At 33.9% G+C, this 137030-nt stretch overlaps 1 protein-coding gene across 14 annotated transcripts; it reads left to right on the forward strand.

Annotated features, from left to right (window-relative positions):
- The first annotated feature begins 6400 nt into the window (after nucleotides 1-6400).
- Nucleotides 6401-120280, forward strand: LOC143258512 (malonyl-CoA decarboxylase, mitochondrial-like). Of its 14 annotated transcripts, none has more exons than XM_076517589.1 (12): nucleotides 6470-6621; nucleotides 7510-7713; nucleotides 14341-14478; nucleotides 14810-14950; nucleotides 44425-44565; nucleotides 49388-49543; nucleotides 56719-56883; nucleotides 57352-57478; nucleotides 68482-68634; nucleotides 88529-88759; nucleotides 109988-110093; nucleotides 114601-116781. In XM_076517589.1, exons 3-12 carry the CDS (start codon nucleotides 14398-14400, stop codon nucleotides 114716-114718), a joined length of 1419 nt encoding a protein of 472 aa, XP_076373704.1. In that variant the 5' UTR covers nucleotides 6470-6621; nucleotides 7510-7713; nucleotides 14341-14397; the 3' UTR covers nucleotides 114719-116781. The 14 variants fall into 14 exon arrangements, 13 of the variants coding, with proteins under 13 accessions (XP_076373708.1, XP_076373701.1, XP_076373699.1 ...); XM_076517591.1 differs by lacking the exon at nucleotides 7510-7713 and adding an exon at nucleotides 13444-13531 and having other exon boundaries at nucleotides 6478-6621; XM_076517592.1 differs by lacking the exon at nucleotides 7510-7713 and adding an exon at nucleotides 13395-13531 and having other exon boundaries at nucleotides 6484-6621.
- The last annotated feature ends 16750 nt before the right edge of the window (nucleotides 120281-137030 follow it).

Genomic DNA, 137030 nt, shown 5'->3' on the forward strand with positions numbered 1-137030 from the left:
ATCAGCAGCCAAAACTTTATAAGGAACGCCCAACAGTGTTTAAGAAGCAAAAACTTTATTGTGCAGTGTAATCAATAGTGCAACGAATTTTTCTTCGTGCATTGACTTGTTTTGAACATATTATTTCGAAACAAATGGATTATGTGCTACCCATTTATTCTTGAAATTTATCACTAACAAGTCACAGTTCTTTACAGGTGGTTTTGGACAAGTAAGAAGGATTTTCTTTTCTAGAATTTCCATATTTCAAAATGTGCCCTGTTAAAAATGGATCAAACTGAATTATGAGCTCAAGCAGTCCTAAAAAAATTCCCATTCTGCAGTGAACCATATTTTTCATCTGTTTCTCGAAAAGCCAGGCCACGTTCAGCTAGCGTGCAAATAACAGCTATTACATGCTCCAAGACGTATTCCCATTAATTGCACTATTCTTTAATTTGTTTTTCCAATTTTTGGTGGAAGCCTAAACCCTGTCTGGGAGTTAAGTATGTTAGCATAAAGTATCGGTGAGTCACGCTCCTTTCATGATGATCAATTACAATAGTATTTCGCCAGTATTTAGGGGCAAAAAACTTTACTAACAAAGCAGTAAAATGACCCTGTTGATGGTGAATACAATAACCACTCTCTCTTGTATTGCTTACCATTGGCTTTTACCCCAAAGAAAAGTTTTTGCAAACAGTATCTCGTTGGTTTACCAATATTGAAAGTCCAGAAGGATTTGCCAAATGGCTCATTGTGGTGCTGACAGTCAGTGAATCCACAAGCAATCCAATAAGCCACATACTCAGCAGAGAAATCGAGCCACAACCCTAGATCTTTTGCTTTAGTTTCTTCATCTTTTGTAGACTAAAGCATTTTACCAAATTCCACTAGATTTTCATTTTCAGCAGTTATTTCAACTTCAGACTGTCTTGTAGAGTAACTTGCATCAACATTAACACCAGAGATGTCAGGACAATTTACAGGCATAGTTGAGGTGTCACAGACTTGTGCCAGTTGAGCCAGTCTGTGACACCTCATCGTCACCATGATGTTCTGACCTTGAAGTGAATAAAGTAGTACTTGTAGGTGTGGAGCTTGGTACAACTTCAATCTTATCAAAGTAAGATGCAGTACAAATGACTTCCGATGGCGGAAATGGATTTTTATTTGGAAGATCATGTTGTGTAAATTGAGTGAAAGTATTGAACACTAAATCCAAAGCCTTTTGTTGTTCTTTTTTATCAGTTTTCTCTTTTGTGCACCGCTTAACTGAACACGTTTCATCTTGCAGTTTGAAAAATACAGAAACAAAAATTAAAAAAAAGAATACGGATCATATACAGTTATAACGATTAGAAAAACACTGAAATTCATAAAGAAAAACGTTGGTAAGGCAGTCAAACATACTAAACTCGAGGTCTACATTTAGACAAAGATTGTCGGAAAGTTATTCTATGACCTAGGTCCATCAGCACATCACCATGAATTCATAAATACCTTTATTGATTTGCTGCATTCTGATTGGTTGAAAACCATTCGAGAACTGTCTCGAATCGATTCGAAGTTGGCTTCAATCCATTTCATGAGAAATAGTTTTCAGTCATTGCAAAAGTTTCATTAAGGTTGTTGCTACGGTAGCTGTATGCAAAAAGCAATGTCAATAGTAATGTGCAAATCCATTGTGAGCAGAAAGTATTCCAAAACAATTTGTGATCAACAACTCAAACTGTAAGAGCCTATATACACAGTGATCATCCTGTACTGGTACACATACATAACATATAATCAATTATAAACTGTACTGCATATTGAACTACTAAATACTGGGTTAGGCCTACGCTAGAGTACCTTAATCCTATTCATATATCTGAAGAATGAGTTGTAACCTCAACTTTGAGCTCAGTTTTGATGAGCCAACAAACCATACATCAACAAAAGAGGCACATGTCTGAAACTTTTTATCTGCATGCCTGGATGCGAAGGCAAATTCAAAACGACAGCCTTAAATTGGGAATAGTCCACTTCATTATGCAGGGCTAGAATAGCGTCTCCATTGTGCTTACACTAAACTAATTACAGTATTTAAGCCTAACGTTATTGCCATTCAGTACTCAGATAACCTTAACGTTAGGCCTAATGCTAATATATCGCAACTGAGGCCACTAACGTTAAGCCTAGTACTTAGTACTAACCTTGCTCATATGAACTTGTTCAATTCATGCACTTTTTCAGACAATCCTAAATTAATTTTATTGATTTGTCGGTTCTTTACGGTATATTTGTATGACCACGGTTCCACACTACTGTACTATTACTGGTGTATACATAACAACGTTAAGAATTATGTTGTCGTACATGTCGAAGTCTTATGCAATCTGACCTAAAAGACCGCTCCGATCAGTCAATTGTTTTCCCAGCTTTTCAGAAATATAATAGACCACATATTGAACTGAATTTATAGTCACAATGTAGTTTAATTACACCTAAAAGTTTGTCAGGCTTGGTCGGTCATTACGAGGTCAGGATAGGATCAAGGAAAAAGTAAGGAGAATATAATTGTAATCTCCATTTTTGGGTCTAAAAATGGCATATTTGGCAAAATTTTGTTGGCTATTTATGATTGTGGATAAAAACAAGGGTGCCTGGTCTTAATCCACAGTCAATGAGATCTGTTTATATAATTACATAATCACAAGGGAATACATACATGATCAAATACTCTTATAGGTTACATGTAATCTGTAATCTACGAACAGTGGCATTGCTACAGTGGCATTCCTTTCTGAGTTTTTTCTTGGTATAATAAACTTCAAACGTGTACTCACAAAGGATATTTTTTTTCAGCAAGTTGGTTGAAGCCAAAAAAATTACGGCTCAAAAAAGCTTCAGTAATGAAATATTACAAAACACATATGAATAATGCAATACTGATGCAAATGAAACTAAAATAAACGAGACAATAATCCAAATATAATTAACGAAAACAGAAGCCGAAAGAAACATAAAACTAGTCACATTTCTGTACACATCTGTTACCATTTCGTTTGACTTATGCTTTTGTGATATTATACTCTTATTTTTTTGTAGATGGGACTGAATAAAACAGTAAAAAGTAAAATGAAACAGATCCACTGGCTATAATTTCGTATAAATAGCCACAACAGAAGGAATGATTGAGAAAAATATTTCATCTTCGAAGTCAGACATCATAACATACGATCATCTTTTACCTGAAATTTCATCTACATTTTGTATTGCTCTATACAGTAATCTTTCGCAAATAAATGACTTCATACTTCAGATACATAGTTTAGTAGTTTCTCGAAACTTTAGTCACTCACCGAGCGAAAAAAAAACGTTTTTCTAACACTGCAGAGTGAAGTCGAACATGGCAGATAAGGACATTTACAAAAAAATGGACTAAAATTGAGAGTGGCAGTGAAAAAGTTAAGGGCATGATAGCTAAGGGGAAAACTCTGTGGTGCCCTCCTTCCCTTGGTGCTCTAAGCACGTGCTTATTTTGCTTAATGGTTAATCCAGGGTTGCCACTTCAAAAACAATAAAGGAACAGAGGTAGCTTATAATAAAATAAATCAGTACTATAATATTACAGTTATATAGAAATGAATGTTATATTCGATAATAATACTTTCTCTTTACTCTACGTTCAAGCCTAGTATGGCCATGTGGGTTAAGGCGTTCGAGTCGTAATCTGGGGGTCGCGAGTTCGAATCTCCGTCGCTTTAATTATGCTCGCCCTTTCAGCCGTGGGGGTGTTATAATGTTGAGGCCCCTACAGCTGAAATGGCGAGCACGTTTGGTGTGATGGGGGTTCGAACCCGCGACTCTGGGATTATGAGTCGAGCGCCTTAACCACTTGACGATGCTGGGCCTCTAATTGGTGTGTAACAAAGAAAGTAATGACCTTTAGAAAACGAATACATTCGCTAACTGTGTAGTTATTTGTTTGTTGAATTTCGCGCAAAGCTCTACGAGGGCTATCTGCGTTAGCCGTCCTTTATTTGGCAATGAAGACAGCTAGTCACTACCATCCACCGCCAACTGTTGGGTTACTCTCTTATCAGCGAATAGTGTAATTGACCTTCACTTTATAACGCCCCTACGGCTGAAAGGGCGAGTATGTTTGGTGTGACAAGGATTCAAACCCGTGACTCTCAGGTTACAAGTAGAGTAGCCTAACCACCTAGCCACGTCGGGCCCTTTGTAGTTATACTATATCCAAATATCTAATATGACTGATGTACAGAAAACGCTCAAGCGACTCTGGCATTCTCTTTGTTCTGCACCGATATGGATATCTTTCAGTCTGGGCAGTTTTCATCTTTAATAATGTACAAGATTTGTTGTGAGGAAAAGAAATTACGAGCGTCACCAGTGCCTTTTCTGTGCTTCAGTTGTTTTGATTGTATGCGTATACCACAATCGAATTTATATTCGTACATTATACTTATTTTATTTGCTCCACGCTGATTTTGGTATCGTTGAATTCATCTCGTATTTTTCTTGAATAATATATAAATTTTGTTATGGAGAAAAAAAAATTCTGAGCCACTAGAGCGTTTTCCTTATCACAATCGTTTGGGGTTTAGTGTAAAATATAATCTACTATTTTCTGTTTTTTTTCTCTGAAGAAATGCACCGGAACGACTATCAGTACCTTTTAATGAATGGGCAGCAAAAACAAATAAGACATTATCCGAAAACGTTTCCTCTGATAAAATCCAGTAAATGTAATTTACTGTACAAAAGGTACGTAATCAATGCGCTACCGCCAACTAAGTACTGTTCAAGAAATTAAACGTTGCTATCTCATTGGTGATGTCGAGAAAATCCACTTGTAGAGAAAAATATATGTGTAGAAACGGCTCGTTTGGGTTAAAAAAAAATTACATAAAGGAGCGAACAACGTTCCGACCTTCTTCGGTCATCATCAGGTTCACAAAGAAAGAAAGAGGTAATTGATAACTGACCGGAAGCTGACCACATGTTTGAAAGGGATTGTGTAATTGAGTGTCGGGATGTAGAGGACGTGCTTAGATGTTTGAATATATAATTTTATATTATTTATTTTATTATTATTATTTATTTTATTATTATTATTTATTATATTATTTTTAATATAGGTATAAAGGTGTTCCTTTGTATTAGTTTATTTTGGGCTTGAGTTGTTGCATAAGTAAGGCTTCTTTAATTTTGCGTTTGTTTATGTTTGTTTCTTTATTTAGTATTTGAGTATTTTCTATAGTTATGTTGTGTTTATTTGACTTGCAGTGTTCGAAAACGTGTGAAGGTGACTTTTTGTGTTCTTTGAATCTGGTTACCACTGCATACCATATATTACCGACATCAGCAGAAAAATAACCAATATTTGGCAAAAACTTGTAACAAAATATGACATTCCAGTTAATACCAAATTTATTCAAACACCAGGCACAAAACTGAGGTATATACTATGTAAAAACTACACTGACAAACACCACACCAACATTATTTATAAAATACAATGTGATAACTGCCACGACTTCTATATTGGAAAAACAAGTAGAAAACTGGAAACCAGAGTCAAAGAACATAAAAAGTCACCTTCACGCGTTTTTGAACACTGCAAGTCAAATAAACACAACATAACAATAGAAAACACTCAAATACTAAATAAAGAAACAAACATAAACAAATGCAAAATTAAAGAAGCCTTACTTATACAACAACTTAAACCCAAAATAAATCAATACAATATAAAATCAACACCTTTATACCTATATTGAAAATAATAAAATAAATAATATAAAATTATATATTCAAACATCTAACACTGCCCTCTACATTCCGACACTCAATTACACAACTCCTTTCAAACATGTGGTCAGCTTCTGGTCAGTTACTTCTTTCTTTCTTTGTGAACCTGACGATTACCGAAGAACGTCGAAACATTGTTCGCTCCTTTACGTAAAAATTTTTTTCAACCCAAACGAGCCGTTTATATATATCTATAAGTTGCTATCTCATTGTTTGTTTGCTGCAAGAGAACTTTTCAGACATCATAGGATGGACTATTCTGGAATACTCGCCCTTTTAGCAGTGGGGGAGTTATAATGTACGTTCAATCCCACTATTCGTTGGTAAAAGAGTAGCCCAAGAGTTGGCGGTGGGTGGTGATGACTAGCTGCCTTCTCTCTTGTCTTACACTGCTAAATTAGAGATGGCTAGCGCAAATAGCCCTCGAGTAGCTTTGCGCGAAATTAAAAAAAACAAACAAACAAACAAAACTGGATATAGTCGTATATTATTTTCCCTATTTTTTTTTTTACTTCACGTTAATATTTTGTCATTGATTCTGTAATAATATATAAGTTTTGTCGCATGACAAAGAAATTTGTTTTCCTTTCCAAATTGTATTAGGTAAATTTATATAGCATAATTAGCGTCAGTTTATTATTATGCAGAACACTTATTCATCCAAATGTCTTGTGCAAGATGGCTGGGGTTGAGGTTATGTTTAACGCATGAATTAGTAGAAGTACTACTTAGTAAGCGTAACTATATATAATTATTAACATGTTTAGGGTGTTTGGAACGTTGTCGGAAAGTTGTCAACGATTGTTGAAACGACCACAAGTAAAGTGTTAATAATTTTTTAAACTGTGCGAAATTAATTTTTCAAGATACCTGTTCATGTATTTTTTTTCTGCCGAAGTATTACTATTAACGAAACTTTAACTTAAAATAATCACTGTAACATAAATGCCTTTTGCTCGAATCTTACAAGTTGCAGTACAAAGTTATGTAAATTACAATGTAGAAACTTACTTTCTAACTTTGCTTGAACGTTAAACTTGAAGTGAAATTTCCATGCAAGATTTAACGCTACATAAGACTTCAAAGAGGTGATGCCAGTTTACTTTTGTGTACTTGTAATAGTATCGGAGCCATTCCACCATCTGTGTTACTTTAAAACACGTAACGTTTCAATTTATGCGCATTGGGTACAGTACAAATAGCTATTGTGTATCTTTGTGCTTAACAGTCAGCAAAAGCCTCAATCAGATATCATCTAACTCATCTTTTGTTTTTCAAGAGAAAACAAATTCAGAGGTCGGAACCTATTCTTATAATCGTATGACACCTATTCCCAGATAACCATCCCAGATTAATAATACCAGCTCTTCTGTGAACCCTTTCTGAAAATTCGAAGACTTAAAGTAGAATTTTAAATGTGGCTTAACCAGTAACATTTTTACTTCTAGATTTGCATGCAGTATTCCTGTAGATATTGCCTTGCTATTAGCAACATTTTGCTTGGATGGCTTACATCAAGAGACTGGTGAACAAAACCATAAAGATATTTTTGTTACATAAAACTTCTGTGGTTATTCCTATCAAAAACTGTATACATATTCAAACTGTGATATCTTACATACATTTTCATGCATTTATTATAATTAAAAGTTGTATGACATTTATTTGCTAAACTCTCCAAATAATCCAAAATATTTTGTAAAACAGGAGCATTCTCCTCACAGTCAGCAACACTGAAAATTTTATTGTCATCAGTAAATTTGAATAATCTAGTGACCATTTATGTCATTGATGTAAATCAAAAAAGAGCAAAGGTCTTAACAACAAGCCATGAAGAACTTATCTCATTTGTGAGATTAATTTAGTTTGACTGAACTGTATTGATAACAACTCTATGCTTTCTTCCATCTGGTGAGTTTTTTCTCAAAGTATTGACTGCTATTCCTTAATTTCTTGCAAATGTCTTAAAATTTGGTAGAGTTATACATTTGTCCAAAATGTTAAGGAAGCTTCCCCATTTTTTGATGTAATTTAATTCTTTTTTAAGGATTTTAAGAGTGTCAAAAGTAAATCAACTTAGAAACGTATATTTTGGGATCTTGTGTTCTCATACTTACAGCAGTCAAGATGAAAATTTGCAATTTCACGTGCCCAACACATTGACATCCAAAAATATTTTTTGGTCAACCATTTTACTCTATTTTGACCAGTGCCCACACGTAATGACAAACATTAATAAACAGAAATGTGGGACTTATCCATTTTTAAGAAATTATAGAGAGTTAAGATGCTGAAAAATAAAAAGGGAAAATATATAAGATTGGGGATTTTTGACAGTTATTGTGCTGTATTTTGGCCAATTTATATGTTTTTTGGTACTAAAATAATTTTTTTATATATCCAAAACAGAGATATAAACAAATGTGATTTAGTACTAAGATAATTTTTTATAGATCTTAAACTGAGATATAAACACATTTGTAATTTTTGTCTTTTACTAGATGTTTTAGCAAGGAATTCATAATTTGTAGTTTTCATGAACAATTTATTTGTGTGTCATATCAACCAAATTACGTGAGAGCTTGTACAAAGAAACCAGATTCCAAACATTGGTCTATATAGGCAGTTTTATATTTTTATAGTGTCAAAATTGGCCATATTGGAATTGCATGGTGGAGATAAGGCATTCACTTACAAATGTTACTGTCTTTAATTCTTGTCTCTACAAACTTTGCACTTTTAAAATCTAATACCAAAATCTCATTACTATTTCCACATGTAGGAAAAACATCAAATAAGCAATGATTACTTATGCACAAATGTTATCTTATTAATTGTTTCCTCATTACAAGTTGACAATAAATATGAAATTGCTTTTTTTCTTAAATAGTTCACCCATTTAACTGTTGAAGAAAGCTATGCTGGAAAGATTTTAAAAAACTTTCTCCCATGTGATTTGACTATTAATATTTCCCAATCTGTATGTTTAAAATTAAAATTTTTCATCATTATAACTTCAATAACATTTTGGTTCTTAATCTCACTTTAGAATTTCTCATTAATTTCATGAGTTTCATTTGGTTGTTTGTAATAAATTCCAACCAAGAGCCTTCTCCTCATATAACAACTAACACGTACTCACACAGGTTCAATGTCATTGTTTTTAGCTTTTGGAATAACACCTTGAACAGGCTAAAACTCGCATTTTGCACATAAAGCTGCTCTTTCCCCTGTATATTTAGTACTCTATCCCTATTAAACAGTCTATAACCACATATTTGAAAGAAATTTTTGTTATCAAAATTGTATATATTTAGCCAGGTTTCAATTGTCCTTGTTACATCAGAATCTTCTGTTCCAACCAATTTATTTTTATACTTTTATCATTAAAACAACCTTTGAACCTTTCTCTAACTATACCCCTCTCTACAGCTTTCCTTTCTTCATTATTTTGGCTTTCTTCACTGTATAATCCTAGTTTCAATTTGCTCTTAGAATTGAGTCAATAACCTTTGCAAAGAAGCAAGCCCCTATCCTATTTAAATGTATACTATCCATTCCTTAAAGGTCCCTTTTGCAACTGAACTGATCCCATAAATCCAACCAACAAATTTGCATTTTCTTGTATACAAGCAAAAGCTAAGCATTCAGCTCTCGTGATGTAGTTATAAATTTATCTTTGATGGTAAAGTTTAGCAGTTACTGAATAATTAAGTATTATAACCCTTTTTTAATCTTTTTATTCTTTGTACTTATTAATAAGCTCCTCTGACTCCATCACTGTTAACATCTTTTATTATGTCACTCTTTCTGTCAGTTATATTATCCACTATTTACTCTTACCCACATGCCATATTAACGAACCTTTTATAACAATAACCTCATGTTTTCCATTCCCATCCCTATCTATTCCTTTTTTATTCTTCATTTCTCATGTTCATCATTTTCCCAAGTTTATGGCTAAAATTTGTAACTTAAGAATTATTCTCATTATAATTAAATTCACTACTAAAAGAATATTAGTACTGTTTTTAACTGCCTGCAAGTCAATATTAGGGGCTGTATCCTTCGCATGCAAAAGGTTTTCTTCTTCACATCCTACTATAATTACCTCCAGTTTTCTCTTGTCTTTAGCCATAACATTGCTCTGTTTATTTGGTACAGTCTCCATTTTCTCCTCTAGCCTTTACATTTTTCATATAAATTGTACAAATTAGTTATTTGGGTTTGTGAGGTTTATTGCATTTGACCCTACTCCTACATTTTTAGCTGATAGGATGTCAAGTGACTACTTGATATTTCCTCTTCCTAATATTGGTCTTAGTGCTGGGAGATTTGCTGCTCAATTACATAATGGAATAACTGTTTTTTTTCCCCATGTTTATTGGATCAACAAACTTTTGCCACAAGGAGGTTTATTTAGATTTTCAACAGATGAACCTTCTTTAAACAGATCACAGTTTCTTAGATTTGTATTACTTTCACAATTGTCCTGAGGTATTTTTCTTTCACCAACATTTGTCTGAAGCCAATCAGTGCTGAACCATTTGAGGTTGAGTTGAAGATTTTATTGACATCACATCAGTGAGAATTTCTTCATCAGTTCTTTCTTTGGTTTGTTGGGATTTATCGGATAGAGATACTTTGTTAGAAAGCATTTATTTACCATTTTCTTCTTCAGGGAATTATGGGAAGCTCCTTTTCTCTGTTTCTTCTTATTTGCTATTGTTCCAGAGACTTTAGAATTTCAAATTCATACTGCCCATTTACATTCTTATTTATTGTCATTGGCTTCTCATTTTTTTAGTGCTAATTTGGGAATATTGGACCATAGTTTTTCCCAACCCTCTCCTTCATTTTCCAGGTCTTTTAATTCCCATAATAGGATTCATCCTTATTTTTAGGGATCTGTGGCTTGGATGGACTGACAAAATTGGTATTAGTAACTATCCCGTGGGTAGGGGGAGCAGTGAAAGAACAATTATATCACTTCCTGGACATCTGGAGTTCTTTCACCAGGGATTCATCAGTACTGAATGTTCTGGTTTTAAGGTTGGTTATTCAATTTACAATACCTTCATTTCTGTCTGCTCAACATATTACCTTTTTACCTCTCACAGATCCACGGCAAGTAGAGCTTCATTCCCAGGCCATTAAAGAGTTGTTAATCAAAAGTGCAGTAGAGAGAGTTTTATTTCGTTTTTTCCAGGTTTTTATTCTTATTTATTTGTTGTAACCAGAAGGAGGAGATGACTTTGCAACTCATTGGAATTGTTAAATGCAGTTGTTTTGATATTTGATACATCATCTTCAAGAGTTGGCAATAGATACATTCAGTGAGGATTGGTCAGATTTATATCTGTGTGCCCTTCCCCTGATTCTGCTATTACCCTGCATTCTGACTGTTGTTCATTCTACTCTCTACTGGGTTCTCTTGATTGCACAAAATTGGGTAGCTTAAATGTGGTTTCTGTCTCTTCAATATCTACAGGAATGTCCATCACTACCTCTTCCATATTAACAATCTTTGTTGAGATAACCTTGATAAGACATTCTCCACCCTGATGTTCAGAAACTCAGTCTTCCTGCTTGGAAATTATATGATCCTTTGCTCAACATAATTACTTAACTGTAAGGTTTCTCTCTATTTAACAAAATATCTCAGTAGGCAAACCAGAATTGTTTATCAAAAGAAGTGGAGTGTTTCTTGTGAGTTATCCATCTAAAATATCTACTATATCCAGTTTTATGACTTGGATATTTGAGAAGGGTCTTACATTGTTAACAGTGGCTTTATATAAGACATCCTTGTCCACTATTTTCAGGTTTTCTAAATATCAGAAGGTTTTTGACTCCCAGCTTCTATTCAGTCTGCTAAAATACTTTCATATTCTTAAGCCTTAATGACCTATTCAATTACTGAATTGGGACTTTACAGTTTTACATGCATTGTCTCATCCTACTTTTGAGTCCTTAGCTTGTGTTAATCAACACAATTCTACTAATGGTTTTTCTGCTTTTGATTTAATGCATGTCCTGAGGAACAATGACTCTCTTGAGGTAGCCAAATGCCTCATCATTCAATTAGTGACACACATGAATGTATTAATGAGATTCTCACTGCCCCGATCTACTATTTAGTGAAACCACAGCCAAGGGAACGAGCTTCGAAAAATCAGCGGGATGTATGCCAAAATTTCTTTTGTAATAACAGTCTGTAAAATGCAGACTCACTGTTATTTTTCCATTATCCTTGGTTATGTTTATGATTTACAGTTGTTTTACATGCATTGTCTCATCCTAATTTTGAGTCCTGAGCTTGTGTTCTTTGTTTCACTTTACTCTTAAGTTGTATTTTTTGTTGTTGTTGACTTGTGGAAATCATCAGTCAGAGTTATTTGCAATTCATGTGCAAAGGACTCTTTATCATTCCACATTTGTCTTACTTTACCCTGATAGGTCTTTTCTTTCGAAGACTCTGGCAGCCAGGAAATGGGAAAGATCCTTTTCACCAATCCATTTGCCAGCCATTTCTTCCCTTTATGACTGTTCTGATTCTGATCATTATATTATGACCTGCCAGGGTCCTCAAGTGTTGAATGGCTCATACTAACTCATTTCAAGGTACTAGGAGCTGATTGTTCATTCATTGGGATACTTCTTTTTCCTGTGATGTTTCTCCCATTACCCTGATGAGGTTGGGGGTAGGGTGCATGGCCCTTCTCTTTGGTCAATGTTAGTTTTGTATATTGTTCATGGAAGGAGTTCTGTTATCTCCTCATAATTCTGAAAGCAAAGAGATCCCATCTTAGGTCCTTGGTTGAGCACAGGTTCTATGTTCTTGCTATAATTCCAATGGCAAGCAGAATACTTCTTGTTCTCTTTGTTGCTCAGTGAGGATGACTTTTCATGATTCCAGACTGAATAAATGCTGTTCCTTTAGGTGATTATAGCATACAAACCCCCATTGTTTTGAACCTGTTGTGTTACCTTTTGGAATTATTCAAGTGGAAAAGAATCTTTGGCCACTTCAGTGTTGCTAACTTTCTATTCGTCATTCTGGAGATTTGGAATGTATCTCTCTATGGCTACAGTTTGGGATCCAGTAAAAATCATATGTATATAATATTGTGGTCCAATTGCCTTAGCCACCAATGTGAGATAAAGGTACTCTGACCCCTTGATTTCAACCCTGAGTTGTGAAACCTTGACTTTCTGGTTAGGGCTGGTCTATTCTGATGATTATTGATTCTATTCCACATTTGATATTGAAACTAAATTACGGGTGAAAAGCATACATGTTGCAGTGGATGCAGTGTAGTTTCCATACTCTCATACGATTTTTATCTTGGTGCATTCTTGTTTTATACAGGTGTTTTCTGGCCTACACTGGCTCCTCTGACTTTTCAGTGTAGGATTCTCGCTATATTGTCAGCAGAGGTATGTTTTATAAGTTAGCATTTTCCTGAACTGAAAATGTTTTTCCAGTAATACCTACCTCTGCTGACACTCTTCTGTCCTACCTCCCCACTAAAAACTGGTGTATGTCTCAAAAAATAATTACATTATCTGAATAAGGTTCTTATATACAGGTAGTGCATTGAAGTTGGTGTAGAAATATGAAAATTATGATTTGCTTAGGACATTTGAGTGGGGTATAAAAGACTGGAGCAAGTGTTTTCAGTGCTTAGATGGACAAAGAGTGGAAACTCTTGAGATTGAGAAATAGGTATGTTGTCAGCACAGGCAAGTATTATTGAAAATGTATTTTCAGTTTAGGAAAATGTTAACTTTCCCTACACCTGTATTCAGCTGTTGGACCTTATATTAGCACCTGAAGATAACACTGATCTCTTTTTAGGCTGTAATGAACTTTTCTTTCACTCGTATTTCTTAATTATAGAATGTTTGTTTTTTGAACATCTGACTAGTCTTTATATAGTGGATAGGTACCAGAAATTGGATAAATTTTAATTTTATGCCATAACTTTTTAAAGAGTAAAAATTAATTTGAACAATGTACAGCTTTGTTTGAAGTAAATTAATAACTTTTATATTTCATACCAAACTCTGAAGAAACAAATGGTCCTTTGTTGTCTGTATGTTAAGTAGAGGTTATGATGCAAAAATTAGCTGTTATGTGTTGGAAAAAACTCACTATCTGTGCCTCATAAATGTTACTGGATTATGACATCATGGAATTTATATACACAGTATTGACTCTTGTTGAGTTAGTGTTGGAGAGATGTCATTGTTTAATTTTTATCACAATAACAAATTAGACTCTTTATTTAAAAGTAGTAAAAATGTATAAACCAATGATTCCAAATAATGTTTTTATTTAACCACATTTAATTTTTTTGGAACTGAATTCTGGATGAGTATAAAAATTTACAAATTTTATTTTAGCAAAATATTTTGTTTAAATAAAAAATATTTACAAACTGATGATTTTATAACATTCTGGACCATTTGTAAACAAATTAAAAGTACATTTAATGATGAATAACTCACATTTATGTTTTTATAATTCTTTAGAATTTTGTCACCTGTAATCAACCTTTACCACATTGCCAATTTAATCAGGATGCTGTGATGTTATGTGACAGTAATATACAACAAATGAAACAACTTCTGAAGGATACAGCAATCAGTAATAGTTCTGTTTCTGTAGAGGTACTTGTTTCAATTTATGAATGAAATTAATTTCTAGTTATATTTTCAAGAATGATTTGCTTATTAAAGTGAATAAAATAATTTTGTTTATAACTTTTATTTCTTTTTTTACTGTAGTATCTTCAGTATACTTCTATCAGATTTAGATTTTTATGCTAAAATATTCTTAAGAGTAAAAGTGAAATCTGATAAAGTTATAACTTTCTTTGAAGTAAATTAATAATTCTTATTTTATATTTCTTGCAATCTGGGATACATCTATTACAATTGGACATTAAAATTCTTGATATATAGAAGCACTGTTACACATTGTATGTTATTTTCTTTTCAGTCAAAAACAAAACTTTTGTGTAGTATATATCTGCAACTGAAATCTCAGGAGAAAACTGATTTTCTAAGGCATCTGGTTTTGAACTATGGAGTAAATCATTCGAGCGTTCAGAAATGTGCTCAGTCTTTCCTCTTATGTCAGGTATACTTTAGAGATAAGATGAAACCCATAATAGGATCACTGTTATCAGTTTGACAGCAGTTTCATTAATAGTGATATCCTACCTTTGAAAATAATAAAGTGTCATAAACATATATTTTCAAAAACTGGAGGAATTGGTAAAAATGTTTAATGCATATGTATTAGAATGATATTTCTTATATTTTTATTGGATGTGATACTTGCAGCTTTCCAATAATTTATAAAGTGAATGGGACACTCATAAATAGAGCTTGGCAATTAATTATTGGAATTTACTAATTGATTAATCATTGTGATCATTATTTTATTCCAGTCATCTAATTAATTATACTCATATGAAACATTTTTCTTATTTTAAACTGGTTTTGTGTTTTATTAAGACATTTTCAAACTATTATTTTTTAATGTTGTTGTAATTTTTATGGATAATAATTCAGGGTCATGTTACTTTTCCAGACCTAAACTTTTGTACTCGAAAAAATATATACAATGCGGTGTAGTATGAAACCCTGATAATATCTTTTACTCTTTTGCCACAGGTATTCTTTACTACTCATGACAAAAGATTTTAGCATTTTACATTCAAATTTTTTATACTATGTTTTGTTTACATTATATCAGTTAGAATAATATGAAATCTTAGCTCATAGTATATGTTTTAATAGTATACAAGTTTTAATTTCTTAATTCTAAAAGGCAGTATTTTAAAAAATCTTGAATTTCCCCTACATGACACATTTTCTCTTAGCATGCCATCTATTTTATCCACCATCCATCAAAAAAGCATATCAAAATCATTATTGCTCAAATAAACCACATTTATTGTAGTCTTCAATTTTGTTTGGTTACTGAGCTGTTGAACTGAAAGTCAGATCCTCCTGCCACACCTACCTGTTACATCCTCTCTTTCATAGTTCTCTTCTACATTTAATTATATATTACCTATAACCAATAGAAACTCAAGGTTTTCTTCCATCAAATTACGTATAACCTTATGTTCTGAAAATGTCAATTTCACTCAGAGTACCAACATCATTTCCATGCGAAAGTTAAAGACTAGCTTGGATTAATTTGTAATGACTCTTGTAACATAGTTAGAGAACCATAAAAAATGTTGAGAGTTAAGAAAATGTGTCTACTTTATTTTTCGTGTCAACCCTTTTGTGATGGGTCGTGGGTCAAAGACCATGTCATCACTGTATCATTTTGTATTCAAAACTGTATTGAACTACTGTTTTATAAATTTGTGTCAATAAGTTTGGAATCAAATTGTGGATTATAATTCAAACTTTAGTATTATAAATGAGTTAATTTCTTAAAAGTAAATATTAAAAGAACTCACCTAAATATACATTTTAGTGATTCATGTGGTATGTTGAATGTACCACTGGTTAAAATTAGTTGTTTATGATGCCAATACACTAAGTCTTCTATTATATTTTCATACAAATTATGAACTTAATTTATCAATATTGACAAGCTATATATAAAATAAGAACCTCATATCTTTTTATTTTGCTGAGATGTGGCTTATGTACTGTATCAAACAGTCCCTTATGCAGTCTGACTATAGTGGTTTTCTCACTATTTGAATCTGTGAACAGGCTACTACATTCTTTCAATCCAAGATTTCAAGGAGGTGAGTTGTGTCTTTAGTGTGCTTGAAGTTTCATACTTTTTTTTCCCCTAAATACAACTTAGTTACTGAGCTTAATAAATTATAGCATATTTCTGAGGTAACAGTATAGTTATTTATGATTTTTTTTGGTTATCTAACTGTGTCTATGAAACCTAAACATTTATACACGAAATTTTAAAAGGCTTAGCAACCTATGTCCAGCAGCAACCAAGTTCAAAGATTGTATCTAGAAGAGGTAATTGTTTGCTTTACTTTTTATTGTTCTGTATTTTTCGAAAAATAAGTATCATAACGTATTTCTAAATAGTAATAATCTATATACATATATAATGTATAATAATTTAAATGTTATTGTATAATACAGAATACTAGCCCACTAAAACACAGCTGAGAATGGTGAGTTTTATATTATTGGATGTACAAAAATGAGTACACGTGTACCGCATCAGTGGAAGTTATGTAATAGTTGCTAGGCATGACAGGAAGGTCAAAATAATATAAAATAATAAATATATAACATTATGACACTTAATCTACTTAGACTAAATATTTGTATTTTTGTGTTTTATGTAGTCATTTTAGCATGAAAGAAATTATAACATATATTTATTTCCTAATTTTTGTATGATGGTCATTCAGTTGACAGATCCCACATAGGGTATAGAAAATAACATAAGATATAAAGTCTTAGTGAAAACATTTGAAATGTATTTAGGAGGTTTTAAAGATTATACAAATAATACTTGAGATTTTTGGGATGAAGGATAGGTTTCAATCATAACATGAAATCACTTTGTACTTGAACTAGTAACCAAAAAAGACTTGGTATTTTCACAAATATTTTATTAACAAATCTGACTTTTTGTGTATAAAGGACTTGTAATCTTTACTGAAAGTGTGCCAAATTTTGTGAAGGTGCATGTACTGCATCAAAAGTTATACAGTAAATACATAGTGTGTGAATGTGTATATTAACTCATTTATATTATACCAAGTTCTGATGCATTATTTAATTAAATACAAAGTAAGTGCATTATTATAATTAGTATAAAAATTTATGGTTAACTCTCTTTGACAATCAACAGCAAGAAAAAAGAAGACTGTTTAAGTATTTTAGTTTTTTGTTTCTTTACATGTAATTATAAAAGTAACTAAAGTGCAAAAATAGGGATCCTTTTAGATTAGTTGAAATTAGACTAAGTAGAATAATAATAATATTAAATTAAAAATATTTCACAGAGCAGCTGTTAGTAGTTCTGGATAACGTAATTCACAAGTGTAATGTGAGCTGCACATTCCCCAATCTGATACAACTTATAATGACATGGATAGTAGCTAGACACAGTTCAAAGAGCAATAACACAGTAACATTTAATTATAAATAGAGGTATACTGTTCTGAGTTTAAAGGTACATAGGATAAATGAATGAAGTTTGATGTTACAATTTGAAGTCATTTTAGAAAGAAAAGGAGGGTAATTTAGATTTATTTCAATTTTATATTTTTGTCAAATCAACTGAGTCCATATCAAGCGAGCTAATAATATTCCATGGGTTTCTACCTACAGATTTCTACAATAATACTAAAAATACTGAAGGAAATAACTTTTAGTTTGTTTCAGTAACTATAAATTGTGAAAATACTAAATGTAACATGATTTGCAATATTTCCAATAGTAATGAGATATGGGGTGTTTGTATTCAGTATTCATATTTGAATGCATTTAAATACAGCTTTGTGAATATTCATATACTTTGGTGTGGAACTGTAAAGTATATCTATTTGAATTCAGTGACATAGTATTCATATTTGCTGAATGATTTAGTGAATACTTAATATTGTATGCCATATGTTACAAGTTGAATTTTTATCAAATGTAAGTTTTAAATTCTTTATTTTAAGAGAAATGTTTAAAAATACTGCTTCAGATTTATTGTCACATGACCAATAAACTTTTAAAAGTTTGTACCTTAGGTCTCTGTACCTTCAATAATACAATGGTAGTTGAGTAGTGGTACATCTAGACAATAACATGATTATTAACTTTTACTCTTTTATTTCAAAGTTCTGTAAACAAATACAGTTAAAACAAGTAATATTTTTTAAACTCCTAATGTCCATCTTCAATAGTTTTGTTTGAGCTTTATAGCATACATGTAAATATTATGCACACATGTTAAATAATAATTAGTCAGAACTTATTTTACACTATAATCTAACAATAGTTATTTTGAAATTGGCACCAGTTGTCATCACAAAGTATGTGAAATTAATTATAGTATTGTTGGCCACTTGATCAACTATATCACATACTTGTTTCTCACCTAAAATGTTAGAGATACAATTTAATTTCTATTTAGGTTTTACTATTATATTTTAGTTACTTATCTATTTGTTGTGTTTTAAAATGTATAATTAAAAGGGGCTTAAACAATTTTTAAATATAGATAATACCTTGTGTTTTTTCTCAAACCTTATGATATAACATGCTAAACATAAATTTTGCCAAAGGGTTGCATCTCTCCAAAGAAACTGTACTTTGCCTTGAGGGCACCATTGTTATGTGTCAAGATAAATAATAAGCAGTAAAAGAATGGAAAATAAAATATTGAAAATTAACTGTATGTGAAAAAACCCACATTTATAAATACATCATCTTTGAAGATATTCTACAGAAGTAAATGATGTCACCCAGATAGACCAACAGGTTGTTTATTTCCCTTAAAATTTATGTTATCGAAAAAATTCTAAATTATTATTTTTTAGGTAGGAAAGTCTTTTTTTAAGCTTATGAAGGAAAATTATCATTAATTATATTTCTGATAAAGTATTAGTATTAGGCTTATCATATCTTTTAACACTGTTTTTTATCAAGTTATTTTAATTTTTTCAATACTGACAAGAAAATGTAACAGCATTTCAACCGCACTGTGTTTGCATTATGTTTTGCTATATACAGTACTCATAAGGTATGATTGAAACACTGTTATACACTCCTCTTCCTGAAAGCCTCAGAATGACTGAATAGAGAATATCATGTTTTTCTGGTTCTTTTACTAAATTTTATTACACTGCACAACATACCATTATGAAAACAGAAAATATTTTTCCTGCATTAAATTCTACTTTTGCTTCAGTTTTCACTAATGATGATTTAAACAATATTCGTGATTGTGATAAATGGAAGCAAGATGATCACATTAATTCTGAACTTTTAGAAAACAAAACTGAGAAGTTTAAAGAAAGACAATGCTCCTAAGTCAGATGATACATTTTCAAATGTTTTAAAGGAGTTTAAGAAGTGGACATGTGAGTCACTTGCTACTGTAAATCCTTCAAATCCAAAATTTTGGAAATTGGCTAGTGTTACTCTTCTTTTTAAGGGAGGTGATAAAAATTGCCCCAGTAATTATAGGTCTATTCATTTTAAATCAGTGTTGGGAATAGTTTTAGAAAACTAATAAAAGATTCTTTGCAATACCATTTAACAAAATTTATAATTTTAGTGAAGTGTTAACATGGTTTCACTAAGAGAAAATCGTGCTGTACAAATATTTTGATATTCTTTGAAAAGGTTACTGCTTATGTAGATGAGGGTAAGGGTGTAGATTTGGTACATCTGGATTTTCAGAAAGCATTTGATAAGGTTCCTCATGAAAAGCTTGTAAAAATTATCTTTCAAGGCATGGGGAATAAGTTGGCTAACATGTGGCAGGATGGAAGAATGCAAAGGGTAGCTGCAAATGGAGTTCACTTACACTGGATTAACCCTTTTGCTACATGCTCGGTATAATGTACATAAGGTCATCTACACATTTGCACAATAACCTTTGAAACAGCATGTGTATCTTTGCATAGTTTGATATGCCTTTAGGAAAGATTACAAGCCTTTTGTTCACAAAAAGTCAGATTTTTGATAAAATATTTTTATTAAAGATTTGTTTGCAAAAAGAGATTGTTTTATTATTAGTCTGAGTACAAAGTGATTTCATGTTATGATTAAGAAAACTGTATTTTATCCCAAAAATTTCAAATATTATTTGCATAATCTTTAAAACCTCCTCAATACATTTCAAATGTTTGTTTTTGGTAAGACTTTATGTTTTGTTATTTTCTATACTCTAACTATATGGAGTCTGTCACTTGATCATTCTTGTAGCCATCATAAACCTATTAGGAAACAAATATAAATTATGCTTTTTGGACTAGAATTACTACATATAACACAAAAATACAAATATTTAGTCTAAATGGTTTAAGTCTCAAAACACTATATTATATATTATATTGACCTTCCAGTCCTGTCTAGCTAACATTACATTAGTTGTATTGACATGGTGCATGTGCACTCATGTTACTACTCCTGTAGTATAAAACTGATCTTTAGTTTTCCTTATCTTGGCTGTGTTTTAGAGGACTAGTATTTTGCAATATACAGTAACATTTCAATTATTATACATATATATAGATTATTACTAGTTAGAAATAAATAATTAACTTCATTTTTCATAAAATATAGAACAATAAATCTAGAAGTAAATCAAACAATTGTCTCTTCTTGCTACAACCTTTAAACTTAGTTGTTACTGGACATAAGTTGTTAAGCCTTTTAAAATTTTGCACATGGAGGATATTCAATTTTTTTTAGGTTTTATGTATACAGTTGAATAACAAAAAATCATAAATAACTATACTGATACCATACAATTTCACTGTAATTTATTTAGCTTAGTGACTAAGATGTATTTTAAAAAGTATGAAACTTCGAACAGACTAAAGACATAATCTACCTTCATGAAATCTTGGTGTGAAAGAACATGGTAGCTTGTTCACAGATTAAAATGGCTGAGAAAATCACAAATGGGATGTTCTAAGCTGTTGATTGGTTATTCATATGTCATATACTGTAATAAGAATATATAATGGACCACTTCAAAAAATGTAAAGAGTTAAATGTGGTCACCATGTTTGATTCAGTGCATGAGCATTACCTCAGCACATTAAAATGATACGAGATTCTTATATTATATTCTTGCTTGTCACTTTTAGAAAGTTGGTTCTTAATTTGTAGAAAACTATAGATTTAGTGTTTTGACATCACAAATAACTAATTTTAACCACTGCTATATTTAACATACCACATGACACTAAAATCTATATTTAGATGTGTTCTTTTAATATTCACTTTTAAATTAAGAAATTAACTTATATATAACGTTAAAGTTTGAATTATAATGTACAATAATTCAATAATATTTTGAATGCAAGTGATGATATGACCTTTGACTCCTGATCTGTTGCAAATAGGTTAATGCCACAAGTAGGTACTTTAAGGCACAGTCTTAGGACCATTGCTCTTTTTGATTTGCTTTAATGATATAGTTCAAGAAGTGGTCAGAAGATGACTTAAATTTATTGTAAATGTTAAGGTTTTAGATGTTTCTGGCTGTGAGGAGGATGTAGATGATTTTGTAAGTAGGACAAATGAATGGCAGATGGTTTTTAATTATAATAAATTCAAAATTATGCATGTGGGTTATCATAATTTCCAATTTAAGTATATTTTAGAAGGGAATAGTCTTAATTTTGTTATAAAAGGAAAGAATCTTGATTTAATGGTTGATCAGTATTTTTAGTCATGCAAACAGTGTACTGTTACTAGTTGTAGGGAAGATAGGATTTTACATTCTGTTTGCAGAAATATCAAGTGCAAGTGTAAAGAGGTTTTAATTTCATTGCATGTGTCACTGGGTAGACTACATTTAGTGTATTGTGTTCAGTCTTGGGCTCTTTACCTTAGGAAAGACATTGTTGGAAGTAATTCAGAGGAGAGCTAGTAGATTGGTGCCTATGATGGAAGGGTTATTATATGAGATATTGAGACCTCTGAATTTATTTTCACTTTTAGCAAATATGCCTGCATTGTTGATTTCTTCCCTTCTTAAAATATATTTACTTCTCAGAGTTCTATGGACTATAGGCTCCAAAGTCATTGTATCTAATACACAGTTGTATAGATAGACTTTAAATTAAAAATACACTTGGGAAATAGTAGTTGTATTTTACTTACTTGTAGCATGCCATATCTATTTCTGAATAATGTTTAATAGATCTTTATTGAATAATCGTTAACATACATCATATCGCTAAGTTATACTTTTTAGTACAAATTGCTAACATTGCAAGTAATACAATTATAATTTTAAATAATTAAATACTGAAATGTGCTTATTTTTCTATTTTACAGTAATATGTAAGTGTTTAACTTCTAAACTCTTAAAGTTGTAGTGAAAGCAAATTGTGTTTTTGAATTTTATAATAGTTTATACAGTTATATATTTTTAACAGAATGATATTATCTGCAATATAAAATCTAATTTTCCCTCCTGAATTTAGATTTTTGTGTGTTTGGGGGACCTTTCAGGGAAAGTTCTCCCTGTATACTTTATTTTCTCTAGGATCCAAACAACAACCAATCTGAGGATTCAATTATGACAGTTGGTGCAGTAAATTTTAAAATTAAAAACAATATCATTGTTTAGATTTACAGTAAATTTTTATTTGGCTGACTGCCAGCAACCATAACTCTTCTGTTAACACTAAAAGAGATCTCCTTGTTGCTCAACACTTTAACCAACTCAGTCATTCCATTAATGATATTACTCTCATTGCCATTGAAGTAGGATTTAAAACTAAATCAGATAGAGAAATAAAAGAAGCTTATTGGATTGGTAATTTAAACATTGTTTAACCTTTCGGAATTTATTTAAATCTTGGAATCAGTGATCTCGATTCATTGGTTTTATTTTTGTCAGAAAAATAATTTTTATTCTTTGCTTATTTTTTATGTAACATAAAAGTTGCATCTTCTAAAACTTACTGTTTAAGATAATTTTTTATACCCCTTTTTATAAATTGATTATTATAATGTATCTTTTTCAGTCAGTTTCCATATGTCACCTTTATTTTACTTAAACACCTAGTTATAGTTTTAAATGTCAAAATTAAAAAAGACTACACATTTAGATAGCTTCATACTACTATCATCAGGATTAAAAAGATACATGATGAGTGGGTAGTATTTTTTATAAAGAAAAGGTTTAACTCGTAATTTATGAGGGTGGTTGGAGTATTGTACATAAGAAGTTAATATTTCTTTCCAAAATTATGCAATATCACCAACTAACCCTTCATTTCTATTTAACAAAGCATTATTTACTTCTTAGTACAAAATTTCTGTTGATTCTCTAATATTTAATTCACTTTAACTATTAGGTTATTTTAAAATTAATATTTCATGCCACTGTTGTGAATAACCTGTTTTGACAATGTGTTCATTAAGCCTATATTTCAAATTATGTTTAGTTTTACCAGTATATCTTTTTTACATTTACACTTGATTTGATATATATACCTTTTTCTCTACAGTATGTTTTTTTACATTTGACACTAGGAAGTGTTTTAATTTTGTTAAATGATTTAAAAATAGGAATAAAATTATTTTTTTCTGAATATGTTGGTAAGTTGGCTAGTTATACTTTGTGTACATGGATATATTACTGTAGTGTTATATTTATTATTGTATATTTGATAACAGTTTAATTGTATTTTCTTTGTATTATATGTTCAACTATATCAACATTATAACCTCTGTTGTAAGCAATTCATTTTCCAAATTAGTAGAATCGGAACAAATTTTATGTGGTTTATCTATATAATTATGAGAAGCTATTAGCTTTTGAGAAAATGAATGACAGTGATCTTTGATGTGGCAACATGAAGACTGAATGTGTTTTTAATAAATAGTTGTGGAAATAATTCTATTATTATTTCTTGTAATTAAGAAAGTAAGCAGTTATCTTGTTTAATCTTGTACACAAACTGATTAGACTTGTTTTTATTTCAATATCTCCATGCTACCAAATTAAGAATGGGTCATCAATAAATATAATCCAACAATCCTCAATAGCAATACATTTAAAGCTATGCATATGAAGATCACATAAGAGTGGAGAAAAAGGGAAACCCGTATCTAATCCAATATTGTGTTTTAATACTGTTCATTACTTTGAAAAAATAATTTTCGACACACACACTAGTTAAATTAATAATGTCAACAATATTGATTTGAGAAATGGAACCTTGAACAAATCTGTTATGAAAACAATTAATACATCTTCCACCAGGATTTTATAAAACAATGAAACTATACCAAAAAATTATTAACATATCAGAAGGATTAAGTGTAATGATTTTAATATGCCCAACAAATTCAACAGAATTTTTGGTATTTATTCTTACCACTGAAATATGAAAATCATTGAGAAATGTACTTTGCAACATGGTGTAACAGTGTGCCTGTATTAGATATGATAGGTATAAAACTGTAGTTTAGCTTTTTAACTTTTAGTTAAAGCATAAAAATGAGGTGAACAAAATTGAAAGGAATCAAGCTTTATTTTTGTTCAGGTGACAAAATTATACATTGGTCAACGTGTTTGTTTTCATCAAGTTATGGAATTTTGTTGAGGAATATCTTCTGAGGGAAATGTGCAAACCATCATTTCACAATTAATCTACATTAGAAATTTTATAACATTTGTTCAATATCACTACACCACACTTCCTTTGTTATCTTGTTTAAGAATAATATTGTTGTTCTTTAAGGACTGCAAAGCTATTTTTTCTTTTGTCAAATTGGTGTCATTTTAATATGTTGTTTTGTCATTATATCTTGGCATCAATATCTCATAATTGTTTTCAACTTACTATCTGTAATTTGTTCAGTGTTAGATTCATTACTAGTTATTATATCTTTAATAGGTAAAGTTTGTGGAGTTACTACAAAATTTTGAACCTAAACTTAATATGTTCAGTTGTTGACATCAGAATTATTAATAACTTTTGGTTTTATGTATTAGTAATAATTTAGAAATTTCATTTTTCTTAGGCATACATCAAGATTTAAAATTGGTATCCAGTTACTTGCTATATTGTTCTTTTTTTTTCGCTTTTGCTCCAATAATAATTCTTATTCAAACCACTGCTAAAATTTTCATCAAATTCACGATATTCTCTAACATGTTGTAGATAACTCCTATAAACAGTAGCTTCTAATTTGGATATTTCACATTTGTTTTAAATTCCTTTAGATGGGTGACTTTCAGGTGGGTCCCCAGGGTCAATGATTTGTCATTAGTGGCGAGGGTTGACCAATTGTCGGTATTGTACATTTTCAGTGAATGTTGTGGGCATTGTATTTGATCTGGTGTTTGGGTATATACTCTTAAAGTTCTGGCATTGTTACACTTTCTCATTGTTGTACTCCATAGTGGGTGAGGTTGGTGGATACTAATTTTTTTATTTTTTTTGGAAACTCAAAATCTAAAAAGTAAGAAAAAAATCCAGTAAGAACTGTAAACAAGTTTTAATCAACCCCTTTAGTTTCATTACCTTGTTTTCTGATAGTACAAAATGTATCACAAAAGTGTTTGTAAGATTGCTCATTATTTCATTTAAAACAGCTTATTAACCCTCTCAAATCAGTTAAGATCAGGGTATTTGTTAGTTGAGAAATCATGAATTCTTGACAGTGAACTTCTCTTGAGGTCAGAAATTATTAGAAATAAATCTATTTAGTCTTACTTTGAATTTATCCAGAGGAATCTATTTATCATTCTCAAGTCTGAGATTCTCACTGGTCTTTCCATTTGAGAAGTATCAGCAGTCAAGCATATCTTCCTTTGAAAGAACAGAATATCTGAGTGAGCTATGGATTTGATGGTAAATTTTACAACACCACATTCATCTGGCACTCAGGTGTGTATTCTCAACTCCTTAATATTTTAGCTGTCAGTCGTCTGTATACATAAAAACTTCTTTCTGTTATAATTTATTGTAATCTCATTGTAGAGGCAAAAATCATGATAGTAACGAGTGTAAGTTAGTCACACTATATCAACTGCTCAGGTACCCATTTCTCACATCCCAAGTGGATTGAAAAGAAACAGATACAATGAGTTAAAACCTTGAATGACATTTCATATCCCAAGACACAGACAATTATGACATCTGTTCCAAGACGTAGTTTACTGCTGCACACTCTTTAATTACTACAGTGGAAGTGCAGACACATCTCTCCATCTCACCCACAGAGTTTTATTTGATCATAAATAATTATACCATTAGTAATACTGACTCCTCCTCTCAATAATTCCATGAGACTGAAGTACAGATTCTGCATTCTACAGCACTTCCATTTCTATAGATTTTATAGCCATTTACTCATTTCTGTTTGTAATCTTATAGCTGATAAATCATTATGAGTCTGAAAAAATACAAAAAACGAATGGAATCAACCGTATTTAAGTTTGTCCTGTAGTAACTCGCTGTCACACTTTTTAACATGATGATAAAAACCATTACCAGATAATTTCTTCTTAAAGTTTTAAACTGCTCTTATGTTGATGACTTTCAGATTCTACACACAGAATAGTTTCAGTCATCACGTGTATGCCTATGAGATTTGTATGCCATTGGTTTTGATTTAACTCTCATCTAAAATTCATGTTAAAGTGGAACATTCAGTGAAAGTGTGACACAGTCTACTTGTAACTTCCCTTCAGCAATTATGCTCAAAATAACTCCCTTCTTTTCCTCAGCATTGTCTACAAAGAACATGTTTTCAAAGTTATTAATTAATTACATTAGTTTTATGATAGTGTGCATAATTCAAAATATATTCAAATGTATGTGGTTTATTTTCATGCTACAGAAATATTTAGGCAGAAAAACTTTATTTATTCATACTTATTCATTATGAATTTTCAAGTGATATTTATTTCCACCTTACCTCACTTTAGCAATGTTCCTCATAGGGGACCTGTAACTTAAGTAGTTACTGGAGGATTTTTATCAATAGAAGACATACCAGCTATTGTTTCACATATTGTGGGTTCCTTCATGCAGATTGAGCATCCTTCTATCATCTGTTCAGTTGACATTCCTTCTTTCAAACCTAGACATAATCAGTGATGTCGAGAAAACCCACTTGTAGAGAAATACAGGGTGTCCCAAAATAATGTTTACCCTCTTTGGATCATTATAACTTGCCTTGTTTATTGATTTTAAGGATAGCCAAAGGATTTATTTAAAGATTTAATACTGAAATCAAGAGAAAAAATAACAAATAAAATTCTTCCCAAGGAAAACTCTCCTTGGTTGAAATTGTAAAATGTCACAATTTGCTTGCTTCACTTCAGGTGTTCAAACTGAAATCCATTTTGCTCCAGACACATCTCATGACGGGAAAAAATGGAAGTGCTTGATTGTAAGCTGATTATCTGCCATTTTTGGACACAAGTCAAATCTGAAACAAAAGAAATGGTTTATTAGCTATACACAGTCAAAGAGTGTAAACGTTATTTTGGGACACCCTGTATATATGCAAAAACGGCTCATTTGGGTTGAGAAAATATTTTACATAGAAGAGCGAACAACGTTTCGACCTTCTTTGGTCATCGTCAGGTTCACAAAGAAAGAGGTAACTGACCGGAAGCTGACCACATGTTTGGAAGGGGTTGTGTAACTGAGTGTCGGAATGTAGAGGGCGGTGTTAGATGTTTGAATATATTTATTAATATAGGTATAAAGGTGTTCTTTTGTATTGGTTACGAAGAAGGTCAAAATATATTCAAACATCTAACACCGCCCTCTACATTCCGACACTCAGTTACACAACCCCTTCTAAACATGTGGTCAGCTTCCGATCAGTTACCTCTTTCTTTGTGAACCTGACGATGACCAAAGAAGGTCGAAACGTTGTTCGCTCTTCTATGTAAAATATTTTCTCAACCCAAATGAGCCGTTTTTGCATATATAAACCTAAACATAGTTAGGATGATGATAATTTTAACAGACTACCTTCTCCAACAAGGTTTGGTTTTTTTAGTCACAGTCACTTTATGAATGATTTTTTTTTCACCTGACATCATGATCCATCTATGTTTGTTTCTGTATTCTAAAGACCACTGGTATGAGTATTAAAACTTTAATTAAAATTAAGTACAGAACAGTGTTTTGACCTTCTTAGGTCATATTCAGGTTAACAAAAAGAGTTTGCAAAGCTGTGTTGACTTTATGTTCGTTATTTCATCATTATATAAAAAGTTACTTCTTATCTGTAACTGCTGTCATTTGAATGTGTATATCATCAGTGCTTCCTACACTCTTTTATTGTACTTCCTTGCTTTCTCCTTTATTCAAACTAGACTTTCTCACAATTTGTCTGCTTGAGAGGTTGACTGTTCTTTCACATCAGATTCTTCACTGTCTCACTCATTTTCACTAATATTTTAAGGTTGATGTGTGGATGAATCTACACACTTTCATCTTTTATTTTCATTGTTTTGCTGTTTTTTCTTGCAGGATTCCCGTTCCTTCTCATCATGGTTTCTCCATATACCTATATACAATATTTGAGAAGTATAGATTTATTCTTTTTCATTGCCCTTTTTCCCCTTTTATTGAATCCTGTCAAGTAGCTGATCATTCTTATTGCTCAAAATCTGCATAAGGCCAGGGGTGTAATGGAAAATTTTCAATCCATCTACCTTGGATTTACCAATAGTCACTGTTGAGATTGGATGTTGCAAAAGACCACTAGAATTATCCTCATGGTATTTACACTACTGAATTGCCATATCCATTCAGTGAACTATCATGGCAAATGCTGGTACCAGGGAAGTGTCTGCTCTCTTCATTGACTTCTACTTGGTAGCTTTTAAAAATAAGATTTTGCAGTTGCCCATTGCACTGTCTCTGATTAAAAAAAACAAAACATTCAGCAGTTGTCAAATGGGTATCTGGGCACTTCTCAAGATCTCCATCTGTGATTTCACCCCCACCCATCTTCAAGTGTAGTGCAGGAGGTACTTTCTACTTACTATTTCCTAACTTCTGTGGTAGTGGATCTCGGAGAGTTCCTGACTATTTTGCACATCACCAATTAGGAGCAGTGACACTGTCTGTCTAGTGCAGATCACCCCTCAATCACCTGATGTGCTATCCTTCTGCAGCAAGAATCAGTCCAGTTGAGTCAAAATGAATACACCCTATACAATCTGATCACATGATACTCCTTAACTTTTTAAACTGCTTGTGTTCAGGTGTTTAGTTGGTCATGATCTTATTCCACCTACCCCTGTAACACTTAGATTCTTTTGCCTTTTCTTCCTTTTACTGTCTGGACTAAGGGTATATTTCTTTGTTAAGACAATGAGATGTAATCTCCCATAGGTGTGCTCTTATGGAGTCCTGCTGTTGGTATTTCCTATTGGGCATTTTCTGAGAGGAACTGATGTGGGTTTAATTTCACTGGCTTATCCACCAATTTAGTATAGGAATCTAGCTCTTCTGTGTAAAGAGGTGAGGTATTATCTCAAACTCTAACACTGTCCTCATCAGAATATATATTTCTGATAAATACTCACCTCCACATGCTTTCCCATTTATCCTTCTCATATATGGTGCATTTTCATCTTGCTTCGTCTAAGAAGAAAGTTGTTTCAAATGCAGAATCTTCACAAGGTCATGACATTGTGTACTAATGTAATTTATATTAAATATTTTCTTTTTAGTAGAGAATTAGCTCAAAGCTAATGGCATGCAAATCTCTAAGGTAGATGCATAAGGGATGAAGCTATTCTGCGTGAGAGATAAGTTTCTGTCATAAAAAAATTTTCGTGTATGAAAAATCTTTCATGTCAGTTGTTAAGTATGAGGTGTATTAACTCTCTCAACACAAAAGGCAGTCATCTCAGAGGGCTTGTGTTTGCATGGGAGACTTTTGCCATTCAGATCATTATGAGAAAATTGGTCATTTGTCTCTTGTCTCCTCCTTCACTGTCATTCCTCTCTCCAAGAATTATATTGCATCCAATCCTTGAGCACAAGCCATCTAGAATCATTTGCACAAAGAGGTCACAAAGTGCTTAGACTCTTCTCTTGAGGGTTTTATTCCTATTTGTTTATAGTACTAAAGAATACAGAATACCTTTCTTGCCTCTTGTTTTCTCCAGGCTCCTCAGTTTACCATAGAATTGTTTATTTCACTCCATTGGCACTTTGCATTCAGTATATGGATGACTTAAGTTAGATATTGCTAATGTCCATCTTCATATTCCAGTCACAGAGTTGACATATCATTATCTTCATTTTGTACATCAAGGACAGATTTTTCAGTTTTATGCTCTATCTATTGGTCTCATGTCTGTCCCATATGTCTTTTGCTGGATAGTCAGATTCTTTTCCCATTTTACGTCTTCCTGCCACTTGACACAGCTTCACACTTGACCCCTTTTATCCAATAATCCAAGAACTTGGTTTATTGTTAAAATAAAAAAGTCTATTCCTATTCCCTAACAGTACCTTTAGGAGTATTTTCAATTTATGTTTCAGTTAGGTCCAACATTCTCCTTCTTTTGTAGGATCTGCTCTTGTCTTGGGAAGCCTCAAATGGATGCTTTTGCCACTCACTAGAACATCCAACTTTGATCCTTCTTATCTCTGTCCCTCACCTTTTGGCTTTGGGCATAGATGCTCTCAGCCGGGATTGGACAGGTCTTCATCTTTACTTGTTCCATCCAGTTTGACTGTTATGAAAGGGTTTTACATGAATTTATTCCTTTTCCTGTCAAGTCCTTCTGGTTGCATCATGTTGGCCAGGTTAGTCTTGGTTTCCACTCTGCTTCTTCTCTGGTTATCCTTCTTACATCAGCATTTGTCAGATATTTTGTATCTGGTGATTATCATTGTCTAGCTTCACTCCTGGCTTTTATGTGGTCAGTTGCATAACATCAAGGATTGACCTCTCAGGTGGTATTTTTATTAACATTTTCCATTTTTCATTGGACATTTATTCACAGGAATAGTTTACTTATTGTCAGTTGTCTCTCATCCCACTGTGTTGGGTGTTTGTCAGTTTTTGGCATGGTTATTTGACAAAGATCTGGCATCTGTTTCTCTGTATAAAGCAGCTCTGTCAACTACATTAATTTGTACATAAAGTTTTTGAGTGCCCAGTTTTGTCCTTGTTTCTGATATATTTTTTGGTTATTCATTCTCGATGTCCTTTTCAGGTTCCAAATTGAACTGTATCACAGTGGTTCTCGTGTTTTATCTTGTCTACCCTTAAACCTTTGATGTTATGTTCCCTTTTGTTTAAGATACATTTTCTTCTCTTATAGGCTAGCAGACATTGATTTTTAGATGTTCTATTATATCCTGATAGGTCCTTTCTTCCCAAATCTTCAGTGACTAGAGAAGGGAATAAGGCTTTCTTTCTCATTCATCTTCCCCCTATTTCTCATTTTTATGAACACTTGGATCAGAACCATCTTTTATGCTTGATTTTGGCTTATTGACCTTATGTTTCATGCACTGAAGGGTTTGGGGGTTTGTTTCACCATTTCTTTACCCATTAAGATCCTTAGGTGTTGTGTGACTTATCCTTTGTCATTTTGACAGTTTGGTTTCATTAACTGGTGTACTGCTTCTTCTGGGCTTTCAGTGGAGAAACAGAAATGTCTCTGGGTCTCATATTATCAAATTCACCATATCTCAATGTCCATGACATCTCATTTGTGGGTATAGGCTGGTATATGGGCTTAGTATATTTATATCTCATTATTTACATGATTTGGTGGTTGCTTCCTTGGCAGACTTTTGTCCCCCTCCTCCTCAGGCTATTATAAACACCCAGACAATTTTATAAAAGAGGTGACCTAGTATAGTTGTGTTTATTTCTATTCTTTTCAGCAACCATATCATCATTTGCATTTGGATTCCCCTGTAGTGGATGTTGTCTGGTCATGTATGCTTATTTCCAAGTTTTTAAAAGAGGTGACTGTTTATTTTGTGTTTATTTCTATTCTTTTTTTAAGTACCATATACACCATTTGATTTGTATTTCACCTTGATGGGTATTGTCTGGTCATGTATGCTTATTTCCAAGTCTTCTCTAGCTATTGGTCAACAAATGAAAATTTTTCCTGGTAGCAACAAGCTCTGTTGAGAGGATGTGTTCCATTAGACCACCTTGTGTGCTTTCCAGGTGGTAAGTAATTATAAAACTGCAAACAATAGACTATTGAGCCATTATAAGTAAAGCTTTGACATCTCTGCTGATACCTGGATTGAATAAATTGGGTCAGTACATTTTTTCAAAATAAGGAACATGGTTTGCCTATTGCACTGTCTTTGAATCATCATTCCTCAGGACTCCCCAGTGCAAATATCTCCTACCCATTTATTCTAGTGGAACATGGGAATCCTTACCACTTTCAATTTCCAGTCACTAGAGTGGTAGACAGGGGTATACTCCTCTTGAGTGAGGATTGAACTAATTATTCCACTCAAGAAAAACAGGAAGAAGCAAGGTGATCTACCAATAGCCCTGGCTGGCTTTCCCAGATGTATGGTAGGAGCAGGACCAACTTACTCTAGAATCTCTTTGTATTCTGGTTCAGAGATGATTCTTTATTATATAGTTGCATTGTGCATGACTTTTGGTCATTACCTTCATTTCAATGATCATGTTAGAGGGTTCATTACTCCTTGTAATACCACTTGTGGAACATCAATTTCTGTGCCATTGGTTGAACTTTGTTTGTTCCAAAACATCCTTGTAATTCTTGGGACAGGAGCTATTATTTTACCTCTCATGTTGGGAAGTGGAAAGTTAAGATTATTGTTTGTAATCCCAGGCCAGATGATCTCTGTTTCTTCATGTTGAGTGAGATATGACAGGTTTTGTTATTGTAAATCATGTTTATTAGATTTTGCACTTCTTCATATTGGGCAAAGTTTGTCTGCTTTGGTGTTATTTGCCTTCTGTTCATAATTCTAGTGGCTTGACATGCAATGTTCTGTAATTTTATGATTGGGTCAATAATACCACATTCCTAAACAACACCAAATGCAAAGCTGTGCTCCTGTTTTAACCATTATGCCTTGTATCTAAATTTGGATCCACAGCTTTATAATTATAATGACAAAACACAGGACCTTATCTGCCATCTTGGGGCTTCTACAAATTTGTATTTTTCTAATGATGTTAGGATTTTGTCTTCATGAAGTAGTGCAGACCCCACTGGTGTAATATTACTGTATTTCATTTTCACACGATTTTTTCTATGCATTGACCTAATTGGCCCTTCCATCTTGTCGATGCAGTATTCTAGCAAAGGTATGAGAGGAGATGTGTTTCAGAAGTTAACATTTTTATATACTGAAATTGTATTTCTGATTATACTTACCTTCTCTTGCACTCTTTCACCCTTCCTCCTTTTGAAATGGCTGGTTTTGGGTCTGCTAATTTGGACCATCTTGAAAAGTAGATAGGAAATAGTAACAAATCATTCAAATCGAACAATGCATAAAAGAAACTTGCGGCAAGCATGTAAAACCATTACCGTATCATTTTGTCATCAAGAAAAGTGATCAGGAAGTAATAACTGGCAGTTTATATACAGATCTAGAATAGAGGCACATTGATGTAGGTGGAGAAAATTACAAGATTTAACTTCCTATGGACAATATAATGAGGTATAAAGCTGGATCAAGCATAGTAATGCTTAGATGTGCAGAGAAGAGAAACATTCATTGAGATACAGCTAAAGTGTGAGGAGGTAAGCATTATCAGAAATATATTTTTGATATAGGAAAATGTTAATATTTAAATAAATTCTCAGTCTTTTGTCTGTCACAGCTAAAGATAATTGCTGAGCTCACAAGCTTCATGATTTACTAAAATATAAACAAAAAAATGAAACCCATATGCCCTTTCTCACCTATCTCATTATATACTCTTCAAAACAAGAAATGCAAAAGGGATATTTTTGTTATTTTAAACAGAAATAATGTAATAACGTTACAAGCTCAGAGTATGTGATGTTACACGTGTTAAGGCACTGATTGTCAGACCAAAATGACAATAAAAGTTGTGCACTTTGAAAATGGAGGAAAACATCGGATTTTTCGCCAAAACGCATGCGTCTCCAATAAATTTGTTTGAGAGATCTGCATGTTCTGCAAGTGCAACATATGCAAAATCCCTATAAAAGTGACGGGTTCTCAGTTTCCATAGCTCAGTGTTAAGCCACCGACACGCAATACAGTTCTGCCAAGACTGACTGAAGCAGAATGCAACAACGCCATTGGTTGCTTGGAAGCAGGCGAATATCTATCAGATGTTGCCAGAACTGTAAATGTCCACCCAAGCACCATCACAAGGCTATGGAATCGTGACCAACAACATGGATCAACTCGTGACCGTCCACGATCTGGCAGACCTCGTGTGACCACGCCTGCACAAGATCACAACATCTGGTTACGTCATCTTCGGGATAGGACCACCACTGCGATATCTTCTGCCTCAATCATACCAGGGCTGCGTAGGATTTCCGATCAGACCGTACTCAACCGTCTACGAGATTTTTAGGCCCCATGTGCAACCCATCATGGTGAACGTCAACGACGTTTTTCAACATGACAATGCCCATCCTCACACAGCCCAACTCACCACTGTCTTCTTGAGACACCACAACATCAACGTTCTTCCCTGGCCCTCCAGATCACCAGATTTAAACCCCATCAAACATCTTTGGGACTAGTTGGACCGACGTCTACGACGGCGACAACCTCAACCGCAGACTCTACCTCAGCTTGCAGCAGCTTTGCAGGCTGAGTGGACAGCCATTCCACAGGATGTGATTTATCATCTCATTGCTTCCATGGGCAGGAGATGCCAAGCAGTTATTGATGCTCATGGGGGGCATACTCGTTATTGACGTTGAGTGACGTTAAACTTCACCTGGTGAGCGTTGACTTTGCCTTTGCAGACTTTGGATGTTCAGCAGTGAATGTGCAAAGTTTCACACGTTATACAGAACTACCCGGAATAAACTTGTTAACAATTTGTCTCATATTTTGCCTTTTGCGTTTCTTTTTTTGAAGAGTATATCAGTAATTCTCTTACATTAATTCTTGAATTACTTATGACTAATTGAAAGAACAGATTCAGCTTTACAAGATTCATTACTAGGCTCTTTAGTTTACCTGCCTTAGGAAATATATAGCCTTAGTTTTATTTTTTACCTTTGTGGTGTTCATCATGACAAGATAATGGGATTTTTTTAATGAGTGTAGTTTAGATGGTGTTTTTGAACTTTTTGTTTTTCCTTACATTGCTGATTTCATTAATGTTAGAGTACAGAAAATAACATAAAATATAAGAAAACTTGCTATTCATTTGAGAATTTCTACAAGTTATGCAAATGAAATATTAAAACTGTAAGAGAAAAGTATTTTTACTCTTAAAGTAAAAACTGCCTTTCGTTCATACTGACTCAGTAAAATGTTTCATTGATTCAAGTCTTTAGCAAAAATACCTCATTAAAAAATATAATACAATATAATATTGTAGTTTTTAACATACAGTGGAACCCCTCTAAAGCAGCCACTTTCAGGACTGAGACAAACTGGCCTGATTAGAGGGGTTCCACTGTACATAATTAGGGATTATGTAAACAAAAAAAAGGACTGTGATTGAATGACCACTTTCAAGGGGTGACTGAACCTGAAGGGTGGCCACTTAGAGGGGTTCCACTATATTTATTAAATCTTGTAAAATGTATTAGTTAGTTATACTTAGTTGATTAAACATTGTATATAGTTTCATGGTCACATAGTAGTTATAATGTAAGTCTTTTTTTAAAATGATTGAGCCCAATTTCAGAAAGTTAAGCAGCTGAACTGAAGTGTACAAGGGCTCTGAAGATCTTTTGTCTCTCTGATGTATTCTCTGGCCAGGAATTCTGCACTGAAAATATCAGACTCTGTGTACCATCAAGGGATTTTTCTCTGCCTAGAAATTTTCTGCACTTCTGTAGTCCAGAGTTATGTACACTGTGTACCATGAACCTTTGCTTCATCTTGGACATTTTTATCTCTTGGAAATAAATGATCTGCCATATAACCCTTTTGCCTTTATATCCATGACAGTTGTCTGAAATAGGTCTGACATTGGATGATACTGCAGAATCTGATGATCAGCTCACTCCACCATGATATATTATTATCCATATTTGTGACCTTTTTTCAAACCACTTGAGCTAATTACTTCTGACTGGAAGTAGTGACTTCTTAATGAATACCTTTTGAACCATCTTTTTCTTCTCATTGTTTGGATTGTTCAGTATCTTGGTTTTGCTTTGTTGTTGTTCACAGGATTTCCTCTATAGATTGTGTGTTCAGTGTCATATTACTTATTCCAAATCTCATGGAGGGTAACTATACAATCTGTAATGACTCACTTAGTTCTCTAACTGTCACCACACCAGTTCAGGTGAGTTGACTGACTTCATAACCACTTTGTATTTGTTGTAGTTTTCACACTATAACTTTTGATACAGTATATTTACAATATTTGGCAAACTTTTAGTAAACATTACAAGGATTTTTATAAGTGATGGATTTTTTACTGAAGATTTATATATGAATAGTGAATATTTAGAATCGTTTTTTACTGATCTCAGTGCAAAAGATTTTCTTGCTAAAATGAGAAATACTTTTCTTTGTGTCAAAAATGTTAAATTTCTGTTTCATAATTTATTAAACCTCCTACATACCTATAATACATTTTTTGAGTAGAATTTTATAGTTTATTTCTTATTATTGTTACCTTAGTGACATACTTGATTCTCCAATCTCCAATTCACTTATAAAGTGAAAAAGTAAAATGAGAACCTGTGTCCATTTTTCTTTATTACTGGTCACAAAGTTTGGAAATACTTCTATTGATAGCTGACTTGACCCCTGTACTGATAACAGGATGTCTAATGTACTTATAATGTTTACTAGGAAAATTCACTATAGTAATCACACTGTACTTAGAATTAGAGAAAACATTTATATCAAAAACAGGATGTGGAATTTATCAGTTTATGTATGTGTCCTACAATGTTTATGAAATAGAACTTTCTAGAGTGATAACATTGCACTGAACCTATCAAAACATTTGTTATGTGGTTCAATGTCAATACAATAAACATTGCAGTTATTTGAATACTGGTAATCCTTTTCAGGGGTTTGGAATTAATGGTGTAGGAGTACAAAGATGTTATTTGGACATTTAAATGCTTTTAAATTCCTCTTTTTTTTTATCACATTGATTCATAAACCAGTAAAAAACTCATGTTCCAGTACTACCTATCATGCTTGTTTAGTTTTTTCAAGTCTTCTAAATACAGTTCACCATTCAATCTTTAAATCTTATTGTTAGTGAAAAAAGTTAATATGTACAATTTAACAAGCCACAACAGAAAGTTAAACCTTTGAGAGAAAGAAAACAGTAAAATGGATTGATGTGATTTGTGAAGATATTTTAGCATATCTTGGATTAACAATAACTATAGGACTGAAGCCTTATCCTTCTCTTTCTAACCACTGGTTTAACAATCTTCCTTCCCTTGGTTCTTTAACTTCTTCTCTAGGGACAGGACTTTAGCTATCTGTAACAGTACTAAAGCTCTTGTAAGAACTGACCCTAGCTCTGATAAACGTTTTTAAGGCTATGCCTATCATAGACTGTCTATTAAAGTCTTTTGTTTCCTACTACTTTCCTAATGAGGAAATAACTATAGATTAACAAATATTAGGAACAAAATATAGAATTAGTTTTCTCCAATGTTTACCAAAGAAACCTGTTAAGTGGAATATTAAGTTGTGGTTCCTGGCTGAAGCCATGAATGAATATTGTCTGAAGCTTAAAATTACACAGGCAAAGAGAGGCAAATGCCAACTAGAGATTTAGTTAACAGTGTTCTGATGGATAAGTACAATAGATTAGGGTACTGGGTTTTTATGGACAACTTTTATACTTCCTCTCATTTATTTGACAAACTACTGACTCTAGGGGAACCTTTGTTTATGGGGCATTTTTAATAACATATAATTTGCATTTATTTATCTTGGTTTAGATAATTAGAATAATTCCCATTCAGTTGGCATAACTGTGCATAACTATAAAATACAAATCTCCAACTATAATACAAGTATTTTGCAAATTACATTTTAACTACTATACATTACATGTGTGTGTATAAGTATGTGTATATTACTGTTTGCTCATGAATGTTTAAATTTTAGTTATTTTTCTTAAAATATAGAATAATAAATAAAGAATACACTCAGAAAATAAGGATTTTGAGTGCTTAAGGTGTAACAAAATGCTGAACATATTCATCAGGCATGCTAAGCCCTACTTATTCTTCCAATTGGAGGATAAAGATATTTTTTGTAGGCTTTAAATATAAATTTTATAAAACAAAAAAAAAATTGTCAAGTTACTGTATAAGTACACACACAATCCTACTAATTTAGTTGGGCCTCTAAATAAACTATGTGTGTGTTAAAAAAAAAATTCCATTCCTATTCAGAGCAATGACTTTTTCATTAGACATCAACAATTATTTTCTCATTTAAGCTACTTACAAGCGACTGTAAGAGTTATGTAGAAGGGAAAATATTCTTTCTGTTGGTTATAAACATGTTAATTAGTAATAAGTAAGACTAGACAAAAGGTTTCAAAAGAATGGGGTAGTGAGAAGAACCACTCTAATAGATTTGCTAAAAATATTGACATTTCAGCAGGTTCTAGGGGTGGGAGGTTCTTATTTTATATTAAGCTTGTCCATATCTCTAAGTTTTTAATTTGTTAGCTACTACATACATTGTGTAGTAGGCATAATAAAATGTAAATTGAGCAATAAGACAAGAGGACATGTTACATGACACATACAAATTAATATTTAACATTTTTATATTTATATTTCCTTTCAATTTATGAAAATAAAACATATATATATATATAATGTTAAAATTTCAGTTATAAACTACATTCAATGTCAATTTTATTGACATAAGTAATTTTAAATGTATGTAATAAAATGTTGAAAGTAACTCTCCAAAACATCATGATGTGCACTTTAAACTGCCTGAGGTGAAAAGGTTAAAGGCTTTTTTTTTCTAGATCCCTCCAGATTTCTAAAAGAATGAATTTGCTGTAACCTCAGCAGAAGCAGCATGCAGATGATTTGGAGTGCATAATACTGCAAGAAACAGTTTTTTTTAAGTTGGACCATTACTACCCCCTGTAAGTGGAAGGAGAAAGTTTTCCTGGAATGCCTCAACTTTGGCAACCTTTCTGATTCATCATTTTCTATTACAAAAGATTGATCTACCAATGTGTAACTATTTTGATATTCATATCACAACTGTCCAGATTTTTGCTTTTGTACTATTTCTGTGATACCAGGTGGTGGCACTCTTTTAGATATATTTTCACTTGTCTTCCATTGGCATTTGACAATATCAGTGGCAAATATGACACTATCCAGAATAATCCTGTTTTCAACTTTCACAGACCATTGGCGTTTTCAGCTCTGTTTAATTATTTACTGTTTTAAAAAAAAGTTTTATGTTTTAACTCTAGGCTTTTTTTGTCATTGTTGAATCGAGATGAAAGTAACTCTGTGCAAGTAAACACTGAACAACCAACTAACACCCAATTTTTCAAACAAACTTTACATAGGCAAAAATGTTCAGAAATTAATACAATCTATAAAATTGAGAAACAAAACTAAAAACTACAGTTTTTCCAAACTTTCCATAAACAACACATTCTTTCTGGATATTGCAATGTCTATGCAAAACCTGGTAGATTTTAAAATTTTATGTTTTTAAAATGTCACAGGTGAACTCTTCCACAGAATAGCTCAATAATTAAGTGCACTTGCAAGAAAAGTGTTTGAGTGTTTGTAAGAATTTGAAATCAACAAGAGAACACCCCCTAGCCATAGCATGGGTGTAAGATGCCTATTAATATCTGCACATCAAGCTATTTTTCAGAAGTAGTAGTTAATTTCTTAGTATTGGCATAACCTGAGACACATTGCCAAACATAATAACTACATTTATTAACAGTATGTAGATTATTGCATGTTTCAACTTAAACAGTTGGATAGCATTTTTAGAAATTGGTACTTTGAGAAACAGTTACTCAAAAAGGCACTGGTATATTTCTCATCGATAAACTGAAAGATAAAAAACAGTTTCAAATTTTGTTTCTTAGAAAAACAAAAACTTGAAATGTATACCAAATTGCTGGGAAGTGACATACAATAAATTATCCTTTGAGGCTTAGTAGAAAAACATGGACATATTAATAAGAGAATAAAAACGTCTTTAATTATGTATTAATATGAATTTGTTAAAATCATTATAATGTCAATTACTTATTAATAAAACCATTTGTTTTTAAGCAAAGGATATAAAGTGCAATGTAAAAATTGTGTATGTTATGGTTTTGTTTTGTAATCTTAAAATGTTTGATAGTAAACATTTTTAGTACTATATTAATTTATTAATTTTGTTATTGTTTATTGAAAGTTGATTAACACATTTACACTAGCAATTTATTACATGTCTAAGAGGCTGAAATAACTAAAGGAATTGTGAATTTTGTTTCTAGAACATTTGCTTCATGATAAAAAAGTTTTGAGTTCAAGATATGCCATGGCCTTTTTAACAATGCCCATTAGGACAAATTCATAGAATGAAAATGATGGTGTTGTAAACAGAACAAATACACAATTGTACGAAAAGTAAGTTTATAGTTTATTTAACACTGGAGAATACAGTTATGCAAATTATAAATTGCAACATGATGTTATATAAAAACATTAATCTTACAACTTATTCAACACTAAAGAATAGCATTATTCAATTATAATTTAAAAATATAGTAAAAACAACAGAAAATTGATTTTCACTTAACTAATACTAAAATAATACAAAAGCAAATAATGAGTGCTATTGGCTACCAATTGTCCCTTTTGCTTTCTAAGACCAGTAGTTCAAAATTAAGGATTGTGGCAGGTAGCTGTAGTAGTTTTGCCATAACTAATAAACAAAGAAACAGCTATAATACCCCTGGGACTGAAAGAGCAAGCGTGTTTGGTGACAGTGTTTGTTGAACCTAAGACCATTGAATTAAATGTAACCCCCTTGCCATGCCAGTCTAAAGTTGAAAACTCTTGAATTATCTGAAAATGATAGTTAGAATTTCTGGTTATTAGAGGGGTATGGGATTAGTTGGAACAGTTTTCACAAATATTATATGAAAATTTATTGAGGAAAAAAAAGACTATACCACTACAAATGTTTAAATATCTGTTACAAATACAGCAACATAAAATTCTTAGATTCTGAAGATTACTCATATAATCCACATTGACCAGGACTATTTCATGTATTCCAACTAAATACACCTGCAGAATAGGTTGAAATGTGTATTAATAAATCACCTTTTATTATATATATAAAAAAAAATTATAGGAAGATACACATTCAGCGTGTCATATTTACAGGGTTAAGATCATTTCAGCTACTTCATCCCATATGTATTATGACCATAAAAGTTCTCACTGTCATTTCATTTTTCTATCCATGTCATATCTATGCCATGCATTGTCTAATTACAGTTATTTTGGATTTGGGTTGTAAACAAACAAATCAACAGGAAACAACAGCTTTTGGATACAACATGTGATGCCAATGCTACAGTTTAGCTGGGTAGCTTGAATACTTTGTCCTCCTTCTCAAAAGGTACAGTGTTACTATTTTGGGTAGGTGTATGTTCCTTAATGAACACAGCAAAATGGAAACCAAGTTTCTGAGACATTGCAGTCAATTCAACTTTGACTACACAACATTTTCATTCCCAGAAGTTCATGACATATCTGTTCATGAGAAGGAGGACAAATTATTTAAGCTACTCAGCATGGGAATCATGATTGGCCATGAGCTGTAACATCTTATTGCCAGGAGAACAATGGGCATGCATAGTTAAGTGTTTCATAAAAAAAAGTTTTCAGATATCATCCATCCTGAGGAGTAGGCTGCACCTAGAGAACCAGAAAGTCCATTGTTGATGAAGTAATACCTGTAGTGTACAAGAGGAAATATTATCATTGGAGCAGCAGTGTTACCTATGGCACTAATAACATACAATACAAGTTGTATTCTCTTGACAGAAACAGTTGCATCAATTTGTTTAACACCAATTTTTTGTGATAACTTTGGTTTTTAGACAATTGTGCATATAATTTCATTCATATTGTAGATTTTTGCTGAGATGAACCTTTATCTTTCAACTACCAACTGGAAGTTGCTGAAAAAGGTGTTAATATTGTACCTATTGAAGGTAGTTGCACAACTCAGAAATTTTGCTTCTAGGTTTCTCAGTATAATTGTAGTATTTGTCTTTAGGAACCCATAGAGCTAGTCTTTACATGCCTTCTAATTCTGTTCGTATTGTTGGCATTTTTTCCATAAGTTTTTTGACATGCTCATAGGCTAGTGTCCTAACATCAGTCACGCATAAGCCTGGCTTCAACTCATTAGCCTTTTTGAGGTAATCAACAAATGCATTTTCCTGGTCAAGGTTGAACACAGCAAAAATGTTAAAATACCTGACATGTCACATGGTTATGTTATCCTGAATATTGGGACTATCTACATTATCTGCAGAGACATCAAGCCTATCTTGGCTGCCATGTACCTTAAAGGAGGATGATGTGGGGTATTTCAAACTTGTTCGCTACTGTATGATATGATTTATAATTGACTAAGGCTTCCCTTACTGTCCTTTTTATCATATACATTGTGGTCTGTGGAATGTTCATCTTTACTTTATACTGCTGCAGCTCAGTTGCAGAAATATGTAGAAAAGCTATTTATAATACTAAGCATAATATTAATAACACATTTATAAAACAAAAAATGCAAAAAAGATTATCTTTAGAGATGCCACCCAAAATATCAGTTGGTGACCCAGAACAGTCTAGTTCAGACTGGTTCCACATAGATGTAGTCCGATCCATAAAAATAATCCCTAATAAAGTTTTATGTTTGATTCTGTAGGTTGTGTAATTGGGCCAAGAATAGGTTAGTGATTAGTATGAAGTCTGTGAATATGTGAGTATATCGTGTAAGTTCTATTGTTGTAAGATTGCTCTTTGTATTTTGTGGCCACTAGTGTAATATGAGTGTGATCATGTCCCACTATTTAGTTAGAAAAACATAAAAGTTGGTGGTGGATGCTGTTGTTAACTAGCTGCTTTCCTCTAGTTTTCTAAGTTCACATTTAAACTTGGGATGGTAAGAATCAATAGCGCTTGTTCATAACCACAAAAAAAACAAAAACTGACAGGCCCTTGATTTGACAGACTTCATTTCCAGTAGGTTAAATATTGGTGAATTAATAAGTATGATATATTTTTATATTTACGTGTCTAGAATGGATATTTGTTGCTTTATATCATTATTTTCATCAGTGTAACTAAGTAATGTATAAACAACAATACTGTTATGAAGGTTAATTACATATTCACCAGAAATTGATAAGGTTAATTTGGAATACAAATGACAGTAAATCAGTGAAACATTTCAATCAATTTGGGGTAATTGAAAATTATAAAGTGGAAATAAATTAACAAAACATTTGAATTATTCTACAAATGATTGAGCTATGGTATGTTGACGGAAGAGAGTGTTATGTGGATTGGGTAACATTTACTTTAGATCTATGCCTGGTTTTAATATTGTTGATTTATGTTAGACGTAAAGTATTGATAGCTGAAATTTTGTACAAGCTTGGGATACTTACTTTTAATAAAAAATAATTGTTTTTTCATTGGCTTCATTTATTTCACAGGAAAAAGGAGAAAATTCCAGAATAAAAGCAGAGGAGAATCTACGATCATCCCTGACACCATATTACATTGGCTTATTTGGTCATATAGGAAGATTGGAGGGTGGAGTAAAGTTCTTAGTTGATTTGAGGAAAGATGTGCTTGTTAGTCATCGAAGAATTTAGATTTTTTTTTATTAGAAAGAATATATTATTTTAAATAAATATTTCTAGAAAAGAATAATTTGAAGGTTTAGAAGTTTAAATTCAGGTTTATTTTAGGGAAAATAATTATTTTATTACTTATAAATGTGTGTGTTCATTAGAAATATCAGTTGAAATTCCTTTACAATTTTGTTAGATATATGGATGTAAAGGGATGCATTTCATTTATTTATAATGCTCTAGTCAGTGAAGAAATAAGATCCATGGTCCAAATGATTTAAGAACACCTTCTTCAGGGTTCCCACACCAATTTTGTCCCTCTGATTTGGAATTTGTAAAATCTGTCAAATTAGCAGTTCAATGGAAGCATGTTTACTAAATTTTCTATCATTTCTTGATTTTCTGTCATTTCCATGGTCTTGTTAAATATGTTGCATAGTATATCACTTCATATTGGCTGTCAAAAAGGAAAGTAGCAAAATAAAACAGTCTTATAAACATCAGATTCTGAAAATTTTGCCTTTCTCTTCTGAACATCACAATGAAATAGCTTGAGCAGATGTACATTACTCATAAATTAGGGCAGCATTGTTTCATGCCAACTTCTGTAGTGAATATGAAGAAAACCATTTAGAACATTGATTTATTGCAAGTGCATTGCTTTTACATTTTTCCCACTATTATTCCTGATAAATCTTAGATACAGATACTTGCTACAAAAAATAAATCTGTATTACAAGTTATCAATTTAAACTTAACCACAGGTTTATATAAACACGCTGTCAAATTTACCACGGATCCTGTTAAGGACTAAAGACTGTTGAGTTCTAAATTCTGGAGAAAGAAAATTTTGATCTGGAATTTTATATCTTTCAGTGGATAAGAGCCATACTAATTTTACCAAGAATGCTAAATTTTTTGTTAATACCTATAATAATCTGATAAATGAATTATGTAAATAATGTAAACTTGTAAATATATACAAGTTTAGATTGCATTCTGAACATAGTGATGCACAAGCTTTCATTCTAAGATGCATTAAATTATTTGTATGTTTAAAAATTAAATCCTATTCTTTCAACTTTAAAATGTTTTTGTCTGAAACTTTACTTTAGTTACATCAGTTTTCCTATTTATTATGTAGTTTGTTTTAGTTTTTTATTTATAATAAAATTGTCTTTTGAAATTTTCAAGGTTAATAGCAGTTAGATAACTGTACATATTACAGTAATACTTTATTTCTGATTCAGTGCTGCTCTCTTGAATTTTGTGTGTCTCATCCCTCTTTCTATAACAGTGTGCAGGATCTTCATATCCAAGTAGTGATTGTTAATGATTGAGGTGATTTTGATATCCTTTTTTTTTCAATGCTTGTATCTTTGCTGTTGAGTCTGCTAGGCTTACCTTGGCCTTTATGAATATGTTTTCTCAGGTTTGTCACATTTTTTATATCCCTAGTTTTCTGTAGTCCTGTCCCTTAAAGGTTACATGCCATCTCATTGTTTAATTACCTTCTTCCAAATTTAGAGTACATGCTGTGCATTTCATTTCTCATTTGAGAGGTGACACCAGGATGTCCTTTTGTACAGGGCTTCTGATCATTATGCTTTGGCTAACTTATCTAGCCTTTGATCCCTTCTTAATTTCCAGCAGTGGAATAATTTCTATCTTTGTGGTGGGTGGATCATTTGAATCCTGTACATTTATACTGTCCCAATTTTCATGCCTGCTTCTTCATTTTACATCTCTTCTTTACTCACATTTTTGTGATCTGAAAATGGCCATTTTTCTCTGTAGGTTTCTTTTTGGAGATATTGTAGAATCTTTGGAGTCATATATAAAAATTTATAAGGTAACACTCAGATCTTTCTTCCTTGGTTGTTTGTTTGTATCAGCCTGCTCCTGATTACTTTATACCTGCTAACAATTCTTCACACATCCAGCCTTTGCCTTTTCCTTACTCCTGTGACTATCCTGTAGCATTTGGCTCAGTAAGGGCACATTTGTCTGATTTGATCATCAGTGGCAAAAATCCACTCCCAACTCAAGGGTGATCAGGGGTTTGTTGAATAGGCTTAGTTTACTCTCCCTTCCTCCTTTTTCTGTGATTCCAATATCCTTTGTATTATCTTGATATCTCACTGCCAAGCAGCATTTGTCCAAGACTTTTCAGATTTTTCTTTCACAGCATGCTGTTGAGTCTGTCGTCAAGCCTTTATCAAATGTTTTTTTCATTCCTAAGAAGCCAAGAAACTAGTGTTCTCTGATTGCTTTGTCCTATCTCATACAATTTTTGGATTTTCCCTGCTTTATCATGGAATCTTTTTCTCCCCCTTCAGTGAGCTTTTTTTTCAGGTCTGTGAATGATAAAGAGGAACATCTTGGATGCTTACCTCCATATTCCCTTTTCTCATCATTTCTAATGTTGTCTTTTGTTTGTCCACAATGGGGTTTTATTTCAGTTTTGTGTTTTATATTTTGAGCTTGCTTCAGCACCATATATGTTTCATGAAGTGCTCAAGCATTAGCCAGACTTTATGCGTACTTCTGTTACCTTCTTCTGAACTGGTGTTTTCTCAGCACACTCACCTGCTGCTGACAGAAGCAGCTCATGTTAGTTGGATTCTAAAGATGGAGAAGTCGTTCCTGATTTCTACTCAATATCTTATCCAAATGGGTATTTTTTTCAAAATATATGTCATTTGGGCTCAATATTCTCTACTTCATTTGTGTTTGATGGAGCTTTCGGTCCTCCATGCCCTTTTTTCTTCCTCTATTACTGTATGCAAAGTTCTTTCACTTTAGGTTGTGTGCATTCTCTTCTGTGGACATTATTTGTTCAATGGAATCTTGCTTGGGATTTCTTGGACTCCCCAGTTATTCTTCCTCCTTTTATTGGCAGTTTCCCTTGATTGTTAAAGAGAGACAATCCTGTGATGGGGATATTGCTGCCCCATTCTCGTCTGTATCTGCATCTGTTCATTTAAGCTTCTTTCTAGGGTTGTGGGGTATGGATCAGTCAGCATGAGGCTGTCAGACATTGTCTCAGTCAGAAATATCATACTTTATTAGCATCTTGGAGCTTCTTGCTTTGAGTCATTTACTTCTTATTGTACAGAACAGACTTGTCATAATTAATCAAAAATAATTCCACTGTTGGCTCTTATTTCAATTGCCAAAGAGATATCCATTCTTATTTCACTTGTGATTGGATATTAGAACTATTTTATTAGGCCCACACACTGCACATATGTCCCATAGCTTGTCTTGTTCTGGGTGCTTCCAACATTGTGGAGGATCCTCTTTCCACCATGGAGTAGTATTTTGACCATCAGTTACTCCTGTGGCTTTGCAGTCACTGGCATGCTGTTCTTCTGAATGTTTTTGCCACTTCCCTCAACACCAAGCTACATCTCATTTAGTCTTCATTTCTTTGTTCACAGGCCCTGAAAGTGTAAGTTTTCAGTCAGTACTGGATCAACTGGTAACTTTATGCCTACCTTCCTATCCAGCCCATTTCCAGGTTGAGTTTGGCCATCCATTCCACTCTGTGTTAGGTCCTTCTGATTGTTTCTTATTGACTTTGGTTTTTTCTTCTCCTTCAGCTCCAAACCACTCATGTTATCTCTTCTGTTTCCTTTTAACCTGATCCAAATGACCTTTCTCCCTTGCAGTTTATCAACATCAATGAAACATCTTCTGAGGTTGATTGTTGAGATGTGAGGTTCCCCTTTTTGACCCATTGTTGTTCTCATCATGGATTTTTTTACCTGGCTATTTGGCCATGAGGTTTCTGTCTCTTTCATTGCTGACTATTACTGTGCAGCCTTGCTTGTTTTATATGGATTATATTCTGGTGTGTGCAGGAATATGACTTTTTTACAGTTCATCAGTTAGGCTACAACATGAAGAAGCAGATGGACTTTCATGCTGCATGATGATACCTTGTCCATTTCTAGGGTGTCGTAATTCTGTACACTATATGAGAGTTGAAACATTGACCAATGATGATGTTACTAAAATCCATTGTTAAAAGACCAGTGCACTGTAAGATAATAGTTTTCAGTTTCTTTAGTAGTCAATTTCATACGAGCAGGCTGTAATAGCAAGACCAACTATTTAGTTGTCTGTATGGGTACAGTTATAGTTTTTTATTTGTCAGTAGTAAAGGTTTTGTGAATTTTGTTCAGTCTTTTTATTATATACACATAAAGCAATGAAATTTTAATTATTGACTATAGAATACTTCTCCTATTTCTTGCATAAATCTTCTGTTCTTGAGGGCACGTCTTACACTTGTAAAGAAACCAGTTCTAATCCAAAATAACACACTGTGTCTGATAGTTTTTTTTCACCTTTAATGGATATTAGCTTCCAATTTACCTTTATGATAATTATATGTTTAGCTGTAATTGAAGAACATTCCATTTAGCTCTTTATCTCTGTGTGAAGTTTGCCTGCAGTGGATGTTTATCACAAAAGTATTAAATATTCCTGTAGCATTGTGTTTTTCTGTTTGATATGTTTCTGATTTATCTTTTTTACCTCTTCAGCATTTATGCAATTACAGTAGTAGTTGTCCTGATTTGTGATAAAGAAAAATTTTCAAAATGGTTTTTGATTTTCTTTGTCTTAAATTTAAGATTGCTGTCATATAAGCTGGCAATTTTGTAAGCTAATAGAGTATTTGTGAGAAATAGGTTAAAAGTTACAGTTTATTTTGTTTTTGTGAGTGGGCAAATATACAATTAATCTAGAAATTAGACCACTTTCACTTTTTAAAATTTTTACATAAACAGTGTACTTAATGATTTTTTTCCAGTATCTTCTCTCTGTGTCAGAGCCGAATAGTCCAATAGCTCCAAACATAAAAGCCTTAAATAAAACACTTAAGGATCTTCTGTCTCTTTGGTTCTCTGCTGGCTTCATGAGATTACAACGGATAACATGGGACTCATCATGTGATATGCTACAAAAGGTTTGTGAAATAGGTTTTTTTCAAATTGGCATTATGTGAGGTATTAATTATCATCTGATTATTATAAGAAGATCCTGAAACTTCATTCTTTTAGATCAGAACTATTAGATATGGAAATCATTAAGTTAATTGTTACCAAACTTTCATGACACTTCATTTTGTCTTCAACCTTTGATGATGTGTGACTTGTAACAGAAGGTTCATAAACATTCATTGTGTTAGTTGAGTAGCTGAGGACTTCAGACTTTTCACATGTTGTGTTATGAAACCTTCGTGATACTTTTGTGAAGTAAATATGACATGTAATGTACTTAGCAATATATCAGAAAGACTTATGAAATGTTGTCAGCAGTAAGTGTCATGAATCTATTTCAATAGTTATAAAATATGTACCCAAACCTTTATTTATAACAATCTCAAGTTTGATAGTCTTTGTACTTGTTGCCTTTCTTTCCATCAATAACATTTTTAAAACCTTACAGTAAAGTATAAAAAAAAACATTAAGACATTCAAAATAACCAATATGAATGCAAACACAACCTCTATAATGAAAAATTAAAAGTAATAAAATTATATGCCTTATACATTTTAACTAAGACTGTTGAATGAAAGTAATGTTAGAGGAAAAGCAGAGGATATCTTATTTGTGGAAAACACTAGTTGTTAATTTTAGTTGTTGTCATTGACTTTGTACACAAACTCTAATAATTGATAATAAATGTTATTGCATTAAATAATTTGAGTAGTAAACATTGTAACTTACTAATTTTTTTTAATTTTGCACACATCTACTTTAGGGCTGTGTAACTATCTGTCCCAAATTTTGAAGTGATAGATTAGGAAAAAGGTAACTACTAAACACTACCCTTAACCAAAAAATAATGGGATTGTTACATTATAATGCCCCCATAAGTGAGTATGTTTGGGAACAAGATTTAAACCTGCAATCATGAGATTACAAGTCAAGTGTCTTAATCATCAGTTCACCCCAAGCCTAACTTGTTTACAATGCTTGTATTTGAAAATGGAAGGTTTATAACTTCAAAGATGAAAACAACTATTTTAATAAAAACTATCAAACTTGAAAGTCAGTTACAAAGCTTATAAACTTTTTTTTTAACTGAACAAGTAGAAGCAAGGGAGCTATGTAATTTGTTATTGAAATGCATGCAAAATATCATTCCTAAAGTGAATTGTGAGTGGCATGGGACGAGTCATATGGTATACCACAAGCAGTTTATGAAAGTTTCTGTTTTTACAGCCAATAATATGGAGATGATGCAGCTTGGATTGCAAGATACCTTTAAAAATATTCTTTTAATTGAATATTATGTACCATAGCATTAATTTTATGACATGTTGCAGTAGGTTTGTGAGATATGACCCTCTTTACCAGGAATTTATGTGATATGAGTCTTGCCATGCAATACGTTTTGTATTTGAAACTTCTTTGTTTCAGCTGATTGGTTAATAACACAGAAGTGGTTATGCAGTTTTTTTTAAAAACAGTTTGCATCCCGTATGCCTTTCCTCACATGAAACATTTTTGAAATGTGCTGATACAGTCACCCTTTGGAAGTTTTCCTTATATAGAAACGACAGGTCATGTGATGGACAAGTGCATGGTGGGGTGGCATTTCTGGTTGATCAGTATGTGCCTACCCTGTTCTTATCACTTGATACACCCTTGGAGGTTGTACCATCACTGTTTGTTCTCTCTACCTTCCTCCTGAAGAGATTTTTAATCAGTCAGACCTTGATGCCTTCATTGAGCAGTTGCCATCCACCTTTTTACTACTGGGGGATTTTAATGGACATAATCCCCTTTGGGGTAGTACAAGTATTTATGGGAGGGATCGTGCTATAGAGCATAATACGATTTTGGACCACAACCTGTCTCTCCTCAGTATTGGTTCTTATACTTATTTTCATGCACCTAGTTAGTCTTTTATTGCAGTAGATCTTTCTACCTGCTACTTTTCACTTTTCACCTACTTTTCTTGGAGAGTCGTTGGTAAACTATGGGGCAGTGATCATTTTCCTGTGATTTTGAGAGAAACTGGCCATGGTCGATGCTATCTGACCTGTGTGCCTTGACGGAAGTTGCACCAGGCTAACTGGCCTTCTTTCACCACTCTTGCAGAACTTGATCCTGCCGTTGTGTGTAAGCCATCGATGTATGACTGTGTGGCAACAGTGACTGACTGTATTGTCCAGGCAGCTACTCAGTATATTCCTAAAACCTCGACACGTTTTCCATGATATCCTCATCTGTGGTGGAATCCTGTCTGCTACATGACAAGAAAAGCTCAAAAACGGGCTTGGGATACCTTTTATAGATATCCCACACTTTTAAGCTGCATTGCATTTCAGCATGCCTTTGCACATGCTTGGTAGTTCAGACATCAAAGCCAGAAGGAATTTTGGATTAAATATACCTCTAGCATTTCTTGTACCACTAGTTCCAAAGCCACATAAAACAAAATTCAAAAAAATTAGTGGCCCGTGTCTTTCTAATACCCTTTCAATCTTGTTCTCTGAAGTTTCTGATACCTAGAGCATCTCCAGTACTCTGGCAAAAGCTTTTTTCATGCATCTAGCGCTTCTGCTTCATCGCCCATCTCCTTAGCCATCAAAACACAGGCAGGATGGTTGCCTCTTTCCTTTCAGGCTGATCATCTCTCTGAATATAATCACCCCCTTTCACTGCTGGAACTTAAACTTGCCCTTCATCGGTCTGACAGTACATCAGGCAGACCTGTTGATATTCATTGTAAGATGGAGTGCCATCTCTCTCCTTCTATTCTTCTGATTGTTTTTAACCAGATCTAGCAGGAGAATATTTTTCCCAATGCTTGGCACCATGGTATTGTACTCTTTTTTCCTAAACCTGGAAAGGATCCCAATATTCCTTTGGACTACCATCCAATTGCTTTGAGGAGCTGTCTTTGTAAGATGTTAGAGAGGATGGTTAATGCTCATCTTGTTTGGTTCCTGGAATAAAACAACCTCCTCTCACCCACTAAGTGTGGGTTCTGAAGACAGCACTCCACTGTGGATGACTTGTAACATCAATCAGGGAAACCTTTCTCAAATGACATCTTGTTTCTGTATTTTTTACCTTGAGAAAGCTAATGATGAAACATGGAAGTATGGCATCTTGCGAGACCTCCACTTATATGGGTTGCATGGCAATTTACCAATTTTTATTTTAAAATTTTTAATGAATCAGAGATTCCAGGTTTGTGTGCATTCAACACTTTCCCATTCTTTCCCACAGGAACTTGAAGTTTATCAGTGCTGTATCTTGAGTATCACACTTTTCATAATAAAGATTTAAAGCATCAGTGGACAACTACCCCCTATAGTTGCAAATGGTCTCTTTGTCAACTACTTTCACATCTCGTGTCAGTTGTCAAACATGAGGTTTATTGAGGGCAGCTACAGATTGTCCTCAATCATTTACTGAAGTGAACCACAGCAAATGGTTTTAACTTCTCTCTCTCTAAAACCGTTTGCATGCACTTTAACCTTCAGCGGGGATTATTCACTCTGATCCTGAACTTCATATTAGTGAAGCTGTGCTTCCCGTGGTTCCTGAGGCAAAATTCTTAGAGCTTATATTTTACTATAAAGTGACCTTTATTCTACACATCAAGCATCTGCATGCAACACCCTCCTTGTCTTCTCTTCCACTTCTTTGGGGGGACCAGGTCAGTGTTCGATGCTAAAAATCTATCATGCCCTTATTCGATTAAATCTAAACTATGGGTCTCTGGTCTATGGCTCTGCCAGGACTTCAGCCTTGAAAATGTTGGACCCTGTTCACCACCTAAGGCTTCAGCTTCTTCAATCCAGTTTTGTATGAAGAATACCATAAACCCCATCTGCACCTTCATCATTTGCAACTGTCTTTAATGTATGCTTCAAAACTTCAATCTTTATCACAGCATTCCATGGAGTTGTGTTTTCCTTCCTCAGTGGGCCACACTTTTTCATAATAGATGGTCTGTCACTGTTCCTTTTAGCCTTCATCTCCAGGTGCAGTTGGATGAATTGGGTCTGCCTTTGGATGGCTAATTACTATCCCCAAGTGTGACCTTTCTTTGAGTCATCTGAAGAAGACAGATACTCCTTATGGGAAGTATCGCCTTCTATTTGCCAAACATCTTTCATAATCATCCTTCCATTCCCATTTATACAGATGGTTTGAAATCAGATGACTCTGTGGGCTCTGCCATTGTTTGCTGTGACTTAGTTGTTGCACACAGAATCCCCTCTACAGTTTTTGTGTTCCCTGCCAAATTTTTTGCCACTTCTCTTGCCTTGGATCACATAGAAACTATGTAGTACATGAACCGTACTGTTTATGCCGATTCACTTAGCTCTCTGTTAGCCTTGGAATTGCTTCATGTCAGTTCTCACCTTATTCTAGCTGATATTCAAAACTGAATGGCCCATTTTTCTTTAACATCTATTTCTATCCAGTTCTTCTGGATACCAGGCCCTGTCAGTATTTGTGGGAATGAGCTTACTGACACCTCAGCTAAGTCTGTCTGCTCTGGCACAATCACTGCTGTGCTTGTTCCATACATGGACTGTGGTCCTGTATTCAAGGCTTGGCTCCGTGCTAATTGGCAGTCGACTTAGAGTGAGGGCTGTGAAAACAAAATTTTCTAAATAAAACCCTTTATTGAACTGTGGGCATCTTGTTTCCATAAGAATTGGAAAGAGGAAGTTGTCATAACTAGACTATGCATTGGTCACAGTTTTTTTAACTCGTTATTTTCTTTTACCTGGGACTGGTCTGGGCCATGCTTTTTCAGAACAGATGATCTGCCATTGCTCCTTTTGGGCTTTGTATCCAGTTGTATGAATTGGGTCTGTCATTGGTTTACATTACTAGATCCACTGGTCAACCCATCCCACCATGGCTTATTACAGTCCCCAAATGTGACCTTTCTTTCAGTCATTTGAGAAAAGCAGATACTCCTGATTGGAAGTACTGTCTGTTATTTGCTGAACATCTTTCGCACCATTCTTCCATTCCTATTTATATGGATGATTCGAAAGCAGGTGAGCCTGTGGCCTCTGTTATGGTTTGTTATGGTTCGGTGGTTTCTCGCAGAATCCCCTCTGCAGTTTTTGTGTTCACTGCTGAACTCTATGCCATTTTGTTTGCCCTGGACCACTTAGAAGTTAAGCAGTACTCAAATAACACTATTTATACTGACTTGCTTAGTTCTCTACTGGCTCTGGAATTGCTTCACTTCAGTTCTTATCCTGTTCTCGTCGATATTCGAAACCAACTGGTGCATTTTTTTTTAACATCTACTTCTATTCAGATTTTGTAAAATTTGTAATAAATTACAATATTTTACTATTCGTGTTAAATTATTGATGCAAAAATTAATATTTAATGGATTTAGTAGAGAAACAAAATAAAATTATTAAAATATTATTTGATAAATATAAGAATATATTAAATAAATTTGAAGAAGTAAAAATTAAGGAAAATTTACTGGAAGTTTCTTATAAGTATTAGTGGTGGTAGTTGCAGGCAATGAAGGGTGATATAGCTGTGGGATGTTGAAGGCTTGAGCACCCAAATCTCACTCTCCTAATTTTATTAGTATTATTATTTATTATGAATTTCTTCATATGAGACTAGCAAATAGAGGTTAAAACCGATAGACAGTATATCCCCACCTCATTGTGGGTCATGCTTCCACAGTCGCCTGCAAAACCTAGGGTGCATTTTATATCTACGTTATAGCCAGTGACCTTTGCGGATACTTTTAATTTATGCAGAATTTTTTATTTTTGTTTAGGCTTGTCTTTATTTATTAGAAAATATCTGTGTATATATATTTTTTCTATTATAACTGTATCATATGTAAAGGACTGTCACTCATGGACTTCATGAGTAAAGCAGATAGAAATTTTTGCCATTTAATACTTACTTGTGATTCCTGCAATCAAGGTGCTTCTGCTTTTCAAAATAGGAATATGCAGATGACCATTGCATTATATCCAGGTATGATTCTTCTGGAACCCCCCAATGCATATTACTCCTCTTTCTTCTGTTGGAGCATAGGGAACCTTGCCACTTCTAGTTGGAAGTTGAATTGTTGGAGTAGTGAACCATGGAGATTTCATCCAATTGGTTGGATGGCACTTCTCCTTCATATGTTTTGTCTGAATTGGCAACACTTGTTGATCATGAAATAAAATTATATGCAAGGAACTTTCACTGGATGTCTTCTGCCCTAATGGACTGCACTTGACACAGTTTGATGTATACCGAGGTGTTCCTCTGGAAATTTTGCACCGGCTGACCACAATTGGCTATCGTAATATATATATAAAGCACTTCTCCTGGATGTTTTTTGCCTGTGTGGACTGCACTTGATGATATTACAAACTTATGCAAGGTGTTCTTTTGCCCGATGGACCACACTTAGCCTAATCTGTCATATCCCAAGGCACTTCCCCTGGATGTTTTTTACATGGATGGATCATATTTGCTTATTCATAAATGACCTTCACGCATTATTGTATTTGATTACAGGCTCCTTGAAATCCAACTATCATTGTATCATGTATTCATGCATATTGCGTATGTAGACATCTTATGTACTGTCTGTTGTCCATGGGTAGACTTATTCCATGACATGGTGCTTCTCTGTTAAATCTGCTCTGTATGTCTTCCATTGTTCATTACTGAACAAAGAGCACATATGTTTTAGAAGTAGGCTATGCCCCACAGGTGTTGCCTCTTTTTATAATAGTACCACAACTGTTCTTTTTAGTAGTTATTCTTTGCTTATTTGATTACTTTTGCATTTCACCTTTGGGTGAATGGAAGTAGTACCATTTCAGAAGTTATCCTTTTTAAAACTGAAAATATATTTCCAATAGGTAATTTCCTCCTCCCACCCACTTCACACCCTTACTCCCCATTGATATATCAGTGTCTCTCATTTGTACCTGCCATTCTCAAAATTGAGGATTATATTTGCACTAGGATAGATGGTACAGCATATTTTTTCAATGTAGGAATTGGAGTTTGAGAAAAGGCATATTATATTTATATTCTGTTACAATTATTTTTAATTCTTGCTTTGTCTAGGATTCCTTATATTCTGTGTTACATTATTACTAATACCATTAGATATCAGAATATGAAGCTGTCCATCCTGTTCGTAGTTGGGAAGATCTGAAAGTTCGAGTTGGCCCATACCGGCGTTGTTATGTCTTCACTCATAGTAGCATGCCTAAGGAGCCAATTGTTGTTCTTCATACAGCTTTAACTACTGAAATATCAAGTTCTATACAGGTTTGTAAGATTGGCAAGGTTTTCACTAAACACTTACTTTGGATGTACTATTGTCAAAATTGAATTAGTTAAATCAGGCTGTGGTTTGTTTTAAAGTTAAATATTTAAACCCTAAAAATAATATTATGGTTAGCATTTATCATTTCTTAGTTAAAAATTCTGACCATTATATTTGAGCAATACATTATAATGTCAAAACTATAAATATTTACATGAACAATACTGTTAAACTTTTTTATTAAATATAATTCTCTTTTGGTCTTACATATTAACACAGAAGTTTAGTGGCAAAGTTACTTGTAGTTTAAATTTTATTTTTTACACTTGAACTGTGCTGTATATAGTACAAGTTAATAATACATATATTTTTAATTCTGTTGAGTAAAATGGGCTTTGATATCCTATTTTTAATGTTTATCTCTTGAGTATTGCTATGTTTGTTAAGTATTTTTGCAATCTGCTTCACAGTCTATCGTTAGTCATGCACATCTTGAATTGGAGGAAAAATGGTTTCAGTCTTTGAGCAAGGATGTTGTAGAAGATTCTAAAAATATCCATGCTGCTGTATTTTATTCTATATCTTCAACTCAGAAAGGTTAGTTATAATGTATTTTATTGTGTATCTGAAAATATTAAAATATTTCTCACACACTTACACTAGACATAAAGTTTATCAATAAATAATCAGTAATGATGAGAAAACCCACTTGCAAAGAAAAATATATATGTAAAAATGGCTGGTACAGGTAGAGAAAACTTTATGTAGAGGAGCGAGCAATGTTTCAACCTTCTTTGTGAACCTGACGTTGATTGAAGAAAGTTGAAACATTGTTTGCTACTCTACATAGAGTTTTCTCTTCCCATATCAGCCATTTTTACATATATATTTATCAGTAAATGCTCTAAATCTGTTGCTATCAACTTTTACCAAAATAAGTTATTTGGTTTTTGCCCCATTATTTAGACATTTTCATTCCTGCTTTCATTTCTACTCCACAAATTCCAATTTTAGGGCATGGCATACAGCCAAGTTTCTTATTTCTAATATTCAACCAATCATACTTCCTGCAAAAATTATGTTTTTTATCAGCAGTCTAGCAACTAGACCAGTCATTGTCAGATTGCTCATGGAATAGGAATAGAAATTGTCCCTGATGTTGTTAATTCCTGTTCTTGGACCATTTTCTCACTTATTCTATCTTTCTTGTTTATTGAAGGCAAAAAGAAACTTGTAATCCATTTCATTTTTACATTGGAGTATATTCTCAAAATGCAGTAAAAACAATATATACTTCCAGTCACAATAAAATCAAAGCACAGTAAAAGAGAAATGCACACTTGCTTAAACTGACATCTCCTCCTGGACTGAGCATGTCAGACTAAAACGATTTATACCCACAACTTACACACAAGCATACATTAATCTTGGTTGAAAAGGTGCTATGCAATTAAAAATGTCAATCATCTTTGGCCAGTTTGTGACTTATTTTATTAGAATAACCCAGAACATACCAGTCAACTTGCTTTGTGATTACCTGTTTCCCAGTCCAAAGCAGTCTCTTTCAATTCAGTATTGGATATACTCAGGCTGGCTCTGACCTGCTGGTGCTGCCCTGTTGAAACCTATCAATGAAAGTGAGGACACTACAGTACATCAACTGATAATGGCCATGTCTTGTATGTGTTAAAACTAGGTGACCATTGATGTTCCTTATTGATGATATACTAATCCTACATGATGTTTCACTGATCATCACACAATCACAAATACGTGATCAAACAAAGAGTATGTTTTACACTCCTTTAGACTTTGTCAGTCATAACACATCTAGTTTGATGTCTCTTTGGTCTTCTTGTGAACCAAAGATTTGTACAAAGGGGAAATTTTGCATATTCATTTACATTACTTTTTCTAATTTTGTCACTTTTCACTCCATTTTGCAATATGAAAAATAGTGCCGGTGCACCATGCCAGTGTGTACCATCTCAAAAAATGACCTGCTGAGAATAGAAATTTTTCTTTAAATTAACAATATTTTTTGTATGAAATCAATTAGATGACACGTAGTTTGAAAGAAACATAATGCATTATATGCCATTACATTATTCTGCTCATTTATTATCCAAAAGTTACTGTAAAAATGTTTGCTACTATACATACAAACTCCAAAAAGAAGCATCAGTTGGCTTTAGAATAAAAAAATATGTAGTAATATATGTAAAGGCTTTTGCATGAACAAACTTAACATTTTCCATGTCATTTAAAATATCAATTTGTAAATTAGTAGTCAGTGATGTTTCATGATGGAAGCTGTTTTATTTAAATATTGCCTCAATACTTTATAAAATGAACAGTTTCTGATTAACTTGGTTACTCATTGTAATTATAAGTGCCAGCATATGGTATCTTCTAAACATTTCATGCTATGACCAGTTTGTGTGTTTACTAGTGTGCAATCTTGAATGAAATTTGTGGCAAAAGTTCAGTGTTCACTAATCATCCTAGAAGTTAATATTATGAATATTTAATATTCTACAACTGTCTAGAATGCACAAGAGAACATGTAGACCCCTCTGGCTTTTTCTTTCTTCCCAGCACTTATTTTGGTGTGAGATTAATTGTTTCTGAAGAAAAATTAATCACCAAGGGTGTTTGAAGACTGTACAATCCTCACCCTGCATGAGGTAAAATGTTTAAATATATATGTTTAATGGCTAACATTTATTTAGGGTTGAATGGGCTGATGTTGTCTATATGAAAAATGATGAATACAAGGTTGGTAGGCAAAGTGAAGGTGAAAACAAGGATATAGCAGGAGTTGGTTGTCAGAAAAACAATTAAGCCAAGGCAAAGCACTGAAACAAAGGGGTTTAGCCAAGATTGAGCAATGATTGATGAATTAAGGTGCCTTGGTTGGGACCTATAGTTCCAGTGCCTAAGAGTTTAGGTGTGTAGGGGGAAACAGGAGTGCCCTCAGAAAACACTTTCACTAACTTGGAGCGAATGAAGCTTGGCTAGGGCTTAAGTGTAGAAGTAGTGTTATGCAGAGAACCTGCAACAAGACTATAAACCAAATTATATCTGTTCGTAAAATATTATAGATTCAGTATGAAATTCGAGAAGGTGCATTAGTACTATTTTGAATAATGTTGAGTGGGGATGGATATTTACACCTGGATTTAGGAGTTGAAGTTATAAGTTAGAGAGTTATGGCAGTCAGGTTTTCTGTTTTATTTTAAGGCAAATTGTGCTTTCTTGCATTGTTTGTGTTGTGGGATGTTTTTGTGCATAACTTATTAGTATGTAGTGTGGTAGGTGGTGAGCAAGATGTATCACATGATTTTGTAGTTTTTGTACCATAAGAAATTGGTTTTGGTTCATGTTACACATTACCATTGTGCCATAATCTATAAACCCTTTCACTATGAGCTCAGTATAATATACACAAGTTTGTCTATGCATTCAGACATGTTTAACATTTGCTTTATAACCTTTGATATAGCATATGTATCTTCACAAAATTTGGAAGACTTATAGTAAAGATTGCATGTATTTTGTATATAAAAACTCAGATTTTTTAATGAAATATTTTTATTAAAGATTTGTTTGTAAAAATAGAGTCTGTTTCATTACTAGTCTGAATGCAAAGTGATTTCATGTTATGTTAAAAAAACTATTCTTTGTTCCAAAAATCTCAGAGATTATATGTGTAATTTCTAAAATCTTCTAAATGCATTTCAGATGTTTGTTTTTTCTTTAACTATGTGAGATCTGTTACTTCATCAACATCATTAGTCTTCTCTGTCTTGGCTATGTTTTAGTGGACTAGTATTTTGTAATATAGTCACATTGTAATTATTATACATTACAAATATGTATACAGATTATTACTATTTAAAAATAACTTATCGAAGTTATTTTTCTTAAAATATAGAACAATAAATCAAGTAAATCAAAAATTATCTCTTCTCATTATGACCTTTGTACTTGGTTGCTAAGCCTTTTAAAATTTTGCACATGGAAAATATCAAACAAAATGTTTTTTAGGTTTATATATATATATAATTGAATAACCAAAAAAACATAAATAACTATATAAATACCACAGAATTCCACTATAATTTATTAAGCTAAGTAACTAGGATGTACTTAGATTAAAAAATAAATAAAACTTCAAGCACACTAAAGACAGAACCTACCTTATTGAAATCTTGGATCAAAATAGCCTTTTCACAGATTAAAATGGCTGAGAAAACCTCTCTGGGGACATTCTAAGCTATTAATTGGTTATTCACATGTCATTCATAGAAGTAAGTGTATATAAAGGAATGTTTTTAAAAATGTAAAGAGGTAAATGGGGCTCCTGTGGGGTTTAAATAATGCTGCATTTGACATACCACATGAATTACAAAAATCTATATTTAGATGTGTTATTTTAATATTTACTTTTAAATTAAGAAATTAGCTCATGTATAATATTAAAGTTTGGAGTATAATTTACAGCTTGATTCCAAACTTTCTGACATAAATTCATAAAATAGTAGTTCAGTAAAATTTTAAATGCAAGTCAACAAATGCAATGACATGGCCTTTAACTAGTGTCTCGTAGGGAAAGAGTTAATGTTCTGATGAATGTTCTATATATGTACATTGTAACTTGTTATCTGCAGCTGTGAGTGTGATGGGTTATTTTGTGGAGGTGTGCTATTCTGGTTTGGACTTTTTATTTCATTGAAATGGGTGTGCCAGGTAAGGTTAGCATTGATGGTTATGCTTAAAGATCTAGCCGTTTTTGAGCGTGTGATGAGGGTATTGTATAGGTTAAGTTTGGCTAGTTTAACGAGTTTTAATCGTTAACCTAGAAAAGAGTCTTCTCAATGTCAATTACTGCTCACCATTTATTGCATCATTGTATGATTCTGTCGAGGGCTCAATTGTGCTATACTGTCAGCATTGTAAGGTGTGCCTGGTTGAGACATGGTTGGTTGCTGTAAGTTGTTAACAAAGAGTTTATCCAGTAGTTGGCTGAAAACAAACCCCTGTGGTACACCTGCATTAAACATGAAGGGTTGGAAAAGTGTTAATTCTAGGTTTTATGGATCTATTATCTAAAAAGTTTAATATCAAATTAATAAATGTGATAGGTATTTTTTATTTCATGAGTTTCTGTTTAAGTCTGTTATGCCACACCATTTTGAATGCTTTTTGTACATCTAGGAAAGTGGCAGTTAAACTTATGGTTTGTTAAATCTCATGTATGTAGTTTCTGTTAATCTCGTGAGGTGGTCTGTTTGTCTGATTTAGTGTCCAGTGTTCCATATGTGTCATAGTGTGTTATCATTTTCTAGCTTCCATAGTAATCTTATCATTATTATTTTTTTCAAAACGTTTTCCTGTACTGTTGATTAAGTTAATGGGCATAAAGTCACTTGGATGTTTAGAATTTGAACCGTTTTTGAGAATGAGTTTGATTTTCATTCATTCAGGAGATAACTAGAAAAAGTCAGTGAGGTGTATTAGGAGTTTGGAGATGGGGTTGTTTTTTAAGACAGTGTTGAGGATTTTATCTTTGCTTGGAGCTTTGTTTTTAAGTATTTTTTTAAGTACATTTTTATTTCAGAAGTAGTGATGAGTGTTGATTTGTCTTGTGGGTGATTGACAATGGACTAAGGTAAAGGAGGTGGAAAAGGATTTGGTGCTATCCAGTAATAAAGGATTTTATCATTTATTTGTGCCTGATGCTGAATCTACTGTTTTATGGGGAAACAAATATTTTTTCGAAGTAACATTCAAATATATCTTACTTTTGTTTGTTACCAGTGATGTTTTTGTATGAAATGTTGCTTTTGTCAGTGTCTTCTCAGCAGATATGTTTGAAGGTTTTTCTAGAAGGTGAAAGGGTCAGGTTTAAGGTTATCAAGTTTATTAAACAAGTTATTCCAGTTGTCTTTTTATTGGGCTCTAATTAAGCTTTCTATTTTGTTCTTGACAGAGTTTATTTGTGTCTGTAAAGTTGGGTTTTGAGTATTAATGTATTTTTGACTTAGCTTGCATTTTGACAGAATGGGGTTATGTATTTCAGGCATCATGGTCCATTTGTCAGGTGTGGCTTTAGCTGCTTCTGGGGTACTGTGAGGTCTATAGTTTTAGTTGTGGGATGCATGATATGGTATTATTGTTCAATATCATCCTTAGAGTTAGCAAGGGTTAAAGGTTTAGGTAGGTTTTCATCAAAGAGTTTGTTGAATGTTGTCTAGTCTACTTTTGCAAAGTTGAAAGTGTTTCTGAGGTGCAGATTTTGAGAGATGATATCGGAGTTAGTCTGGTTTGGATTTCTAATTTGGAATGAGAGGGAGTTATGGTCTAAAATGGTGGTTATGGTCATTCCAAACTGAAATTAGCCAGCCATACTCATCATCTCATACACATGATTGTTCAAGTGGGCTAGTTAATCAAATTGCAGAATTTCTTCTTCTGTCCTATCCAATATCTTGTCCATTTCAGTGTCTTTTCTTTGACACTCATGTCAGTCAGGACTAACCTTCTCCTCTACAAGTTTATTCCTTGGAATTATTACTTTGCCAGCCATGCCCTTTCAGGTCCCTTACTTCCTGCTCATTAGGTTTCATCATTTTTGAGGATGTGGTCTTTAATAATGTCACTGGCCCTACTTGATCATGCACATATCATCTCTTTAGTGACCTCTACACAGTGGAACCTCAGTGGAACTTTGAGTGGGATCTCTTGGCATTTCCTAGTACTCTTCCACATACCCTGTTGGATGATATGTTTGGGTGGTTGGATAAGGCCCATATGTCAATGGACGTCCTGCTTTCTTCTCCTTATCTGGATTTACATTTGTAAACAGACTTGTGTTTTTAGGGCTGGAGTGCATAGGTTAATCACCAAGAGGCTTCAGGTCATTGGTCTGTCGATGAGCAGCCTTTGTATATCAGTGTTCTCAAGCTGTTTGCAGTCTTAAGCTTTGAATCACTTCCTTCCTCTTGTCATTGTCTGTTGATGATTCATTCTAACAATTCCACAGTAATAGCACATATCAATCACTAAAGGGACACCTGGTCATGATCTCTGTTTTTGTACTGTGGATCTCTTATACTGGATTCTCACCCACTACATTCATCTCATTGCTAATCACATTCCAGGTGCATTCAATCTTTTAGTGGATTATCTTTCTTACTCTGACAAAATTTATTCTAAAGAGTGGTTTTCAGAACCCCTTGTATTCCATTAGCTTTGCAGTCTGTGGGGTTTTTTACTTGTAAATATCACTGGTCTCTTTTGTTTGCTGTTGACGTTTCGTGTACCCTTTATCATTATGCCTGTTTTCCTTTTTGTCATCAATACCACAGCTGCTAGGAGACTTTATCCTCCTTTTCTTACCTTCTAGTTTTCATTTGTACTTTTGTCTGGATTCTGATAGACTGCTTGTCCATTCTGGGCCTTGAGGTGTAGTATTTCATGTACAGCTACTCTCTGAGGTATGTATATTTGTATTTTTTGTTTCTTGACACTCCTCCTATCCCCAACAAATTGGGTCTGCCTTCTGATCTGCTTGGCCTACTCCTCTCTATCTGCATCCTCTCATACATTGTTCCACATGTTTTCCTATCAAGTTCATCATCTCAGATTTTCCTTCACTTCCCAACTTTATCATTCTTTGTAGGAGATTCTCCACACCCAGACGTAGTGATTTAACTTTTAAGTTTTTCTGCTTTTATTCTTTTTCAGAGGCTTTTCTTTAATTCCTCTTTTTTAATATGAATTCTATTTTGTAAAGAGCAGTGCCTGCCCAGGTATTGTTTCAAAACAAAATCTTCACTGTATGCCATGTTGACTGCACATGCTCAAGTATGGCTTTGTATGATCACCATAGAAATGGAGTGTTCCACAAGATCACTGAAAGATTATCTGCCAATCAATAGTTGCTTCATAAATATGTTTATTTCAGACTGTATCACCCATGAACTGCATGGGAAGGAGATAGCTGGAGTGAAGAACTTGGTATGATCTGCTTTTCAAAATAGGGTATCATGGTCACCCATTGCAATGTCTGTGGTGATGATGGTCCTCCAGACTCTCCAATACATTTTTACCTCCACCACGTTTTGAGTGGAATATGGGAGTATTTACCACTTTCCAGTTCCAAGCTGGTGGGGTGGTAAATCATGGGGGCTTCATTCTGAATGGTTTCTACTACACAGTTAGCTATAACCATTCAGTTAGTGGTGGTTTTCTGATGATGTTGATGCAAGTGGTCTTTACAGGATTAAATCTGACCCTTTGCTGGTGGATATGGCCTCCTGACTGCAATACATAGAGTTGATCTATCTCCTGATACTATTTACATTATGACAAAAGTTTATCTGTCTCCTTCCAAGTTTACATAGCCTCCATATACTATATACACTACTGTAGAGTCAATGCATCTGAGAACTAGTTAATCTGGCTTTCTAAAACTATATACACTACTGTGGTGTTCATCCATTGTCAGACTGGTTGATGTTCTCTCCTACTGTTCATTTCAAAATACATATGTTGATTCGTCATCTTAAGTACAAAATGGTCTCCTGTTATGCATTCCATATCAGCTGGAGTTGATCAGTTTTGGATGCACTGCACCCATTTTGATTAGCAGCCATCATCCTACTTTCTCAAGGACATCACTTCTAAAGCGATACATTCTTGCACAAGTTGCATCCATCCTCTCAATGCTAGATTGGTAGATCCAGATTGCTGTAGGATGTTGATCATTGTGTGTTATCCAGGAATTAGTATGGGTCTTACTCCCCAATCCTAGGGTTGGAGGTGAAGGTGGTATGATACTCATCCTACCCTTGTGTGTATGTCAGTACTTTGTAGAGGAGGTTTTGGATGTAGTTGACTTGCTGAGTATGGTCTCATGTGCCCTAGCTACTCTACACCTTACACCCTTATGTTTTACAAATTTCTACTTATGGGCAAAGAGCATACTTGGCACAGGAGTGGGGTGGTTCCCTTATTTTGATCTCCAAATCTCTCTCTTTTTCCCCCCTCCCCTTATGACCAGAGGTATCCTTCAGATACTTCAATTGTTCCCTTGCACAGTATTAATAAGTAATATATTGGAAGTTGTAATTTTTCTATAGTGAAAAAGTGTTTCAGTTAGTTACTTATCTCTGGTCATACTTTCTACCCTTTCTTCCCACTTCTTTGGTGCTCACATCTTATGTCAAACTTCAAATAGAGTCATATGGCGTAACATGTGCACACCATGCCACTACTGGGCGATCGATGACTCATGATAATTTGCATCAGAGATACATTGGAATGTACTATTCCAACAAGAGGAGAGGGCAGTGCTAAGCAAAAATAACTAATCTTGGTGGATGAAAGTACCAATGAACAAATACATTTTCATTACAAAACAATTATAACTTTATGCAGAAACTTAAGATAGGTACATGGTTGATCTACACATACTTTTATTTTAGGTTTATAAAAGATTTACAAGAACTTTATTAGTTTCCTCATCATTATATTTTAGCTTTGGAAGAATTTTTATATACAATGCTGGGCAAATTCTCAAGACTAATGAACACAAAGAAAAAATATCTATTTTGCATTGTTAGACTCAACCACTTATTTGAGAAGAGCTTCAAAAGACGAAAATAAAAATCACATTTTAGAATTTAATAGGGAAAATGTGAACACTATGAAATTAGCCTAGATACTAGCTGGCCAAAAGTTTAAGACCATACTGAAACAAAGCGTTAATCGGTAAACGTAACGAAATTTAGTCATTTGTGTTCAAGCATTAGCGTTGTCAACATCTCCCACTGTCATCTCCTGTGTTACATTGGATAAAAACATGGCAAAGGCTAAAACGTTGACAGAGTTTGAACACGGTAGAATTGTTGAGCTGAAAAAGACGAAAATAAAAATCAATTTTTAGCATTTAATAGGGAAAATGTGAACACTATGAAATTAGCCTAAATACTAGTTGGTCAAAAGTTTAAGACCTTACTGAAACAAAGCGTTAATTAGTAAGCATGTAACAAAATTTAGTCATTTGTGTTCAAGCATTAGCATTGTCAACATCTCCCACTGTCATCTCTTGTGTTACATTGGGTAAAAACATGGCAAAGTCTAAAAAGTTGACAGAGTTTGAACGTGGTAGAATTGTTGAGCTGAAAAAGCAACGTCTCTCCCAACGTGTCATCCCTGGTGAGCTTGGATGTAGTAAAACTGCTGTTGCAAATTTCTTAAAAGACCCTGAGGGATACAGAATGAGAATTTCAAGTGGTCGGCCCATGAAAATTTTGGAGGCGTTGAGCAGGAAAATTCGACAGGTTGTCCAGCAAGACACCACCCGATCATCGAACCAAATTAAGGCCCTTATGGATGCAGAATGCCGCTCAAGAACAATAAGACTGCATCTACGAGAGAAAGGCTTTAAAAGTCATAAACATCTTCAAAGGCCACATCTTCTTCCACACAACAAAACAGCTTGGTTAAACTTTGCTGAAAAGCAACAAACATGGGACATAGAAAAGTGGAAGAAGGTTTTGTTCTCTGATGAGAAATATTTAACTTGGATGATCCAGATGGCTTCCAATATTACTGGCATGATAAGGATATCCCACCAGAGACATTTGCTACATGACACAGTAGAGGAGGTTCCATCATGATCTAGATGCTGGGGTGCTTTCTCCTTCCATGGAACAATGGAGCTTCAGGTTATGCAGTGGCTTCGAACTGCAGCTGGCTACATTGGCATGTTGGAGAGAGCATTCTTATTGACTGAAGGCCCTCGCTTGTGTAGAAATTACTGGATCTTTCAGCAGGACAATGCTGCAATACACAATGCCCACGGAAAAAAGGACTTTTTCATGGCAAATAACATGATTCTTTTGGTTCATCCCACGTCTTCACCCAAACTGAACCCCATTAAAAATGTTTGGGGGTAGATGGCAAGGGAGGTCTGTAGAAATGGACATCAATTCCAAACAGTGCATGATCTTCGTGAAGTTATCTTCACCACTTGGAATACTATTCCAGCCATTTTTCTGCAAATGTTTATATCGACCATGCCAAAGCGAATGTTTGCAGTTATTCGCAATGACGGCTGTGCAACTCACTACTTGGTATGGTCTTAAACTTTTGACCAGCTAGTGTTTAGGCTAATTTCATGGTGTTCACATTTTCCCTATTAAATTCTAAAAGTTTATTTTTATTTTCCCTCTTCTTATTGTCATCAAATAAGTGGTTGAGTCTAACAATGCAAAATGCATATTGTTTCTTTATGTTCATTGGCCTTAAGATTTTGGCCAGCAGTGTATATACTGAAACTTTATTTTTAGATCTAACAGAAATTGAATTAGAATCTTTTTTGACCTACTCTTCCATATATATTCCAAGTTTAAAGATAACTGTATGAGATACAAAAAATTATCTACTAAAATATATTTAGATATATAAGAAATTGAGCGAGAAATCATTCACATTCTCTATCATCCATGTATTTAAGATTTACAAAGAATTGAGCTAGTTCTATATTTGATTTACTATATTTACTATAAAATATTTTTATATTTTAGGCTTACAGGGTATTGAGCTAGGAACTCAACTTATCAAACAAGCTGTTAAAGATGTGCTGGCAGAATTTCCACATATTTCCTTGTTCTCTACACTTTCACCTATTCCTGGCTTTCGAGAATGGCTCTTATTAGAACTTAGCAAAGATGAAAGAGGTATGTATGTATCAAAATTTTAAATAAATGTTACTTTGAAGGTTATGCTGAAATTAAAATCAGAAAGAAATTTAACATAACTGCCAAGAACTTGCAGTACTTTGTATGAACTTTTACTCCTCACGTGAATATGATACTTCATCACATGAATGAAAGTTCCAGAGTAAAATAGTACATACTGTAAAATATGTAGAGAAGTTACAATGTGGATTAACTCTAATGACATAAAAGCAATAAGGAAAAACATGCTTTAATATTGGCCACCAATTACACAACAAAATAATGTATAAAAAAAATTGTGTATAATACTGTTGGCACTTGGGCAACCATCTTTTTGACCTCTTATGTCAGCTTCTTTGTACATGTGTTCCCAAGCTCCAAATTTAACCCTCTTTAACTAACAGGCATTTTTTTCTGTGCATATTTTTTCTGAGTTATATTCAAAAGTTCATTAAACCAATTTTTTATAACAATATATGAATAAACTGCACATAGAAAACATAACTAATAATCCAGATTTTAATATTAAGTTCTAAGTTCTTGATTTTATAAAGAAATATTAAAATAAATCCTGAACTTCCCATAGTATGAAATTTGTGTTGATACTTGCTGTATAGGCATTTCTTACTTTCTAACTTATTCCTCACTCTTCCAAGAAGTAACAGAATTAATGTAACTTACTCTTTATAATCTTTTCATAGTTTAGACAATACGTGATTTTATATCCTTAAATGATATTTGATTACAGAGCCATAAATAGAAAATTAGACCCATCCTTTCTTTTAAAAACTGCCAGTAGTTCTCTCTGTCATCTGATATTATATTACTTATAACCAATAGAAAACCAAAGTTATAATCTGTCAAATGATGTACTATGTTGCTTTATATATGTAAAAATAGCTGGTATGGGTTGAGAAATTTTTTTATGTACAGTTAACTGACATGTTAAACACATATTATACTTAAATGTAACTAAAAAGAAAAGTGTGTACATATATACTTCATGTATATAAGATTCACTCTGTTATAATTTCTAAGCATTCTTATATACATACATATATCACAGTTACATTATTTTTTTTATTCAAACTACTTTGGGTCACTTGTACCACATACTGATTGTTTATCATTCTGACACAAACTTCTCGTGGATTTTGGACTGGAAAGGACCACCTGCAAAATTTTAGTCTCTTATTATATATGTAAAAACAGCTGGTATGGATAGAGAAAGCACATGTAGAGGAGCGAATAAATTAAAATGGGTTGATTTTTCAGAATTTTATAGTATTTTTTTTATTCTAGTATTAGTGTGAATAAATTATTTTTCCAAAAGATTTATCAACTTAATTTTCCAAAAATAAGAGCATTAATTATTGTAATAGAAAATTTTGATTTTTCAAACGATCATGCAAAATAGATATAAAATATTGATTAAAAGTCAATGATTTATCAGCTTTTGAAAAGAGAAACTTCAAATCAAACTTTCATATTTAGTAATTAATTTTAGACATAAAGTATTCAATTACTTGCAGATTTTTAAAATTGTTCATCAGTCCATAAAAACTTAAAATCTACCATCAAAGTTCCAATTGGTCCATTACTATATATAAAAGTTTTTAACTAATCTATAAATGTAGATGAAGTTAATAACATATTTTATGAGTGTGAAAATAGTTTGTTTATTGATACTTTTCATAAACATGCTATTACTAGTAACTTAAAAATTATAAAAAAAGGATCTAAATACAGAATAACCACAAAATGTAATAAGAATAATATTCTAAAATGTATTGAAAACCACATTAATGAATATATTTTAAAAGTTAACTATATTACATCATATCTACCTAGATGGTTTCTGGAAAGAAAGTTGTATATACTTAAAAAAATAAAAATCAAATTATCTTGTATAAAATTAAAGAAATACCATACATATTTATCGTTTCATCAGTTAAAAAATAAGATTCAAGAATTGCAAGAAAAGTATGTTATAGTTCTCATTGATAAGGCCAACTAATATTGGCATCATTTGTAAAAAGTTTTATGCATTAATTGTGTTAAAAGAAATTAATAGCTCACAGACATATCAACTTATGAACTAATTCAAAGATAGTTATTAGTAATTTCATTAAAGCTTATAATAAACTTTATTCTAAACTCTTTTATTAAATAAATTACTTAATATTTTACTTAATAAAATTAAAAATATAAGTGTGAATAATAATAAATATGCTTTTTGGATAATAAAAAATCTGTTTTAAAGCGCCTAAAAAACTGTGAACAAATAAATAATATTAAAACATTTGATTTCACCACATTGTATACCTCAATTCCATTAAAAGATTAAATCTTTGTTTTAAATTCATTAATAGTACATTTCTGTTATCCTCTTATAGAACTGATAGAAAGAATATTTCGCTCCAAGAGCATAAAGATATTTTAAATTTCTGTATTTACAATAATTATATATTTTTCAATAACCATGTTTTTAAATAATTATAGAAGTTCTAATGGGAGCTAACTATTCTACTTGTATAACAAATTTGTTCCTTTACTATTTATGAGAATAGATTTATTGAAAAACCACACAAATCCAGATGTTTTTACTTTAACTTAAAGATATATAGATGATTGAACTAGTATAAATAATCCTGAAATAAATAATGTTATTAATACAATTTATCCAACAGAATTAGAAAATGAAAATACTTCAATATCTAATACATAGGCACATTATTTAGATTTAGAAATTAAAATAATTGATAAGGTTATCAATGTAAATATTTTTGATAAAAGAAAATATTTTGCCTTTTTTATTTATGGTTTACCCTCTTTTAATAGTAATGTACCATACATATCCTTCTGTTATAAGCATTATAACATTTATTCAGATATTGTAAAATTTATAATAAATTACAATATTTTATCAATAATGTTGAAATAGTGATACAAAAATTAATAGTTAATGGATTTAAGAAACTAAATAAAATTACTAAACTGTTCCGCAACAAATATAAGAATGTATTAAGTAAATGTATAGAAATAAAAATTAAAGAAATTTTACTAAAAATTTCTGGTAACTATTTTAAGTTATGAATTAGGTCATTTAACAACTTGACACTACACTATGTAGATGTACATCTTGCAATTAAAGGTTTGTTTAGAGCATAATAGTTACAGTATATTTCATAAATGAGTGTTGATTGGGAGCCATACCAGTTATTTTAGATAACTGAATGGGATCCTTCATACTAGTATAATTCATTTACTGAGTTACCGACTAGTGCCTTTCTACCAAAAAGAGGGCTGGAATGCTAACTTCAAGAGGTAACTTTAGTTAACTTACTTACCCCAAATTGTAGTACCGTATATTCTTATTTTTCAATTAATATTTTCTTCTTCTTTACTTTGAAGAGCATTTACCTCCCTCAACTGTCTGTAGGCAGTGAAGGGTGATATAGATGTGAGACATTGTGGGCTTGAGCACCCACATTTTGCTTTCCTAATTTCTATATCTATTATTTTAATTTTAATTTCTATTGATATTCCTTTATGTGAGACTAGTGAATGAAAGTTGAGACTGATAGACAGTGTATCCCCACCAAAATGTTGGTCCTATTTCAGCAATCACCTCCAAAACCTATGGTACATTTTATATCCTACATTATAGCTTGTACTCTGGGATCCCTTCAGTTACTGCAGCATTTTTATGTATCTTTTTTTTCAATTTGTTTTTGTTTCAGCTTGTGTTTGGTTATAACAAACATCAGTCAGAAGTTCCCCTCGGTGTGCATTCCTGTATGTGGTGAAGGGACCTCCCAGGGAAATTTCTGTTCTTTGAGGTTACCTCCTCTGGGATCTAAACATCCACCCACGTGTTTGCCATGCATGGCAAACTGTGAAGAGGAGGAGAGGATCCTGGTGGTTGAGAGTCCAACCCTAACACACCACTTTGGCCTTGATTTCCTTTAGATGGACGACCTTTGGGTGGCCCCCCTTGGGTCAGTCGGCTGGCCCACTTCGGCTAGAGTCAACCAAGTACCAGTGTTGGAAGTTCTCAACAGGTGTTGTGGACATTGTGTCTGATGCTGGTGTTTGAGTATAGTACTCACGAAACCCTGGCATTGTTGCAGTGTCCTTGCTTGATATTGTAGTGCGTCCCCTCGTAGGGCTCTATGGTTGGGGGGGGGGGGTGTCAGTGGGCACCGAAATTTTCTTTTTTTCCAATGGTTTCTCCTAATAAAAATTTAGATAAAATAATGAAAAAACAGTCAACAGGTAAACAACCACGTCCTAAAGACTCTGATCAGCAATCTTCAACATCTGTAACACACGTACCTCATTTTCTTATATCACATTCTCTGTCAGAAAAACCTTTAGGGCAGATGCCCCCCTTTTTTATTCAGAAGGGACTGGAGGGACTTGCTGGCTCTCCAAACTCAGTAAAGAAGCTTCGATCTGAAGACATATTGGTTGAAACATTCACATCCCAACACAGTGAACTCCTCTTGAAAGCAAAGGCATTTGGGGATGTACCAATTGAGGTTACCCCTCATGCTACCTTGAATTTATCACGAGGAATTATTGTTGAGAGGGATTTGAAGAACATCCCCGAGTCAGAGATTCTCGCTGGTTTCTCCACTCAAGGAGTTTCTGCAGTGAGGTGCATCTCCACTTGCAAAGATGGAGTTACATTGCCAAAAAATATCCTTGTTTTGACATTTACATCACCACATGCACCAGCCACCATCAAGGCAGGTTATCTAAATTGCAGGATATGGCCCGTACATTCCAAACCCTCTCCAATGTTTCTAGTGTCAGAGGTTGAGCCACTCAAAGACGTCATGTTGTGGTTCCCTGACGTGCTCATTGTGGTTGCAAGGACCACAATGCCTATGAGAGTAAAACGGACCCACATTGTGTCAACTGCAATGGTTCTCACCCTTCCTACTTTCGTTCTTGCCCGAAATGGTTAAAGGAAAAAGAGGTGCAGCGTTTGAAAATGACTCATAACATTACTTATCCTGAAGCTTGGAAATTGCTGTCCACCACTTCATCTCGGACATATGCTGCTGTACTTCATTCCACAACTACAGTGGGAGAGCAGACAGATCTCTCTGTGCCTCCAAGAGAATCGTTCTCAAAACAAATGAAAAGCCTTTTGACCTCCATGGTTAAAAAAGTTGAAGAATCAACTTCTACATTGATCTCTGTCCCTCCCATACATTCCAACAAACCTTGAGATCCACATCCTTTGGTTCCAGGTACAGGCATATCTTCAGATGCATCTTTTTTTCCCAACCCAAGATGCAAAACAATCATTCGTTCTCGTCCTCAGTCACTGGAATTCCCCTTCCAACAACAAAGACCTGCCTAATCGACCCAGGGCAGGATCCATGGAGGTCGATGGACCTCCCCCAAATAAGGACAGTAAGGAAAAAAAGACGTGGTTGTAAACAGAAGGGTTCTCCAGCCACTTTGCCTACACATCATTAAAAATGACCACCTTGATACAATGGAACTGTCAAGGTTTATGCTCTAATCTGGATGACATCAAAACACTGATTGCTTCCTACTATCCTGTATGTCTTTCCTTACAAGAAACATTTCTAAAACCTGCTGATACAGTCACCATTCGGCAGTTTTCTCTGTACAGAAATGACAGGCTGTGTGATGGATGAGTACATGGAGGGGTGGCACTGTTGGTTGATCAGCATATGCGCACCCTGTCTTTGCCACTCAACACACCCTTGGAGGCCGTAGCCATCTGTGTTTCCTTGGGTCATACCCTCTACCTGTCTCCTGGTGAGACATATGGTCAATCAGACCTTGATGCTCTCGTTGAACAGTTGCGGTCTCCATTTCTAATCCTGGGGGACTTTAATGGACATCATCCCCTTTGGGGAAGTGCTGTTATTGATAGGAGAGGTCACTCTGTAGAGTGTATGCTCTCTGATCACAACCTTTCTCTTTTCAGTACTGATTCTTCCACTTATTGTTATGCACCTAGTCAGTCCTTTACCACTATTGATCTCTCAGTTTGCTCCCCTTTATTATTCTCCCATATTTCATGGAGGGTTGACAATAATCCATTAGGCTGTGATCATTTTCCTATACTTTTGAGAGAAACTGGCTATGGTCGGTGCCACCCTACCCGCATGCCACGGTGGAAGCTGGGTCAGGCAGACTGATCCACTTTCACTGCTCTCGCAGAACTTGATCCTCCCATCGTCTTGCCATCAGTAGACGACTGTGTGGCAGCAGTAACTGACTGTATTATACAAGCAGCTGCTCAGTGTATTCCTAAAACCTCGACACGTTTTCCACTCTATCCTCGTCCGTGGTGGAATCCTGCCTGCTACATAGCACGGAAAGCACAAAAATGGGCCTGAGATACTTTCTGTAGATATCCCAAACTTTCGAACAGCATTGCTTTCCAACAGGCCCGTCCATGCACATGCTAGATGGGTAAGACGTCAAAGCCAGAAGGAATCTTTAAGTTCACAACTAGCATATCTTCTACCACCAGTTCCAAGGTCATATGGGACAGGGTTTGAAAGGTAAGTGGGCACTACAATTCTGTTCCTCTCTCGATCTTACTCTCTGATGGCCACGAGGTAGCTGATGTCCGGAGCATTGCCGATACTCTAGGTGAAAGCTTTTGCCGGGTATCTAGAACTTCTGCTTGTTCCTCCACCTTCTTGGCCATCAACACTCAGGCTGAGCGTTCACCTCTTTCCTTTCGAATTGACTGTCTCTTTGACTATAATCGTCCCTTTACAATGGTGGAACTGAAAATGGCCCTTCATCGGTCTGGCAGTACATCTGTTGGACCAGATGATGTACACTATGACATGCTGCACCATCTATCTCCTGCTTCTCTTGATGTCCTTCTAATTGTCTTTAACCGGATCTGGCAGAAGAATGATTTCCTGATGCCTGGCGCCAGGCTATTATTTTACCTTTCTCTAAGCCAGGGAAAGATCCCAAGATTCCTTCAAACCACCGTCCAATTGCTTTGATGAGCTGTCTCTGTAAGACCTTTTAAAGGATGGTTAATGCTCATCTTGTTTGGTTCCTGGATTCAATCAACCACCTCTCGCCCACTCAGTGTGGGCTCCAACAACAGGACTCCACTATGGACCACCTGATTCGACTTGAAACATCAGAGAAGATTTTCTCAAATGACATCTTGCATCAGTATTCTTGGACATTGAGAAGGCTTATGATACAAGGAGGTATGGCATTTTGCGAGACCTCCATATATATGGATTACATGGCCATTTGCTCAATTTTATTAAACATTTTTTTAAGGGACAGGTGATTTCAAGTTTGTTTGGGTTTGACATTTTCTCATTCTTTTCTACAGGAACTTGGAGTCCCTCGGGCTGTGTTTTGAGTGTCACACTTTTCAGTATAATGATTAATCCCATCACTGAACAGTTCCCACTCACTGTAGCAAACGGGCTCCATGTTGATGACTTTGACATCTCGTGTCAGTCGTCAAACATGAGATATATTGAGTGGCAACTACAAACTGCCCTCGATCATGTACTGAAGTGAAGTTAACCAATGGATAACATTGCAGAATCCACTGGTCAGCCCATCCCACCATGGCTTATTACAGTCCCCAAATGTGACCTTTTTTTAAGTCATCTGAAAAAAAGTAGATACTCCCAATTGGAAGTACCATCTTTTATTTACTGAACACCTTTTGAAGAATCTTTCCATTCCAATTTATACGGATGGTTCCAAATCAGGTGACTCTATGGGCTCTGTCATGGTTTGTTGCAGTTCGGTAGTTGAGCGCAGAATCCCCTCTACAGCTTCTGTGTTCACTGGTGAACTGTACACCATTTCTCATGCCCTGGATCATATTGAAGCTATGCAGTACTCCAACTGCACTATTTATACTGACTTGCTTAGTTCTCTATTAGCCCTGTAATCACTTCACGTTGGCTCACACCCTGTTCTCATTGATATTCAAAACTGACTGGCCCATTTCTCATTAACATCTACTTCTATCCAGCTTTTCTGGATACCAGGCCACGCTGGTATTCGTGGGAAGGAGCTTGCAGACATGGCAGCTAAATCTGTTTGCTCTGGCACTATCACCACTGGGCCTATTCCATACATTGACTATGGTCCTGTATTCAAGGCTCAGCTCCGTGCCAGCTGGCAGTCGACTTGGAGTGAGCAACGCGACAACAAGCTTTTCCAAATAAAACCCTATATTGTACTTTGGCCGTCTTGCTTCTGTAAGGATTGGAAGGAGGAAGTTGTTCTGACTAGACTATACATTTGTCACATTTGTTTTTTAACTCATCGTTTTCTTTTATCTGGAACTCATGCACCAATGTGTAGTTTGTGTAACACTCAGATCACTATAAACCACATTTTACTTTCTTGCCATCGTTACGACTCTCAAAAACGGCACTATTTTAAACATGTTGTGTCCCAAGGTTTGTCCATAACATTAGACAGTGTTATTGGTGACGGTGACAATGGCAGTCCACTTGGAGTGAGCAACACGACAACAAGCTATTTCAAATAAAACCCTATATTGGGCTTTGGCCATCAAGCTTCTGTACGGTTCGGAAGGAGGAAGTTGTTCTAACTAGACTACGCATTGGTCACAGTTTTTTAACTCATTGTTTTCTTTTATCTGGAACTGATGCACCAATATGTAACACTCAAATCACTATAAGCCACATTTTACTTTCTTGCCATCGTTTCGATTCTCAACGATTCTGGTACTCAGGTCACAATAAGTCACAATTTACTGTCTTTTCATCATTAAGACTCTCAGTGATGGCACCATTTTAAACATGTTTTTTCCCAGGGTGTATCTGTAACATTGGACAATGTTATTGGTGATGGTGACACTGTCCACCTTGATAAAGTTTTTCGTTTTTTAACGGCCATTTATCTTTTTTATGTCATTTAAGTGTTTTATATTTCCTCATTAAACCTTTTTTATTGTGGTTCCCTTTTAATAGTCACAATCTCTCTAGTTTGATTTGAAATTAGAAAATGGCCGTAACATTAAATAACTCGATACCAGGACTGAAAAGGTCAACTTCAGGTGACTAACCCTGCTGTTTGAACTACCCGTTAGTCGTCCAGGCATATTATTATTACAGTTTTGCTGCATGTCTTTTAACACTTTTATTACTTTACCTTTTGATAATGGCTGTAATGGCACATAACCCGGAACCAGGACTGGAAAGGCCAACTTCAGGTGACTAACAGTGGTTCTTGTACTTACTTGTTTGTCTTCCTGGCGGGTTATGATCATTACCATTTTGCTAGAGTAAGTACTTTACAACGTCTTTTACTCTGCTTTCTCTCTTAACATTGTAGACTAGGTGTCAACATTGGGTTTATGCTTTTTTCTGTTTTTCAATGATGTTTTGTTTTACCTTCATTTCCTTTTATATATTTTACTACATTTCATTTATTTTTACCTTTTTACTGGACGTTTGGCGCAGATAGCCGAGCTGCTTTGTGCCATAAAACACTAAATCAACCAACCAACCAACCAGTCAGAAGTTTGAATTTGCTGTTTTTAATACAGTCTTTCCTTTTGATTTTGTTTACTTAACTGTATCATTATTAATTTTCTATAAAAAAATATGTATGCATATGATATTTCTACATGCTAAGTGGTTTACATGTTAAAATTAAATATACTTTTCTTTATCTCAAAAATCTCAACTTTTATGGATATAGTCTCTAAATCCTGTTAAATAAATTTCAAACATTTTTATCAATAAATTTTAATATTTTATCAGGTATTTTCTCCTCCCTCGATTTATACAAGGCTGGTCAATTTCACTCCCTTTTGTATCCACGAGAGAAAAAATAGAAATAAATCTATATTGCCCTTAATTTTTTCTTTCTAGAATGGCTTTGAATCATAATATTAAACTACTTTTATTAATCCTAAATAGTTTTAAACTCATAACATTATATATCTATTTGTATGTAAATGTTATTGTTTTATTATGCTTTAATTACTGTCTAATTATTAATTGCAAATCACACAGCAAATGTGCAGCTAATGTTACTCTATCAAATTACATTGCACATGTACTGCTCATGAGTGTACCTCATAAAAACTTGTATTAATATTCATTTCACCCTGCTTTTTTATACTAATGGTATTCCAGCACTAAGTGATTCACTAAAATAATACACTAAAGAACACAGAATAATAATGGGCAAAAAATAGAATATGTGCTATAGCTATCACAGAGTTTCTGGCTTTCAAACTATAAGACTAAAACCATTAGGAATTAAGCTTAGCTAATTGTTGAGTTTTCCATGGGAATAAAGGTTGAAATGGAAGGGAAATTGATAATTCTTTATATATAAAAAAACATAACTTAATAAGTCATTTCACAGATGAAACTTTGACTTTCTATTGATTATAAATACGATTGTGTCAAACATCAGAGAGAACCCTTGTCAACTTCTGAAGGAGAGAATGTGAAAGATGAATATGACAGAAGGGGGTTTGGTCGTCTGTTTCTTGGCTCTGTAACAAAATAAGATTAAAGGCTATGAAACTTATGCTTTGTCTGAGTGGTGTTTGCGAACTCTTTGTTAACCTGAAGATGACCTAAGAAGGTCAAAATGTTGTTCTTTACTCTGTTTTATTTAAAGTTTTAATACCCATACTAACTGTCTTTAGAACAAATTTTTACTTCAAATGTGTTTCTCATCATCATGGATATGATAATAATTAATTTACCTTAAATTTAATACTTGTAGGAGAAGTGGTAAATAAGGTATATATAGAGAGCAAAGGTCACAATTTTCACACTAGGGGATTTGAGACTTTTTTTAATGTTCTATAAAAGTATGAACTTAGAAATTGTGTACTAATAAAATATGAATTATTAGCTATGTTTTTATGCTATATTTATTGATATACCATGAGAACAAAGTAGTTTAATTAAATATTGAATATAACACTGAATCTTGTGACAAGTACAGAGAAAGACATTTGTGAAGAGAGGGTTAAAACAATGTTATGACTTATTTTTGTTCCAAAATATTTATTTTATTCAGGTAAAATGAAACTTAAAAATTGTGAGGTCAGCAGACATGAAAAAACGCATCATAGAGTATCTAATATTGAACAAAATCATTTCTCTTTGTTCACAGTACATTACATTGAAAATTCTTTTTGGCATTGTTAGTCTTGATTGCTGGAGACAAATGAAGAATCTTAAAAGTGAAGCTAATCAAGATTTACTTAAGTTCAAGAGTGACATGGGAGTTTTTAATTGTGTATCAAATTGATGACTTATTGGACTTGAAAGACTTGTTTGAGATTTAACTTTATTAAAAACATGAAACATGAATTTTAATTCATAATTCATTCATTTTTTTGGTTTTCATATTTAAAGTTTGCATTTTAAGATTGAGTGTATGTAGGGCAATATTCGGTAATAAGAAAGACAGCCAGCATGACAACACCAATCAGAGCCTTTAATTCTAGCAATGTGTTAAACAGTCTTTAACAGAAACTAAGCTTATCTTTTATATTAATATAACAACATATGACAAATATATAAGTAGGGTACAAATTAAGTATGGCAAGAGAGAACAGTAAATCCCCATTCTTGATCATGAGAAACCCACTTGAAATAAAAATGTATCTCAGAATGGCTGGTATGGGTATTAACACTTATTGATAAGGAGAGAACAATGTTTTGACCTCCCTAGGTCATCTTCAGGTTAAAAAAGAGAGAGTTTGCAACTGACCATTGCTGGGCATATGCCTTAAGGACACGGGTATAAACAGTTACGGGATTGTAGGGGGCGTTGCAGTTGAATGTTAGATTATTAATTAGTATAAGTATAAAGGTGTTCCATTATGTTGGTTTAATTTTGGTTTTAGTTGCTGTATAAGTAGGGCTTCTTTGATTTTGTGTTTTTTTGTATTTGTTTCCCTACTTATTATCTGGGAGTTTTCTATGGTTGTATTGTGTTTGTTTGACTTGCAGTGTTCAAAAACATGTAAAGGTGTGTTTTTTTGTTCTTTGAATCCAGTTTCCATTTTTGTGCTTGTTTCTCCAATATAGAAGCTGTGGCAGTTGTTGCATTGTATTTTATAAATTATCTTGGTGTTATGTTTGTCAGTGTAGTTTTTACATAGTATGGACTTTAGTTTTGTACCTAGTTTTTGAATAAATTTGGTGTTTTCTCTCCTTATCAATAAAAGTGTTAATACCCTTACCAACCATTCTGAGATACAGTATATCCCTATATGTAATATAATTTATACAGCTAAATTTATCTGTAGCTTCCTTATGAAATTTATGATATCTGTATATTAGCTGTATTTTAGTAAATGTTACAACAAAGAATGTAAAATTTTACAAGTTGTAAGGGGTTTATTTCTTGAATTTATGTAAACAACTTTCTAAAGTGATTTCAAATTCATATTAAGAAACATGCTTAAATTACACGTAATCATCTAAATAAAAAGGCCAAAAACATAACATGATGTTTTGGAATGACATAGGATCTATTGGTCCACCTCAAATGTTCCATTTTCTAAACCAAACTAAAACTATTAATAAATAAATTTTAAAAACCTTTAAGTCAGTCTACCATTCATATTGTTTGATAACTCAAGTATAGTTTCCTCTATTCTGGACCTTACTGGAGCAAAAATCCTTGCCCTTACCTCTATGCTGGTCACTCCTACAACAGCCAAAATAAGATGTTGTTTATCCTAATGTCACCAAACTCTATCTTCACATGTGATTTTTGTCTGGGTTTTACCATCCATGTAGTGTCTTTCCTTGCCCGTACCATTTGTCCTTAGCCCTTGTTTATGTACCAGAACTATTTTGTCTTACTTCAGACTTTGGCCTACTTGCCATTTTATCTAACCATTCATTTCTTCTGTTCTTGTTCTTCACCTGGTACTCTGTTCAAGGTTTGTCTGCTTCAACTGCTGCTTTTTATAATAAAGGGCTGCCCTGTCAACCCCCTCCCATTCCTTCTCTTCCAGAAAGCCTTCTCTTCTCCACTTTTATTAATTCCTTTCATTTGCTCCATCCACCACTTTCCATTGTTCTTCCAGGTTGAGATCCCAGTGTTATCCTTCATACTCTGTCCAGTTTTCTCTTTAATCCCATTTCAATGTGTTCTTTGTACAGTTTTTCCCTTAAGATCTATTTCTTCCCCTTTGTAGTATGCAGTCTTTATCATTCTGATATTTATGCCACCAATGTTTCCTGCATCCTTTGCCATTCCTCGTATGTTATCCTCTATCCAGATTGGGCCTTCTCAGGACATTGGCTACCTGGGAAGATTGTTTAACCTTTTATCCTATTTCTCTACTTCCATTTTCCACCTGCACTCCCATCTGGCCCCTTAGTGTGGATTTCTGTATGTGGTGAGGGGACCTCCCAGAGAAGGTTCTGTTCTTTGAATATATTTCCTTTGGGATCCAAACATTCACCCACACGTTTGCCATGCATAGTAATCTGTGAAAAGGAGGAGTTTATCCTGGTGGTTGAGGAGTCCAACCCTGACATATCATTTTGGCCTTAGGTTCCTGTAGATGAGCAGGGTCAATCAGCTGGTCCACTTGGGTTAGGGTCACCCAAGTACCAGTGTTAAACATTCTCAGAAGGTGTTGTGGACATTGTACCTGATGCTGGTGTTTGGGTATAGTGCTCATGAAACTCTATCATTAATGTAATGTCCTTTTTTGGCATTGTAGTGCATCCCCTCATAGGGATCCATGATGGGTAGGGTCAGTGGGCACCAAAATATTCTTTCTTTATTATGGATATCCCAAATAAAAATAAAATAGTGAAAACACAGACCATAAGTAAATGACCATGTCTTGAAGATTCTTAGCAGCAATCTTCAACCTCTTCAACACCTGTATCTCATTTTCTGACACTAAATTCTCTATCAGATAAATCTTTTGGACAAATGTCTCCTATTTTTATTCAGAAGAGACTAGAGGGACTTGCTCTCTCTCTCCTAAGGCAGTCAAAAAGCTTTGTTTTAGTGACATATCAGTGGAAACATCTACTCCTAAATACAGTGAACTCTCTTGCATTCAAAGGCCATTGGGATATACCCATTGAGGTTACTGCCCATGCTATTTTAAATTTGCCAGGAGGAGTTATTGTTGAGAGGAATTTGAAGAACATCTCTGAGTCAGAGATCCTCACTGGTTTCTCCACCCAAGGAGTTTCTGCAGTGAGGAGTATCTCCACTCGCAAAGATGGAATTATGATGCTGACCAGTGTTCTAATTTTTACGTTTATATCACCATGTCCTCCTGCCACCATTAAGGTAGATTATTTTATTTGCAAGGTACAGCTATATACTCCAAACTCTTTCAGATGTCAAGGACCTCATATTGTAGTTCCTTGATGTGTGCTCATTATGATGACAGGGACCACGATGCTTATGAGTGTGAAATAGATCCTAATTGTATTAATTGTAGTGGCTCTCACCTATCCTACTTTTATTCATGCCCTAGGTGAGTGGAAGAAAAAGAGGTACAGCATTTTGAAAACAGTTCACAACATTTTTTACCCTGAGGCTCAAAAATTACTGTCTACCACTTCATCTCAGATGTATGCTGCTGCACTTCATTCCACTGCTACAGTGAGAGTGCAAACGGATCTCTCTGTACCCCCAAAGAATTATTCTCAAATAATGTGAAAAGTATTTTGACCTTCATGGTTAAGAAAGATGATGAATTAACACCGAACTCTGTCCCTACCATTCCTTCCAGCAGATCCCTGGATCCACTTCCTTTGATTCCACATGTACAGGCATTTTCTCAGGCCTTCAGTCACTGGAATTTTCTTCCAAAACAGAGACCTGCCCAATCTACCCAGGGCAAGATCCATGAAGGCCAATTGACCATTTTGAATAAAGAAAAAAAAGATGTGGTCAGAAGAGCTATCTACCCAGTTTGCCTATAAATGGCTACTTTGGTACAGTAGAACTGTTGAGATTTACATTCTAATCTGGATGACATCAAAGCTCTGATTGATTCTTACCATCCTGTGTGTCTTTCCTTACAGGAAACATTTCTGAAACCTGCTGATACAGTCATATTTCAGCAGTTTCTTTGTACAGAAATTACAAGTTGTGTAATGGACGCCTACATCAAGGGGTGGCACTATTGGTCGATTAGGATGTACCTACCCTGTCTTTGCCACTCAACACACCCTTCGAGGCCATAGTCATCCATGTTTTTTTGGGTCATATGATTTCTGTTTGTTCTCTCTGCCTCTCTCCTGGAGAGACCTATGAGCAATCAGACCTTGATTCTCTCATTGAATATTTGCCATCTCCCTTTTTAATCCTGAGGGACTTTAATGGACATAATCCTATCTGGGGAAGTGCTGATATTAGTGGAAGGGGTTGCTTCTTACAGCGTATGATCTCAGATCACAACCTTTTTCTCTTCAATATTGCTGTTGTCTCAGTCTGCTCCCCTTCACTATTCTCCCACTTTTCATGGAGGATTGACAGTAACCCACAGGGCAGTGATAATTTTCCTCTCATTTTGAGAAATATTGGCTGTGATTGATGCCACCGGACCCGTGTGGCCCAGTGGAAGATGGAGCAAGCCAACTGGTCCTCGTTCACTGCTCTCTTAGAACTTGATCCTGCCATCGTCTGTATGCCATCGATAAGTGACTGCATGGCAGCAGTGAATGACTGTATTATCCAGGCATATACTCAGTTTATTCCTAAAACCTTGACACATTTTCTATGTACTCCTCATCCATAGTGGAATCCTGCCTGTCACATGATATAGAAGGCTCAAAAATGCACCTGGGATTCCTTTCATAGGTACCCCACACTTTTGAATCACATTGCTTTTCAGCAGGCCTGTGCACCTGCTTGGCAAGTAAGACATCAAAGCCAGAAGGAATTTTGGATTAAATTCACAACCAGCATCTCTTCTACCACCAGTTCCAAAGTGATATGGGACAAGATTTGGAAGGTCAGTGGGTAGTATAATTCTGTCCCCCCTTTCAATCTTGCTTGCTGATAGCCAGTAAGTTGGTGGTGTCCAGAGCATTGCTAATAATCTTGGTGAAAGCTTTAACCAGGTATCTGGCACTTCTGACTTCATTTTCCACCATCTTAACCATCAAAACTCAGGAAGAACAATTGCCTCTTTCCTTTCATCTGTATGACTATAATTGCCCCTTTATCCTGGTGGAACTCAAGCTGGCTCTCAATTGATCTGGCAGTACATCGGTCAAACCTGATGATATACACAATAAAATGCTGCACCATCTCTCTCCTGCTTCTCTTGCCATTCTTCTGGTTGTTTTTAAACAGATCTGGCAGGAGAATGTTTTTCCTGATGTATGGTGCCAAGCTATTATCCCTACCTTTCTTTAAGCCAAGTTCCTTCAAACTGCTGTCCAATTGCTTTGATGAGCTATCTCTGTAAGACCTTAGAGAGGATGGTTAATGCTCATCTTGTTGGTTCCTTGAATCAAACAACCTCCTCTCACCCACTTATGAACCACCTGATTCAACTTGATACATCCATCAGAGAAGCATTTCTAAAGTGACAACATCTTGTGTATTGTTTGACCTTGAGAAGGCTTATGATACAACATGAAGGTATGGCATTTTGCAAGACCTCCACTTATATGGGTTGAGTGGCCATTTGCCCATTTTTTATTAAAAATATTTAGTAGGAAGGCAGTTCCACATGTGTGAGTATGACACTTTCCTGTTTTATCCTACAGGAACTTGGAGTCTCTTAGGGCTGTGTCTTGAGTGTCACACGTTTTAGTGTAACAATTAATGCCATCATAGGACAACTCCCTTTTACTATTTCAAATGGGCCCTGTGTCAACAACTTCCACATCTCGTGTCAGTCTTTGAACATGAGGTTTGTTGAGCAGCAGCAACAGACTGCCCTATCATTTACTGAAGTGAACCTCAGCAAACAGTTTCTACTTTTCTCTCTCCAATACTGTTTGCATGCATTTTTACCACCAATGGGGTATTCACCCTGATCCTGAACTCTGTATTGGTGAAGTTGTGCTTCCTGTGGTCCCTGAGGCAAAGTTCTTGAGGCTTATCTTTGACCTTTATTCCTCACATCAAGGAGCTTCATGTCAAGTGTACAAGGGTACTGAACATCCTCCATGTCCTCTCTTCCACCTCTTTGGGGGTGGATTGATGTTCCATGCTAAAAATCTATCACGCCCTTATTCAATCAATACTAGACTATGGGTCACTGGTCTATGGCTCTGCCAGGACTTTGGTCTTGAAAATGTTGAACCCTGTTCTCCATATGGGCCTTTGGCTCTGCACAAGGGCCTTCCACCTTTCTCCAGTCCAGAGTTTGTACATGGAGTCACATGAATCTCCTTTATACCTTCTTTGTTTGCAACTGTCTTTAAGGTATGCTTCAAAACTTCGATCATTACCACAGCATCCCACATGGGGTTGTGTTTTGTGGGCCACACTTACAACAATGTTAAAAGGGTTACTATCTAGGATTACAAAATAACGATTCCTGAGAAGGAGGAAGAGGTGTATGCTGAATTTAACCTTCTTAGGCCTAAAACATGGACAAAACCCCAGTGAAGATGATGATTATGACAATTAGAAAGAAATTTTATAGTAAGCATATAGGGCAAATCAAAGTTGAGTTAGTTTTAGGAAAATGTTAACCTTAGGTTTTTAATTCTTCTTTGTACTAACTTGTATACTCTGTTCTATTTTTGCTCATTTTTATTGTACCAGTTGTTAGATATATGTATTATAAACCAAACTGGGTTAAGTCAAGTGACATTTGTAAGTGAAAGTCTCAAATGTAAGAAAACACAAAAGAAAGAAGTAAAATGTACCATCTTTATATTAATTAAAGCCATTATCTACTAATTTCAAAGTAACATAGTCAGTTCTGTGAATAAATATTGTGATGTTTAGTTAATCTATTTTGAATTCAGCCATTCAAATATTATACAAGTTATATGTTTCCATTTGATGCAGAATATGTAAAGTAACAACAAAAGATTTTATTTTAAAAGTTCACAGAATTATATGCTGATAAAAGCTTATTTATACTTATTTTATGTTAATTTATGGATGGAAATGTCAGTTACTATAATATTATGTTTTATAATGATTAAGTATATTTCTTTCCATATCTGCATGTCATAGATGGTGAAATATGGTGGTTTTAAGGTAATTGAGGACTGAACTTGTATCTGCTTTATATTTTTAATTCTTACATTTAATTTATTTTATGTACATTATTGTTAAATGTGATAGATGGTGCGTCTCTGCTCTGTGTTGGCTTAGTTTTACAGATATATCTGTTTCTAATATATGTTTTTTACCCTTTCATACTATAATTTGTGCCATAGTTTTATTTGGCTTTTATGTGGCTTTATTGTCTAATAAGTTGTTTTAACAAAGAGAGGTGGTGTTATTAAACTGTTTTTTGTTTGTTTGTTTTTTTCAGTGTTGAAATTAATGTAAGCATTGTGTGTTTTATATAATTTCAACAAACTTATAGTAGAGTATGTTGGAAATTATATTTTATGCTTATCAGTACATAAGTTGAGCAACTGAAGTGAACAAGGCTCCACTATAGTTAATATCTTTGTAATTTATTTAACCATAAATTGAGCTAATTCTTAGTTTTAGCTGAAATACTGGAGGGTAAGATACTTATATTATTTATGGATACAAGAAATAAGATTTGTATAGTTGTGATGTTTTATTTAAAAAGCATGATAACTGAATTTAAACAGAAAGCTTATGTATGTTTTTCTCAAGTGAAAACACTTAACATTACAAACAAGAGATTCTCTCTTAATATGTTTTTGTTTTTTACATTAATTTTATGTTTGTTTAATTTTATGTTTTTGTGTGTGTTAAATGTGCCCTTTCAAGTTTTATTAATATATACTTTATTCCTTATATGTGTGTATGCATCTTTGTTTCTGATCCTATGTTTAGTGTTTAACATTCATTATTTTTTGTCTTATAATAGGTTGTAAGTTTCTTGAAAATTGAAGATTATTTTCTAAATATTTATGATTAATTTACAAGTATTTAGCAGTCAACAAAGTGGACTATATAAGTAGGATTAAAAATGGATGAATAAGGGAGTGAAAAACTAAATTCAGCTGTACAAAACAAAGTAAAGAGAAAGATTAAGCCATTTGGTTTAATTATATTTTATATTGAGTAATCTGACATGGTAAAAACTTAATAATTATTTAGAAAACAGTAATCTTACATAATATTAAAAAAGACTGCTGCAGCTTATAATATGCCCAGTCTTTACTGAAGATAATTGACACTAGTAATTGTCTTTTTAATCTTTTACATTTCTAGGATATTGATTGGAAGCCCATGTAAACAGCTGTGGTTTTGGCCAGTGCATACGATCAAATAGCTTATGGCCCAGGACAAAATGTATGAGTTGTGGTCATAACTAATAAAACTGATACAACTGTAAAGTGTTCAAGATACAAAACTTTATGGATATTTCTACAACCAAAACATGTTGGCTTGTCCAAAATTGTGTATAGTCATGTCACAACTGCAACTACATATCTTACTTATGGGAACAAGTGTTAGGGTCCCAAAAATTGCCCCCTCTATCCCCTTGAAGGACCCATAATAATTAATACCTGTGGATAAAGGCCCCATAATGTCTTTGCATCACTGTGTTGCACCCTCTGGAACAGTGGCTTTTTGTGTATCTGTAGTTGTTGAATTAGAACCTTTTGTTAAGTATATTAATTGTTCTTTGATATTTATGATTTTTAGGCTTTCTTGTTTTTATTACCTGGTTTGGTGGTTTTGGCTGTAATGCATTTTAATTTTCTTTGTTCAGGAACATTACTGTCATCTTTTTTTCTGACTGATCAAGAATCAACCTCATTAAAAGATCATCTCTGCAAAAATAAAGCTGTTTCTTTGAGGGAACAGCTCTCAGAAATGTTGAAGTCAAACCATTGGTTGCAGGATGCTGACTTAAGTGAATTACTTCAGGTTCCACTCATGAGATCGTGTGCTCATTACTTATGTAGAGAAAAAAGAAGAGGTTATGCTCTCAACAACGTAGGTAAGTGAAGAATAATGTCAAACAGAGTGAGTAATTAAAAAATAATGTTTCAAACAGTGGTATGGAACAATTATATTAAACACTGTGAGTAAAGCAAAATTCAGTGTTTGAAACAGCAAATAATAATGAATTAATATTACAAGAAAATGAATCTTTCACTTACTGCTGCAATGTGCAAACTTTTCATGGTATCCTCCCTCTCTTAATTATGAATTTTGTTGCAACCCTTCGTTCTTCATCCTCTTTGTATAAAAATAGAACAAGTCTTAAAATGGTATGTAGCATAGGGCAGACAGTTGCTCACCAATTTTGCATGATCGGTGGGTTTGAGTGTGGAATGAGGCCCATTCTCGGCTGAATTGTTGATGCAGCAACTTGGAAAGCCCAAAATACCTGAAGATGAGATCACTTGTTTACAGAAAACGCTGTAATGGCAAAAGCTCACCAATCACTTTTCTTAACAGATCAGGTTATGCTTTGCAAACTAGTGTCCACAAGTTCCCAAAAAGTTTAGACTTTAATTTTACCCAGAGAATATTACCATTGAACAGTACTGTGAGTTTTTTGGTTTTTTACTGCCATTAAGTAGATTCAGGATTCATTTGTGTTTTTCTGTTGATTTTGAAGATGAATTGTCACAATACGGCAAATAAAACTGATTTTCTTCCAATAAAACACTGAGGCTAGGAAGAATTTCACACTTTCCATTCTCAAACTGGATTTTACATAGTACATAGTTTTTGCAAAATGCAGATGCTTTGTTGTTCTGGTGCAAAATATTGCTATACTGACCTTACAGTGGCAATTTAAGGACTTTGAAAATATCAACCAGAAGCTACTTTTCATCTGCTAATATTAAGTCGCAGTCTAACAAAATAATACAAAATTCATTTTTTAACTGTGTAATACAACTGAGTACCTTCCCACCTGACACCAGCACACCTCTTTATGCAACAGGAACAGGAGTTTGTTGTACATAGATCCAAGTTTTCCATAAGGAACAGTAGACAACCTGACGTTCATAGCTTGTTATTTCATAAAGTTCACAACACTTGCAACATCTTTTGGCATTTTAATTGCTTCAGGCCGCTATTTCATTGAAGCTAGCACTTTCTTTGGCTCTGAATTCTTTTATGTTTCCTATAAATGAATCTGTCCCCTCAGTGAATAGCCCAAAACAATAAATTCAAGAAAAACTGTGGTGAAAACTCTTCAAGAAGAGAGAAGATGGCTTCTCATGTAGTTCTTTCTTGTGCTTGGCAAAACAGAAACTTTCTACACATTTCCTATTTGTAACAGTATCAGATACTAGAAGCTGAGTTCAGTTTACAACATATTTGATCTCATTAATTTGTAGCAGAGATCAGATCTATACTCCTCATGGTAGTGGCATGCAATAAAAGAATAGCCTTTAGGACCTGACATTGCCTTGCTTCATCCATGATCTCTCATATCTTTATAGCATCAGGTAGAAATAATATTTTTTCTATATTGTGTGGCTTTATGTTTTTCCCAGTCAAATAAGATGCTTATAAAGAAACTTTCAAGGTTTTTGATGGTAAAGTGGTCTGCTTTGACTTTTCAGTTGTTTCACTTTTCACTAAAATACTTCAATGGTGTTTTACTCACATACACAGGGTATTTGATTTCCAAGTGCCTTATAAGTTTATCTGACTTCATGCTGTCATCAGCTAAAATTTGCAAACAACTAGTACACTGTGATTGTTTCTGTAAGTAAAACCAAATTTTAAATACTTCTTTCAGTTCTTACACACTTTGGTTTTTATTTTGTTGCACAGCATAATAGAAAAGTCTGAAGAAATGGAATCTGAGGAAATGATTAGTCCAGTTATGGAGCCATCAATTTGTTTTTGGTTTTTTTCATTATCACTATAATTAATATTTTTTTCTTTTGTTTATGTTTGAGCTGTTGCTTGAAATAAAATTAGATTATTTTTTGACAAACCAGTAAATGTACATAAATGTGAAAATTAAATGTGTAACAAATGTGTAAAAATATCTTGCATGGAATGTAGCAATGACTACAGGTTATATTTCCATATCACTATTGTATAAACATTGTAAAATTTAATGCTACCATTTTACTGTACCTAATGCATCTTCTCTGTGCCTTGATTAAGAGAAAAGTGTTGTTGCCTGAAGTATTAAACACTTCTAATAAGGTCAGAATTTAAACTTTGGATATTGATATGTAAACAGTGTAAATGGAGATTTCATGCTGGCTCTATCATATCTCTTCTTATCTAATAGTAAACATAATAAATGCACAAAAATGAAACATAAATACAATGGATTATAAATTAAAAGATTTCTGGTATGATTTATTAGTGTCACTAGTTAATTTAGTTCCACTTATGAAATAATGGAAAACAATTAGTGTTATGAAGGGCAGTTCTTTTTATGCTTACTTATGACTACATTAGATCAAACAGTAATGTTCCAAAATGAAGACTCACCTCTCACACAGAATAGCTTATTTTCATTTAGATTTGCATGACCTGCCAAAGAAATTTGCAAACCACTTACCTTGTGGAAATTCCTACCTAATCTTACTTCATACTGTATGAATTTCCACCACTGCATGATAGAATAATCATGCAGTGATGCCCTCTACATTTGCACTCATAAATACCCATTCTTCTTCTTCTTCTAACTGTTGTTAACAAATATGGTTGAGTTTGACAAGATTTACCACTTTCTCAATTGTAAATTTTCACTTGATTGAGTTTAGACATATTTAATACAAATCCTGAATTCACAGTTTAATGTGAGTAAAGATATTCACACTGAACAAATTACCAATAACTTATTAGAAAGGTTTTTTTTCTGTGAAAGTAGTTGTTCAATGTGTGGTGGGGTCCATGGTTCAGCCAGAACCCTTTGCTTCAGTTTCCTCCACTAACTTTCTTTCCCACTTTTTTTTTGAAGCCTAACATTAAGAATAATTAATTTTTTGCAAATTCGCTTTAGGAACTTCATTACCTACTGAAGAGCAGTCTCAGTCTTCCTCGAATTTTCAAAACTTTATTACTGATGTAATATCAACTCAATATCTCATCCACTTGTTAATTCTCTTAAACTATCACCTCAGCTGTGCCAAACCTTCTCTATTTACTTATAGGACCTGGATCACCTAGCAACCAAAGGTTAGGTCTCACCTCCCTATCTGTTAGAGGGACCATAGTTTCTCTAGGACCCCTTTGGCTGTGCACATGAGCAGACCCTAAAGTTGGCATTGCACAACCAGTAGAATGTTTCTAGGAATCCACTGTCCTCACCAATCCTCCCACCTTCTCTACTGAAAGATTTTGTTTAGTGGGTATCTACTCCAACATTGCCTCCAGTGTTCCTTAATGTCTTCCCACAGTGAACCTTCACCTCTTTACAGATACTTCTCTCTCTGGGTATAAAACACCCCTGAACAATTGTTTGATTTATAGTTTTTGAACTCTGTAGGAGCATTTGTTACATGTCAACACCTTCAGACTGCTTGTTTTCCATTGGGCATTCTCTACTCTCCTTATCTTCCTTGTGGTTCATTTGGTAATAATCAGTTGTGTCTCATATCAACCACCAGGGCTCTGGTTTCAGATTCTGGACCTCCTTTATTGGGCCCAATTATGATGGGTGAGTTTAATTACCTGTCATGTTGTGCATACACTAAACATTATTGCAGACCATCTCTCTCATTGAGACATCATCCTACTGAAAGAATTGTACCTTCATTCTTGAATATTCTATTGGATCTCTCTCTAGATGCATTTTCTACACTGCTCAGTACCACATTTCCTCTCTCTTATTTTTCCATACCTCACCCATCAGCTCTGGCTATCAATATTCTTAATCAGAACCAGTCCCACTTTCCTCTTTGTCTGCCCTCATTTCCACCATTTACCTCATGGCTTTGCTTTGATTTGGGACACCCCTTGCAGAGTTCTATTAGTGGTTTTAATTACTTTGTTTTCTCCTGACCAAGCCCCTTTCCTCTTCCAAACATTCTGTTCCATGTGGTCCAACTGTATATGCCACTTTTTCATCAGAGAGTAAAATTCTTTTATCTTTTTGTATGGGATTTCTCCTGTCTCCATTGTCATGCTGGTCTACCTTATAATATAGCTTTCTTTCTGTCCCACTCTTGTTACTCTTTCATATCTTCTGAGCACCAACATAACTGTTTTCTTTATCTCTGTTGCACTTCACTATTTCACTCTACCTTACAATACTTTACGTCATTCTTCACATGGCTGTGTGTCTCCACCATTGCAAATTATTAAGTGGCACTATCGACAACATTCTGCCATTCCTGAAATTGCAGAATTTTTTATTAACTTCTTCTTACCACTCTCTTTCATTCTTTCTTAATCCACAGACACTCTTGTCATGCCCCTTACTTGAATGGAACTCAAAAGTGATTCTTCACATTCTCACCTGGGACCCCTTTGAACCTCTTGCCATTTGTTCCCTGTATCATCTTTCTTGAAACATATTTCCTTTTCCTTTTTATCTGTGATTGCTTTCATTCTGATTTCTATGCCATACATTCCTCCCAAAATCTACAACTGCAATTACCTCTTCTTTACCCCAGCCAGCTCTTCTTTCTCAAGACTTCTGCTTCTAAGGAAGTGGGTATACTTTTCCTTCATATCCCATCTTTCTGTGTCTCATATCTGTGACCATTCTGACCCAGACAGATCCTATGCACTGTACAGGTCCTTTGTTATTATATATATCAGAATTCCTCCATCTGGGGCTTCCATCACTGTATTTTCATTTCTTGTAATTCCTTCTCTACAAGAGACTTTTCTACCTCTTACCAGATAGATCTGCCAACTCATTCATCTGGTTTACTTCTCTTTGGGGTGGATGATTGTCAGCTTTTTCATGTCTTTTCCCACCAGGTTTGGCATCTTACTCTTTCATTTGCAGCCCATTTCAGATTATCCAGGCTGATATATGGGCTTCTCCACACTCTTTTGTCATCCACCATCTACACCACCTGGATGTCTCATCTCTGAATGGATTTAGATTTCTGCCCATTTCTTATATTTTTATTACTCACAAATAACTTACTATAGGATCCCACCATGCTGCCAGTGTTATTATTTCCTATGGCATAATTACACAAAATAATCATCAGGTCAGGATAATTGAAAGTAGTCATGCCATCTCCCCAGGTCCTGCATTTGCCCATTTAGATATGAGGTTTCAAAGCTAGCCATTGTACTATTTCCAGTAAAAAACCTTTCCAGGTTGAAGGACTGATGGGAATCTGAGCATATTCTCTTTGTGTCTCCTATCTGAATTCTCTCTCCTCATCGAGTGGAGCATGTGAGACTTTTGCAACTTACCAGCTTCCAGCTACTGAAGTGATGGACCATGAAAAATCCTCACTGATTTGAACCTAACTATTGGGGTTTGAACAAGGAGTCTGTCTACTATTTGACAGGAGACTGAAGTGTATTGAAGTACAATGTGGGTCACCCCACATATATATAATTATTGGGTTGGTTGGTTGGTTTGGTGTTTTATGGCACAAAGCAACTTGACTATCTGCACCAATAATTATTAGGAGCGTACATCTCATCATAGTAGTCAATACCATATGTACCTAGATATTGATGCCATGATACAATATATAAATACAGAAATTTTACCAATAGTTTATAACAATGTTTTGGAATCTTGTCTGTAATTTATCAGCTATATTTTTAAGTACATCATACTTCACAGTGCTTTTTCAAATTATCATGTTTTATCAACTAAATAACAGCTAGCATATAAATAAAATAAAACTAATATCTGTCTTATCTGTTTTGTTATTGTTACTCTGCAAATAATGTTTTGGATAAAAGAAATGAAAACAAAGTGTAGTACTTGATATTTATCTTCATTTATTAAATCATTAACTTTTAAAAAAAGTCTTTATTAAAAATCAATGTTTTTTCTTTACAAAAGTCTCGTAATGTTTACTGAAAGCTTGCCAAATTTCATGAAAATGCATAAATTGTATCACATTATACAAAACAATGTATCAATACAATTGTATTGCATCTTCACAATATGATACTTATATCATGTTGCTCTATCATCACATGTTTAATAACTTACACGTCACAGTCTTCAGATAAACTGGTATTACAAATCCCTGTATTGGTCCTTTACATAGGACTATTGTTCTACATCATACTATAAAATAAAAACTCTTTCACAGCTCATGTACATCCCACAGAGACTGAAGGTAAAGTAATGGTATATTTAATACAGTTGCCTCCTCCTCCAGCTGGCATGAAGTATGTAGAAACTAACAGTAAAGTTGAAATGATCACCCTATACACACCAATGATGTATTTATGTAAAAACGGTTGGTTTGAGTTGAGAAATTTTTTATGTAGAGGAGCCGTTTTTACATATATTTTTCTCGACAAGTGGGTTTTCTCGTCATCACTGACACCAGTAATGTTTCACTCGTACACTCTACCTACTTCCACAGCAAGCAAGGGACCTGTAGTGGTTGACAATCGAGTAGAAGTTATATGTATCCATATTGACATGATTCCATATAATGCCCTTCTTGCACAGCTGGCATAGAGACTAACAGAAGAAGAAGGGAGTATGAATAAGTTGTCACAAGTTTCTCTCTACTGTAGCTGAATTTGACCTGATAAGTCAAACAGTTGAGAAGGTGAGCATTCAAAAGTTAGTCTGAATGAGCCCCAACCTCATTACACATTTAAGCTATCCTGACAACTTATGTGTAAATATTTGGGCAACCATATACTTATTCCACCTGTTCTTTTGACATTTTCTGTTGTTTTTTTTCTCTTATCTTATTATACAAGGGCAAAGAGTACACTCTGAATGAGAAGAAATACAATCTCCCAAGGGTATGCCTCCATAGAGCCTCTTCTATCTAGTGTTACACCTCATAGGCTTCCTTTAGTCACCTTCTGGAAAGAGCTTATATGGGTAATCTTTGTATCAGTGGTATTCTTAGTATCCTATATGAGGAGGAAAATATTACTTTTGGAAGTTAACATTTTCCTTACATGAACATGTATTTCTTATAGGTAATTGACAAAGCACACATTCCCACTCATCCTCCTCGTTTTTCTAGTGCACATCTCTTGTTGCTTCATCAAAGAAAGAAGATTCACAAGCATCAATACAGAGCTAATCATTGTGCATGCAGTTGTATCAAACTCTTGTTGGTGGAGGATTTTGTTGCATGATTACATCATCATACAGTGGTTCAAATTCATGTAGTTTCACTTCAGAAAAGTTTCACAAGGCTGTTGGCTTGCATACTGCTGGAAGAACACGTGAACTAAAAAAGAAAGTAAGCTATTCTGTATGAGGCAGTGAGTATATATTGAAAATACATTTTCTAGCTGACAAAACACATTAACTTTCTCATCATGAGCCTTGTTAATTAGACTAACTGCATGACCTCTTTTTTACTTGCTTAAAATCATTATGGTTTTGGCAGTACTAACTTTTAATATATCATGTATATTTTCATAAAATTTTGCATTTGCCCAGGCCTTTTTTTCATTTTCACTGTCAATTATTGATGACATTTAATTCTTTTCTTTTTTTTTAATACTATGAAACTAATGCCAATATAGTCATTGACTTTCCCATGGGAACAAAGCTTGTACTAACAAAGAAATTGGCAATCCTTCATTCAGAAAGCAATGTAATATAACTTGTCATTTGATAGATCAAAATTTGGCATTTTATTGGTTATACATAATACAGAATTAAATATAAGAGACTTAACAAATCCTGAAAAAGAAGATGTGATGAGGGGCCTGATTTTCTATTTGATAGCTCCATTACCAAACAAAAATTGAAAGCTATAAACATTATGGTTTGTCTGAGTAATGATGATTTTATAGTGAGTAATTTACATTAAATGCCATACTTATTGGAGGGGAGGTGAAAAAAAATTAAGAGAGGATGCTTAGATTAAACATATCACATTTCTCACACTAGGAGAAATTCAGGATTTTTTTGAAATATTGCTTTATAAAATTAGGAACTTGAAACTTTTATACAATTAAAGTTTGGTTATTAGCTATAGTTTTATGCTATATGAAGTGGTATAACATAAAGTAATTTAATAGAATGTAAGTCACTAAAATCTTTTGCATGAGCAGTAAAACATACCTGAGCAGAGAGGGTTAAGAATAAATACAACAGAGATATGATTACACTAGATAACCTAGCTAACAAAACATAGTGACAATTACTAAATAGCTCATACTGACCTAAGTGTAAATGTAAAGGATGATCAAATAGGCTGTTTGAACTTTTGAGATTTGTCCAGTGGAAGAAGGGGAGATTTTTGAAATGGATTTAAATAGGGTAGGGATTGGCTTGTTTGCTAAAGCTGTTAACATAGCTGTAAAGGGAGTATTAAGCTAGAACTATACAGTGATGTAGGCTAGGAAAAACTAAATGCAAAAAGAATAAGAGGCAGAGAAAAGTTTAGCATATGTAATGAGTATAAATGTAGTTATAAGGATAAGTTTAATTTTTATTATTGTAATGCTAGAAGTATAAGAAATAAAATAGATGACTATAGCTTTATTGTGAATGGAGGATTTTGGCGTGATGAGAATAACTGCAACATGGTTAAACACAGATGATTTTTTATGACAGAAGTTATTTTGCAAAATAAGAATTACAAGATATTTATTAAGGATAGAGTATTAAAGAGGGCAGAAATAGCTTTATATGTAAAATGTGAGTTACATACAGTTGTAGTTGAGGGTATTAAAGATAATAGCAATGAGATTGAATCCATTTGGGTTTCTGTTAGTGGATATAAATGGAAAAGGCTTTTAGTGAGGATTTGTTACATACCACCAAATGACACTGATAACATTAGTGAGAAACTTTACCATAAGATTAGGATTTCAGCTGTTAATGAAATTATAATTATGGGTAATTTTAATTTCAGGCATATATATTTTTGGAAATGCTAAAGTCAAACCACGTGGGAGAAGCGGTTTTGGAATCTGTTAAGGGTGACTTTATTCACCAATTAATTAAGAAATTTACTAAAAGTAATACTATTTTAGATTTATCATTAATTTCAAATATAGAAATGATTGAGAGGGTAGGAATTGGGGAACATCTGGGTGCAAGTGATCATTGCTTTATTAGGTTAATATTTTGCTTCATATGGAAATCCTTATCTCCGTAATTATGATATGGTTACAAATTTTGGAGGGATATGACAAGCATTATCAGTTGTGAATTGGGCAGCTGAGTTATTGGGAAAGACTGATAAGTTGTGGGAAATGTTTAAGTATTCAAGGTAAGCATGTTCCTTATGAAACAAAAAGAGTAGTGCAAGTAAAAAAGACAGGTTTGCTCATAAAGAGTTTGAGAGATAAAAGTAAAGGAAAGCATCTTAAGTTTAAGTAATTTAAATTGATTGACCTGAAAGAAGACTTACAAATTATAGAAAATCAAGAATATTGGTGAAACAGAAAATTAGGACATTAGAAAGATTGTATGAGAAAAGGTTAGCTGAAAAATGTGAAAATTAACAATAAAGATTACTTTAAATACATTAAGGGTAAACAAAATGTTAGAATCGGGTTAGAACACTAAATGGATGATAAAGAAAAGCTAGTATCTTATGAGTATGAGATGGTTGGGTTATTAAATTTTGCTTTTTCTTTAGCATTTTCTCACAAACATTTAAGCAGTATTCCACATCTTGAACAGTTGATAAGTGGAAATGATATTGCATTAAATCTGAGCTAGTTAGGAACAATTGGGAAGCTTAAAAGAATCGATAAGGCTCCTGGACCAGATAATATTTCCCCAAGGGTTTTGAAGGAGGTAAAAGATTGAATAATTCAGCCACCTACTATTATTTTTTGTCAGTTCTTGAGTAGTGAGCAGGTGCAGTAGGCTTGGAAGTTAACTAATGTAATTCCTTTTGTCATGAGAGATGATAAAAATTGTCTCAGTAATTATAGACCCATTAGTCTTATGTCAATTGTGGAAAAAAGTTTTGGAAAGTCTGTTAAAAGATTCTTTGCAAAGTCATTTAATAAAGTTTAAAATTTTATTGGATAGTGAACATGGTTTCACTAAGGGAAAATCTTATTTTACAAATCTTTTTACATTTTTTGAAAAGGTTACTGCTTATGTGGATGAGGATAAGATGTAAATTTGGTGTATGTGGGTTTTCAGAAAGCATTTGACTAAGTGCCACATAAAAGACTTGTTAAAAAGAGTTTGTCTACAGATGTGTGGAATAAGCAAATTGGGTAGAAGAATGGCTGACATCAGTGACATAGAAGAAAGAATAGTCAATAAATTACTTAAATTTGCAGATGATATTAAGGTCTTGGGTGTTGCTAGCTTTAAAAAAGCAAGCTGCTACTTTAAAAAGGGTTTAGATTATTTAGTGAGTTGTTCAAGTAAATAGTAGATGGGTTTTTATTATAAATGAAAGATAATGCATATGATGTATCATAATTTGAATTATAAGTATAATTTGGATAGGAATAACCTTAACAGTGTCATAAATGAAAGGGATCTTGGTGTAGTGGTTGATCGCTCTCTAAAGCTATCCATCCAATGTGCTACTGCTAGTGTTATGGCAACTAGGATTTTAAGATGTATCTACAGAAATATTGAACACAAGTCTAAAGAAGTTATAATTTCTTTGCATTGGTCACTGGTTAATCAATGGAATATTGTATTCAGTCTTGAGCTCTTTACCTTGGGAAAAACATTGAATTGGCAGACAAGGTTCAATGGTTGTTAGAATTGTGCATGGGATGGAGGGGTTGTCATATGAGGAGAGGCTGAAATCTTTCAAACTGTTTTCTCTTAAAAAAGAAGAGTTAGAGGGGATCTGATTGAAGTGTTTAAGATTGTAAAGGGAATTGATAGTATTGATGTATCATCTTTTTTCATATTTAACAGTGAGAAGAGTAGGAACTAGAAGAAACAAGTATAAATTTTGGCAGTGATGGAGTTATCTTCAATTAAAATAGTTTTATTTTTCTAACAGGATGTTTGGTCTTTGGAAAGGGTTGCCTTCAGATGTTGTAGAGGCAGTAAATATAATTGCTTTTAAGAAGAAGCTTGATAAGTATATGAATGATAAGGACTAGCTTTAAAGTTTTTTTAAGTTAATCTAGTTTAGAGTGTAGAACAGCTGAGATGGACCAACAGGTCCCATCTTGTCTCTAAACATTGTCATATTAATTATTGTAGTTAGTAACCATGTTTAACAAAACACAATAACAGATTTTTAACATCTCGCATGACAGTACCACTTTACCAAGTTGACAACACATGATAACAAATGCTATGTATATCCTTATAGTGAAATACAAATACACCAGTTAGCCTAACTAACGAAACATAATAGCTATTGCTGAATAGCTGATTTTGAGATATCATAACCTTAGTTACCTTATTTAATCAAAGGTACTAGCAACTGTTGAATAATACATTAATTGACACAGCTAACAAAACACAAAAAGAATGACTCAATAGAACCTAATGAGATACAACTACACTAGTTAACCTAGCTAACAAAGTACAGTAAAAAACTGCTGAATAGGTAATACTGATGTAAGACTACAATATAGGTATTCTAACTAATGAAACACATTAATAATTTCTGAATGGCTATTACTAAAATATGTTAATGTGGGTAATCTAGTTACTAAACCTAACTAATTAATGCAAAGTAACAAGTGCTGAATTTCTCATCATATTGAAATATGACTGCACTAGTTAATCTGTGTAACAAAATACAGTAAAAAGTGCTGAATATCTTATTGTGTTGGCATACAAGTACATTTGTTCACCAAGCTAACAAAACATAGCAAAAACTGCTGAAGAGCTTATACATTAAAGTAGATAGGTAAAGTGTTGAAAAATTGCTGAAGAGTTTATAATGATATATGAAAACACTATAGTTAATCTAGCTAACAAAATACAGGGACAACTGCTAAATAGCTCATACTGATATATGACTACATTGTTACATTACAGTTACGACGGAAAGTGTTCGTACCCCTGCATCCCGAGTAGTTTTTTGCTCATAACTTAAAAAGTATCACGATTAGGCTTATAGACGTATAATGTATTATAAATATTATACAAACACACATCTGCATAAATTTTTATGTAAATTAAACAACAAATAAACTGTTTATAGACAACTAACCAAAAATAGGAGGAGCAGAAAGTGTTTGTACATTTCAGAATGTGTAGAAAAACTAATATTCCCATAAAAATTTTGTTTAGTTTGGGAAATAAACTACATTATACCATTCCAGACCTAGACACTGGGTTCGTATTTATTGGGATTTAGCCAGCAAAACATTTACTTACGGCAATTTAGCTCTGTCTCCGTCATTATCTGCTTGGTCATCATGGCAAACAGGAAACAACTGTCCAGTGATTTAAAAAACCGAATTACTGTAAAATACAAGTCTCGTGTGTCTCTTTCCGGTATTGCTACACAACTTAATGTGCCAAAATCTACTGTTCAAAGCATAATTGCCAAGTTTAAGCTCACAGGATCAACTGCTAACCTCCCTCGTTCTGGACACCCCACCAAAATTTCAGAGAAAACTAAGAGGAAGGTTCTCTGATAAGTTGGTAGGAACCCTCGTTTAACACATAATGACATACAGAAACTGGAAAGGGAAACTGGGGTTGAAGTAACCACCTCTACAGTTATGAACATGTTACGCTCTTCTGAGTTCAAAGCATACCATCCTCGTAGAACTCCATATTTAAAGCCTGTTCATTTAGAAGCACGATTGAGGTATGCAAGAAAGCATGTAGATAAACCCTTTATCTATTGGAAGAGTATTCTTTGGTCAGACAAGACTAAAATAGAGCTTTTCGGCCACAATGATGTTCGCAATATTTTCCGTAAGAAGGGGGAACGAAATCTTCCAAAGAACACCATCCCTACATTTAAACACGGAGTTGGCTCGATCATGTTATGGGGTTCCTTCAGCTCTTCTGGTATAGGCAACCTTCACCGCATCAACAGAATCACGAAAAAAGAAGAGTACATTGATATATTAGGCACTTATATTAAGAATGATGCTCAGAACTTACGACTTTGGTGTCATTGGATCTTCCAGCACGACAATGACCTTAAGTATACATTGAAATATGTGCAATCCTGGTTGCAGAGGAACTACGTAAGCATTCTGGAGTGGCCATTGCAATCACCCCATCTCAACCCAATTGAAAACCTTTGGCATGAGTCGAAGATCAGGGTTCATCAGCATCATCTGAAAAACTTGCAAGAGTTGGAGGCCTTCTGTAAAGAAGAATGGAAGAAAATACCAGTTGAGTACTGTCAAACGATCATGGAGGGCTATGAGGAGAGATTGCGCCAAGTAATTCACCTGAAAGGCTATACAACTGACCATTGAAGTAGACACACAAACACTTTCTGCCTCTCCTATGTTTGGATATTTGTTTAGAAACAGTTTATTTGTCGTTCCATTTACATAAAAATTTATGTAGATGTGTGTTAGTATAACATTTATAATTTACTATATTTTCATTATCCTAATTGTGATACTTTTTAAGTTATGAGGAAAAAGCAACTCATGACGTAGGGGTATGAACACTTTCTGTTGTAATTGTAGCTAAAAGAGCATAGAGAAAAAAATGTTCAATAGCTCATCACACTACATTGGTTAACATGTGTAAAAAACACAGTAGCAGCTGTTGAGTTGCTTGCTCATCACACTACGTTGGTTAATGTATAAAAAACACAGTAGCAGCTATTGAGTTGCTCCTACCAACACATAACTTCATGAGTTAACTTAGATAACAAAACATAGTTACAGTTGCTAAAAACAGCTCATACACACTGATGTACAGTTTCAAAAGTTAACTTAGCTAACAAAACACAGTAACAACTGTTACTACACTAATTAAGCTAGCAATCAAAAAACTATAACAGTTGTTGAATTACTCATACTGGCATGTGACTATTTTACTTAAACTGTGTAATAATACACAAATGATAAGGAGAATACTGGATATCAGTAATTGAATACTTCAAATCTTTATGAATACAAATACAAAAATGAACATAGGAAAAATTCTGAGTATTTTGTGGAATATGAATACATAGGAATGTGTTCATGAATACATTCTTGAATACTTTCTCAGGTAATATGCAATAATGATAAAACAGCAGATGGTAATATTTCAGTACTTTTATGAAATATACTTTGTAGAAATTGGAAAAACAAAACAAAATTTCAACAAATAATAACATTTGAATAATTTTATTTTTCAAAATGCCATAACAAAATTTTAGAACAAAAAGTTTTGAAAGGGATCCAGTGCTACAGCTAAGCAGAAGACACTTCATTGCTCATATTGAGTCAGCTAGGCATAAATAGATTTCTTCAGAGTGGAGACAAGATTACAATTATATCCAGACTGCATGCTCTCAGTTTCAGTCATTAGCCTATAAACACATGGCACTACATAAGTGAAGGTAACAATGTTTTGACCCTGGGTGAAATCTTTTGTCTCTTAACAAGGTATCATTATTGTCATCAAATCTGCAAGATCCTGGTACATCAAAATTATCCAATTTCTTAATCACTTTAACTTCTACGTCCAGCTTTTATCATGCTGTTCCTGACCATGTTGGAAAAGCAGGGACCAGGTTCAGGAAGAAATTTTCTGCTGATTTAGATTTATCCCAAAGTTCTTTTCCAACTCTGGGTGGTGTTTGCAGTTCAAATCTGGGCAAGCAGAAAGGCTTGACAATATTGGATGCCTTATCAGATGTCACATATGACACCTTGTTATTGATGTTAAAGAGGTTTATTATTTCATCATATTAAGCTGCAGTGTTATCAAATGTGTGATGATCCTTGAAATGCTGATGTGTCAGTATAACTGTTTGAATTTTCCAGTCAAGTGTAAAATGACCAGTGACTCCAAGAGAGCTGTACATTTATCAGCTACTCCAAGTATCAACTGTGACATTGATGTTGGGTACAAGTTGTAGTTGGGCGATGATGTTTTCCCTGACTTTGGTAAATCTGTTCTCAATCAACATTATGGACAGATGCTTGTGACTGGGAAGAATATACCAAGAATTCATGACTGCCATTATGTCTTGAATATCTTTTGTCTCCACCACTACAAGGTTTCAGTGTACTGGCAATAAAATTAATGAGCGTGTTAGTGATGCGCTTCTGACGAGGATGTGTAGACTTGTATTTAGCTGATTCTGTACAGTACTTGCTTTTGTAGGTTGCTGCACATAGGCAGAAGTAGCAAAGCCAGATGAATACTTCTGCAGCTCTGCTAGAAATAAAAAAGTTTATTTTAGTTATAAAATATAGTTAATAATAAAAACATATTATACTAAATAAATGAATAATAAAAAATGTAGGTTACATTGCATGGGAAATTTAGTTTACTCATATTACATTATATAATTTACATAGAATATAGTTCATATTAATAAAAATAATAAAAAAGCTTACCTTCAGATGTGTCACAGGTTAGAAGTTGGTTTTTCCTGTAGTCCACTCACAATATTTACACCTTATGAACATATCTAACAGTAGGAAGTGTGTAATGTTCATGTATCACTAAAAGCAGTTTAGCAGCCATCTCGAGTTCTCTCAAATGACTTGACTGGATTAATAACCATATAATATAATAACTTCTAAGACAGGTGTAGAATAATGACCTGATTTGACTCTCTAACCACAGGCATTCTACACTGTGCATATCATGATGTTTTTAATTCAGAATTTAATTAAACTGCTTTTTGTTCATGTTGTAGAATTAGTATAGCATAAGATTATTAATAATCCTTATTTTAATAGTATATAAGTTTAAGTTCTTAATTTTTGAGACAATATTTTAAAAAATCCTGAATTTCTCCCAATGTGAGAAATGTGACTTTTTCTCACTAAGCATTACTCTTCTCTAATGTATTTAATATTTCTCCAAGAAGTTAAAAATTAAACATAAATTACTCATTATAACATTGTTATCATTCAGGCAAAGCATAATTTCCATAGCCTTCATTTTTTTTTTGTTACATAGCCATCAAATGAAAAAATCAAACAGACCTCTTGCCTTACCCACGTGTCCTATCTTTTCTTTTAGGATTTATCAATAGTTCTCTCTGTTGTTTAATACAATGTTATTAGTCTGAGTGCAAGGTGATTTCATGTCTTGATTAAAAACTATTCTTCATTCCAAAAAACACAAATATTATTTGTGTAATCTCTAAAACGTCCTAAATACATTTCAAATGTTTATTTTCAGTTGGACTTTATATTTTGTTATTTTCTATACATGAACTACGTGGGGTCTGTTACTTGACAAACCTCTTAACCATCATAAAAAAAATATTAAATAAATATAAATTATGCTTTTTTCATGCTAGAATGACTACATATTTTAACACAAAAATACAAGTGTTTAGTCTAAGTAGCTTAAGTTTCATAATGCTATATATTTATATATATTTACTTTTAATTTTTTATTATGTTGGCCTTACAATCATGCCTACCTAAATTACATAACTTGCATTGATGTAGTGCACATGCACTCATGTTATGTATCCAGTAATATAAAACTAACCTTTAGTCTTCCCTATCTTAGCTGTGCTTTAATGGACTAATATTTTGTAACATACAGTCAAATTTCAACTATTATACATTATTTGTGTATATAAGTTGTTACTGTTAAGAAATAAATTATTAAACTTATCTTTTCTTGAAATACAGAACAAAAAATGAAGCAAGGCAAACAGTTATATCTTCTAGCTACAGCCTTTGAACTCAGTTCCTGCTGAACATAAATTGCTAAGCCTTTTAAAATTTTGCACTTGTAGGATATTAAACAAAGTTCTTTTTAGGGTTCATGTATACAGTTGAGTAGCCAAAAAGTCATAAATAATTGTACTGATGTCACAAAATACCATTATAATTTATTATACTTATTAAGTAAGATGTATCTAGGTTTTAAAAATTTGAACTTCAAGCAGACTAAAGACACAACTTACCTTCTTGAAATTTTGGTTTGAAAGAATGTGGCAACCTTTTCACAGATTAAAATAGCTGAGGAAACCATTAGGAGTGCATTCTAACCTGTTTATTGGTTATTTATAAGTCATATAGTGAAGTAGGTGTACGTAAGGGGCCATTTCCAAAAATAAAGATGAACTGGGCCACTATGTTTAATTCAGTGCATAAGCTATATCTAAGCAAAATAAAAAGATATTAGGCTCTTATTATATATTCTAGGTTGTTGATATTAATAATTTGAGTTCATAATTTATATGAAACTATAGACTTAGTATTTTGATATCACAAACACCTAATTTTAAACACTGCTGCATTCAATGTACCACATGACTCACTAAAATTTTTTTTGGGGGGTGTTCTTTTAATATTTACTTTTAACTTAATTTTAACTCTTATATATAACATTAACATTTGAATTATAATCTACAGTTTAATTCCAAATCCGTCACAAAAGGGTTAATATGAAAAATTTCACATGCTGGGTGTTGCCGGTAAATTATTGTTTCTTTAGTGATGTTTACATTCCTCTACTTATCTGTATCTGGTTTCTGTTAAGACAAGCATACCATGGACTGTACTGGAAAATGGTAGCTCAGGCTGTTGATACTCATAGGCCTGAGTGTATTTTCTAGTCTAGGCTCACTGCAGTATTCTTGTTCTTTTAATTTAATTCCTTATGAAAGCATTTAGGTGGAAGTTTGTTTTTGTTGTGGTTTTTTTTTGACAACTTGAGAATAAGTTTTCCTGGCTTTGATTGTTATCATTCTTTAACTCCTGACATGTAATCTACAATTTTTTTTATTTACATGTATGCATGAGGTTTTTCCTTCCTATTTAATGCTCTAGCTTCTTTTTCTAAAGCTAAGAAAGATAATTCTATCAGGTCATCCCATAAGTAATGTCCGAAAATGTAATACAGAAAGTGCATCATCATTTTCATCTTCATAGAAGGCTTTAATAACTAAAATATGTAGTGAGACATGTATAAAAATGTTCAAACAAATAAAATAAAATAAACCAACTCCACTTTTTTCAAATCATTAATTAAATAAACCCATATGGAGATGGATGTATCTGAGGAGCACATTAAGCATATAATACTTTATGAGTTTAAAAAAGATAACAGTGCAGCAGAAACTACATGAAACATTTAAGGTGTTTTCAGAAGTTCAGATCAGTTGACTACAGCTTAAGTAATGTGCCATGTTCAGGTTGTCCTGTTGAGTTTAATGATGACTTTCTGCTGGCTGTACTTGATGAAGATTGTGCCGTGTCAGTTGAAGAACTAACACAGAAGCTTAATTCAACCCATTCAACAGTTCACCATCATCTGCAACAGCTTGGAAAGGTGTCAAAACTTGGAAAATGGGTGTTCCATGATTTGACAGAAGCCGACCTTAAAGCAAGAGTGGACATTTGCATTTCTCTGCACTCTTGTGAACGTAACTCACCTCTTCTGGACAGGTTAGTGAATGGAGATGAAAAATGGATATTTTATAAAAATTTTAAGCTCTGCAGAAAACGACTCAGTGCAAGTTAACTGACTAAAGCACAACCCAAAATGGACCTCCGTCTTAGGAAGGTCTTGTTAAATGCTTGGTGGGATATTGTTGGTGTGATCCACTTTGAGTTGCTGGCACTCAATGTAACAATTACATCATACTTCTATTGTCAACAGTTAGAGCACTGAATGTTACATTGAAAGAAAAGAGGCCTGCCTTGATCAATTGTAAAGGTGTTGTGTTACACCAGGATAATACACGGCCCCTTACAGCAAGGATCACATCTGCAAAAATTGAAGAGCTAGAATGGGAACAACTTCCACATCTTCCTTATTCTACAGACCTTGCCCTATCTGATTATCATCTATTCTAAAGTTTGCAGAACTGTCTCGAAAAAGATCTTGGAACACATGAACATGTCAAAACTACCCTCTCAACATTCTTTTTCTACAAATCCCAAATTTTTTATAGAAGTGGCATTCGGAAGCTTGTGAATCGTTGGCAGGAAATAATTAATAATAATGGAACATTCATTATTGATTAAATAACATTAATAGCATTTGAAATCGTTCCTCTTTTTCTGAACCTAATATTGGACATTACTTAAGGGATGACCTGATACATAGTGTTCTTATTTTTATGATATACTGATGTATGTTCATAGATGCTTCTAAAGTACTCAAATCCCACTTGTAAACATATTACATTTTTGTAGGAATGTTGTATTCAGTCTTGTTCTCTATCACTAACATTAATCTTTTGTTGTGGAAGTCATACTTCTTGCTTGCAGACAATATACAAAGACAAAGGTGACCTAATTTTAGTGTAATATCTTTTGAATAATATCATCTCTTAGATTTGGTCAACTTTATATATGAAACACCATTTTTATATAAAAGATTGATGCTGAAAGGCACATACCTTTACATAATTTTCATGGTAGTATTCTAACTGACAATAAATTCTTATTATTTCACCTTTGTACTTTATTTTTCAGCTGTCACATACCAGTTTCACAACACAGTGAAGTAAATCTAAAGTCTATGTTTCTTATTTTCTCTTTTCATTGTTCTCAGCATGCTTGTACTTTGCTAGTTCATAAAGGTATCTGAAGCCCCTGGACATGGGGCATTTTCTGTACCTTTATTCTCATTTAATGTCCCCAGTTTTAGTGAAATATATATAGTAACTGTAACCCTAGAGCAACATGTTTAGTTCTATAATTACTTCCTACTTTGTTGCATTGGGTAGGTCATTTTGGAGATTCTTATTCTAATATATATATATATATAATTGCATTTCATCATATAAAAATGTATCCATTCCATATTTTTCACCAATTCTAACATCATTATGTATTCATCTTTTCTGTTGTTGATGATTTCATTCTTACCATGTGTGGTGCTCTTTCCAAAGCTGTGTTAAAGCTGGAATCATGTATGAATTAGCATGTGATAGTTTCACCCTTTAACACTGGCATATTTTATTACTACCTCATTGCACCACCCTTTTTCTAGCATTCAATATAGTGAGCTTTACTGTAGCTTGAGTCTTGCATGCTTCCTGAATCCCTTTTATTTTGAAAGGAGGACATTATCTGTCTACACACCTTATTTTACATATTTTAAGATGGATATGTATTAAATGCATTTACAGAATCAACTCTGTATGTCACCTGATTTATTGCTGGTGTGAGCAATATGTGATGTTCAAGCTGCTTTTTAACTAAGTTGACTGACAATGCTTTCCTTGGCTTTATATGCCTGAAAGTTGCAAGTCATCAATTTGTGGTTTGGATGTGTAATACCACTAATTCATTGGAAGTGGAAGGCACTTCTATGCTTATTCCAGTCAAATCCTCTTCACACTTAAGATTTTTAGCACAAAGTCAAAGTAATGGTACAGTATGGAATTTAAATGTTAGAACTTTGACATATAAAAAGATACTTATCTGTGCTATTCCATTTGTCCCTTCTCTTTGGTACTGATAAATTTTTGAAGAAAATGTGACCATTAAAAGTTAAAATCCATACAGTGAGTAAATAGAACAGGTGAAGATTGACCTTCTAAAAAGAAGGGGGATGAGACACATAACAGAATATTAAAGAATTCTCACACCACAAATATTTGTTGAAGATTAAAAATTATAAATGTAGAAACAGGTAAGAGCAAACAAGCAAAATATCTAATTCCTGGTAAAACCAAGAAAAGGTGTTTAAGCTCAGAGTAAATATATATTTTTGAATTTCACTTTGATCCTGACACATTAAACACTGTGAGTAGGCAAATATTAATGTTCAAAACACTATCAACAAGAACAAGAACACTTTTTGTTAACAAAGTATAATGCTCCAAATAGTGAAAACATAGAAATATATGTTTTTTTTTACACTAAATTGATAAAAAATATCATTTCTGGATGGCAAAAACTTATATTTCCAAAAATTACTGTTTGACATTTTGATGTTAGGTATAAATTAAATATCTGTTGAAGTTAAGCTGAATATAAATGCTCATAAAAAAAATTCAAAGCTGTTAAATTTTTATTAAGTTCAAAAAATTAATGAAAGATAACAATATGCTCACTTTATATACCTTATATTAAACAGCTCATTTCCATTTACGAAATGGTGCCTGTATTTGGAGACTTAACTGGCTAGCTGATAAATCTCCACGAGGTCTTGCTAACAGTTGTGGTATTATGGTAAACTACAGGTATGATTTTTACAGTGATCATGAGTGATTGTTTTGTCATAAAACATACATATAGAAGTATTGATAACAGTATCTTAACTGTTTCAAAAAATTTCATTTGTAGTTAATTTGTCATGGATCTCAGAAAGTAAGTCACTATTTCTCTGAATAATTTTATATATTTGATAATATTTGTTTATAAACAAAATATAGTTAATTTTTATGATAATATATATTACTAATTTTATTTAATGGTGAAATTAATGGAAAATAAATCCTTTTAATATATGATTTAGTGAATAATTCTCCTTTAAACACATTTCTGCAATTGATGTGTACTGTTGTGCTTCTGTGAAATTATCAACATCTATTTGCTAGTACTATTACTCTGAACTTCTTTTCTATTTTTCTTAAATTTTAATTTATTTGTAATAGAATTTGAAATTCTTTACTGTAGGCATCTTCAAGTTGTTAGAGATAAATTTCAACAGTAAATGGACACACACAATCTACTTATTTCAAAATAACGAATTTAAAACAAGTCAAATAATGTACAAAAGTTTATTACACTATTGTTTATCACAGTTGTATCTAGAGCTTTAAATAATTGTCTCCTTTTCAAGTCCACACAAGTGGGTTCAATTACCTTAGAACAACCTTGAGAAGACAGATTCTTCTTATTTATCTTTGTTGTTAAAATACTACTGTGAAATTAATTTTAGATATTGCCCATTGTAGTTAAACTAACAATCATGCAGTCTAGCTTTATTTTCACCAATTACTTTAACTTTTTTATCTGCATACTTGCATAGTAGGTCTCATAGTTCTTTCTTCTGCTTTCCAATTAGTTCTTCACTGATGTTGACATCTGTGTATGTCTTATCTCCACCCAGTGGTCTTAGGTTAGTAAGTCTTCATCCTTCATAATAAATTCACCGTTTTCTGGTTCTATGACAGCCACACCTGCCATGTTCATATGTACCTCAGTAGCTGTACCCCTGCTGTATAATTGCTGGATTAACATCTACAGAACACTTAATTTTTTCAACCATGTTAACTCAATACACCCCAACATTAAGTTCATCCGTGAACAGGAAAAAACTAACCAAATAACATTTCTTAACCTCAAGATCACTAGAACTGATACACAATTCAAAAGAGAAATCCACAAAAAAATCATTTATACTGGATTATACATTCCCTGGGACTCAGCACATGAAACAAAACAAAAACTCAACATATTAAAAAACCAAATAAACACAAGCCACAAAACTATGCTCACCCTAAAAATTAACGATGAAATCTACAATTCATCAACATCATCAAATGTCCTCAAAAAAACTGGGAAAACAATTATATGCACACACATAAACCAACAACAAACAAACAACAATAAATCCCAAGATACAACAAACTACAAAACCTTATACTGCTGCATACCATATGTTCCTGACATCAGCAAAAAAATAACCAACATTTGGAAAAAACTTATAACAAAACACAACATTCCAATAAGCACCAAATTTATTCAAAAACCAGGTACAAAACTAAAGTCCATACCATGTAAAAACTACACTGACAAACACAACACCAACAACAATGCAAAAACTGCCACGATTTCTATACTGGAGAAACACACAGAAAAATGGAAACTAGATTCAAAGAGCCCAAAAAACACCTTCACATGTTTTTGAACATTGCAGATCAAATAAACACAACATAACCATAGAAAACACACAGATACTAAGTAGGGAAAGAAATATAAACACAAAATCAAAGAAGCACTACTTATAAAGCAAATGAAACCAAAATTAAACCAATATAAAGGAACACTTTTAGACCTATACTAATTAATAACCTAACATCCAACTGCAATGCCCCCTACAATTCTGTGCCCTACTCTTGTCCCTAAGATGTGTCTGGCAATGGTCACTTGCAAACCCTCTTTTTCTTAACCTGAAGATGATCAAGAAAGATCAAAACGTTGTTCTCTCCTTATCAATAAAAATTTTAATACCCATACCAGCCATTCTGAGATACAGATACTAGACTGGTTCTCACTAATGCACTACTGCACCTATTATCTTGTAGGACTTTCACTTTTTTGTCCTCGACATATCATTCACTTACTGTCATGTGATTTATTGGCCTCTCTCAATATTTGTCACTTGATCCAATCACCACTGTAACTGTTGACCCATTTGCTAACTAGAGCTAATGGTTAGTCATACACTGATTAATCATGGAAATAGTAGTTCAATATTGTGATGAATCTAATGGTTTGTTTCTGTTCTGTTTCTCCTGGCACTAGCATCCATGGTGATAGTCACTCTTTTCTTGTTTCTTGTAGGTTGCTTCATCTGCATTACTTTGAAATTTCTGCTGTTTCTTGTAGATGAAAGACTTGCACTCACTCACTTTATAACAAGGATGGTATCTTTTCTCTGCCTTGTCCATTGAGTTTTTACCACTTTTGGTGATATTTTGTTTCTGGTCATTCACCCCTAATTTTATCTTTAACAGGTTAGTTTTGGATATGCCATTTAATACTACATTCTTGAGCTTTCACATACTGTTCTGTCAGCTTGATCATTTCATCCATGTCTTTTGGTGCTCTCTCATTTAGGAACTGTTCACATATTAGTCGACCTGCTAGTACTTCAAAACTAATTTTATATTTGGCCATGTCAGTCCAACTTGTAAAGACAGATTGCCCTCTCTCCTTTGCCCCATTTTTCACTCTGGGGAAAACATCCACATCATCTTTCTGTTAATCGAATTTGGTCTTTCCACTTTCTGTTGGGTGAATTTAGCAATCTCTGTTTGTGTTCTAATTCTTTCTCTCTCTATTTCCAGTCTCTACTTTCTCTCATTTTCTTGTTTCTCTCTTTGTGCTTATGTCTTCTATTTGCAGTCTCTCCTTTCTCTACTTTTTTTTTCTGCCTTTCTTCCTCTCTTCTCTGCCTATGCTCTTCTCTCTCTAGGTCTTTTTGTAGTTTAACAAACTATTTTAGTTTGCTTCTTTTCAATTCACTTAAAGTCAGTTGACATGGTTACATAGTATGATGTTAATTTCTACATATTTTTGCCAACCCTACAATTGTTCATATATAGGCCTGCTTCTGTTGTTATACACATCTTCTTCTACCATTGTTTTCCACTGTATAATCCAGGCTGGCTCACCAGATGTTGGGTTTTTATAGGAACTAGATTCTTTACAGTAGGTGTCTGTGACATGTTGGCAATAAAATTTAGCAGTAAATGAACAGCAAACAGTCAACTTTTTTTTAATAATGTATGCAAAATAAGTTGTAATGAAACCCACTTGAAATAAAAATATATCTCAGAATGGCTGGTATGGTTTTTACTGATAAGGAGAAAACAACATTTCAACCTTCCGAGGTTATCTTCAGGTTAAGAAAGAGAGAGTGTTTGAATCAAAGAAGCCCTACTTATATAGCAACTAAAACCAAAATTAAACCAATATAAAGGAACACCTTTATACCTATACTCATTAATAACCTAACATCCACCTGCAATGCCCCCTTCAGTCTGGTACTTGTTTATACTCTCGTCCCTAAAACACATGTCCATCAATGGTCTAATTCAAATACTCTCTCTTTCTTAACCTGAAGATGACCTAGTGAACGTTGAAATGTTGTTCTCTCCTTATTAGTAAAATTGTTAATACCCATACCACCTGTTCTGAGATATAATGGTTATCACAGTTGTATCTAGAACTTTAAGAAATTGTCTTCTTTTTGTCAAAGTCCCCCAAAGTGGTTGTGATTACTTTAAAACAGCCTTTGATAAGAAAAATGATTGATCTTTACTTTTGTTTTTACAACTTAGGTATTTCCTGTTATGGTAAACTATCAATCAAATAGTCTAACTTCACTAATTTACTTTAACTTCTTTATCTGCACATATTTATAATACATGATGGAAAAGTCTAGAAATAGCTGGCTTAATAGTATCACAATATTAAACATAGAAGCTTGGATTAAGGTGACATCAACAATGTTATGAGAGCCTTGTACAACAGTCAAACTGCACACACAACATAAATTTCATACAGTTATGTAATGAAACATGTCTCTACCATAGCTTATAAAATAATCAACTTTTAGCACTTTTGTTATGAAAACTAAATAATCATTAAATATTAACTCAGTAAATAAAGTAAATAATAACTCTTAAACTAAACAATCTTATATAGCCAACATCTGTGTGATGTATTGAAATATGCTAAATATGATTAAAAAATTGATGCTACAGAAAAACAGTTTTTAGCAAAATAATCAGTACATTTAAAATGAAGTTTTTTTAACAGAAGACATTTAGAACTGTAAGCTCTGTTGCTTGTTGTCCATATTCATAAAGTTTTTACACCACTCTTCTGGATACAGCAAGAACCTTAAACTAATTGTTTAATTTTAGTTCTTCAGATCATTAAATCTTTTAAATGGCTCATCATACCCGTAGGTTAGCTACTATAAAGTTGAATAATTTTGATAATATCCATTAGGTATTTTTTGGAGGCTACTGAAATTAACAGTCAGCATTACATAGAAAATCAACATGTGGAAGCATCAGAACAGTTCTTATGTCACCTTGGTCTGTCACATCATAAGTTTTCTTTATAAGAAATAGTACAATATTTCCGCTTTGTATGACACTAGCATATTACCAAATTATGATAAATATTATATGGGGAAGGAAAATTAAGAAGTATAAGAGTAATTGCTTACCATTGTAGCTATTCACATATAAATCAATGTTGAACTAAAAATAGGTTTCTTTTTTTTATTTTAGTAACACTGAACATTGCAATTCTTAACTAAAAGTCATTCTATAATGTTTTATCCAAGTACAAAGTGTTTTAAGTAGTTTTACTAAAACCTACATTCTTCTATGTATATGAAAGCTTTATTGAGATATCATCACTCAAAATACTAATATAAGCAACTGTTTAATACAGTCACTGTTTAGCAATAAAATATTTAGTATGACTGAAGCGTAAGAGTATTTCTGCTGTAATTAAAAATGAATGTAATACTTTTGTGTGTAAACAAGTGATAAATTATTCAAATACATAAATTAACTTACATCAAGAACTTTACTAGTTTTTATTAAACAATCTAGATTATACAGTTATTGAAAAATCCTCAGTGAACCTGCTGTTTGTATGTTTTTGTGATTGGTGGTGGTACACAATGATTTTTGAAGTGTTGTGAAAAAATATTTATGTAACAGTTCACAATTAAATAAAGATTTTAAGTTTTAAAAAGATTTAATATTGACCTTTAGCTTAAAGTGTAAGGGGTTGAGTAATTAGTCCTAATGCATTGGTTTAAAATACATACACAATACTGACTGACTTTCACAAAATGCAAAGCCAAGAGGCTTGAGAAATTTTAACTTTCATTCTAATTGTTTAAGTAAGATTAAGTTAACTTTTTGGAATTAATACATTGTTACAGATAGATGTTATCCAGTAAATTTGTATACATATGTAGAGATTTTAAATTAGTCACTTCTTTACTCACACTTTTAAAAAAATTAAAGTTTTTTTTTTTGCTTATTTTATCTTGCCTTACAGTGTAAAAGTAAACACATTATTAGAAAGAATTATGATAAAAGAGAAATTTAATTAAAGATGTTTGGTATTTTGAAAAATCTGTATGTTAGTATATATTCATGTTTTTTGTTTTTCCCCTTGCAGAATGCTCTTTATTCGTAATATATACATACAGTAATTTATGTTTTTACGTAATCTCACATATAAATTATTGTGTTCATAATTTTTAAGTCACAGATCTAGTATTTATTTCACTTATATATTTACAGTTATGGCATTATGAACAAATTTGAAGTAAAACAGACTCAAAACCACATAGAAACTTGAAAATGTTTTTAGGAAATTAGAAAATTAAAATACCATATATTCTACATTAAAATTTCTCTTCACTTTCACTACTTTGGGGTAGTGTGTACTTCTTTTTTTTTTAAGGGGAATAAAAAGTAAAATAAAGACTATGACTGGTACATTAAACTACTTTTAAATTTTAATTCTCCCTGCCTCATACTAAATGCTTAACAAAATACTTATGATAGATTATAATACATCTGAAATGTTTTACTCTTTTAGCCAATAAGCACTGATTTATGCTTCATTTATTTAGACATTTTGATAATAAATAAGTAACAAAATTTCACAACTTTTTGAGAAATAAGAGTAGACTTGAGCAGTTCTCATAAAGTATAAATTTTAAATTAAAGTTTTTAGTAGTTGTAAATCATTCATAAATTATGATATAACACAGCATATTTTCTTAACTAAATAGTCAACTTTTAGTCCCATGCTGATCTGGTTACTATCTGTTAAAAATGTGGGCAGCCATATTGTGACATTTTCCAGATGGCTGTATTACTTATGATGCAATATTGAAAAAGATTAAGTATTACTCGGAAATGGTAGTCACAGAAGAGCAGCATTTGCAGACAGAAATTTACATGTGTGATTGTTTGAATTCATGTACATATGTTCATGGTGGGATTCAGTACTGTGGGAAACAGTGCTTTGTATAATACCATATTCTTCAGAAGTTTACGGTGTAGATTAAAAGTGAAAATATATATATATATATAATATGTTTATATATATGTATATATGTTACAAAATTGAATAAAGTATTCAAATTAGAAATATATGTTTGTTTTTTTAATTTTGCGTGAAGTTACACGAGGGCTATCTGTGCAAGCCATCCCTAATTTAGCAGTGTAAGACTATAGGGAAGGCAGCTAGTCATCACCATCCACTACCAACTCTTGGGCTACTCTTTTACCCACAAATAGTGGGAATGACCATCAATTATAATGCCCCCATAGCTGAAAGGGCAAGCATGTTGGATGTGACGGGGATTTGAACCTGCAACCCTTGGATTACATGTCAAATGCCTTAACCACCTGGCTTTGCTGGGCCAGAAGCATATGAGTAAAACTAATAAAATAATTTATTAATTAGTATACCAATTTTTGGTCCAGTTAACAGTTTATTAAAACACCTCTCACTCTTTGTAACGTAAGTTGTTATAATAAATGACGAATATAAAGTAAAACCTACACTTGACTAGGTGGAGATTTTTTGTTGTGAAACTACTTCTTTAATTATGTGAAAGATGGAAAACAGTTATCTTTAATGTAGCATGTTACTTTTTTTTGTGTGACAGAACAATCTAGTTCTGCAGCACTGTATAATAAATATGAGTAAAACTTTCATTCAAGTTAATAATGGATCAGTCTTTATGTACTACAAACTCAGCAAAAGATTAGTGGTGGAAAGAAAATAAAGTAATTCTTAAAATAACATACACATACAAGGTATCTAGTCATACGTTTTGTAATGCTCTTTGTTATTATTTATGTATGTCAAAAGTAGGGTTATATCATATATTTAGTCCCCAAAATATTCAGTTGTTTTGTTGAATATTTGGATTGGTCAGATATTGGTACCTTTTTGACAGACAAATTGTTAAAATTTTCATATTTTCTAGAAATATTATAACCTAGAACCTACAAGATATAGTAAAAAGCTATAAGTGATGTTGAAAGTCAATCAGTTAACAAGTTTATTAATGCAGAAGAGTAATAACTTTCACAAATTTGATATGTTAATAAAGATTACAAAAAGTTATTAAACTGAATGACATATATTTTGTTTATGTATGCATAAATCTATTTAAATTAGCCCTTTTCAAAGTACAGGATTGTGCTTTCTTTTATAAAAGAATTGTCTAAAGTTTAAAGTAAATTTAAATAATTACATTATGGAAAGTAGATATTCCAAGCAATCATCTTATTCATTCTAAATGATTCTGTTTCAGTCTTGTTTATATTAAATAATTAGTCACCAAAAATCCAATTTTATTTTATTTTAAAGAAATTAAAAAAATATATTCTTTAAACCAATAATCCAACAAAGCAACAAGAGTGAAACTTGGATTGTTTTGTATTTTAGTAAACTTATTTTTGAACTCTTCCCTGAAGGATGCTCACGATACAGAGCAGTTTGTGTTATTCTTCCACAGTTAGTGATGAATAGTAGCTAAAGTGAGGATAATTTTTTATATTATTGATTCCCTGGAACTAATGATTTTAGTAAATTATTCAAATACATGTATATATATTTGTAACAATGTTAAATATCTTTTGGGGAACATTATTGTTGAGGTTGGGGGTGATGATTTGATATAGAGACATATTTCTTTCTTTTGTTTCAGAAACTCATCAAGAAGATAATATCTTGAATTTCTTTTGATGCATATTTATATCTCAAATTCTTCTGCAGAATTATGTGTAGTTACCTTTTTTTAGCTTTATCAAGTACTTTTAGAATTTGGGAGATGGGACTACATTATGTTCACTTAGTACTTGATCTGTCCATCTAGGAGTAGAGTATTATTTTAAATTATCACCCAGTCTTCTGACAATCAAGTTGACATAACTTCCCTCAAGCATTAATAAACAATTGCGACAAGAAAGTCTTGGCAATCATTCTAGAAACATGCTGCTAGTAAAGAAATGGTTAACAGACTGCATGACATATTTCAGGTCCATATTTGTTTGTTCATGCATTTTGATTAATATTTTTTCTTTTTAATGTTATTTATTCATTGCTATAGCAAAAAGAAATTGTGTAAATTACCCAGATATATTCTGTTATACTTGCACTACACATTTGTTGTAAAATTAACAGAGGCAAAACTTTCAAGAATTTGTTAAAAAAGTGTATTATGCATATTTTGTAATAAAACGTGAGGACCAAGACAAATCATGAGCTCCACACAAAGTTTGCACCATTTGTATCAAAGAGCTGAGACAATGGACTAAAAAAATCGTGAGAAAGATTTAAACCCTACTTTTTGAAGGAAAGTTCAGGGGATTATTCCAACAATATTTCTGAATTAATATCAATGTTGGAGATGCAGTCTATGAACCAAGTGAGTGGTAATTGTTCATTGATTCCTCCAAAAGAAAGTCTAAAATGTGTTCTCCTTCACAGTGGTAACATATATGTATCTGTTATTGCTTATTTGGCTCACTTGAAGGAAACAAGAAAATTTTGAACTTTTATAAATAAAATCAAGTACAAAGAATGTTGTTGGCTATTTTGTGGAGACTTCAAAGTCCCTCGGTACTATATAAAGAAGCAATGGGCACATAGATTCATCCTGATACCAGGATAAAAAACATTGAGCATGAAAGTTTGGGTTAACACAAAGAAAGTCTATTACTTTCATTTTATATGATTATGTAGTTGTAATGGCCTGAAACAAAGATAGCGACTGTTTCAACTATCTATATGGGCAATTCCAGCTATTTCAGAAGCAAAACTTAACCTGTTGACTGCCAAGTGTTTCAGCTGCTACAATACAACTCTAATGCTTCTTCATTTTGTAACTTTTCTCGTGACGCCATTTTGGATCGAAAGTGAAACAATTTGTAAGTAGGTCAAATGCATGTATAGTGCTGACATTTAGCGTTAACGTTAGGTATTATTGAGAACGTTAAGTCGTCCAAGGCACTGTGTTACCGATCGGCATGGACAAGTTATCTCGTCTACAGCACTGAAGAGGTTAATTAAAGAAGAGATTTTTAATGAACCTCTGATTAACAAATCTACTTCAAACAAACAGTTTGAAAGAACAGTGAGGAAAGTTGAAAAAAAAAAGTGCGAATTGTGTTTAAAGATGTTATTTGTAAAGTTTTAGGAAAGAACAATGACCCAAGTTTCGAAAATATTCTCAATAACATGCACAATTAATTTAAAGAGTGGATTGTAATATGAGATTGAAATTCATTTCTTATACTCGCATATTGACCATTTCCCCAAAAATCTAGTTGCCAGGAGCGAAGAACAATGAAAAAGGTTCCATGAAGACGTCAGGAAAGTGGAGAAAATGTATCAGGGAAGGTGTTTACTGTTGGTCATTGAAGTAAGAGGCTCCAGTCTTTTACACACCACTCAACTACCCTTTGCCATATTTGTTTTGCTATACTCTCTGCCTGCGTTAATTCACCCTCTATCAGGGTACTATAAACTCATATATAAGAGCTTCATTCAGATAATTTTATTCTTTTTTCAACAAAGAAGTATTTGGATGCGGGTTTGTCTGAAGTAGTTAATGTCTTTGGTTGTGATTTTCCTAATGTGCAAATTATATTTAATAATCTTATTTATATATTGTTCATGAGACATGCCATTTTTTTAATGTTACCAGCCCTCCCAGTATTCCATGTATATTATTTAATGTCTCTCAACAGTTGGTGGGGACCACTCTCAGTTGAGACTGTCCGTGATCCTATTTGTTGTGAAATGGAGATATAAATTTGATCCAAAATTTTCTCTGTGGGATTCTAGGTTGTTTTTGCCAATAATCCAAGACAATCTGGAGAGAATTTGGACTCCTTTTTTGGCAATTTCGTTTACTAGCTTAACTTCTCACGAGGCTAACTTGGAACAGCCACCTCTTGCTCCAGCTGTTAAGTTAGTCAATTTGATTTTTGAGATTTAGGGGCTTTCTGCTGTTGCCCTTGAATCAACTTCTTTCTTGATAGCTGAAAGGTCTGAGGACAACTGCTTAGTTTTCCTTCTTCACCTGATATTGCTGTTCATGCTGGAAGGTTTACCTTTCAGTTACACGATGAGATAGGAGGATATATATTCCCAAAGACTTGATCCTCTTTTGGAGATGTGAAGTTCCAGACTGGACCCTGTGATCATTTTGAATAGATCACATTTTCCTTGAACTTATCTGGTCCTTCCTACTGTTCTGAGATATTTGTCTTCCCTCCGAATTTTGTTGGAAGCCTCTTAGCTTTCCATAAGAACTTGATGACAAACTGGGTCCCTTGCTGACTTCTTCCGTGATAATATTGTCAGTGTCTACTCTTTCTTTGGTTTCCTGTCTTCTGTGTTGCTGGGGCATATTAGATAGAGATGCCTTGTTGGAGGAAGTTTGTCTACATGTTGCTGTCCTTTGTGAGTCATGTGAGGCTTCTTTTCTTTTTTTCTTGGTGTTTGCATGCATTCCAGAGTCATTGTAATCATGTTGCCCGTTTACATTTCTTCTTGTCGTCATTGGTCTATAGATTTTTTTTACTCCTGTTGGAAGTCAGGGCATGGTCTTTCATAATAAACACGATCCCATTCTTCTTGGATTTTCGAGCCGTCATTGCCAGGTGGTTAGGACACTTGACTCGCAATATGAGGATTGCAGGCTGATATCCCTGTTCCACCAAACATTCCAGAGTCATTGGAATCATGGAATGATGTTGCCGGTTTACATTTTTTTCCATGGGTACTTCAGATTTTGGAATCGGAACTGGTCATTCAGTTCACTTCTCCACCTCTGTTATCCTCCCAACCTGTGATATATCAATCCCAAACAAGTCTGCAGAATGTGGATTTTCATTCCAAGGCTATTAGAGAGGCGTTGGTCAAGGGGGATGGTAGAGAAACATGATCCCATTCTTCCGGGATTTTCGAGTCGTCATTGCCAGGCAGTTAAGGCATTTGACTCACAATTTGAGAATTGCAGGCTTCACTGTTCCACCAAACATGCTTGACCTTTCAGCCGTGGAGTGTTATAATGTGACAGTGAATCCTACTATTCGTTGGCAAAAAAGTAGCCCCACAGTTTGCAGTAGGTGGTCATGACAAGCTGCCTTTCCTCCTAGATTATAGACAGCTAGCCCTGTGTAGCTTTGCATGAAATTTAAACCAAACCAAGATTTCATTCCAGTTTGTTGTGCCCAAGAATATGATAGATTGGTGCTCAATCAACAACCTTTCTCATCTCAACCAATTCTAAGATTCAAAGTTCATAATGAATCCTTTCTCAACAAGGGACATGCAGTGATTTGTCCTGATGGGAAAACAAAAGCATAAAAGATGGATTATGAAATCAAGAAATATGTACAGGATGGCCAATAAAGATGAAATTAATTACTTCTAGTCATTAATTATATTTCAGATTAAGTACTTCCAGTTAAAAATAAAAGCGAGATATTCGACTAAATACTTTATATGTTAATTCCATCCTCCTTTCCTTTTAATTTAATAAAAGTATTACATGTTCATAGAAACTATTAGTCTTTATTTACTTAAGCTTTTTCTCAATCGCGATTAACGCTAAACGTTAAAGTCTGAAATTGTTATGCATTTCTGATGTAGCTGTGTATTTTCTTTAAATGAGAGAAAACGCTCATCTGAAGCAATGGTGGCTGGAAGAGTTAAGGTTAAATCAAACAACTTTGTAAGTTGTTGCAGAGCTGCACCTAACTTGCAGTTTCACAAACAATAAAGTAATTAATTGAATGGTTTTCCTTTAAAATCAGCGTCAGTGTATTAAACCGAAAGTTCACGTTTCAAGTGATGAATATCAAAGTTAGTTAGTTAGTTATCACCATTAGATTCCATCTAGGAACATAGGGCCGCAGTCGCTTGCGGATTCTTCAACAAGTATTTAAGTGAGTAGGTTGTCAGCCCACTGCACCGAGCCGTCTTTAATTTAGTAGTGTAAGACTAGAGGGAAGGCAGCTAGTCATCACCACCCACCGCCAACTCTTGGGCTACTCTTTTACCAACGAATAGTGGGATTGACCATCACATTATAACGCCCCCACGGCTGGGAGGGCGATCATGTTTGGTGCGACGGGAATTCGAACCCGCGACCCTCGGATTACGAGTCGCACGCCTTACGCGCTAGGCCATGCCAGGCCGAATATCAAAGTATTTTCCATAATTGTCTTGCAAGGAATTTAATGCTAATTCAATTTTTTTTCTCTTCGTGTTTTTTAGTGTCAAGAAATACTGTTTTTCAAGCTTTGAAACCAAATTTCTGTTTGGCCACAAATTGCATCCACAATTTTATAAAATAACTTTCTGTATGTTATTTTAATATCATCTCTGGGATCATTTTTTAGTTGCGTAGTAAGGGGTATAATCTATCGACTGTTGTCCAAAATGCATTGAAATCGTCTTTTTTTTTTCAGTGTAGTCACCACTTCATTTACTTTATTCATAAATAGGATATGTCAAATCCTATTTTATATAACATCAACTATAACATTTGTATATACAAAAAATACTTGCAAATATATTCAACAAGAAATTGAAATCAAAATATCTGAGATTCGATGAAAGTGCTTGGGCACAGGTAAAGATTTCAGGATCCCAGTTGCCGAAATTATCAACAATATTTTGAAATAAATCAACGAATTCCTCCTTGTATTCCAAGGCAGTGATTATAATTTCAACGTGTCGGAGCCACTTTCGTGGATCTTTTTTTTCAGTTCATTATCAAAAAGGTGCACACGCTTTGTTGATTTCGCAAAAAACAAAGAGCATGATTTAAGTTTTGCAAAGAATCTGTCACACCTTGATCTTCGTCATAGATTGTGACAACACTAAATTCAATCCATGTGTCATACAATGAATGAAAAGAGCTTTTGAATACTTATATCTAACTTTCTTTTCGAGGCGTTCGACTCGTAATCTGAGAGTCGCGGGATCGAATCCTCGTTGCACCAAACATGCTCGCCCTTTCAGCCGTGGGGGAATTATAATGGGACAGTCAATTCCACTATTTGTTGATAAAAGAGTATCCCAAGAGTTGGCAGTGGGTGGTGATAACTAGCTGCCTTCTCTCGAGTCTTACACTGCTAAATTGGGAACGACTAGCGCAGATAGCCCTTGTGTAGCTTTGCGCGAAATTCAAAACAAACCAGTGTTTTTCCAGTCAGTTTTAGAGCTGGCATCGTTCTGCCATTTCTGATGATGCTTTCTTTATCACTAAAATTCTTTGTACCAAACTTGTTTACTAATAAGCTTTCAGTAATACAGTTACAAAATTTCCTGTTATCTTTCAAATCCATATGGGTACACAAAAATTATTGAATATAATGCCCGAAGCACCTGCATATCACGTAACAATAGGGAAGTAACAAACAGCCACTAGCGCGAGATGCAGGTCGCGAAAAACAAGTTTCCAAATATTGCAAAAAAAAAAAAATTAACTAATTTATCCTTATAATATTTTATTTGTTTATTGCACATTTTGGTTTATAAAAAGTAATTACCAAACGTTAACTTATTTACAAATCATTTATTTTGCTTAAATTTTCTCCAAGCTCGTTCCTTTGTCTGTGGTTTCGCAACATAATAGATAGGGATAGTGGGAATCTCGTTAATCCTCTCATGCGCATCGATAATTACTCGTAGATGACGAGGTATTTGGCCACCTTTTGCATGTATTTGAAGTAAGATGAACTGATAACTGCTTGCTTTATGCCAGTCTCTCACTGGGACAGAGGCAAGTCAACGGATTTATAACGCTAAAATCAGGGGCTCGAATCCTCTTGGTGGACATAGCATAGTCCAATGCAACTGTGCTATAAGAAAAACATAAACACACACTCCTTTATGCCATAAAAGAGGTTAATATAACACTCAAGATATGTCTTTTTTTTAATACAAGTATAAATTTCATATTTTTTATTCAGAAAACTATCCATGTAAGAAGTTTTTTATAGTTTAAATAACATATTATGTAACAAAATGTTTTTAGTTAGAAACAAAGCCTTTTCTAGTAGGAAAAACTAAAATCAGCTTAAAACAGGAAACATTTTGCGAGTTGTAGTCCAGATTCTTCCCAACAGTGGTTTTGCTCATACAATGTGATCACTGATTACATTATGTAACACAATTTTTTTTCCTGGATACTATGTGTTATCTTTTAATTGTTTATGTTATAAAAGTACAGAAAATGGTCATTATTCCCTTCAAACTTTGCTTTTGTGACCTGGATAATGAAATTTAGAAATTAGCCTATTTTCTATGTAAAAATGAGCAAATTTGCGCATTTTCCTTTACATAAGGTCTGAATAAAACAACATATGAATCAAGATTTATATGTATTTATATTAAAGTTGAACAAAAATGTTTAGAACTGAATAATGTTTGAGATTTGCAACTGTAATATAAATCACTTTCCCGTATCAGCCCCCAAATACAGTCTCCCATCATACTTTCATTATACGCTCCTTGGTAGTGGTGTTCAAAGTCGTCCAGTATATCTTGGTGGAAGCAATCGCCTTGCTCCTCTGAGTATGCTCCCAATGTTCTCCTTGAACTTATCAAGATGAGCGTCAAGAATATGAACTTTCAGGAACATTCTGCAGCCCATTTTGCCGTAGTTCTTCACTGGAGCCTAAACCAATTCCACATAATTTTCGGCCTTATGATTGCCCCAAAAGCCTCGAACCACAGCGACAAAGCTGCCCCAAGCTTTTTTCCTTCCTACTGAACTTCTTGGGGAATTCTGTGCACTCCAGGATCTTCTTTATTTGTGGTCCAACGAAGACACCAGCTTTGACCTTTGCCTCAGACCCAATTTTATGTGCATTGTGAGAACAACACCTTCTGGAGGTCCACTAGTGGCTCACACTTGACATTGTGCCTCCCCACAAAAACTCGGTCCGTTGTGGCCAGTGCTTCCTGTTGTAGTGTGCTGCAGTGTCCCTGCTGTCCCAAAGGCAAAGATAACAGGGAGACGTATCAGGAATGCTACCATTTTGAAGTCTCTGATAACCTCCCAGCCATATTCATCATACTCCAAGGCTTCTAGTAAAGTCGCGATGCTGTTGTATTCTTCTTTGAGGTGCACTGAATGAGCTAGGGAAAAAGTCGGATACTCACTCCCACATTGGAGCAGCACAGCTTTGAGGCTTCTATAACATTCTAGAAAGTTCTTGTAAGTTCGAGAAAATTCTCTATCAGCTACTCGGCACTGAATCTACCTGAAATGTTCTGGAAAGTGGGTAAATTTGAAAATTTCATTACCCAGGTCACAAAAGCAAAGTTTGAAGAGAAAAACAGATTTTTTTCCATTTATTTTTGGCATAAAAAATAGGGAAATAACACTTTCTGCCCAAGAACAAGAAAAAGTATTTTTTTTACATAGTTTTATCTACGATATAGTATAGTGCTTTTTATAAATCAGTTGGAAGTTCATAACTTCATATTTAGATGATACTTAAAAATTAAAATTTTTATCATATTGTGGAAGCACTGCTTCCCTTACTTCAATGGACCACACTTCTTTGGCTTTTTTTTTTTACTAGGTCTGTGAATGACAAAGTTCAGTGAAATCATCCTTCCATTACTTCTGTTTCATACACAAGGATCAGATTCTGCAGTTCAGGTCTCTGCCCTTTGGCCTAACATCTGTACTCTATATGTCTTCTTCAGAGTCTTATGAGCTTCTTCTCGTCACTTTTATTCATTGGGACTGTACATGCACAGTATTTGCTGTATGACGGGTTACTTCTGACACCGTCTCGTCAGTGGGTACAAAAACGTACCTAGATTCTCTTTTCAGAAACCATCAATGCTGGCTATCTTATCAGAGTTGAGAAATCTATTCTCTTTCTCACTTAATACGTTACTCATTTTAGTGTCCTTTTCAACAAAATTTAAAGCCAGGCTCAGCTGACTCCCATCCAGCTACAGACTATGAAACAGGCAGTCAAGCTCTTATGTCCCCTATTCCTACTGCACAGATGGTTCTCTCTCTTTTAGGGATATGGGTATCCCTCGAATCTTTAATTCTAGGGGATTAGCAGAGATGTGGTCCCTTCAGTGGGTGATGCATGATCAGTGGATCATAAATTGTAATCCACTGGATCACCCAGTCTCCTTACTCAGGAGCAGCATCTTATATCTCAAATGGTGGTTGGATCAGACCAACACTACCATGAGTGTTCCTGTACTGACCCCTTATCTCAAAATTCATTTATTCACAGATTCCTGACCACTGCTTTATGCACTCCATCCTTGAAGTGAGTGAGGTTTATGAATAGATACTGAATCTTCCTTTTACATCAATATTTTAGGGCTTCTCGCTATCCAGTAGGCAACTGTTTAAGGTCTAGCTCTATTTAAGAGAAAAGTCGTCATGATTCATTCTGACAATTCCATGATGGTATTTTACATTTCCTGCAAAGAGGCCATGTATTCATGGGATCTTTGTGTTCCAACTTTCCTGGCTTGGCACAGTTCCGAGGATGATGAATTTAATAGCAGATCAACTGTCTTGGCCCAACTGAATGGATACTTCATTCTGAGGTTTCTAGTGTATTTATTCCTCAGCTGAGGAATCCAACAATCACTGCAATCACCATGCATTGAAACTTAACTACAGATATTTTGGTCCCTGGTACTTCTTCCTCAGGGCTAGGCGATTCAAGATTCGACGGATTGCACCACTATGCCTTCCCCCAGTTCATCTGTCACCCAGAGTTCTAGCTATGGTTTAATCCACTCCATGTCAAATGCTATTCGAAGCCATAAATTTGCTCACCCAACTATGTTTTCCTCTTTTACAGATTCTTCAAGAGCGTTCCCCTCTGCCACTTTCTTTTTGCCCTCTCTGTTAAGACAACCTCAATCTGACATTCCCAAACTCAGACTACCTTTATGAAAATTATGGAGCCCTTCACATGGCATTGGGATTTCACCTCTAAAGTTGTCTTGTATTTGTATCAGCTTATCCATACAGTCACAATGGATATTTATAAATTGAAATGGCACACCTATCGCCAGTATTGTCTCACAAGAAAAATGAACCCACTTTACCTTGATGTGCCCACCATATCTCGTTTTTTTACCTGGCTTTTTAAAAAAGGTCTATCTTCGTCTGCTGTCGCTTTATATAAGGTAGCTTTATTGATTACTTTTCGGAATTCTAAATCTTGGAAAGTATTTGAATCGCTAATGTTATCTTTCCTTCTCAAATTGTTTCGTGTTCTTTGTCCCAAAATATCTTTTCTCAATTGCATAACTTGGACATTAGAGTGGTATTACATGCCTTGTTTTGATAACCATTTGATTCTTTAGTCTATTGTCCTATGCATCAGCTTTCCATTTAATGTATTTTTATTGCTGTTGGAATGGGGATGTCACTGATTGAAATTGTTTGTACCACATGTGCACAGGACTCTTTATCACTTCACTTTTGTTCTGCTGTACTCTGATAGGTCCTTTATCCCAAAGACTTTAGCAGCCAGAGAAGGGGATAAATCCTTCTCACTAATCTATTTTTCAGTTATATCTCACCTCTATGACTGCTCAGAACCCAGTCGCATGTTATATCCTGTCAGGAGCCCAAGGTGCTATGTGACACACACTAACTGCTTTCGAGATGCTATAAATCGGCTCTTCATTCATTGGGATCCTTCAGATTCCCGGGATTTATCGCCAATTACATTGAAGAAATAGCTTTGCAGATTGATTATTCTGAAATATCTTTACATGCAAGAAACATTTGAGAATCACAACACACCAAATTTGTCACATAGTGCTTTCTCTACCCATACCAGCCGTTTTTACATATTAGAGGTAAATATAATATACTTGATATACAGTATATTTAATTGTAGTTTTCCACAAAAAAGAAACGAAAAAAAAAACACATTTTGACTTCAAGAAAAAGTGTGGCCTAGAAAAACAAAATACAGAGGCTGAAAAAATTGATATTAGAATTCAGCTATTGCTTTGTTGTTGTTGTTGTTTTTTAAATTTCGCGCAAAGCTACTCGAGGGCAATCTGTGCTAACTGTCTTTAATTTAGAAGAGTAAGACTAGTTTAATTTTGTTTTTTGAATTTCGCACAAAGCTACTCGAAGGCTATATGTGCTAACCGTCCCTAATTTAGCAGTGTAAGACTAGAGAGAAGGCAGCTAGTCATCACCACCCACCGTCACTCTTGGGCTACTCTTTTACCAATGAATAATGGGATTGACCATAACACGATAACGCTCCCACGGCTGAAAGTGCGAGTATGTTTGGTGTACGGGGATTCGAAGCCGCGACCCTCAGATTACGAGTCCAGTGCCTTAACCACCTGGCTATCCCGGGCAGGCGGCCAAAGCACTCAGTATTACTGATATATAGTTTAAAACTTTTTGCTGGAAAAATTAAATTATGTAACTGGTTCTGTTATCGTGTTTGTTAATTTTATTAGCGATAGCACATGAACGAGTTACTTGTCATTTTACCATTTTCTTGTATGGTTATATATGTCTTAGTATTAACAAATTTATAACTAAAACTTTTTCTTGACCGCAATTTTTTATCAGCCAAGTTTTTTGGATTTAGATAAATATTTAAGAACAACAACATGCGATTTCCCTTCTTGCTTTGAGTATTTTAATGTCACTTCCATCATTTTTACCAGTTTTTGTCATCAGAACTACTTGTTAGTTTTTATATATCGTTGATATGAAATTAATTTCACATTCTCATTACAATAATTTTTGTTAATTTTCAATGGTAAGAAAACAAAAATAATAGCAAATACTAATGGTTAAAACTAGCTAACAAAATTCAAGTGGATGTCAACAATTAAAATAAACTTACTTTCACACTACGTTTGGTCCCCCACTGGTACAGCGGTAAGTCTACAGACTTACAACACTAAAATCAGGGATTCAATTCTCCTCAGCAGATAGCCAAAGTCAAACAGATGATTGAATCTGGAAAAGCTTGTTTTCATGTTGCTCACTCCTAGTTAACCGCCAAATGGCGCGAATCCGAGCTTTGAAGAGAGGGTCATAGTCCATGTATGGAATAGGGACGGCAATGATAGCACTAGAGACTTGGCTGTAGTGTCAACGAGCTCGTTCCTGCGAATATCAACGTGACCTGGTATCTAGAAAAACTATATAGAAGTAGATATTAAAGAGAAATGGGCCAGTTGGTTTTCAATATTGACTAGAATAGGGTGAGAACTAACGTGACGTGATTCCAGTGCTAGTAAAGACCTAAGTGAGTCGGTATAATTAGTACAGTTTGTATACTGTACAGCTTCTACGTGATCCAAGGCAAGAGAAATGACAAAATTTGGTAGTAAATGCAGAAACTGTAGAAGGGATCCTGTGTGCAACCATCGAATGGCAGCGCCCATAGAGTCACCTGATTTTGAACCATCTGTATAAAAGGGAATGGAAAAATGATTCAAGGGATGTTCAGCAAATAGAAGACGGCACTTTCAATCAGGAGTATCCGCTTTCCACAGTTGACTCAAAGAAAGGAAGGTCACACTTGGAGATGGTAATAAGCCATGGTGGGATGGGCTGACCTGTGAAGACAGCAACGTCATCCAAGGACAGAATCAATTCAGCCAACTGCTCCTGGATACAAAGGCCAAAAGGAACAGTGGCAGACCATCTGTTCTGATAAAGCATGTCCTTCGGAAGAAGGAAAACACAACCCCATGTAGGATGCTGTGGTAAGGATAGAAATTTTGAAGCATACAGTAAAGACAGTTGCAAACGGCAGACGTGTAGAGGAGGTTCAAGAGACTCGTTGTACAAACTCTGGATGGGAGAAGTGCAGAAAGCCCCATACAGAGGTGAAGCCTCAAATGGTGAACAGGATCCAACATCTTAAAGGCTGAGGTTCTGGCAGAGCTATAGACCAGAGACCCATAGTCTAGTTTCGATTGAGTGAGAGCACAATAGATCTTGAGCACAAAAAATTGATGCACTCCCCAAGGGGTGGAAGAAAGGAGACGGAGGATGTTCAATGCCCTTGCACACTTGACGCATAGCTGCTTGATGTGTGGAATGAAAGTCAGCTTATGATAAAACTTTAGCCCCAATAACTTTGCCTCAGGGACCACAGGAAGCACATCTTCACTGAAATGTAAATCATGATTGGGGTGAGGGTGGTCCACGGTAATGCGCTGTATTTAAAACCCACACGGGGTGGGTGAGAAGAGTTTGTTTGATTCAAGGAACCAAACAAGACGAGAATTAACCATCCTTTATAAAATTTCGTGAAAGGAATTGGACGGTAGTTTGAAGGAATCTTAAAAACACTCAGAAGAGTAGCAAGAGAGGTGGTGTAGCATCTTGTAGTCAATATCATCAGGTCCGTCTGATGTACTGCCAGACTGATGAAGATCAATTTTTTGTTTCAACATTGTATACGGGTGATTATAATCATAGAGACGATCAGCCCAAAAGGAAAGAGGTGATCACTATGTTCAAGTCTTGATGACTAAGAAGGTGGGAAATGAAACAGAAGTGGTAGATGCACAAGAAAAGCTTTCCCCAAGAATATCGGCAATGCTCTGGGCATCACCAACTTCCTGGCCATCAGAGAGCAAGATCAAAAGGGGCCAGAAGTAAATGCCTAATGACCTTTCAAATCTTGTCTCATATGACTGGAACTGGTGGTAGAAGAGATACTAGTTGTATACTTATACCAAGATTGCTTATGGCTTTGATGTCTTACTTACTGAACATATGCATAAGCCCACTGAATAGTAATATGATTTTAAAGTGTGGGATCCCTACAAAAGGTATTCCAGGCCCATTTTTGAACCTTTTATGCCATGTGGCAGGCTGGATTCCATCATAGTCGAGGATACCATGAAAAAGGTGTCGAGATTTTAGAAATACACTGAGCAGCTGTCTGGACAATACAGTCAGCTACTGCTGCTGTAAAGTCGTCTATTGATGGTTTACAGACGACGGCAGGAGCAAGTTCTGAGAGAGCAGTGAAAGAGGGCCAATTGACTTGGTCCATCTTCCACTGGGGCACACGGGTAAAGTGGCATTGAGAAGAAAATGATCACTGCCCCAGAGTTTACTATTAACCCTCTACGAATAGAAAAATAAAAGTGAAGGAGAACAGATAGAGAGATCAATAGCAGTAAGAGACTAAGTGCATGAAAATATTTATAACCAGTATTGAACAGAGAAATGTAGTGATCTGAGAGCATATGCACTATGGAACAACCATTTCCATCAATATCAGTACCACCCCAGCAGGGATTATGTCCATTAACAATCCCACAGAATTAAAAAGGAAGATGGTAACTGTTCAATGAGGGCATCAATGTCTGACTGAAATGAAGTAGAGAAAACAAATAGTGATGGAATGACCCAAGGAAACACGGATGGCTACAGCATCTAAGGGTATGTCAAAAACAGGGTGGGCACATTCTGATTTACCATAAGTGCCACCCTTTCATGCACTCGTCCATCACACAACCTGTCATTTCTGTGCAAAGAAAACTGCCTAAAGGTGACTGCATCAGTAGGTTTCAGAAATGTTTTCTGTAAAAAGAGACATACAGGATGATAGGAATCAACCATGTCCTTAATGCCATCTATATTCGAACGAAAATCCCGACAGTTCCATTGTATAAAAGTAGCCACTTTTATTTATGCAGAGGTGAATAGGATGTGGAGCCCTTCTGTTTGCAACCACATTTTTTTTCTTTATTGGATAGAGGTCTGTTGACTTCCATGGATCCTGCCCTGGGTCAAGTAGGCAGATCTCTGTCTGTGAACGAAAATTCCTGTGACTAAAGGTGTAAACAAATAATCGTTTTGCATCTCGGGGTTGGAGAAGAAGAGGAACTCGAGGAGATGCTCAAACGTAAAGCCAAAGGAAGTGGGCATGTGTAACTACTGAAAGGAGTGGCAGGGATAGTAATGGGAGTAGACATAGAGTTATCAACTCTTTCACCATAGAGAGCAGAAGGCTCTTTGGGATGTTTTGCAAACAACTCTACTGGAAGCATGGAGAAATTTGTCTGCTCTTCCACTGTGGCAGTGGGACAGAGTGCATCGGTATATGTCCGAAATGGAGTGGAAGGCAATAGTTTCTAAACCTCTGGGTAGGAGATATTGTTTACAAACTTCAACCATTGCACCTCCTCCTTTAGCACTCACTGAGGGCAAGAACTAGAGTAACAGGGGTATGAACTACTACAGTTAACACAGTGTGGTTACAGTTTGCACTCTTAGACATTGTGGACTTTACCACCACAATGAGAACCACGACATGATGTCTTCGAATGACCGAACTGCTCACATTGCAAACATCTGAGAGTGTTGGGAATGTATGGCCATACCTTACAATTCAGATAATCTGCCTTGACTGTGGCAGGTGGACTTGGTGATGTAAACATCACAATTCCGTCTTTGCAAGTGGAGATTCGGCACATTGCAGAAACACCTTTGCTGGAAAAACTCATCAAGGATCTCTGACTGACTTGGGAATGTTCTTCAAGATTTTAAAAAGTTCGTTAACTGTCAGGGGGTTGAAGCCATTGTTCAACGTGTTTTGAATTTCCACATGCTTAATGAGTTTCTTACTTTTCTTTTTAGCTATATTCCTTTTTCCCGATTTGCTTTGATTAGTACTTTAATATTCATCAAAAACATCTCACCCTTTCAGTATTTTTTCTATATTTCATTCTGAGGTATGTTCTTTACATCTCTTTTGCCTGTGCTTTATTTTTTGTTTCTCTCTTTCTTACGTTTCTTGGGCTTATCTTGTCATTTCTTCTTTATTATTATTGTTTTATGCTCTTTAATTTATCTCACGTTCAAATGCCCCATAACCCTCACGTTTATGAAGCCTTTTGCCTTGATTTCTAGACTTGTTTCCCTTTAGTTTCCCAATTCCCTGTGATTAGCCAGTTTGGGACCAAGCCCTTCACTTTCTAGTTTCTTGAGGTTTTCCCTTTTCTCTACCTCTTTCCTATCTCCAAATTTTTTCTTAATACTTATGCAAATATTTGTTCCCTTCACTGATTAGTCTTTTCACTCCTACTCTATCTCTCCATACGTTGCTCCCCTGCTGTTGGATTGGGTTATTTTACTCTTTGTTCCCCTGCCTGCTTTTTGGGTACCTTTTTTCTTTGCTCAAGTGTCTTCTGTGGTTTTCCTATCTCTCTGGTGACTTGGACTGCTGTCATAAGATTTTTTCTCTATCTTTACAGGTTTTGTTTTCTGCTTTCTTGACATTTTTCTTTATTTCTATAGTTTGTCTAAATTTTTGTCCTCACTCCAAATTCCAGCCCCTTTTCTGGTCTTTCCTCTATACTCCTTGGCATCAAGTGGGACTCCGTTTGCTTTTTTCATAGCCTGTACTATTTTTTCTCAGATATTTCCTCTTCTCCTACCTTTCTCTCTATTCTAAGGCTACTCCATTGGGAAGAAGACTTATCCTGGTTAATATGTTCTTTCTCACACTCATTCAATTTTTGATACTTTTGGTCTTCCCTTCTCTCAACTGAGTTTATCCTGTCTGTATACACATCTTTTTACACCTGTGAGATATGACATATCTAGCTACCAGTTTTTACACTTCCCACTTTCTCCTACATGAAAGGATATTTTGCTTCTGAGGATTTTGACATACCTAGAGCTTTTTATTCCCTTGGTGAAAGCACTTATGTGTCTCCAGCTGTGGATGTTATACACCTATGATTTTCATTTTTTGGATCCATTTTTCCTTTTGCAAGCATTTCTCACTGGTATTATTTTCCTCTTTCTAAACCCTCATCTTTACACACTTTCCTTCTTAAGTTCTTCTTCCCCTCACTCTCTTGCTTCACACCCATGCATCCATTCTTTTCCTCCCTCCTCTGTGCATGTGGAACTTGCCAAATCACTCTCTCACTCATAAGACTAGGCTTTCCTCTTTTGTTCTACTCCTCTTTTCACATTATTGTTGTAATTCCACTTAATTTTTTTTATCAGTGACTTTGATGTACCCTTTGTTATCAATCTTTCTGCCATTCCTTTCCTCCTAGCAGTCATCCTGTGATGATCTTTCTGCCTTTTTTCTTGACTGTTTGTCACATCATTGGCTTGTTATTCTGTAACTTCACTGATTGTTAGGAGGCCTGTCTGTAGCCTTTTTTCTCTCCCAGAACTATAAGGTGTTTTCGATTTGTTATTTCCACTCCTTTTTTATACATCTTTTTAGTCCTGCTCTAATGCCTGATTAAGACCTTAATGAAATTTACATATCTTTCATGCCCCATTTAAGCTAATGGCTTCCTACTATTGTATCGTTTCTTTATCCTTGCTTTTTCTCCTTCTCACTTTCTCTTACCATTGTTCAGATATTTCTCTTATCGTTCCTTTTTCATCTTCTTGGAAACAAAATGATATTTAGGTAAATAATCATTTGCTATAGCAAAACACATTACTGTACTAGGATGAATTTATTCATTTTGAACCATTAAAAGCTGATTTAATTTGTTTAAAAGCCAACATTAATATGCATATCACACTTTGATCAAATCTTTAAACTTTTTTTCTTCTTTTAGGCCAAAATGAACACAAACTTTAAAATAAGTGGTTTTAAAAATTATGACAAATGAAAATTAATCTTTTTGTATTTTTTTACTTCTTTTTTATGCAATCACATTATACAATTATTAAAAAACTTTTTTTCTTCTTTTAGGCCAAAATGAACACAAACTTTAAAATAAGTGGTTTTAAAAATTATGACAAATGAAAATTAATCTTTTTGTATTTTTTTACTTCTTTTTTTATGCAATCACATTATACAATTATTAAAAATACACTGTTAACATACCCTACAAGGTATTCAAGTATGTTCATTAATCACACAGAAACAAAAGTTAAATACATTTTAAAACTGAAATACAAAATGTCTAAAATAAAATGAACCCCTATGTCAACTGGATCACTTATACACTTAACAAAATAGGATCTACAAGAGATATACTTTTTCTGCATATAGTGGTTTTCTATCTACTCAAAATTAAAGACATTCATAGCTCTGGTCATGACTGTTAAGCCAGTAATAATCATCTCTGCAACTGCTCAACTTAAAACTTTAACCCACAACACATTCACAATGAAAACATTTTTATTAGGAAATCATTTCACATCACATATTCCTCTTCAGATTATTCTTCTCCTTCAGTAATTTGCAAATTACTCTTCATTATCACTAATGTCATTCTTTTTATCATTCTAAAGTCACATCTCCATCACTAGTTTCATTGTTATGTAGCATAGTGTTAAGCCCATATCTTTATCTTACTCTTTGTTACACTCTGCATCCCCATTCTCTTCTTTTGATAATCATTAGTGTTCTACATCACCACCACTTTCACAGATCATAAATTCTACTATCTGCAACTTGGCCACCTTTAAAACAACCTCTATCTGCAATTCCCTGCAACTCATTAATTTTATTCTTTATTCTGTGACATGTTCTTCATCAACATCAATATCCTGAAATTTGTTTGTTTCTATTAATATCTTCATTTCTTTTATCTGTAGACAAATTAAGATCAACCAAAACTGGATATACTTTGTCACTCTGCAGTACATTTCTCCAAATGTTTTATAAGGGTTTCTATAGTGCATACACTTTAAAGTATCAATCCACAGTCACCTTACACAAATAAATTTTACTACACTTAATGTCATATTGTTAGTTTTATGAGCAAGGATAGCTATGGTAAGCAGGCCTTTGATAGGAAATCCCTTGCAACTGATATCACAATGAGCTTTGAATGTCCACAGGTCTTCTTTGAGTTTGAAACTGGGTTATTGATTACTAACTCTGTTAACAAATTATTATATTTGGTCTTCACTATCTTCTTAGAAAATTTCTGTAACAGAAACATTGGCACAACATCTTTTCCAATGGGACTGTCTCCTTAATTTACATCATCTTATACTTCTTACATATCATCATTTGACCTGGATATTAATCAAGGTGAAACTTTATTTCAACAAGCACACCATCACCCAATACAAAAAACCAGAATAGAAACATAATGCCATATATCCAGGAAATACCAAAGTTTTTCAAAGGTTTGTTATTCAGAGAAATTAATCCTTACCTCTTTTAATACCTTCCTTGATCTGCATTTGCCACATTCTAAACTCTCATTAGAAGTCATTCTAGCTGCTGCCTATCATGCTTCAGTAGCTCAATGTTATAGTTTGCCAGACCACAAAACTTAAAGCCAGAAATTGCCTGTGAAGGTATGACACAGTTTTCTCTAACTAGGGCATAAAGGACTTTCATAAGTCTGAC

Source organism: Tachypleus tridentatus, chromosome 8 (genome assembly GCF_004210375.1).
Source record: "Tachypleus tridentatus isolate NWPU-2018 chromosome 8, ASM421037v1, whole genome shotgun sequence".
In the NCBI taxonomy this organism is placed as follows: Eukaryota; Metazoa; Arthropoda; class Merostomata; order Xiphosura; family Limulidae; genus Tachypleus; species Tachypleus tridentatus.

Coding starts and splice junctions, on each gene's coding strand:
- LOC143258512 (XM_076517584.1), top strand. CDS start 6,562: ATGTTTAGGGTGTTTGGAACGTTGTCGGAAAGTTGTCAACGATTGTTG. Junction 14,951..44,424: donor AGTCTTTCCTCTTATGTCAG/GTATACTTTAGA, acceptor TTTATTTCACAG/GAAAAAGGAGAAAATTCCAG. Junction 44,566..49,387: donor ATTTGAGGAAAGATGTGCTT/GTTAGTCATCGA, acceptor ATTTTTTTCCAG/TATCTTCTCTCTGTGTCAGA.